The sequence below is a fragment of the Electrophorus electricus genome, chromosome 23 (assembly GCF_041902795.1).
Source record: "Electrophorus electricus isolate QZ-2024a chromosome 23, ASM4190279v1, whole genome shotgun sequence".
In the NCBI taxonomy this organism is placed as follows: Eukaryota; Metazoa; Chordata; class Actinopteri; order Gymnotiformes; family Gymnotidae; genus Electrophorus; species Electrophorus electricus.
In genome coordinates this window covers 7,605,646-7,749,824 of record NC_137519.1, presented here as the reverse complement: position 1 = coordinate 7,749,824, position 144,179 = coordinate 7,605,646, and the positions used below count along the sequence as shown (strand labels likewise).

Below are 144,179 nucleotides of genomic sequence, written 5' to 3'. Positions count from 1 at the left end.
TGTGTGTGTGCGTGTGTGTGCGTGCGGGGGGGTAGGTGGGTGGGGTGTGTGTGTGTACGCATGCATTCCAATCTCAATGGGATTATGCATTCACGACTTAATGATGGTGATAATGATAATAATATAACAGTAATAACAATGATAAGACTGATAAGACGCTAACAGCGCTGTGAGTTTTTCAAGCTCTAATGCTTGTTTGGGGTTTCATAAAAATACTTATATGATGTATTTGTAGCAGTTCTCCCTCTCTCAATAAAACCACTGACCCATCCCAATTCAGTCAAACTGATTTCCTATCTGCTTCAATTAGGTTCACTGAAAGTGAAAGATTAACATTAGAACTGCTGTGCCTCCCTTCTTCAGCAACTGGTGTTTTAACATGCCATGGGAAGTGAAGTTAATGTAAATGTAACACATATCATTGCTTAGATCATTTTAAGGTAAGAGGTGTGAAGTAATACTTTTAGCAAATATCTTAATCTTTTTCATCAAAGAGTGCATAAAGGCCAGTGGTTATTAACATGACCCATCTGCTCTGATACAGTTTATTAATTTTAATAAATGTCATGGAGGTAAATCTTCCTTTAAGAAACCCATTGAGTTCTCTGTTGCATTTAAAGATGGGACATGCCTACAATGCTCAGATTGCTGGTAATAGCAGAGTTGTCTCTTTTCCTGCTTCTGCATGTATGGTGGGGGGCAGGGGACAAATGAAAACTGCATGGTTTGGGGTGCACTTGCTAGAGTGCGGCTTAATCACCAGCCCTGAATAGACCCCTGACAATCTCCTCTAGTGGGGAGATTCTTTTTTGCAAAAAAGGAGGCACCCTGGACCCTCCGCGGACCACAGAAGCCTAATCACAATTGCCGGTTGCCTGGGCGATAGCTGCCTTTAGAGGTGCTAGAACTGGAAGCTGGTGTGGCTGTCTGGGACAACACTGAGCTTCCTGGGAGATTGCAATCTAGGAAGAAACACGCAGACACTCCCAACCTGCTCAGACTGGGCCCAGGCTCCTACCCATGCAGCGCCAGGTCCAGAGCACCCGCTTCACCCGCTCTACCCACTGTAGGTAGGGCCTTCTGAGTTACTGTGCCATGCCCCAGTCTGCTGTTCACATAACAAATGGACTAAGGGATTGGTTTGCAAATGAGGGTGTCAGGTGGTTTCAGGGAGTTTAACTTTGTCCATCAGGGGGCTTTTATGTTGGATATAAACTGCATACACATTGGATGGCAATGCAATGTAAAGTGTCTGTCCAGTTCAGAAAGACTTGCACATCTATATTTGCATTAGACAGTATGTAAAGAGTGAACTACTATAGCCTGTATTCTTTGTTGAAGACATATTTGCACACATTAGTTCACCTTATCACAATTTGTCTTTGAATGTCTGTTTTCTGTTCCTTTTTTTTGCCCTATTCACAGACGCCTCAAAATAGGAAGATGCAAACAGAGCATATGTTGCACACTATGACTATTTTGCTTGGTTAAAGCATTGAAACTATGAAATTATAGCTGCATTAGCAAGTGATCAAATCTACTTTGTTTTCTTTAAAGTAGGCACCCTTTGCCTTGATGACAGCTCCGCATTTTTCTGGCGTGTTCATTTCCAGCTTCAGAAGGAAGGCACATGTGATGCCTCACCAATACTCCTGGAGTTCCCACATGTCCTGAAATGAGTGAATGAAAGTTATTTGTTGAGGGAGCATTTCAACACAAATATAAGCATAAGCCTTTCCACCAACATGCCTTGGAAAATGTACGTTCAATCAGCTCCAGACCTTGGACCAGTACTGTGTAGATAACTAGATAGATAACTATTGATAATGGCGTAAATATGATTTTGAATGAGCCTCCTTCGCTTGATAGCTTTCCGTACTGTTTTTGTAATTGTAAGGTTTCCTCCTGTTCACTGCTCATCATAGCAGATCGCCTGACTGATTGTTCATTGTTAATCATAAGGTCTTGTTTGATTAGCGGAACCAGTGCCCCACCTCTCGTCTCTACGGTGACCTTAACATGGGATCATGGGTCAGTCACAGGACTCCTGTGTTACGGAGAGGGGCTGCGCTGCAGAACTTGAGTGTGTGAAGGTGAAGTGTACCACCAGAACACAAAGAGTGCCAAATGGGGAAAGGGAAGACTGAGAAGAACAGGTGTAGAGGCTTCATCTGTTCAAAGGTTGAACCCCCCCCGGCGACACACACACACAGGCATGATTCACTTCTCTTTAATTAGCTAAGTAAAGGCATTTGTTAGTGAAAACATCTGCTTATGTACTTGAAGTGAACAATGAGGTTTAAATGTGTATGCTGTAGAGTGACTAAACAGATTTAGGTTACTGTGCTTTCCTATATATGGCTTTCGATAATAATCTTGTATATAAATGGCTGATATCAAATTGGTGTTGATTTCAAAAGCTCACACAAGTTGAGTTTTTGGCTTGATTACTGCTGCACTAAGAGTTTTGGAAATGTAGCCAAGACTGTTAGAAGAGTTTACTATTGATAAAAATGGCTTGATTATTTCTGGTAACATTTTTTTAAAAGTACTCTAATATGAATGGGATCAAGGAGGCAAGTAGAAGATTTAAAGGAGGAATTCATTTTACCTTGCTCTGTCTGCTGAAGAGGACTAAAAAATGAATATCGAACATTATTGTCCACATTATCTAACATAAACTATAATCTAATCTGCAATCTAATTGTGGCATCATATAATTCAGAGGTTCCACCTGGAAGGTTTTTCATAAAATTTCTGAAACATATATTATGACTAAGGTTAAGATCAAATAAGATCATGTCAGAAACTACAGTAGCCTATTGGAGGATAACCTTGTTATCTATGTTAACACTTTTAACAAAAGTTAAAATGATTATGACTGCCATAGTTAGCAAGCCCCATTACATATTGTATGAAATCAATGGGATGTAGAATGGATAAAAGTGCTTTTCATTGTTTTGCTTTGTCTTTCTGAGATGATAACACTCAGCTTGCAGCTACGTGGCAGTGTGAGATTTACCGCCTAGTCAAAGCATCAAGGGAAAGTGAGCTGGATGTTTCTCGAGCTGGAGCAACACCACAGGCACCCGCTCCAGAGTGGTGCCGCCACTTGACCTCAGAGGTTAAAGATCACAGCATGGGAAGCAAACGCAGCGATCTGGCGGGAGCATGCAGCTGGGAGGGAGATGCAGGCGGAAAATAGGGTGGGGTGCGCCAGAGAACTGGGACAGGACTCAAAATGTTAGCATGCTGCACCTGTTCTGGGGCTTTTTTTTTTCCACAACAAGTGGACAGATATAAGCAGCGATCTGCCCCCTCCTGCCTGGAGCAGGGGCGAATAGCGATGCGGTTAGGGTAACAAGTGCAACACATTACACTCATACAGTGTGTGTAAGCGAGCTGTAGGAGCTCGATATTTATACACTGCCAGCGCTCACTGTGGAAAATATTCCACTGTGTGGCTTCTCGGAGGTCGTCCACCGAAATATCTCACTCAGGTCAGATAGCATCCGATGGCTGGGCTAATAATAGGCCAACTTTGTCTTCACAGCGCTAAAAGTGGCAATGGGGATTGTAATATTGTGCCACGATGCAATGGAGATGGTGTGTGGCTCTATATTTATAGACTTATAGGTTTGCATTAGTATCTTAGAAAGGGGCTCACTGGTTATCCTGTCAAGCCCATGGAAACCAATCCATCATTTTTACATATCCTTCACATGCTTTGGTTATGTTGTCATGGGCTGTGGTTGATTTTTGAGGTTGATTATGATGTATCCATAGCTCTGGTGCACTAGGAAAAAAATTAACTTTGACCTACAAGCTAGTCCTAAATCTTAAAGCTATTGCCAAGAAAGCTGGATGCATCCAGTGTGCATCATCAGCTGTCAATGACTCCAACCTGATTCCTCAAACATTTCCACTGGCTGCATCTCCCGTCCTAATCTGGGTCCATCTATTTTTCCATGGACTTGTATTTAAAAAAAAAAAAAAAACCTAACTAAACTGGTTAATAATATCCATCTCATGTTACTCATGGACTAATTAACTTGAAAGATGTGTGTTTTGAGGTTTAGACTACTGACTTAATGAAAATACATGTATTTGGCCAATGTCATTGTTCTAAACTGTAGGTTATAGACATACCTGTAGAGCATGATGTTAAATATTTTAAATTCAACAGTCTAGTCTATTATTTGGGTTTGTTGTGTAAAACAAACTCCGCACATTTCTTGTCTCTCAGCGATTTATTTTTCACCGTTGCAGAGTGTCACCAAGGTTCAGTAGTGGGCAATAATGACGTAGGTACATTTTTCAAAACCCAGCATTAGATTAGGTTGTTTTCATTGTTAAAGACTTTTTACTTACAGTCCTCTACATTTAACTTTTGACTCAACCTTATTTATGAGTCAGCTATCGTTCCTCGTTATTTCAGAGTAACTTGGAATATATCTGACGCATTTTCAAATCGAAGCCAAGTTGTCAGAGTGCATGGCGCGTTGGGCTCATTTTCTTTCACCTGTTGGACCCAAAGCTATTACACACATTAGTACATATATGTCAGGGAAATGGGGGAAAGGAATGACAATGATGACTCGTCCTCGTCTATGGAAGTCTGCAATTCTTAAATCCAGTTTATTTAATAAATGCAACCAGTCAAATCTCCCTAGATTAAACTGCATGTTCGGTAATGTTAAGCCAATGTTAATGTGTTCGTATTAGAACCTGTGTCTGCTCGGTGAGAGACATTAGAACCATCTCAGCTAAAATGCATAGATTAAGCAAGAGGGGCTATAATGATTACCAAAATAATATATTTAAGCAATATCGATCAATTAATTAAAAATATATAATTTTAAATATTTTAAATAATAATTATAATTTAAATAATTTTAGTTTTTTTTTTTCATGGCACTCATGGCACTTATGTATATTTAAAATTAAATTGAAGAGAGTTTAAAACTGTTGTATGCCAGCTGAAGTGGATATTTTCTTGGAAGACTTCTTAGTCGTGTTGTCAAGGCTTTCACTAAAGTACAGAATTTGCATTCTTCATTCACCACTGCCAAGGAACAGTACACAAAAAGGTCCAACAACAGTCTGATCAAAAACAGAAAATGTTCCATTTTGGAAACAGAAATGCCAGAGCCAAATGGACCTTTTACTGAATGGACATTACAAATGGCCATGATACATCCCTTGAACAGACAAAGTTTATTGGAGGCCTTACTCTGGTATGATCACCTATCTGACGATGACGTGTTTACAAATCCCATCAGTGTCAAAACTCTTTTGATGCAGGATAAATTGGAACACTACAAATTCTAATACTCATTGCACTGTATGATTTTTATCATCAAAACATACTGTGCTCATATTGTCAGTGGTCTGAGGAATCCTTCTAAAAATCTCACTTCACCTCATCCCAATAAAAATAAATAAACCATCACAGTAAGGGTGACAGTTACTCGGAAAGGCATTTTTGGTCCCTGGCCAAAGAGCAGGGAAGAAATCTCAAGCAGCTGAGAAGCAGGGGTTGTAGGGGTGGTGGAGACCCTGGCGGGAAGACAGCAGTCCACACTCCAGAACTGTTTCCCGATTAGGAGGAGGCACAGGTGTCCTGCATGGACTCGAGGAGAGCTTGCTCCACTCACCACACTGGAAACTGAGTTCCATTGCCCCGTGCCAGGGGACGGGGGTAAGGCGAGGGGTGGCAGATGGAAGCCCCTTCACTGCTCCTGCTTTGCACTTGGTCGGAAATAGTCCCAGCAGCCCTATTTTTGACCCAGCTGGTGTGGTTTGAGGAGTGGGCCCATGTCTCCCTCACCATGGCTACATGGTATTTTTAGGCACACTGGGCTCTTTTGTGGAGTCACACTGGCTATAGATAGGAGCGTGTGGCATCAGCTGATGCAAACATCTCGAGGCCCAGCGACAGAAGGGGGGCAGGGGGCAGTGTCATGATCACGTCTGCGGCTGAGGCTGTGTTGTGTGTTTACCCGCCTACCGTTCTGCTACTACGTTTCAGTGCTCAGCAAAGCACCTGTGGGCAGGTGGGGGGCTGGGGGGTAGGGGGCGGTTTGCAGCTGCCATGGCTGGCCATGGAAGCTCTTGCTGGGATTCGGGAGAATGCGGCGGGTATAAATCCAGCATCAGAAAGGTGAAGGATGGGCCGAGCGGCTCCGCTTGGGATATGGCCAGGATTCTGTCTGGCTGGTGCCTGGACTGCCATGGCTCTAGTAAATCCCGGGGAGCCTTGCAGACGGAGCCAAACCCCTGACCCCGACGCCTGCCCTCCTACCCAGGACATGGCCCTCTTTACAAGGGATGAGGATTTATTTGCAGCCTGCTGGAGCTCCTGAGATGCAAAGGAAGTTTTATCTCTCTATGAATCTCCAATTATGAAACTGAATGTGGTACCAGGAAGAGTCTTCAGCTAGTGTTCATACCTATGAATGGACAGTTTTTGGAGTAGGAAAGGATCCCATTGTACGGATGTTTTCTGTTTTGGAAAAGTGCATATAGCCATGAGCTAAGTATCAGTCTAAGTATAAGTCTCAGGACAGGTGCTACCTTGGGCCACCACTGTGTGTGACACTGTATCTGTGTGTGTGTGTGTGTGTGTGTGTTTGACAGAAAGCCCAGAGAGAGTGCCCTCAGCACTCAGGCTGGCTCCTCTACTCTGTCTGTAGCCACTAAACCAGGCAGCTCAGTGGCTCCGGCCCCCTGTGTTTCCTGGAGCTCCTACATGCCAGCCATGGCTGGGATTCTTTATAAGAAAAGTGGCATTTCTTTCAGCTGAGTGGCCTAGTACAGCCTCCTCCCCTCCTCTATCTTAATCTCATTCTTTCCCTCTGTCTACTTCTCTTTCTTTCTTTCCTCCTCTCCTTTTTCTTGTCCCTCTTTCTATTTTGCTCCTTTTCCTTCACGTTCTCTCTCTCCCCCTCTTCCCTCTTTCTTTGCCTCTTTCTCTCTTCGCCCACTTGTGCTGAGCAATTGGAAACAGGTGACCTCCTCATTCCTCCCCCCTCCCACCAGTGACTGAACCCTCTACCAACGGGGCTCTGGCACGGCGCCAGTTCAGCGTGCAGCTGGCCCACTGCTTCCACCTGCCAACAAACAGATATATATACAAGGAATTTTCCATGCACCATCACAAATGGGAAACATTGAGCGTTTTATTTAGACTCGTAAAATTCTCCCTCCACCCATCTGCCCTCCAATTGGACTTATTAATTAGACAAAGACAAAAACAGAGCTGGGTGGTGGGATTCTTGTTAGGACAAGCGGGGTCACGTGGTTTAGTGGTCCTCTGTCTTGTGATGGAAAGCCATACTGAGAAATTATATGTTTAACACCTAAAACAAAACATTTTGTATGACTATATGTATGACCAGTCAAATATAGAGGGGGTGGTGGCATTGCTATGGGTGGGGTTCTGCACATACATTCACTGGTTTAAATCCCAATACCACTTCATGAGCACATGAATAGCAATGGACCTACGGACTCCAGGCTCTGCACTTTTGTGTTCATCCTAATCTAACATATCAGCCAATTATCAATCCCTTCAGCATGTGGGTCTCCTGAGTTTGACCAGGGAAGATAAGTTTGGAGAGCATGAGTTGAAAACTGTTGGTGCAGGCACATACAGTAAATGTTTGCAATGTGTTCAATGTGTTTTTATTTTGTTTTGTTTCTAAGGAAATATGAAGCACCAGATCAATGTACAAAACTATTTTTAATTCTTCCCTTAAAAAAAAAAAAAATCACTCATACAAAATCTTATTTTGAAGATTCAGTACAAATGCAATTAGCTTATTATATACATTCATGAAAAAAAAAAAAATCAAAGTTCAAGTACATCTTGCAGCATGCAATACTCCCAGTTCATCCTCAGACAGTCTGCACAAATATTCAGTGCAACTTGGCAGGCACCGGCTCAGTGTGTGTCAGCCTGTCAGCCTCAGGTTCTACCAGTTCTCCTCGCCACTCAGCTCCTGCGAGTAAATATCGGGCCGGTGAGGGCACATGGGTGCTGCGGCAAACCCCGTCGGCCCCTCAGGCCATCGGGCAGCAGCCAGCTTCCTCGTGCTTGGACAGGAGGGAGATCCTGGAGAATGTTTTCGAGCAGCTCCTGCACTGGTACTTTTTAACGTCAGAGTGCGTCTGCAGGTGGGCCCTTAAGTTGGAGCGGTCTGCGAATGCCCGGCTGCAGTGAGGGCAAGAGAACGGCTTCTCACCTGCCAAAAATCAAAATATGCAGATTTAAGTGTGCAAAAGTAGAAACCCTCCCTCCCAAAAACTGCCCTTATTAGTCCTATGAAATAAAATGAAAATGAATTCATTTTAGCTAGTGTTAACTACACCTATCAGAAGTCAAAATCTTTAAAAACTTTTTTTTTTTTTTTTTTTTTTTACTTCAGTGTCTGAGCTGCCTTAATTTTTTTGTAGTTAATAGATTATTTTTAAGTTAACCTCAGTAATAATAATTTGCTCAATTGAATCAAAATTTTACAGCAGTGGAGACAAATACTTTTACAGTGCGGTGACCATTAGTGAATGACAACATTCACAGGCATAAACCTCCATGCTCTTTGAGCATTCCTGTGTTTGTGTGTGTATACAGGCGTACCTATGCACTTATGTATGTATACCTGTGTGTGTGCGTATGTGTCCCTGAAGAAGCCATGGCCTTGAGAAGGCTTTTCCACACAGCTTACATACACAGGGCAGCGTATGTGTGCGGATGTGCATCTTCAGAGCCCCCAGGCTTACATACTCCTTCTCGCAGTACTTGCAGCTGAAGTATTTTTGACAATGCCACTCGCACTGGAGCTGTCTGTGTTTGGCCAGGCCTGAGAAGGTGAAGTAGGCTTTGTGGCAGTCAAAACACTCAAAGCGCCCCTGGCTGCTGTTGTTGGCAGGGGCGAGCCCTACCAGGGACTCAGCGACCCTGGACAGCCCGCTGTTGGCCACATGTCTTCTGTTGTGCCCGTGTTCCGAACGCTGTGTTCCGGCCGTCTCCAGCAGGGTAAGAGCAGGCTGTGGGTCTCTGATGAGGCAGCGACTTGGTGGGAGTGGGTAGGTGTTGCCTGGAGCTGGGCCATCAGATGGCAGGCTAGGGTCTGGAGAAGGCTGGGGGTGGATCACTGGATCGGCAGGACTCGTGTGTGAGGTGGAGCACGTGGTGGGGCTCATGGGGCATGGGTAAGGCTGCAGCAGGCACTCCTCTGGACACTGGTGGCCAGGTCTGGACCAGTAAGACTGCACATTGGTCACTTGTGTTTGGTCATCTGTAAAGTATATTACCGACAAGGCCTCTGTCAATCTCTGAGATTCCTTTGATAACCACTGAAAGGATAAATGTCAATATTTCAAACTTCTCATTCAGTTCCCAACAGATCAAAATACATTTTCTATTGTTTTGATGAAAAGGCTGTGGCTGTAATCCTTAAAAGGATAAAATACGTTTATGATAATAATATTTACACCATACATATAGAGAGAGAAGATGAAGGGTAAGTAAAATTATAGTGTAATACACTCCAGCACATCATCAGTATACCATTAACAAATTCAGTATTTCTTTATTTATTTATAAACAAATTCAATATTTCTTTATCATTTATTTTAAAATAAACTAATCGTTAAAATGTTTACTATATTTTACTACAGCCCCCCTCAAAACAACAACAACAACAACAACAACAACAACAACAACAAAACCCAACCCAAAACCTGTAAAATCAATTAACCAATCTGGAATCCAGTTAAGTGAAGTGACTTTAAAGAGCATTTCTACTAAAGGAAAGATTATAGTTCAAACAAAGATTTTTCCCTACTTTTGCTGTCTGGGCGTTTTAATTCCAGATAATTTCATCGCGTTTTCTTTTCTTACACCACTGAATAGTAAGCATGTCTTTTTCTCGGAAGAGGTTAAGGGGCCCGTTTGCTTAAGAGAAAGCATGCGAACAAAACCACAGATTTCAGGCGGACCGCAGGGTAAAAGGAACCTCGGAGGGCACCTACTGCCCCCTTCTCTGCGCTTAATGGGACCCTTCAGACCCCCCAAAGCAAGGACAAACAATAAGCTTGTCTTTTGTGACGGATCCTGCACCTGCTACACCCCAGCCGCGTTTACGGTATTGGTTGCAAAGGTTTGCCTTGATTCTCTCATTATTGAGTCATCTGCAGCACAGAGCATCAGCAAACTATAGAGTCAGGATAATCAATATCAGCATCACAGATCACTGCCAGTCAACCTGGATGAGCCTCTGACATGCTGTGTTTATTGAACTGATCTCGCAGCAGATTCATTTTTAAGACCGCATGGTCTTCGACTTTGAAGCAAGGTTTCAACTCTGAGATGACAGATTACATCAAAAATAGTTATTCAAGAAAAAAACAAACTTCTCGTGACTTCAGAGAGACAATAGCCGGGTCTAAAGTTAAACAAATAAATAGGCTAGACCAGTTTAGATCAGGTAACTCTTTTATCACGGTTTGATATAAAACTGACAGGAGTCTGAAAATAACTCACCGTGTTTCTTTGAATCCAATATGCCATAGTTTGGCTTCTTGTGACTGAGGTGTTTTTTCACCAAGAAAGATCGTGGCATCTTACAAACGCACTTTTTAAAAGTAGCAAATAACACGTCTTTCACGACCACACAACTCCTAGCGACGGAAGAATGAACGTTTACGTATGGCCGTTTTAATAAATAGCTGATGCTTGCAGGCTGTCTTCGCACCACATAGAGAGGGAGTCAGGTGCAGGGGTCGTCGGAAATCTGCAAAGACATCCCGCCGAGCCAATTAGAATGAAAGGACAAGTGGAAGGGGGTGGGACCTTGTGTCTAGCGGCATACTCCAACAAAACAGGTGCATGCATGTGATCAAAATAGCATAACTTTACCACATGGGGTGTGTTACGGTATTTACATCTAGGCTATTCAGGTTTTCCTTTTATATTACTAAAGCAGGGTACACTTCGACGTGAAAAGGATATTTGAATTGTTTATAGACAAACTGCTGCTATGCTGGAATATTTGATTTAGTCTAGTTTAACCGTATAATAATTATAGATATAAAAATTACTCTGTGATCTAAAATGTCATAGCTTACAAAAATAATTTTAAAGAGTTCGGGATGTAGGCAGCTGGACAGGCAAGCGTGTAGACCTTCCTCGCAGTTAAGACAGACAAGCGTGTAGTCCTTCCTTGCAGTTAACACAGACAAGCGTGTAGACCTTCCTCGCAGTTAAGACAGACAAGCGTGTAGACCTTCCTCGCTGTTAAGACGGACAAGCGTGTAGACCTTCCTTGCAGTTAAGACGGACAAGCGTGTAGACCGTCCTCACGGCTAAGACGCACAAATGGTCCCCTTATTTAGCGCCCACCAAATAGCTGATCTGAAGTGGTTGAAGAGAGACACTTTACCCCCATTCTTCTCCCCTTCTATCTATGTTACTCATGTGGTTCACTGAAATTGTCAGATGTTCCTGAGCCGGCAAAATTAGTGTTCTGTTAAAATGTTTTTGTTTTTTGTTTTTTGAATAGCACAAATTTACGAAGCATTTTATTGGTATAATTAGGTTAACACAACATGAAGCGAAACGATAACATCTGAATAGGCTAGATATTTTTCAAATAATTGAAAGCGTTAGTCTAAAAAGTACCGATATTGATATATTTGGTAATAATAATAGGGAATAATGCTTAACCATTAGCTGTGCATAAATACTGGAGCAATTAAAGTCTAAGGCTTTTCTCTACCATGATAATCAAAATTTCAGATATGATAAGTTATCTATAACCTAATAACCACACGAATACTCAATGTTAATAGTTTGACAAATTGACAGAATCTAGCAGAAAAATGCAGACTTGGTCTAGGCTAATTGATTCTACACTTTCAAGTAGTAGAACCACTGTGGATCCTGCAAGGCTCAGAAACAGCATGGAGCTTCAGGATGTTGTGAAATACGGTTCTCGAGGTTAAAAAATGTCGCCATCTGGTGAGGCTAAAGTTGCTTACAGTGGCTTCTTAACACCTGGGTTGCTCGAAAAAAAAACTTGCACTATGTTGCATGCGTATAGAACGCCCTTTTAACCACTTACAACAGCCCATTACTATACTGCATACAACTCCCCATAGAAGTATACAGTACTGTACTACTTACTGAAGCAGTTAACCCGAATGCTTTTTAGTTTGCTAGCTACTGGTTAGCCTCAGCCATTTTACTTTCATGTAGCATTTAGATGAAAATGTATTTTTGGTACTTTTTTTTTTTTTTTTTTTTTAAATAAACATTTGAAATGGCTACATTGCATTGTGGGTGAGAGTAGTGTCATCTACATATCTTTAGCATACGGAAGAAATTAGTTTTGCTCATATATTTACGGAATTTAGCTGACGCTTTTATCGAAAGCGACTTACAATTATGACTGAGTACAACTTCAGCAACTGAGGGTTAAGGCCCTTGAACCAGCAACCTTCTGATTACTAGACAAGGACTTTAACCACTGAGCTTGCAATTAGTGTGCACTATTCCATTTCTTTATGCAACCACAGTGAAGACAAATGGGAATTCTGTCCATCAGTGTTACTGTAAACAATTATAAGTTTATTGTTTTCTAGTTCATACCGGCTAACCCAAGATACATATGCAGAAATGAGTGCAGTATTGTTACACATGCTAGGACCATTATTAGTGTTTTATTGGCATTTTAATATGTAATGGTGATTCTAGAAACTGTTTTAGCATTCATTTTATACTCTACAGATATACTCTACACTTTTCATATGTGAAAGGTGGCAGGTGGAATGTCTCTGTAGTGAAATGTATCTAAACAGCATTTAAACTAAAAAAAAAAATAGTCTGGCTTTGTCAAGCACCCTCAAAAAAGTATCTTGTAAATTTGGTCAACTAAATTCCTGATTTACATTAATAGTATGTATATAAATTATGCCGTCTACAGCAGTAAAAGGGTAGTCTTAGTTGTACCTTAATAAGTTACCACATTTTACTTTACAGGCATGCTGGAGCGTGAAACATCTTTGAGCCAACTACGGCTACAACGTGAGTCACCCCGTGGTTTTTGTTTTAGTCCATTTAGAACGTGTGCCCTATTATACAGCAGAAGATTCAGGTTTCTTGCAACAGAACCCAAACTAATAATATAGATTAAACATGTAAATATACAGTAACCAAAAATCTGAGCTATGGGACTAACGGAACTAGAACAGTCTACGTTTACTCTCTTCTAACTGTTCATACTGACTAAAATCCTATTATTTCTTCAACAGTGTATAAATGTGTGAATGGTGTTAACAATAATGATGAAAAAACACAACTTTTATCCTAAAGACTAAATTTACATTTACAGCATTTAGCAGATGCTCATATCCAGAGCAACTTTTAAAATGCTTTGTCATTTATTCATAGAATACATCCTAGCCAGTAGAGTAGGTTAGAGTCCAATACACCTATGAATTAGCATATGTTGAAATATAGGGATCAATGCTGATGTCTAGAGATGCAAAATACACAAGCTCTACCTCAGATAACTAAGTGCAATTAACAAACTCTAGTACTTAATGTTTGTCAACAAAGGAGCAGTCAGCATCAGTGCAATAAACAATACCCTACAATAAGTAATAGTTTCAGTTAGTCAACAAAGAAGCAGGGTCAGTGGTCATTTAAATATTGTACAATGGTCAATATAGTACACCATGTGAAATATAAACCTCATAAAATGTTTGTTTATATTTTCTTATAAGGAAGACTAAGAGGATTGCATCTTACCTGCATTCAAAGCTGATACAATGATTGAATCTGCCCAGCATCCTCCTCATTCAAACCTTGGATGTATGCATGCTTTAGGATGATCCTACTCTGACAGCAGGCCAAGCATACAGTACTAATACTCTCCTGCACGAACAACAGGATGCGTCAACACTGTCTGACCTGATTGTATTCATTTGCCAGTGCTGCCATTTCAGCAAATCAGCCCATACAGATTAAGTTCAGTCATATCCATTTAAAGTAAGTACCTTATCAAATCCTTCATAACTTTGGTTTCATCACTGGATCTGTCAGAAATGTCTGCACATATTAATGCAAATTATATTGGCAGTGGGAAATTGTACTTTATGTTCAGGCTACATATATAAGCATATAGACAATTTGTGATTCTACACAAATTCACAACATTAGATATGAGTAAGTGTACAAAAACTATTCAAACTACTAATTTCTCTCAAAATTCTGAGAGGCTTTTTGCCGAATAGGATTGCTGACATGCAGGGCTTGTAGACATTTCTATGCATTTTTTTTTTTTTAAAACCTAGTACGTACATACATGACATGCACATTTTAATCATTTTGCAGGTAGCAGACACCGTTGATCTTTTTACTCCATATAGCAAAAATTGCTTCGTCAATACTGTCATTCTTGTAGAATGCTGTCTTTTAGTGGGTTAAGAGAAAGCTGCCTTCCCCAATATATTAAAGTTAAAACACAGTTTTCCCCAATGTATTGGCTGAGCAGATTGTGCAACACTTTCCCATTTTTGATGGGCTACTGCTCAAATTTGGCACAAATTCAAACAATTTCTGATTAATACAACACAACTTTATACAACAAAATTGAAGCATACAGAATTGCTTTACGGTGACCCCTTTAAGACAAAAGGGCCAACAGTACTCTCCTCTACAGAGGCCTCATTAAGAGGGGTGTACGAAATTTAGATGGCCAATTAATGCCAACAGTACCTTTTAGGATTGTGACTACTAAACTTGAAAAAAATATTTGAACATTTTACTAGAACTTACAGATAATGACCACACAGTGGCAACAGTACAGGACCACCATTGCCAAACACTTGTTGGCTCCAATATGGTCTGTAAATTATTATTAAAAAAAGAAAAAAAAAAAAGAAAAAAAAAGTACAAATAAGGTCATTGCAGCTGTTCTCTACAAAAACAAAAAAGCTCAGATGCACAGTCTACTTGTGTGATCTTATTTAGCTAATGTAGGGTGACCTTGCATAAAGTATATCACTTTGTACAGCCCTTAAATAGTTGATGGAATTGTCTTAAAATATGGCTTACTGTAAATGTGGATGATGAATGCACTGTAAACAAAGTCCAACACAAAACAACCACCACCAAACAAAACACCTCAGTCACATTATAACAAATGGCAGAGGCAGAAGCAATGCCTTTTATTTAACAAAGTGTCAAGTAACAGTTAAAAAAAAAAAAAAAAAAAAGCGCATTTGTACAATACAACTTATAAACATCTATACAGAAAGGTTGGGATGGGGGATTACAATGAACTTCAGCTCATATAGTCTTGAAGACATGGGTTAGGGAAAAGCACTTTATAAAACATGTACCGATTGAGTGCTTTGAATAACATGCAGGATAGATAAGCCATTAACCGTTATAAGTAATTTTCAGCAACGTTCTTTTGGCCTTCTTTGAATAGTGTGTACATTCTTGCTTCAAATACAAGTTCAGAATTACAAGCTCCTGGGAAACTATAAAACTGTCCCATATTTACATCCATCCATATGCTTAACTGGGGGGGGGGGGGGGGGGGGGCACGCAATACCTTTGGCGATGCACAGAGAAACCCCTCTCCATGGCTCCCTCAGTCCTCTCCTCCACCATACATGTCAGCCAGCTTCTTAAAGCGTGGGCCCCACTCGTTCAGGCAGTTGTAGTCCTGGTCCCCTGAGCTGGAGGAATTCAGTGAGCTGAGGGAGCCAGCCTCCGAGCCACCCCCCTCATAGTCGAACACCAGCAGGGAGTCGTAGGGGGGAGCAGTGGGGTCATTGTCTGCTGCCTTTAGGTTCTACAGTAAGGCAAATACACATTCCTTAAAAACCAGATTGTGAAAATGCCCTGAGGGACAGAATGGCATCCTTAGCAACCAAGCACTGTATGGCTACATAAATCACCATGGCATAGCCAAAGGCCCTTAGCACATGACTTACATCTTCGATGAAGGTGCCGATCTCCTCTGGGTTGGCAGGCCGAGGACGGTACTGAGGCGCAGGCATGAAAGTCGGGGCTACGTCATTACGGAAGACATCGGGGCGGTTGTCCAGGCCCCTGTGCAGCACACTCAAGTCATAGTCCTGCAAAAGTGGAAAGAATGTACACCAGAAGAGTGAGACAGGGGTGGGGAGAGAGAATGAAAAAATATTATATATAAATAAAAACACCCCACTCCCCCAATGGGCCAACCTGATCATCCTCTCCACCGCCCTCCTCATCATAATAGTAGATGTTGTCACGAATATCGTCATCAGAAAGCAAAGGCTCCTTCTTCACAGAACTTTTCCTCCTCAAGAACAGCAACAGCAAAAGGACCAGCACTACAGATTGGAGGACATCACATACTACCATCAAGAACAATGGCTGCCAAGCAATGCAGACACCAGGCTTCACTTTAAAATTTGTACTTTAAGGGTGTCAGGAGAGAGGAAAAAAGAAAAAGAATAGTCTTACACAGAAGAGCCAAAATGGCCCCCAGAATTCCGAGGACAGCGGGCAGCTCAAGGCCTGCTATGACTCGATCTCTACACTCGGCATTTGCTCCTGTGCAGTCACACAGTTCAACCTGCACAGTGTTGTCCTGGTGGAGATTGTGGCTGTCATATACCCTCAAAACAACATTGTACAATCCCTGTTCCAGTGGAGTGCTGAGTGTAAGGATGATTCCAGTCTCTACACAGAAAACAAAACCACCCCACAGATTTTAGACGCTCATTCAAAAGACCAAAACCAGTAACCTGAACACACACACAGCTTACTGGTCTCGTTCATCCTGACAGTCCAGTTTTTTTGGCCATCTCCCAAAAGATCTGCTCTATATGGAGAAGTGAAGCCAGGACCATCCTTGTCAGTCACAGACAGCAGCAATGGAGATGACTGCTTATTGCATATTTGGAAGGATCTCTCCTCAATGATGGGAGCATTGTCATTTACATCCTGCAGCTCAATCACGAGGGTCCCTGTACCAGTTGCTTGAACTGGATCTGAAAAAACAAAAAGCTTGTAGAAGACAGTATTCTGATAAAACAAATTCTCAAAACATGGGGAAATGGTATTACCATTATCCGTGGCCAAGATCAGAGCTTCATATCGGCCATCTTCCACAAGAGGAGACTCTCTGTCCATGGGGTTCTTGACCTTGATCAGTCCAGTGTCTTCATCCACATCCAGCCAGCCAGCAGGATCGCTGCCTACACGATACCTAAAACACACAGCATGACAACAAATTACTACAGCAATGCTCATGAACCAGAAAGAGAAAGCCCAACCTCTAGCACTACAAGCACACACAGATATGGACATGCAGAAATAAACAAGATCTGTCAAAAATAAAAGGCACCAAGGAGACCCTTACTTCACTTTCTGAGACTTTGCCGTGTCAGGGTCACTGGCTGTGTACACCGTTATTTCATTGCCAACCTTCTGATCTTCAGGTATGGAAATTGTCTTCTTCTCTGGGTCAAACACTGGAGCCTCATTCACATCGATAACATTCACAGTGACTGTGGCAGTGGAGGTGGGCAAAAGTTTGGCAAACTGAATTTCATTCTCAACGATCACCAACAGAGTGTACTTGCTGTTTCTCTCAAAGTCCAGTGGCTAGAGAGAACACAAAAGAAATTAAGTAAACCTGATCATAATGCAAATTAAGCTAACAAACCCATTTGAGGGATGCCTTACCTTGACAGTAGTAATGATGCCCTCCTGTTTCTTCAGTCCTGTGCTAACGTTGAAAAGCCCACCACTATTTCCACCAACAATCCTGAACTTTGCTGCCCAGGCAGATGACTGAGGTTCATCCTCATCAGTCACTGGCAGTTTCACCACCACAGCTCCCACTTTATTCTCTGGGACGGAGACGTTGTACTGAAAAACAACAGTGCTACATTAACAATGTGAAAAGTAGACAGTGTAGAGGTTTAAGTGAACATCAGCTTTATTTTGTGAAATATGAGTTTAAACCCCATTTACAGGTATTTACATATCACCATCTAATCTACAATAAAGTCATTAGCTGCTGCAGCTATTTAACCAATTTATATAAAACTTTCTGTAAATCAGAGCTGTCATCTTCCTTACCGAGGTCTTCTCAAACTGAGGTGCATTATCATTGCTGTCGGTTATTGTAATTACAGCGTTTCCTTTAACTGCATAGCCATTACCCTGCACATCTGCAGCTTGGATCTCCAATGTGTATTCAGGATATTTCTGAAACATGATCATGATCAAAGTTACTTTCACTTAACCCCATTCCACATTAAATCCAGCCATTCAGAAACCTGATTTCTGCACTCACTTCTCTGTCCAGTCCTTCAGCGCCCACTAGAATTGCTCCACTGACAGGGTTGATGGTAAACATGTTTGGGTTTGGCTGTGCTGGAATCTGACTGAGGATGGTGTATCTGACATCAGCATTGTCAGTGTTGGGGTCATCTGCATCAGTGGCTGTAACTGTCATGATCTCAAACCCTTCATTCAAAAAAAAATGATAATTTTGAGCAGAGAGAAAAGAATAAATCAAAGTAACACCAGCCATCATCAATCCCTTTATTACACTATTAAATTGGCTACAAATAGGCACCTATATTTGAAGCTTCTGCTACACTGCCACGGAATGGATCCTGGGTAAAGATGGGCTTGTTATCATTCTGGTCAATCACATTGATCACAATGTCCATTGGTTGTTCTTTTATATTTCCATCTTGAGCAACTGCATGGGCTTGAAGCTGGAATTAGTAGAAATAAAATAAAAAAAAGATTAAATGACTGTCACAACAGATGCATTCAAACTGCATTAGTCAGAACAAAGTAAAACTACTTCACCAGCACACCATCTTCTGTAAAGACAAAATTGCTATTCATCATTAGAAGGAAACAAAAAATGTCTCCTACCTCATATTTCTCTTTTTTCTCTCTGTCTAGAGGCATTGAAACATACAGCCAGCCAGAGTTCTTATCCACAGTAAAAAGACCCTTAGGAGGCTGGTCTGCTCCTTCACCAGTGATGCTGTACCACACCGGAGTTTCCTTAGCAATGCTGGACTTGATCTGGATAAAAATGTAGCAAAAATGAATAGATTAATAAATAGTGACAGTTTAGCACTAAATAATGCAGGTATAGGGTATGGCATTCACCCAAAATCAATATCACTCACCTGAACGGTCATCTTTTTAGGGAAAGGACCCCTATCATTTTCTGGAAAGAAGATTGCAGGAATCACCCAATCTCTCTTTCTCCTCTTCAACCCCACAGACGATTCAGGAAACTCCAGAAACAAGACAGTCGAGGGGGATTCAAGCTGCCGAAAAAAAAGTGCATACATAACATGGTTCATTAATGCTTCCCATTTTGTTTCACTTCAGACCTATGCAGAGTATCATCACACAACCAAAACTGCCAACCTTAGCACTACACATATATAACCAGCATGGCCTGTGCCATTAAGGTTAGTATACAGCATCTGCCATGTAAACTGAGACCAATGTTGCTGAATACAGCAGTTCATAACCATCCCTGTGCAAGGCACCCAAGCAAAGGCTTCTTTCAAGATTTGGGTAATAGAAGTAATTTGTAGTAAATCAGTCAGTCAAAAAGCTAAATTTCTTTTTATACCCCCTCCCCCCCCCACACTCCATTTCTACACAGATTTCAAAAGGTGTGTGTGCGCTCGCTCACACACCACCACCCTAAATGAGTGGGTCTCAAATTCTGTTTGTGAACTGCATGCACTCCATATTTTTCCAGACAAGCATCATGTGGTAGTTGGGATGTAATTGTTTGAGAAAATGCAATAAATGATTGGCTGTCCATAGTTCACAATATCATACTAACATTTTAATTCTTAAAAACAGAAAGGAACACATCTAGACTAAATCAACAAATGGGGAGATAAAGAACTATTCTCATAAGTTTCACAGTTCCAGTTTTGTCCAGTAGAGGTCAGTACCGGTGCAGGGCCCACTGCCTCGGTGTCTGCCTGTTGGCCTTTTCCACTCTCATGTTCCACTCTCACATAGGCAGTGTGTCTCTTGCCCGTGGAGTCCCAGGCATGGACAGAGAACATCTTATGACCCTCATGAAGAGTGACCTGCCTCTTCAGCTTCACTGTTCCATCAGTGGCCACCTCAAACCGCTTGTCAGTGGAGTCAAAGACCATGCGTTTTCTTCCACTACAATCACTGAAACCCACTGAAAGGAAAGGAGGTATTAAAATATTTTTTTAAACAGTATTAAAGATGCAATAATCAGTTTAGGTTGTTGATCACAGTTGTAAATGCATTCTTCTAGGTATCTTGGTTACTCTGTCAGATCCATTTTTTAAAAACAACTGAAAGGGTATCAATGAGAGTGGTGACTATATCCAATTGCAGATCATGAACAAATTGCTATTATGAAGGGAGCCCAGCAGGGCACCACAACCAAGGGGCTAGCAGAGATCAAACGTGCATCCAAGTGACAGAGAGAAAGAAGTGCACATAAGAGTATTGTGTCACTGCTTATTTGGGATTTCTATGAAATTTAAAACAGGATTAATCTATGCAAAAATAGAACAAAAACATTCATATGGTGTAAATTCTCACAACGAACAAAACAGTAAACCCTTCTGACATCCAATATACACCATATCCATTTTACATGAAAGGTATAATCCTCTCTACTATTTATATTCACACAAATGAAAACCTCCAAATGTTAATCTAGTGTACAGCATTATAAATTAATTTAGAGGGTTACCATGACATCAATGTGAAACCATGTGCTTCAAACCGACTCAATTTAAAAATAGGTTCTAACTTGCACTTTGTCTGTACAAAATACCAGCATCAAAGCTCACTGGCATCTAAACACCACCATAGTGGTGGAGGTAAAACCTAATTTCGCTCACCTGGTCATGAATGAGCATGTGCTTCCCCACCCAATCATAGCTCTGAATCAACCACATTAGCATTAACACTTAGCCTAACAAGGAAAACCTCCTTATGAGAATTTGGGCCATTCTAAGGCAAATTGGACACGTCAAAGGAGATGCTACTTTCATTTAATGCCTATTGCCCTTTCCCCACTTTTGACTTGAAAGAGACTTGCTGCTTCCTTAATTATATGAGAGTTAAAATGCAATACAAAAATTGTCATTTGAAACCAGACTAACAATGAAAGCAGCTGTACTTTATCAAGCACTACCCTTATCAAAAGGTGTAACGAAGTTGCCGGAACTCTAGGTAACGTGACGCTGAGACATTCTTCTGAAAATAAGCGCTCTCCCACAGGCCAAAAGAGAAAAAAAATAGAGACCAAACACACACAAACTTCAGATTCTGCAAAACTGATTAGCCCTAAAAACCAAGGCAGGATGGCAGCAGGACTAACGCCTGTTCATGGTTATCTTCCAATTGTCTTTGTAAAATAATTAATCCTAAGTATAAAAAGGATCGACAAAAATTAAATTAGATCAAGGATCATTATGTAACTATAGCCACCCTTCAGTAATGGACACGGAACAATCACGGGGTGGTAACACGGACATACAGTTCAAACACCTTAAATCCATTACTACCAAAGGGCACTTTTCTTCCTTTCCTGCCTTACATGTAGATTTTAAATATAAACGTGTTTAGTACCCACATACCTCTCCCAAGCCTTTTGCCCCTATGAAGGTGCTCTCTGTGCACTTTGAAAATGAACACCTCCGAATCAAATCCAGGTGAACATGGCGGAGACTCCGCAAATACAGACGAAAGTACCTTTGAGAATGAGATATGATCCATTAAGTTCCCACTGATTTATAAAAGCAAATATTAATAAGTTAACAAGGAATAAAAAAACCCGTATTATTTAACTTTGAGGCGGACTAGTACGGGGACGTTACGTGCTTGTTTAGTTTTACAAAAATGCAGGCCATTCGACATATCCGCCAATTAAAACAAACAAAATAGTTACCTGCAATGATAAAAGTATAAGTCCTATTCCAGTACTCCGCTCCATCCGAAAAAACATATAAAACACAGCCTTCAGAATTCCAAAATGCGCTGTAATCGCAGCACGATTTAAACTTCTCCGTACGCAGTTCAGGAAATAAAACTGCAGCAGGTAGTTTGGAGCTGACGTAGTCAGGTGACCGCGCCCATCCGTTTACACGTGTCCAAGTATGGTCATAGCTTCTCCTCCTACAAAACAGGTAACTTTTCAAGAAATCATCAGACTCAACTCGAAACCATCATGAAAATAGCAAAATTGATTTTACACATTTAACCTGAGTAGGCACGAGTCGTTTGATTCCTAGTAGAAAATATGTTTATATTTCTCGGAAAAAAAATGGGGCTATAATTGCCCGGACCCGATCATCCGCGTTTGGTCGTAGTTTAGATCTAATATGGCTGAGAGTAACATCCTCAATTACCTTTGGATGAGTCTAAACATCATACAGCCTAACATATATCAAACATATCAGCCCTTATTTGCGGGAGAAGGCTGGAGTTGACTGACATCGTGTTCGCTGGTTTTAAACTTAGTAGACCTCGCCAAGAGAGGCTACAGACGTTTACTCTTGTGTTGCTACACTGAAAGACACCATTCATATCTGTGCCAAGACTGGGATGAGGAACCAGTGGTGTTGCACGGGGCTTTACCCGAGTTACCATCGATGGACCCAAAAGCCTTTAAACTAACGTTGCTTTAGCATCCCACTACGCAGATGAGAGCAAATAGTGTTGGTGTTTGCTTAATTGTCAAAAATTAAACTAAACACTAGCTATGATAAGAGCGTCCATGTTGCACAAAGTTCGTGGGTGGGGGTTTGGGAGGGACCGGCGGCTCATGACAGTTCATTTCCCAGCAGACGTCTGCCCCGGTAGTTTACGCCTCGCGTATTAATAATGCACGGATGTTTAAGATGACATTACGGGACGCCACCACTTCCTTACATCACCACCAAGAAGGAAAAAACATCTATAATGCTGTCTTTGAGTTATGGAACCTTTTATTGTCGCTAATGATTTACAAATGTGCTTGGCTACTGTTATTGCCCTGTATAATACTAATTCTAACTAGAAGCGACTAGACTGGTAAACTGAGGTAAAACCCGCGTTATAATCATTGTGGTGTTGACCCACATGTAATTAGATTAATTGCGCTAAATATTGAAGAATCGTAACATTGACAAGCTGTATATAGCTAGCTGGCAATATTATGGTTTGTTGCAGTTACAAAAATAATATTAATAATGCTGGCTAGCTAGCTGGCCAGCAGACAAAACTGCCCTTGAGTTATGAAAGTGAATGAAACATCTGTGCTATTGAGGCTCCAGTCGGGTCATGCGGTTTCAATGTGATCACACATTTGTGGTAAAAATGCAAGGCAACTTGGGTACAAGCTACAGTAGACTAGTTTGAGACAGGAGGGTGAGGGCAAAAGATGTACTAGCTGACCTAACCTATAGTAGACTAGAATTCGAGGCAGGAGAACGGGGGTAAAAGGTGCCAGTCACGTTAATTCCAGCAAAGTAACTAGCACTAGCTAGTTACAATTAAAACTTTTTTTCAGTTACCCCCTTTCCTTGTTAGCATAGCTTGGTAAAATGCTTGCAAGCCATTTGTGATCATTACAATTCCTTCCCAGTTTACCAAATTCGTTTACATTTAGAAACGTACCCTCGCAATTTAAACTAGCTAAGCGATCCGCTACCATATTTTACTGTCAACCTAGTTTAGCATAACCATGCGCGTGCTAGCTAATTAGGTCCACGGCACTCTGAAATTATTTAGATAATTAGCAAGATATGTGGCAGTCTGACTCAATTAGTTAAGAAAATGAAGACTTTATGACTAGTTAACCAGACAGATAACCGCTACCTAGCTAACGTTATATTTCTGACCTGAGGCCGCTGTCTTGGTGATATTGGCGGTTACCTTAATTTATTTCACAAGCTAATACGTCATCAACGGCAAACTAGACAACGTGACAAATTTCATAGCAAAGTATATGAACGATAGTAACCCACTCGTTTAACCACACGCTAAGTAGTTTTTGACTATAGTTAGTATAGTCAAATATGCCAAAGTTGTGTATACTCAAAAATCTAAAATGCATACTTCTAAACAGTCGATTTTTGAGTACGGCTATGTTCGAAATAGCTTACTCATGTATACTGAATACTGAATTTTGGTCACATACTGCATACGGCATACTGATTTTACACGAGTAGTATGTAGTAGGATATTTTGAACACAACTATACGCAATTGTACTATAATGCAATATGAAATGGAAAAGGAGGAGCTATTCATGTCTGGAAGAGAGAATAGGGTCCAAGTATGACAACAGTGGTGCCAGAAATGGAAAACGTGGTACTAGTAACTTAGTACTATACAAAACATTACTAAGAAACTGGGACACAGTATCAGCTGTGCTATGTTGCCATATTTAAGTGTGATTTCTAGAATCATGAACTGTAGGCAGCTTTAAAATGCCCATCACGTAGGCCAGGAATCAGACGTCATTGTTAGACTAGCTCGACACATGCTGCATAGTTGCACTATGAGAAACAGATAAGCTCTTTTGTATCTTGCTTTGTACTTTTAGTAGGGGTTAAAACAGGACGTAGTGAAGGTCTACACTTACTCAAGAAGTAGCATGCAGTTCTGTGGCTCTCTGGCAATGCATACTTTCTCAACTATGATGAAATGAATATCAGAATCCAAAACTTGTTTTCAAGCTCTAGAGGACTCTGGTGGTCTTGGCTGGGCTAATTACAAGAGTCTTGATGTCCTCTGACCAGAGGGGAAAAGAGAGGAGCAAGTTAATCATTTGTTTGGAGCCTGTTTATCTGTGGCTAGAGATTAGCCTCGGAGGACAGATGGCTTGCTGGGATGGAACAGTAAACTTTTTGGCAACATGACTTAAAGTAGAAATGACTGGGATCTGTCCATGCTTCCCCATACTCAGTCAGGAGGACAATGCACACTGGGGTGAGATCACCATCAGTGCTGAAGCATCTCTAATACTTTGGTTATGTGCCAAACATTTGTCTTCTTTCTATCGAAGAAAAGTTCCACTTGTCATCTCAGGAGTGTTGTTATGAAGAATGTCTTGGCCTGTTCATTTTGGTGCCTCTTTATCATCCTAAGACGTGTAAATATAATTTTGGTGCCAGACAGGAGTACCGGATCAGCTACAGTAGCAGAGATGACGACTTAAAAGCTTTGCATCAGAACTTTGTCTTTGTTAACCATTACTGTGCATTGTTTCAGAATGCACTCACTTTGAATGTATTGCTTTATTTTAATCACTTAGTTAACTGCATGGGACAATCAAAAGGAAATAAATGTTCATTGTGCTGAGTGAGTTAAATATACAGCAACTAATATTTAGACATTTTATCTTGCAGCTTCAAAAATGTATACGTTTTCAGATACACTCAGACATTAATTTGCCTATTCTATCTGTTTTATCATTTTCATAATTTTGTATATTTCTTGGTAAAGTGTTATCCTGAATAATATTGAAAGTGAAAGACTCACAAAAACAGTGAATGATGCTTGCAGTGTTGGACATAGCAGATATTACCTAACTATTAAAATCTTTCATATATTGTGATTTTATATATATGACATGGTAGGTAATTTAAAATATAATTTAAAATGTATTCTAGTGTTGGGAATGATTGGACACTCTACAAACTACTGTATTATTTGGTTTTGCATAAGTGAAGGGTTCATTACAGTATTTTGCATACACCAGCTAAGAAAAAGCCCTTGATTATGTGACGAGGGTCCCTTAGCATAGATAAGGCAAGAGGAAGGCTCAACGCTGGCTTGTTGAAGGCTGTTGCTTTCAGATGGTAACTTTGGTTCGGGACCCATAATGATTAACCAACAGGCCAAAGAAAGTAAATACTTCAGTATGGGCAAGGTTAATAAAATAAGTTATAGATTGAGCATTTCTGCACTACCTAGTATATCCTGGCACTGACTGTAGTCTTTATTCTTTCAAACAACTGCAATTTATCTTTAGTGCTTAGTGACTTCTAATATCAAACACTGATAAGCTGTGTTCTGTGCTCCTAAAATCCCTATAGGCAAAGTATTGTTTCTGTGCTGGCTGTACACAAACAAATTCCATTAAAAAATAGGTATTTTATGAATGCTTATTTTTAAATTTTGCTGTATGTTTCCTTTTGAAGTGTTTTTACTAGCAGACAGATGGAGAACGGATGTGTTTTGACCATGAATGATATATGTGTGGCTGTTCTGTGGTGAGAGAACAAGCCGTGAGAGATGTCGAGAGCACACTGTTAACCGGGCGAGTCCCTGGGAGTTGCGGTGGGGGAAGGGTGCTTATCTCTCCATGGACAAACCAGTTTTGTATTGCACCATGAAAGCCTACTACTCATCCACTTCAAAGCTTCATGCTGGTCCTTTGACTTAACTGTCCCACTCAGACAGAGATTTAAATGAACAATCACAAGTGCCAATGTCTTCCATTATGCTAGCTTTTACCAAGGGTAATGCGCAGCATGTTACATGTGCAGTAATGGGTTTAAGCCCTAATGAACACATGGCAACCAGCTAAAATGCTGCCCTCAGCCAATATCCCTCCCCTGCCTGCAGTGATTGACCTCTTGTCTCTGTCAGTGGCCTCTAAAAGCCCATCACACATGAAAGCTGCTTTTAGATTCCATGAAAAGTTTATGCTTGTGCAAAATTAGCAATCATATTATCTAGTGGTGTCATGTTCCCGAACAGCATCGCTGTTCGCCTCTGAGATTCAGCAGGAGGATGGAGTTTAATGCAAGCTTGGCTCAGCCATTTAAGGTTCAGAGCATTTGAGGCAGGGCTGGTTTCACAGCCAGAGGACGAGCCCTGTCTTGTGTCGCACCCTCCCTTTTTTTTGGTTCTTGGTGCTTTTGTTACCTTGGAATGTGTGAAACCTCCCATGTACTCTTGATCCAGCCATGTGACTTCCCGGCTGGAGGTATGTGTTTGTCTGTAGAGGGAAATGTTTCCCATCAGTAATAGCAGTGAGCTGCCTGGCAGATGCTCTATATGCTACGCACTCTGGCCAATCGTGAGTTCGCAAAGTTTGTTTTCCTTATTGAACCCTATTCTTCTGCCCAAGGTAGTATTTAGAACTGGTCATGTCACAGGAGCCCCCAAGTAGGAAGTGCAGGTATGCCCACCTGTGTTCCAGGCACAGGGATTTCATGGGGAGACTTGAGTCATCTGACCTTCTGTTCTAGGATTATGGGAATTCATGTCTGGATTGTGCTGAATGGTGTTTGTTGTGTGTATTTATTGTGGAGTATTTGTTTGTATGTCCATCTCTAGCAGTGTGTTGTCACACTCTTTGCCATCCTTTGTTGACAGTAAATAGCCTCGCCTGCCATCGTCTTTGTTCTCCAGGAGAAGCCAGGTTACACTGGCATTGTGTTTCCAGCTCAAGCAGCAGCAGGCAGGAAAATGGGGGGGGGGGGGGGGTGTTGCTGATAATGGAACCTGAGGACCTGCTTTAATTTAGCCCGGCACATACCCACCACACCCACAGTCTCTCCTGCCAGCCCTTACCTTAACTGCTATTGTCAGCAGGCAAAGTAAGTGTGACCTGCGTTCTTTTAGCTAAAGTCTACAGTGGACTAATCCTCATGCACTTTGGGTTAGGCTTAGAAAAAAATTAAATTCATTACTCTTTTAAATAACTCCTTAAACACTTAAAAAAATTATTATTATTATTTACATCATTCAAGATTCAGTTTTTTTGGTAAATACTTTGCAAAAGAAACTGCATACAGCTGTTGTGACCTGTGGCAAACTGAATGCAAATTGCATGAGGAAGTTGTTTAATCAGTCTTTGTGTACGAACAGGAATTTCAGGCCGAGGAAGGCTTAATGGGTACTCACAGTGCAACGCTGAGAACTGCTGATCAAAACAATCTCCGAACACTTCTAGTTAGACATTTACATAACCTGTACGGTCTAGGGAATAGTCGTTCAGTTAAACATGGGTATAAACATGTCTACATTTATAGGATGCCCCAAAACATATATTAAACAATGAAATAAGTGAAATAAGTTGAAACCAAAGACAGAATCAAATCTAAAGGAATATAATTTTTCTACATTTTTTTAAATGACTGTAGTTATGTGTCTGTAAAATCTGCCAGATGATCATAACAAAAATAAATGTCTGAATGTGTCTACCTTGTTATGAAGTACAATTATATATAATTGTATACATACACACCACACACACACACACACACACACACATACATACATACATATATGGTAGTACAAATACAAAATGTACTAAAAGAATTGTCTTAGGACAAGGAGAGACACTATCAAGGAGAGACACTATCACCAGAGTCTACCACCATAAACTCCCCTTGGCGTGTTTAAACACGCAGATGACATAAATACAAAAATGAAACTGCACAAGCTAGGACATGCTTAGAAAAGGATCACAAGCTGAGTGAATAAGCGGAGGTATAATGAGATACACAGTATATTATTGCAGGAAGGCGTCTCTTTGTAAAAGGTGCAGACATTGCTGAAACAGTGGCAATTAATAGGAGTTAAGAATTTTGTCAGTATCCCAAACAACTCTAATGTAAACAGTGTCTGGCTGTTTGTAAATATGCACTTATGTATGTAATCGATTTTGAAAGGGATGAAAATAGCAGTAGCATGTTAGAATACATTCTCTAATACCTTACTTTATGTACATACTTACATGGAAAATGTGTTCTTTCAAAAGTTATTTTCTTCATGTACTTTTCAGTCTTGCCACAGAAAGTATCCCTACTGGTTGGTGACTAATCTGCTTCGAACCAGACTGAGCTAGACAAGCTGTGAATCATTTGATATCTGCCTTAGTCACTTGAGTATCTGTAATACAGAATTCATGTTTCAACACCTTAAGAGAGGATTAATTTGTGGTGACTGAGCTAAAAGTGCATCTTGATAAATTCTATTCTAAAGAGAAAATTCTGCACCTAACCCTTTGCAGTCAATTATTCAAATACTTCTACTCACAGGGTCTATAGTTTGGAAATGACAATGGTGGATTATGATTGTTGGTGACTTTGACTATAGATCCTCTTAGTAGACAAAATCATGACAAATGACACATGAAATGACAAGAGTGTATATGGATTTTTTTTTCTGACATTTCTATTCCTAAAATTAAATGCTAACACATATAACCTAAATGATTATGTTTTCTCAAATTTCCAGGTAATTTTGCTTGTGTGATCTGTGTGGGAGATTTTTTTTGTTCAAACAGCTGATCATAAATTTACTTATCAAAAGTTACATTTAGTCATAAATTTGATCATAATCATAATTATTACATTTAGCCTCTTTCAGTTCACTTAAACCTAAAAAATAAACAATTTAATTTAGCCGACAGAAGGTCCAAAGGGGTAATTATCTAATATAGCTAGCAAATTTCTAAATGATTAAATTCATATTCTGCCCGCAAAAAATATTTCTGGTTGGTCTTGTTGGTGAAAGAAGGCAAGGAAAGCTATGGATACAAAAGATTTATTAGTGATATCTGAAAAACCGAAAGAACCCAAATCTGTAAGGTCAAGATACACATACTAGAATTAGAATTCGGATGAACTTTGTCTGGCCAAGGCAGGAAAATCATCATTGGTATTCACACAATCACTGACACATACACATGTAACAAAAGCACACACATTAGATAGACAGGATAAAACCAGGGGTTTTATTTGCTTTATAGAGTAGGTTGGGACTGAAGGGAGAGGTTTCTGCATCCTGAACATAGCAAATCAGGTAAGGGGGAGTTGGTAGGTACCCAACATCAGGCCGGTCTAAGGTCAAAAACAAGATGCAGAGTCTGAGTGGAGTCCAGGGGTCAGCCAGGAGATGAGGTCTGGACACTGCACAAAGTTTGGTCACCAGGAAAGGCTTGGTTTTCATCATGAGAGTGTGAGGGAGGGGAGCTTACATAGGAGAGTTCAGCAAGGGAGAGAGGAGGCAACAGGTGTGTCTAGGTAGTACTCCGGTGAACCAGATCGGAGATGATGGTGGGAAAAGGTGGGTTTAGCAGTTCTGGGACGAGCATGGTTTATAGGATCCATAACAAAAGAAACCTCAAAAACTACGACATTATACACACTCGCATATCAGCTTAATTTGTTAATACATTTGATTGCATTAGGCACAAAATAACCTCTCTACATATTTTTGTTTGACAGAGGCATCCTATAGCACCACCAGAGGGGAACGACTCGATCTCTGAATGAAGGGGATGATGTGTGTGTCATTAGCAATTACAATGACTTGCCTAAGTACAGCTGTTATAAAGATGCTCAGGTGACTGATTGCCTTTTATGTTCTCTGCCATCTTAATGATCCTGGTCAATTTGTTTTTATTTACTGATTTATTTACACAGTGTTCTAATGGAGAGACTTGGGCATGGTCAATGGAAGCGTCATCAGTAAAAAAAAACAAAACAAAACCCCAGCAAGAATTAAAATGACCTCTCTGAAATTTCATTTGCAATTTCATTTTCATTAGTGTACACTGACAATTGTGATAAAACACATTGCTGTGTTTAAAACAATTTCATCATAGACTACTCCATTTATTTATTTAATTCCTTTTAGACAGACCCGCTGAATGCTTTGCTAAAAATTGCTTAGCCCAGTGCACAAGGCTCCCATTCACCCACAGGTCCAATAAACAACATAAAAGCAGGTGTATCTGAATTGTGTTAAAAACTGAACTAAAATCAATAGATAGAATTCATGCATATGCCTTAGTCTGCTATACGTGACTAAGTATGATCACCATTGTAGCCAATGTGGCATCCTAAGTCCACCTGCATGTTTTATAAGTAAACTGCACAGGGTCTAACTTCTGCTATGGCTGAGGTGAGATATTTGCTATAAACTCTCTGCAGTACCCAGCAAGTAGCAGGGTTAGGGCTACTGGACAATGGGCATTCAAGGCTTTAGATCCTGGCCTTGTTGGTGTTGGTCTAATAATGGATTTCTTCCATCTATTGGTAACAGTACAGTAACAGTGTACAGTAAGACCTGAAATAATTTAGTTAAAACCATTCCTAACTGGATAGATCTCACATAAGCATCATGCCCAGGGGCTTTATTCAGTTTAAACCATGAAAGACAGGTGCCAACCTCCTCCTCAGACAGTTGTCTTACAGGATTCTTAGGTATACTGGACCAAATGACATTGCTTTGATCCCTAAAGTCTGTAATATCAAATATTCCCATAAAACTGGTTAAGTTCATTCACAAAGGAAAGACTGACCATAAGATCTTCTTGATTAAGCTTGGTCTTGGACTGAATTGAAGTACCTAAGACGAATACCCACTAGATATTCTTTTAAATCCAAGCTATGGATTAATCTGGGTGTGGGAAACTGGGTCAAGGTCAAGATTACACATGTCAAAGGGGTGTGAGAATAGGAACTTTAGTTCTTTATATGGGATATAGCGACCTCTGGTGGTGTTCATGTACCTCCTCCACTATACGCGTGACGGAAGTCTGCCTATTTTCCAAATTCTGTCTTTAGCATTAAGCAGTTGGCAAGCTTTTCCTCATTCTTATTCACTAACCTGTGATCTCCTCTTCTTTCCCAAACCACAATTTTAATAATTCTGCTGAGAAAGTAAAATAGAGCAATTCATATTTATTTATTTCAATTTTGCATGATAAAGTATGAATCATCTTGCTTAAACGTGTGAACAAATTTGGTTAAAGCAGTTTGCTCCCCATTTTAATGGTATAATATTTGTGTATTACGCAGTGACAAGCTTGTCAACAAAATAAAATAAAAAAACAAAACACTTGTATAATTTTTTCTATGCAGAATAAATGCAGTTCTGTGTTTGCACTTAGCCACTCTCTCTCTTTGCCCAACATCCTGTGCAAAGATTCTGGAACTCAAGATAAGAGCCAAGGGGGGTTTAGTCTGTGGAATGGAGACAATTAAATACAGAACATGAACACTTAGCATCTCTGATTTGGTTGCATTTCATAATAATATTTTTATATAGCATAGATTTCAATCTAAAGCAATTATTGGAAAAATGGAGGCAACAAATTACAAGAGAAGTTTGTAAATTCTTTCAAATGACTTGGATATCTGCATTAAATTATAAAACTATGGTCTGATTTTCAAGTTCAGCTTTCCTAAAAGCCTCCATGTATGAGTGTGCTATGCCCCCATTTTGACCTCCACTAAGAACTATAGTTCCTGAGATGGTCTGCGTGCAGTGTTGCTGCAAGGTGAGGCAGGACTGTAGACGTGTTCACTACATTAACAGCAAGCTCTCATTTCCTTCCCCCCCAAAAAATGAAGAATCCTGCTCTACTATCAAGACACTGGGGATAGCCATTATGTAGAGATTGGTCAGGAAAATGTCCATCACCTGAAGCTTTTTTTTTTTTTTTTTTTTTAAATGGATGGATGAACCAAGACAATAAGTCAAATCACAAAAGTACATTAAGTACAAATCATTAAAAGTACATGAACTTAAACAGGATTCTATATTCTAGAATGGCCAGACTTTCCATGTTCTAGAAAGTCAGAGTCTTGAGTGTAATGAGTCAAGATACTGCAAAGTGTCCTGGAGAGATGCTCTTGCAAAGAATCCTAAAATAATTAACCAGCATGTTGAATTTAGATAGAATGGTCCACAGTTCCTCCAAGTCATTGGACAAATGTGTTTGTTGAGCAGGAACAAAGAAATGTCAAGTTACTAAATACAAAAATATTCTCCCTCTCTCCCTCTTGTTTAGACTGTATATGATCTAATATTGACAAGAAGTACAACTGTTAAGTCTGTTAAAGAAGACTGTTTTTCTATTATGGTAACTAGAAAGTGAGAAATTAATGATAGTCCAATTATTTGTAAAGGGTTCATAATCTCTTTCAATACCAAGTTTCTACATCAAAATTGGGGGTACCAGCATTACACCACCCCTTGAGAACCATCATTGTGGAAGTGCACATTCTTCTTTCAAGCACAGGATCCGCTAGCATTATGTTGAATCTAAGAGGCAACCTAGTGAGCAGTTTTCCTCTAGACATGATGTGGGGCCCCAAACAGACCCACATGAGAAAGTGAATGATGGGCCAGATTTGGCCCATGTCTGAACAGCCAGATCTGTACTGTAGCAGTCAAATTTCTAATAGGAGTGAGCCAAATGCCCCCTTCATGTCTCACACAATGGTGTAGTCTGTAATATACCTATGCATCACACAATTACCAACTCTACCACTACAGACCTACTGCTGATTTATATAATGTCTGTAAACCATAGCTATTAAATGACTTACCAAAGACCTAAAGATGAACTTGCCATGTATTACAAACTGTGGCTGCTGTCGGTTATTGTAATTAAAGCGTTTCCTTTGACTGTATAGCCATTACCCTGCATATCTGCAGCTTGGATCTTTCACTTAACCCCATTCCACGTCAAATCCAGCCATTCAGAAACCTGATTTCTGCACCCACTTCTCTGTCCAGTCCTTCAGCGCCCACTAGAATTGCTCCACTGACAGGGTTGATGGTAAACATGTTTGGGTTTGGCTGTGCTGGAATCTGACTGAGGATGGTGTATCTGACATCAGCATTGTCAGTGTTGGGGTCATCTGCATCAGTGGCTGTAACTGTCATGATATCAAACCCTTCATTTAAAAAAAATGATCATAACATTTTTAGCAGAGAGAGAATAGAATAAATCAAAGTAATACCAGCCATCATCAATCCCTTTATTACACTATTAAATTGGCTACAAATAGGCACCTATATTTGAAGCTTCTGCTACACTGCCAAGGAATGGATCTTGGGTAAAGATGGGCTTGTTATCATTCTGGTCAGTCACATTGATCACAATGTCCATTGGTTGATCTTTTATACTTCCATCTTGAGCAACTGCATGGACTTGAAGCTGGAATCAGTAGAAATAAAATGCAAAAGGGTTAAATGACTGATGTCAATTTTTTTTTCCCGAGCACAAGGTCCTCACAGTGCCCTGAGAAAAGAAAGAAAAAAGAAAAGAAAAAAAAAACACCTGTGAGAGAAATTGTTTCTTTGCAAGTAGGACTGCGTGGGGTAAGATTAACCATTTTTTCCTTAAATCAACCCATAGCCAATGGAATATGAGACAGGAATACAACTAATGCATACAGCACAAGTTCAGGATGTGTGCCATCAGCTGAAGCCTTACCAGTGTACCTGGGTGGCATGGTAGTTTGGTGCTTAGCATGTTTGCCTCTCAGTGCTAGAGTTTTGAGGTTGAGTCCCCCTATCTGGGTGGAGGTTTCCTATGGGATCTCTGGTTTCCTTCCACAGTCCAAAAACTCTAAAATTGATTGGATACTCTACAGTTGTCCTGTTTGAATGTATATGTATGTGTGCATGTCCCTGTGCAGTCCTCCAGGGGGCTGTGGTTGCTGATAGAGAGTACACTGTGTGCAAATTGGCTTCTCATCAGGTGTGTGAGTGTGTAAAAGCTGATATCTGTCTGTATCTGTCTTGAGTTTGAGAAAGGAACTATATAAATGTAACTAATAACAATAATAATAATCTAACTCAAATAGATAACAAAATAAGGGGTCCCAAAAAAAGTGGTTTTGTGGCACAACTTGCCCCATGTTATTGATAATCTGATCCAGCCAACAGTTACTATAGATTGAGCCATCAGAGATAATAGTTACTATTGTATGAATCAGATTTTAAAGTATAATATCCAAATACTGGACTCTGTATTCAGTTCTGAAACCTAAAGATGTCTTTCCACGTCTCTAGGATTAAGAAATAGACATTGCAGTCTTAAATTGAATGAAACTTTTATTCTTTTGAGGAACATACACAGATTTTTTTTTATTTTTGTATTCGTTTTCACATTCAATGTAGACTTCCAACAGTATGTTTGATGTAATATCAAACTTTGATATAATTTCAAAAAACATTTTAGCTTACATTGTTATGACAGCAATGAATTGCAGAAAATTATAGAAATTATTCAGCATTCCATGCGTGCAGGATGCAGGGAAACGTGGCGTTATTGCACAGGGAAGTGGAGGCCCTCTCTGGCATTTTTTCTATAGTTACATCGCATGACAACTGTTTAGATGCCATACGAAAAATGTAAAATATAATGTCAGTTATTCATTGTTAGTATGCAATTTAATTTAATATAGTGTTAATTTAAATGCTAAATATTTGACTTAAGTTCATGCAAACCAGAGGGGGGTCAAGCGGAGCAGCAGTTCAACTCAGCCCCAAAGCTCTGGCTCAGTTTACCTTACAGCCACAATTGTGGGAAAAGTACTTAGTCTAGCAGCCCACCAATACACGAACACCACAAATAGCAATGTTGACTAGTGCAGATTGAAAAGGGATTATTTTTAATACTTTAAAGACTTCAGACTATTATACTTTCCCTCGTAGCTGTAACATGCATTGCGGAAGCAGAATCAGCACACAGATATGAGCTGAGAGGCTTCATTAAAACGAACTAAAAAAGGAAAGCAAGGCAGAGGGAGGCAAAACAGGAATGGAAAATAAGGGGCTGGTGGACGGACGACACGGCTGCAGCCAACCATACAAACACCTAAACAACTACTGACATGGAAGACTGGAAAATTAGAGGAATATATACTGGTTGGCATTAGCGGTGGAAATAACATACAGGTGAGATGAATGACAGATGATAGTGACAGAAATCAGGGGTCTGCTTTTATATACTAACAAAATTTAGAAAGGGAGGCAGGGAATTTGTAAAATTGATATCTTTAACTTACTGAACACACAGAATGAATAACTTATTTTGTAGTAGGACGACTTTGCGGTTGTTCCTTCCAGTGAGAACTTGGAAAGGAGAGACTGGTATGAGCTGAGGTCTGAATCTAGGTGAGACTTCCTCCACCACCTCTCTGCAGTTCTTAAGTTCTCTCCTGTGGCAGCGAAGTATTTCTGTTAGCCTGGGGGCAGGTGGCGAGGACTTAGCGGGTCTAGAGGAGAGAGGGCACAGAAGATTCATTGATGAGGAGAGTGTAGAAATGAAAGAATTTGTAACTATCGAGAGAGAGAGAAGACCAAGTCAGGGTGAGGAAGGGTGGACAAAATAGTAGAAGTAAGGGAAGAGGGAGTTATGGAGTGCAGATTGCGACAGAAGGAGGAACACGTTGGGGAGGGCTGGATGGAAATATAAAGGGGGGTGAGCTCCTCTCTCAGAGTATAACTACTGTTAAATGCGAGAGGATTCAATTGCCAGAAGTGTTTATTTCAAAGAGAAACGTGTTTATTAGGCAGGGATCTCAAGAACGTAGGATAGCAAAGTGATCTCGGCACGAGTTGGTTCAAGTTCGTGGTCGTTCTGTTCCAAGGTCGTCAGAAGTACGCAGAGTCCGAGAAAACCCGAAAAATTAATAGGGAGGCGTAGTCTGAGGGACGAGCACAGGTCACTGACAGCAGGAATACACAGGAGAGAACAATCAGTATGCGTTTTACCCGGCAATACTTCGCAACGATGTTGCAGAGCTGGTCTGTTTAAATAGCGTGCTTGATGACAGAGAAAATGGGGAACAGGTTAGTATTCCGGAGAGTCGGATCGGGGCCGGCTTCAGTTTTGTTTCGAAACTGACCGTTTCGTCCGCGAGTTCGGTATGTCTGGGTCAAGCTGTTTTCGATCCCAGGAGCGGTCCAGAGAACCGATGTCTGGTCCTTTTGCAATTGGTGATCTGGGGTTCACTTCTGGCGAGCACTAATGTGATCCGTAGCAGCTGAAACCTGTCCGCTCCCGTGGGTGGGGCGGCGTGGTTGCTTCACATTGGAACTGCTTCTACTTATCGCGTTACTTGCCTTTTCAAGTTTCGTGTGTTGTAAAAAAAAACTACTACTATCCAAATAAACTTTTAAAATACATTTTTCTCAAGTACGCAACATTTTGGCACAGCACTGTAGAGTACATTTTACAGGGGAAAAAAAAGCAATCTATAGACGTCCAATGCAACAAAAATCTCATAGGAGAACGGCCCGTTTGCAGGTGCTCCTGCACGGCGAAATTCCATGCATCCCAAAAAGAGCTGTTCCTCGCCGTCTGAGTGTTTGTATCCAAGAAAAGAGCCCAGAGTCAGACCTGGGTGCGGACTCAAGTGTTCGGCACAAGTGTGAAAATACCCTTAGAAACTTTTATTAGGCTAAAGATTTCTTAATTGTTGCTCGCTTTTCCTTAATGTTTATAAGATTACGGCGCCATTTTGAAGTACGACTGAGCGATTAGTATGTTAACACTAAACTGTATTGTAGGTAAAATAACCCGGATGCTGTGATAATTCACTCAAAAACCTAGTTCACTTGTTATACTGTTTCAAGTTGTTGGTAGCCGTAAAAAACGTATGCACTATAGACTGTTTAAGCTCTGGTTGTGTTTCTGAAGTGCACACCTCATACTTTCTCATATACAGTATTTTATTAATTAAATTAACAAGTTAGCTTACTTTGGCTAGTTCAGATCTGAAATGTGGAAGCTAATGTTAGCTAGATTAATATGAACGGTTTAGCAGTTTTTTTAAGTATGTTTCAGTTGTAGGCCTATATTATATAACATTGTTTATACTGTTTTGTGAAGAATATGTACTTTTATAAACAGTAGGTTACCCTCCTGCAGTCAGAGGAAGTTTGCAAGTGCATGATTTGAGCCGGAGCACTTACATTGTGCACACGGTGGTCCTAAAGAGCGGACAGGTCTTGGTTAAATTCAGGCCACTTAAGGCACAAATCCATTATGTCAAAGGCAAGTGGCCATAACCGCCCCAGCTCTACCAGAAAAGACGCATTTACTTCCTTGGAGGAAATACGTGACAGCCCTCGCTCTCCCTATTGGGCAGCTATCATGAGAACTGGGCTACCTGACAGGTATGACTAAAATAGCATTGATGTAAAATTACTTCAAGTGTTAGTCATATACTTGAGGTGTTACAGTGCTACAGGATGGTCTGTTATATCTGTTCTCATAATGTTATGTTACATTTTACACAGTTTGAGAATGGAGAGATGGGCCTATGTGAAATCAGAAGAAAGAACATTTCTCTCTGACTGTGGTTTTTAAATTCCATTTTAAAAGTGATAGAAAAATACAGCTACAGTAGTATTTCTTATTATGGTTTTAATCTTTTATTATATATATTCTTATCACATTGTCAGACTTAACAGACTCTTTTATAATCAGTATGTTTGAGCAGAACAATTCCTTCTCTTTCCATCCAGTCCTCTCCAACATGTTCCTCTTTCCTCTGTCGCAATCTGCACTCCATAACTCCCTCTTCCCTTACTTCTACTATTTTGTCCATCCTTCTTCACCCTGACTCTCTATCCTCTATCTCTTTGGATACAGTTACAAATTCTTTCATTTCTACACTCTCCATCAATGAATCTTCTGTGCCCTCTCTCCTCTAGACCCGCTAAGTCCTCCCCACCTGCCCCCTGGCTAACAGAAACACTTTGCTGCCACAGGAGAGAACTAAGGACTGCAGAGAGGAGGTGGAGGAACTCTCGCATGGATTCAGATCTTAGCTCATACAAGTCTCTCCTTTCCAAGTTCTCACTGGAAGTAACATCTGCAAAGTCATCCTACTACAGGGAGAAATTCGAATCATCATCATCTGATCCACGCAAGCTCTTCACAATTTTTTCTACTCTCCTTAATCCTCCCCCTCCCCCCCTTCCTCATCTCTTACTCTGGAAGATTTTATCACCTTCTTTGAGGAGAAGGTTGCAGCAATCTGCCAGTCCTTTTCCTCTGTTCCCATTCCTCCACCCAGTGTGCATTCCCCAACATCGAACTCTCTGACTTCTTTTTCTCCTCTCCTCAGATGAAATTCTTCAGCTGACTTCCAGCAATCCGACTACATGTCCGCTGGATCTGATTCCTTCTGCTCTGTTCCAGACAATCGCAAGAGATCTGCTTCCTTTCATCTCTGTCACCATCAACAACTCCTTATCTTCTGGATACGTGCCTACTGCATTTAAAACCGCCAGGGTAATGCCAATCCTCAAGAAGGCCACACTTAACAGCTCCAGCGTTACCAACTACAGACCGGTATCACTTCTCTCTTTCCTCTCAAAAGCCCTTGAACGAGCAGTTTATAATCAATTGTCCCTTTTTCTCACCCAGAACCAGCTGCATGATCCCAATGAGTCTGGCTACAAACCAGCACATTCTACAGAAATGGCCCTCATAGCGGTGACTGAAAAACTTCATGCCGCTAAAGCTGCCAAACAGTCATCTGTTTTGATTCTTCTAGACCTTTCAGCAGCTTTTGACACAGTGAAGCACGACATTCTTCTCTCTGTTCTTTCCAGGCTTGGTGTGACTTGCTCTGCTTGGAGATGGTTTCAGTCCAATCTGGATGGACGGTCCTATCAGGTGACATGGAGTGGCTCCACATCCAAACCATGTAGACTCTCTGCTGGTGTTCCACAAGGCTCAGTATTGGGTCCCCTTCTCTTCTCTTTGTATACTCATTCTCTTGGTGATGTAATATCTTCTCATGGTTTCTCCTACCACTGCTATGCTGATGACACTCAATTATTTCTTTATTTTCCACCCTCTCCCACGCAGGTTTCCAGACGTATCTCGGCATGCTTGACTGACATCGCGTCATGGAGAACAGCCCACCGCTTGAAGCTCAACCCCAGTCAAACTGAGCTTCTGTTCATCCCAGGTACTCCCAACCCTTAAAATGACCTTACTCTTTCCTTTGAGAACGCCCTGGTATCACCATCCGAAGCTAGCCGTAGCCTGGACGCAACTTTGGACAATCAGTTGTCGTTCTCAACTCATGTTTCTAATCTAACCCAGTCTTGCAGATTCCTCCTTTGTAACATACGATTTTTGTCTTGCAGATTCCTCCTTTGTAACATACGATTCGACCCTTTGTTTCGCAGGAAGCTACCTAGGTGCTTGTGCAGTGTCTTGTGATCTCAAAGCTAGACTACTGCAACTTGCTACTTGCTGGTCTTCCTCTAAGAGCGATCAAACCTCTACAACTTGTTCAGAATGTAGCAGCATGACTGGTCTTCAATCTTCCGAAATTCACACGTTACTTCACTGGTGCGCTCCCTTCGTTGGCTCCCTGTAGCTGCACGCATCAGATTTAAAACCTTGATGCTTGCCTAAAATTCAAAAATGGACCAGCCCCTTCATACATGAGGTCAATGGTCAAAGCCCGATCTGTACCTGGAGTACTTCGAACCTCAAGTACGGCTCGGCTTGAAATACCTTGCTTCAGGTCTCATGGACAACAAGCATTGAGACTATTTTCTGTCTTGGCTCCAAGATGGTGGAATGAACTCCCGCTTGCTGTCCGGACAGCAGAGTCCCTTGCAGTCTTCAAACGCAGACTGAAGATTTGCAGAATATTTAAAGGACAACTGACACTGCTCCCTTATTGACTGACTAATTTAGTACTTATTGTAGGGCATTATTTATGCTTTTTAACAAACTCTAGCACTTATTGTTTATAGCACTTATCATTTGTTTAAGATAGACCTTATGTATTTTGCACTTCTAGGTATCAGCATTCATCCCTGTATTCTGCAGTATTCTAGTTCATTGGTATGTTTAATTCTAACCTACTATACTGTACTTGGATATATTCTATGAGTGAATGACAAAACACTTTCGTAAATTGCTCTGGATAAGAGCGCCTGCTAAATGCCGTAAATATCCCCATCTCCAGACGACAGGTTGCCTCTTCAGTATAGTTATAAGAACCAAACCTCAGCCTCGACGTTATATTGGTGTTGACTTGATCAAATTAAATACAGAAGCTGCGTTTACAAACTGCCTCAAATTTTGAGTGATGATCCATCACTTCAATTGTGGAGATCTTGTTTTTACATTTTCTGAGTAAAGTCTGCTTGAGAGATATACACTGCTTGGCCAAAAAAAGGTCACCACCTGGATTTAACTAAGCAAACAGGTAAGAGCCTCTCATTGGATAATTACTGCATGGGTGATTATGTCAGCTGGCAACAAGTTATTTAACCCCAACTGATGCAGTGAGTAGCTTCTCATTTGTTAAACAACCATGTCGAAAGACACATCCTGTGGTCATGGAAAAGGTGTTCAAGGAAGGAATGTGGTCAGAAAAAAATCTTGAATGATCGTGATCGGCGATCACTTAAATGTGTGGTGAAATCAAATCGTAGAAAAACAACAGTAGAACTCAGGGATATGTTTAATAGTGAAAGTAAGAGCATTTCCACATGCACAATGCAAAGGGAACTCAAAGGATTGGGACTAAACAGCTGCATAGCCTTAAGAAAACCACTTGTCAATGAGGCTAACCGGCAAAAACTGCTTCAGTTTTCTAGGGAGCATAAAGATAGGACTCTGGAGCAATGGAAGAAGGTCATGTGGTCTGATGAGTCCAGATTTACCCTGTTCCAGAATGATGGGCGCATCAGGGTAAGAAGAGAGGCGGCTGAAGTGTTGCACCCATCATGCCTAGTGCCTGCTGTACAAGCCTGTGGGGCCAGTGCTATGCTCTGGGATGGCTGCAGTTGGTCAGGTCTAGGTTCACCAATGTTATTTGCCCAAAGGATGAGGTCAGCTGTCTACCTGAATATACTAAATCACCAGGTGATTCCATCAATGGATTTTTTTCTTCCCTAATGGCACGGGCCTATTCCAAGATGAGAATGCCAGGATTCATCAGGCTCAAATTGTGAAAGAGTGTTTCAGGGAGCATGAGATCATTTTCACACATGGATTGGCCACCACAGAGTCCAGACCTGAACCCCATTGAGAATCTTTGCGATGTGCTGGAGAAGACTTTGTGCAGCGGTCCAACTCTCCCATCATCAATACAAGATCTTGGAGAAAAAATTAATGCAACTCTAGACAGAAATAAATGTTATGATATTGCAGAAGCTTGTGGAAACGATGCTATAGCGAATGCATGCCGTAAGCAAAGCTAAAGGCGGTCCAACAAAATATTAGTGTGACACCACCTTTTTTTTTTTTTTGGCCAGGCAGTATAGTTTGTCTGCAAGTTGTCTTTCTGAGTCCTTGTAAAGGCCTGGGATCAAGAGCCAGAAGGTGTTGGTATCTCCCCTTTAAGCAGTTCTCCCCATTTTGCAAGATCCTGCATTTGAATTTGTTGTTGACATGCAGATTGTAACTCGGAAGTTTGTACAGTAATGAATGCTGAGCCTAATGAATAGTGCAAAATTGTCTAGCAGTTATTGCTGTTGAGCTATGGAGAGTAACAGTTTTTTGTTCCCAATTCAAATGATTATGGAAACTGAAGACTATTTAAATGTTCTGTCTGTCATACCCCTGAGAGTGAGATGGAACCAAGATCTCTTCTGGACTCATTATTGCAAGAAGTAATGTTTTTTTCTGAGCAACTTTGATGCTCTGTTTGTTTTCTATGCACTAGACAGCAGAAAAGAAGATGACACTCTTTCCAGATTATATTGTCCTTCTGCCACAGATCTTATCCAGAATCGGCTACGTAAAATAAACCCAACTTATATACAGTACTTCAAGAGTCAGTCCTCTGATGAAGCATCACAAACTTCACAGTAAGAGAAATCAAATGAAACAGCAAGAAGCTGGGACACTGAAGAGTAAACAGGAAACCCTATAACATGGCAGTTTGGCCTTAGCCCAGTGTTAGCCAAGTCTCATGAAACTGAGAGAGCTTCCTGTTTACAGTCATGCTCCAGACACTATGATGAGCAATAACCAGTAAAGAGAAGAACAACATTTATTTCTGCTTAATTCCAGCCCTGACACCTGATGTCCTATTAAAACTGCCGGTGCGTAAAGGGGTAAGATCTCCCAATAAGAAGAATGACCTTTTTAATTACTTGAAATACTTGAAATTACTTGCAATTGCTGTTAAATCCTTGTGCTTTTACTGAAAGTTTATTTTCAAACAAACAGTATTTGTAGGTGTGTTTACAATGTAAATGTATTGTTAAGGCATCCTGCAAACAGCTTCTCTTGGATCCAGGTCACACTTAAAAAACTATTAAAGAGTTGATGCAGCATAAACAGACCAGAAGACCCTGGTTTAGTCATTCAATTCTTTTTCTGGTGTCAGGAGTAGGGAATATCAACTGACGGTGTGGAATGTATTGCAGCTATAGCAGTATTTCATAAACAATATGATCCTTCCTTTTGAGTCTGAAGAAAGACGATGGGACAGACGGGGACACACACACACATTACCTTATCTCTGCACCCTTATAGATTTAGGAAAACATCCATGTATATGTTGCATAAACTCTTTATTAAAAGGAAGATAATAAAAACAATTTTGTACTGTAGTTGTACATTTGGTGTCACACATTTCTGGCAAACTGGTTAAAACTGGTTCTGGATGTTGCTGTAAGTGTTGCTCTGTGGTATGAACTTCCCCAAACCACTTCACAACCACCATCTCCCAGTTTTGCAGAGCGATGTACCATGTATTCAGAAAGTCTCATGGTATATCAGGTGTTACATCTTATAACCCACATATAAGCTTCATCTTAGCTTGCTAATGCTGACTCTACAGAAACAAAGAGTAGAAAAACAAAGACAGGCATTTGTAATATTGATAAAATACTGCAAGTTTTTGTAATAGTCAAACAACTCATGACTAAGGTTTCACACAAAAGTAGGTCTTTGGCAGACAGTAATTCTTATTCAGATGGACAGAGATGGTGGTGTCCTTATAAAGGCCAGCACTGTCAGACACTCTCAGGACTATGCTGATGTTTCCATCCTCCAGCACACTTGTAGGCATCAATGTAATGGCTTTTCCTTAACACACACACACACCCTTTAATATATAGAAATAATATTGGAGCTGCAGTTTTTACAGTCTTACACTTTGCATTGTTAGTGGTTTCAGCCTATTGGTGATACATATAAGCCTATAGCATATAACATATAAACCGGTTAGGTCAAAGTTGTTAAATGTCTGGTTGGTTCAACATCGCACCTTTTTTAAGTTATCAACATATAGATGATAAAACTATAAAACTTTAGGTTATGAAGTGGAATTCTTGCCTTATAGCAGTGCACTTATTAAAAACTTACTGAAAACAAGACTCATTTGTGCTGTTTCAATATGAAAGACTCTCACATTCTTTTTTATGGTTGTTTTAAGCTATGTGCTTAAATTTTGCATTTAACTAAATCGCAGTTTTTCTCATTCAGATAGACAGAGGTGGTAAAGATCAGCACTGTATGAAGCTCCCTGGTCTAAAGTTTAAGTCTTTCTGCTCTTGCATGCTTTTGCGGATCAGCTTAACAGCTGTTCTGGATATAAAAACACCAGAATCGATCCTTTATAGAATAAGATGTGTGTGCGAACATAACTGATGGAGGTAGTGAGGTAGAGCAGAGCCTCAACACTCATGAAATGGTGAACTCTCACTGAGCTAAAATATATATCACTATTATAATGATCATTGTGAGCTATGAGGTACTTATTATTGTAAGTAACTTACCAGCATTGATTATTGTAGCAATCCAGTGGTCTTTAGAAATTCCCATAATTTCACCATGGAAAGGGTCAGAATAGCGCGGACCATCTTCATCTGTTATGGACAGAACTACAGGCTGAGGGTCAGTGTGGCAGAATGAGATGGATGTACTGTTGACGGTGGGAGTGTTGTCATTTACATCCTCCACATTGATAATCAAAGTCCCAGTACCTGTGGCGGGCACGACACCTATAAAAACACACACAACATATTTTCATTGATTTATCAAGGTTCAAATTTTCTGAGACATTTGAAGCTTTATAAAACTTGCAAACTCAAACGTTGTCAAATGATCTAGCACTGGTTCACTATAACTACAATGAAAAAGGCAATGAAGTATCTTTTTTGTGAACCCAAACTTTGAGTACATTATCTTTAGGTATTTACAAAATTGAAATTTAAAAAGCCAATTAGAAAATGTAAAGATACCTTTACAATCTAGGTTTCTTACAGAATTTGGTTTGATTTGATTGGGTTCAATGGGTTTGTTGAAATCCATAACTAGGCAGAGCATTTTGGTTAATAATTTTGTTAACACTGATATTAGAAAATATCAATTGTCAGTGGTGGACTGCTAAATGCACTTTAAGGTTTGTGTTTATGCTGTTGTAATTTTATGTTGCATTTTTGAAAATATTTTGCTTTATTCATATTTATTTATTTATACCTGATACTTTATACTGAGTCCCACTTATATTAAATGTCTGTCATTAACACCAACATGGTTAAGTTATGGTACAATGTACTTACTCTGTATATACATAAGTATTGCATGTTACTTCATGGATCTTTTATATGGGGAGTTTTTTGGTATATTATGTACGAACCCACCGATGCCTGCCATCAGTGCAGCGCATTGCAGAGCATACAGTGCGAAAAAACCAGTGACGATGACCTGAGACTTACTGCTTGCTATTTAGTGCTTTTCTTTCATTGCTTGAGTCTGAACTTGTTATGGAGAATAAAGACGCTCCAGAACATCACTCGCCTCTTGCTCCTTCTGTGCCACCAACATCACATCCAATTTATAAGCAATTTGTCGTGAGGCATCCTTTGCGGTAAAGTTTTTTTTTTTTTTTGTGGTGTGTACTTACAAAACATATCTAGATAAAAATAGAATTATTTTTACCCTGCGTTTCTATTAGTTAAGAGCACAGGGTTACATAGTAATAGTAGCTGGTTGTTAACAGTTACCATCATCCATAGCCAAGATCAGAACTTCGTATTTGCCGTCTTCCACAAGAGGAGACTCTCTGTCCATGGGGTTCTTGACTTTGATCAGTCCAGTGTCTTCGTCCACATCCAGCCAGTCAGCAGGATCGCTGCCTACACGATACATAAAACACACAGCATGACATCAAATTACTACAGCAATGCTCATGAACCAGAGAGAGAGTCTAACCTCTAGCACTACAACCACACACAGATATGGACATGCAGAAATAAACAAGATCTGTCAAAAATAAAAGGCACCGAGGAGACCCTTACTTCACTTTCTGAGACTTTGCCGTGTCAGGGTCACTGGCTGTGTACACCGTTATTTCATTGCCAACCTTCTGATCTTCAGGTATGGAAATTGTCTTCTTCTCTGGGTCAAACACTGGAGCCTCATTCACATCGATAACATTCACAGTGACTGTGGCAGTGGAGGTGGGCAAAAGTTTGGCAAACTGAATTTCATTCTCAACGATCACCAACAGAGTGTACTTGCTGTTTCTCTCAAAGTCCAGTGGCTAGAGAGAACACAAAAGAAATTAAGTAAACCTGATCATAATGCAAATTAAGCTAACAAACCCATTTGAGGGATGCCTTACCTTGACAGTAGTAATGATGCCCTCCTGTTTCTTCAGTCCTGTGCTAACGTTGAAAAGCCCACCACTATTTCCACCAACAATCCTGAACTTTGCTGCCCAGGCAGATGACTGAGGTTCATCCTCATCAGTCACTGGCAGTTTCACCACCACAGCTCCCACTTTATTCTCTGGGACGGAGACGTTGTACTGAAAAACAACAGTGCTACATTAACAATGTGAAAAGTAGACAGTGTAGAGGTTTAAGTGAACATCAGCTTTATTTTGTGAAATATGAGTTTAAACCCCATTTACAGGTATTTACATATCACCATCTAATCTACAATAAAGTCATTAGCTGCTGCAGCTATTTAACCAATTTATATAAAACTTTCTGTAAATCAGAGCTGTCATCTTCCTTACCGAGGTCTTCTCAAACTGAGGTGCATTATCATTGCTGTCGGTTATTGTAATTACAGCGTTTCCTTTGACTGCATAGCCATTACCCCGCATATCTGCAGCTTGGATCTCCAATGTGTATTCAGGATATTTCTGAAACATGATCATGATCAAAGTTACTTTCACTTAACCCCATTCCACATTAAATCCAGCCAATCAGAAACCTGATTTCTGCACTCACTTCTCTGTCCAATCCTTCAGCGCCCACTAGAATTGCTCCACTGACAGGGTTGATGCTAAACATGTTTGGGTTTGGCTGTGCTGGAATCTGACTGAGGATGGTGTATCTGACATCAGCATTGTCAGTGCTGGGGTCATCTGCATCAGTGGCTGTAACTGTCATGATCTCAAACCCTTCATTCAAAAAAATGATCATAAAATTTTGAGCAGAGAGAGAATAGAATAAATCAAAGTAATACCAGCCATCATCAATCCCTTTATTACACTATTAAATTGGCTACAAATAGGCACCTATATTTGAAGCTTCTGCTACACTGCCACGGAATGGATCCTGGGTAAATATGGGCCTGTTATCATTCTGGTCAATCACATTGATCACAATGTCCACTGGTTGTTCTTTTACATTTCCATCTTGAGCAACTGCATGGGCTTGAAGCTGGAATTAGTAGAAATAAAATAAAAAAGATTAAATGACTGTCGCAACAGATGCATTCAAACTGCATTAGTCAGAACAAAGTAAAACTACTTCACCAGCACACCATCTTCTGTAAAGACAAAATTGCTATTCATCATTAGAAGGAAACAGAAAATGTCTCCTACCTCATACTTGTCTTTTTTCTCTCTGTCTAGAGGCATTGAAACATACAGCCAGCCAGAGTTCTTATCCACAGTAAAAAGACCCTTAGGAGGCTGGTCTGCTCCTTCACCAGTGATGCTGTACCACACCGGAGCTTCCTTAGCAATGAGGGACTTGATCTGCATAAAAATGTAGCAAAAATGAATAGATTAATAAATAGTGACAGTTTAGCACTAAATAATGCAGGTATAAGGTATGGCATTCACCCATAATCAATATCACTCACCTGAACGGTCATCTTTCTAGGGAAAGGACCCCTATCATTTTCTGGAAAGAAGATTGGATGAGTCACAAAATTTCTCCTCTTCAACCCCACAGATGATTTTGGAAACTCCAAAACTGGAACATCTTGGTGACACTCTGTTATACAAACAGTACATTTGTCTGAGTCCAGCAACATACAAAGTACAAAACAAAATCAAATCATTGTTTTGTTGGGTATATTGCCATAACTATTGTATTGTTATTCTCCACTATCATGATTAAAGAGCAAATAGACAACATAGGAAGCTGTTTACTTGCAAGTGAATGTGCTGCTTCCTTAAAATCAGCACCCTTGCAGTTTTGGCCTGGTGACAAATCTTTCGTAGTGACCAAGCCCTGACAGGAGGTACAAGGTTTTTATACAAATGCATTGCAAAAATTCTTTAATTACACAAAACACAAGGTTAACTCTAGTCTCTCAATTTACAAATGGAGTGACATGTTCTTTGTTTACTCACCTGGAGCAGAAGTAGCAGGAGACTACAGATCATGTTAATAATCTCTTCACGTACCCAACACTGGCATATGCAATTTCAGAAATGTTAAGAAGCTGTTTGAAGTCTTAGGAAACATGCTTTGGTCTGGAAGTTCCTCTAGAGCTACTCTGACTACAGGTTCCTCACTGTGTCAGTACACTAGAAAAAAGAAAATCTTCTGTGAGATAGACTATCCTGCTGTGCCACAATGCATGTTTAATGCAAGTGTCAGCACTCTACAGACATAAAACACAGTTGGCTAAAGTCAGTGGAGAATTTAGTTTAATTAAAATGATCTGAATGAACACAGAAAATCAAACATCAGAAAATATTGTGTAATCTATGGGGCAAAAATTTTAATGATGCAAAAAAAGAGTTTATTGCCAAAAGTTTAGAGCCTTCTCAGTAGCAGAAATCAAATGAAACAGCAAGAGCATGTGACACTGAAGAGCAAACTGAAACCCTAAAACATGACAGCCTGGCATTAGCTGAAGTGTTGAGCTACTGTTGTGACACTGTGAAAGGTTGTTACGGTGTTACAACCCTATTACCTGCACCTTTCAAGGGCTCCAAATCTAGGTCCACAAAAGGGCGCAACATTTAAAAAACAAACAAACAACAAACCCACGGAAATGCACTCTGTACAGAAGTTTCAGTATTCTATTATTGGTATTCTCTGATGAAACAGAAACATAACATATACAAAAATATACATGGACACGCAACATAAACTGAACCTAAACAGGAGTATTGCTTCAGGGTGGGCTTTGCACCAACACAACAAACAATACAAATCTACTAGAATTAATTCAATCATTCTTTGCTAAAACCAAACCAAAATAAAATACAACTCACTCTTCCCTAATCCCGTCGTGTCCGTTGATGCAGGAAAGAAGAGACAAGAACCAGTGCGTTAGCCTGTGGCCTTTTATTAATGCAGAGCTCTGGAGACGTCACTTCACAACGCAGTGCGAGTGAGATCTAAAGCATAACTTTGCAACAGACATAGTTTTTCTCGTCTTTTTTTTGTCTTTTGTGTTTTTCCATCTCAGCTGTCACCTCTGTTTGACCGTCTTGTCTTCTTGCGTAATCACACATATGCATGTCTAGGGCATTTCCTTTTATGTCTGCTTTCATGTCTGGACATACAGTAATTATTTTATTAATTCAAGCATTAGTCCTATTTCATTCTGCACATTATTCTCTATTAGTGTAAGCTTAGCATTCATTTAATTTATGAAACCCCACACCCCTTATCACAAAAACAACAAAGCAAAAAGAACACGGCACCCACCCCTATAACTCCAAACAATCAGACAAACAATACTCAATATTTCAGGCAATCAATTATCAGTAATTGACACTCAATGCTGCTGACAGAGGAGCATTTCATGTAACTACTCGAGGCCTTGTGCATAACGCCTCTAAATCGAGTACATCTCAAAGGCTCCATGGAAGAACCTAGCTGGACAGCAAGTAATCACTCATAAGGCCCTATTCTAAAGAACCTGGGACAAAAAAAAAAGAACAGTCAACTTTAACACACCATCTTAAAAAGAGTCTAACACAGAGCCTCACAGGTCATCCTCGATGCAGATTTTTAACCGGAGGTTAATTTTCCTTGTAGCCAATCAGGTCATCCGTTGCAGTAACCACGTCATCTCGACAGCTCTTTGGTCCTTGGTGCGCCCTCGTGTGGATAATCTAAAAAAAACCAAACAAAACAATTCTAATACCGCAACACGAAGAACAACTGAAAAGAAAAGGCCCAGGAACATAACAACAGTTATACCTCAACCACTGTGCTAAGCAGTGACCAGTAAAGAGAAGCAGGAAAAAAGCGAAGCACAGCAGGAAGCTTGTCCAGCTCTGACATACAGTTTCCCGAAATCCTATTAAGAGCCTGGCATACAAAGTTCTAAATGACAAGTCACACATAGGCAAACATCTGTTTAATGTTTTTTAATGTACCCAAAGCTTGAAATGCTATCTGTAAAGTATTCAATAGGCAAGTTAAAATGAAGAGTTCAAGCTAGACCTTCTTACTTTAATTTAGGTTATTGTTTTTAATATACTGTAAAAATGTTGGCATACAATAGAGCAGTATTTAATTAGGAGAATGTTTACATTTTCTGAAGGCCTGTTTTGCAGTGTTTCCTTGTTTAATAGATCATGGTGGGTAATATAAAATTAAGAGTTTTCATTACCACTGGCTTTTATTCTGTCAGTGAAAATACTTTCATTTCATACTTGCTGTATTGCTTTACTCAAAGGTGGGCAAGATGTTTCTGCATCCACTAGAGCAAGTGAAGTGGGAGGATGGATATGACAGCATCAGTTACTCTAGTAGTGGCACCAGGACATTTTCTAGATCATCTGTGTTGCTTTGTCACCCATGAGCAGGTCTAGTCCAGTGACGGCTTCATCTCCACAGTAGCACACAAGTAAAACAAAGATGTAGCTAGATCTGTAAAAATGAACAGTCCATATGAAATAGAAACGTGCTAGTGATCAGCGTGCAGCTCTAGCATGTCTGTTGTAGCAGTATAACTAATAGGGAAAGCCAGAGGGTGAACACGGTCCTGAGGACTCTCTGAGACATTTCATTTTACCAACGTCCTCATCACAAATCCAAGTGAATGCATGAAGTGGCTGGATGACAGTAATCAACAGCTCAGATTACCAGAAAACTCTACGACCAGGGGCCCCAGGCTCTGCACCAGGCTACCCAAAATCTTGAGTAAATAAGTCAATCTTTAACCAAGATTCAATAATTCAGAGTGAGTCTGAGTCCCAGATTAAAACTCGAAGGGTTTATAGGAGAAAGTACTTCCTCCATCTGTAATCTTACCAATTCCAGGAACTAAGAGAAACCCTGCATTATGAGAACACAGTAGGTGAGGCGGGTTATCACATATAGCGGGTTCAATCAGATACTGTTCGACCTGATCCCTTATATGTCAACAAAAGTATTTTAAAGTGGATTTGAAAATTGATTGGGAGCCAGCACAGAGCTGAAAGAATACGACTAATATGGTCAAACTTTCCAACTCTTGTAAGTGCTCTCGCTGCTGCATGCTGTGCAAGATGAAGTGTATCTAGTGCCTTTTTAGAGCATTTAATTAGAAGACCATTACAATAATCCAAACTTGATTAAATAAAAGCATGGACCAATTACTCTGCATCTGATGAGGAATGCATGTCTCAGTTTAGCAATATTATGTAAATGGAAAAAGCAGTTTTAATGTTTTCATATATGTGTGTCAAAGGAGAGATTAGAGTCAGTAATAACACATTTTTAAAGAACATTTTGGGGTCTTACTGAAAAACCATCTCTTGCAGCATTATCAAATGTCTTATTTTCTTATCAAATTAGAAGGAAAAAAAAAGAACTGTAAATCTACACCAAACACAAAATGATGCTGACATTACAGAAGTGACATGGTATACAGCAAATATGGGGCATCACCGTAAATAAAGGTGAGCATGGAACAGGTAGTCTAAGTGCAAATTTAGCATAGGATATTATCTTAAAATAGGAGACAAAGAAAAATGTGTTAGCTGAGCTACAATCATAATGTCATAAACTAACAAACAGTTCATCATAAACTCAAAATACGCTGTTTTCTACATCAATATATTACTAACGGACAACTCCAATTACAGACAATGTGTCTAACAAGTCTTGTAATAGTAACAAGATGGTGGAGACAGCCTGACTACCGCATTAGTGTCAGTTCATTTACAGTTCATCAGCTACTTCCGGCCTGTATAGTAGGATATCACAAGTCGGCTCTAACAGTTCAAATACAAAAGACCCACACGGGCTACACAACAAACATAGAATATTAAAAGATTGCTATCTTTGCAGTTTCAGTGCTGTGATATGGTCTAAATCCAGACTGAAATATTTCATGGAAATTATTTGTCTGCAAATAGGCACATAATTGTGACGAAATTGCTATTTCTACTATTTTAGCAATAAAATGCAGGTTGGAAGTTGGCTTGTAATTGAAAGGCTCATGGGGATTAAAATTAGGTTTTTTAATTAATGGTTTGATAACCGCAAGTTTGAATGATTCTTTGTGTAAACAAGTTAGGACTGGATCAAGAATGTATGAGAAGGATTTATAAGAATTTATCTGAGAAATTAGCTCCTCAAGACAAACTGAGGAAAATTGAGCTAATTAGGCAGTTGTCAAAATGCATTTGCAAATTAACAGTGTCTGAGGAAGTGCAATTCATTGATTTCCTAATATTTTCAATCTTCTCATTAAAAATGTTTTACTGCAGGATTAGCGATTGAATTTCATTTCTTAGTTTTGATACTATTAATAAGAATCTTGGATGTTTTTATTTTTTATATTATACATGATCTTTTTAAAATATATTATAATTATTCTTTTGTGTACAGTGAGGTCATCCAGATATTAAATAAGGATACTTTGCACATCTTGTGTCTGTGTATAGTCATGGCCAAATGTTTTGAGACTAACACAAATTTTGGTTTTCACAAAGTTTACTGCCTCAGACGTTTATATGGTAGAGTGAAGTACAATTATAAGCATTTCATAAGTTAAAAACCCCCAACTTTTTATTTACAGATACATCCAGTTTAAGCAACGTTTTCTGCAATTTGCCTTGGTATGCTGATTATCAGCTTCTGTGCAAAATCTTGACTGATGGCAACCCATTCGTTCCTGATCAGTGCTTGGAGCTGATCACAGTTTCTGTGTTTGTTTGTCCACCCTCTTTTTGAGGATTTACCACAGGTTCTCAATGGGATTGAGACCTGGGTAGTTTCCATGGGCATGGACCGAAAAGTTCAATGTTTGGTTCACAAAGCCACTTTTGCCTTGTGACATGGCACTGCTAGAAAAAGCATTGTTCATCACCGAATTGCTCCTGGATAGTTGGGAGAAATTGCTCTTGGATGATGTTTTGATACCATTCCTTATTCATGGAAGTGTTCTTAGGTAACATTTTGAGCAAACTCACTTTTTTGAGCAAATATTTATTTGTCATCCAAGCTGCTGTCATTTGCAAATAGTTTAAAGGTTTTAAGGTTCCCATGGTGGTCAAAAATATTGAAAGCCAATCAAAACCAAACATTTTGGTAAGATACTCATGTTTAGTTTCAAAACCTTTTATTTTTTATATTTAAAACTTAGATATAAATTACATGTACTAAAGCATCATCTGTATTTTTTGAAAGTGTATTCTTTCTGACTGTGTTCTTATCGTATTTTATCCACAATATTAGGAATGTAGATCAGAAGGACTAGTGAAAGGACAGGAGTTCAGCAGCTAGCAAGAAGATAAGCAGACCATAGTGCAATGGCGTGAAAAAGGGATTCACTGCATTCATGTAACCTAGAGCAGTGGTCACCAACCAGGTGATCTCCAAGACCATGCAACTCCATCTCTTTATTGAGTCACTAAGGGATACTGTCATACCTTGAGCGCAAGACCACAATGAACGTGTGCCTGCCTGTCAGCTGAACTGGGAAAGGTGGAAGCATTGCCGGCGCTCGATCCCAAGGTGGGCGGGTCATCTGGCGTGCACTCCGGCTCACCTGCCCAAAAAGCAGAGGCGCTGGCACCACCCAAGCCGGTTGTCATGTTCCTTGTTTTCCTCCCTTCTGTCCTGTTTGCGCTGGCCCGTGTCGGTTCGCTCAGTCCTCAGGCCTCGCCATTTGGCGTTGGTCTGGGGGCCATGGCCCGATAGACTGGCACGCTACGAGTCACGCCGTTGGGGGGGGTTCTGTCACAACACGGCCCCCTCTTCCTAGCCTGCTCTCTATGTTCGTGTTCGCGTGTGTGTGTGTGTGTGTGTGTGTGTCTTCGTCTTTATTGCCACACCCTTCCCATGTGCCGCACCTGTTCCTTGTTACCATGTATATATAAAGTCCTGTTTAACTGTTAGTCTTTGTCGGTGTTTGATCCCATGCATGCTGTGTATCAGCTGCTTCTGTGAGCGTTAGACTGCCTATTACATTATGAGTGTTGTAATGTTCTGTATTTGGGTTAGTTTTGTTCCGTGTACAACTTCTCTGTTTGTGAAAGGTCTGCTCAGTTCTGCATCCTGCCTCACTGTCTCAACTTTATTTCTTGTACATTGAACTTTTTTGATGTCAAGCATGTTGACATTTAAAAAAACCTATTTTACATACAAATCCCTTAAGCCCAGTATTCATTCAGCCATTATTACATACAAATAATTTGTCCAAATAAATCAATCATGTGAAACATTCACAAGCATTACCTCCCGCAAGTCACAGGGTTTGGCCTGCCACATGACTTGGGAGGATATTTGTTTGTGTACACACCTACACACCTACACACACCTGCACCTTGTCTTGTCTTTGTGTATATAAACCCTTGTCCTTGTGTGCAAGGTGCTGGTCATTGTTGAGGTAGCGTGTTAGTGTTAATGTTAAAGTTAGATGTTATTTTCATCATTGTTAAATGTATGTGTTTATCGTGTTTGTTTAATGTGGACCGTATTGTGCTCACGTTCACCGTTTGTTACGCATGTGAGTGCCGTTGTCTTTGTGTAGTAATAAATGTTCATCCACGTCGCTGGAGCCTGTGCATTCTGCCCCATGCCCTGCAGCACTCGGGCCACACGCTTCAGTCTCCTTTTGATTCTCACACACACACACCTTTCTGAGCATTTGAAAGTAAAACACATGGAAGAGAACATATTCTACAGTAATGCCATATTAAAAAGCTCAAGACCACACCAAAGTATTTAGGTATGTGTAGTTAAGTATTTCCTCAAATACAAAAATCTCTTTAAATGCTATTTCTTACAGCATTTATTGAACTGTGACTCCACAACCCATGAGAACAGGCCTTCATGCATTCTTTGGATTTGTAAATTATAGAAAAAATCAGAAATACTAAGACCTTTCTTTATACAAGTATTGATTTAGTTTCTCATATTTGCATGACTTGACAGAATCTGCTGTACCTTCTCTCTCTCTCTGACTCTCCATCTCTATATATAGCCATCTGTCTTTCTCTTAGAGTTCCTGAGGGCACAGTCTCCTGACAAGGCCATCTGTCCAAGGGGTGTACCATGAATGTGAGGGGAGGGGTGTGTGTGTGTGTGTAACAGAGAGACGGGGGCATTAAATTTAGCAGCACCACTGATATCTGCATGCCTGTCTCTCCCTCCATCCCCCCTCCCACTTCATTTCTCTGTTTATTCTTTCCTGCTCAGTGCAATACCGTCCATTCCTCTGACAGGGCAGTAGCTCACTCCCTTCACTCTGTATCTCTCCTTTTTTTTGGCTCATCCAGACACACTCTAGCAGGAACGCCCCCCCCCCCCCAACTCTGCGGATCCAGACTCCTTACCTTGATCTTTCATAGAGGCAAACTGAGGACAAGCAGAGACAGAACGGCAAGCAGAGGACAACGGCAAGCAATAAGGGGAAGTGTCACACTTTATACCGGATAACGTTTCTGCATTGTGTATGTGTATTATACAAGTTCAACTGTACCAGCCAGGAATTGTTTGACGGTCTAGGCTGTAAGAGGTAAGACACACACACACACACACACACACACACTCACACTCATATACACATGTTATGAGGTAATGTAAATCAACCTTCAAATCTCTTTCTTGCTTAGGAAAAAAGTGAAATTATAGTCCTTTTTAAAAATAATTCACAACAGAATCTGATTGGTGCAGATACTGATATTGCAAAGCATGCGACATGAGACCCCCACACAGCTGTCGGAGAGGCTGCTCATTGAATTAATGATAATACTGGTGCATCAGTTTGCTTTCCCCTTTTAACTTTGTGAAGTGGTGTACGCTCATTTGTGACTGATAGATTCATTAAGCATTCCATAGCTGCATTTGCTAATCCTTTTTTGCAAAGTCATCCTATTATGTTAGCATGCTTAAGGCACAAGCACTTCTGTTCAATGTCAGACTGAGATTTTCATGTTCAAGGCAGCAAAATTAAAATGGGGTTTAGGGGGGTGGAGAGGTTCAGGTTATGATCCTCAGGTTTCACCAGCTGGGATTGGAAACCTGCTTCTCTGAAAGAGATAGGTCAGGGCTAGATGGATGGTGAAGCGTCACTGATACATGTAGGCATTTATTCTGTTCATGTGTCTTGGACATCCACAAACAAGCTGGGACTCATTCCCTCTGTACTGTAAAAGAAGTTCCTTACTCATCCACACACTTTGGGAAAAAGAAAATTAGAATCGAAGTTCTGAGCTTCTGTAAACATTTTCCATGCATAAATAAGATGTTCAAGTAGTATTTATATGGTGATGAATTTAACCGGCAATGTTGCTTTACTTTGGTGTATGTTAGTCTATTATTATGGCATATCTGACTTCAAAAAGCATCATGGTGCATTGCAGGCTATTAGCATACTGCATAAAAACTGACATTCTCAAATCAGGCTCTAATACCTTACAAATTGAATCCTGAACTGAAAGCTTTCTAGTGCTCTTTTAAAACTGCATGAGAGATACAGGTAACATTGGGAGTACAATAACTGGCAGAGCAAAGCGAATTCAAGGCAAATATATGTGAGGCAGCTGTTATGAAAAGCAAGACCAGATGCATCCAATTTGACAGTTGTCCTCATATGACATCTGCAATATTTAGTAAAATTATTTAACAATGGAAAAATAGAAACAAACACCGCTGGGGAAATAAGAGGATGTAAATTCTTAGTTATATAAAAGAGCAAATTATTTAAATTCTGCAGAATTAGTGGTCAGATTTATACTCAATCATCAGTCTTCAGTACAGAGTTGGCTGTGGTTACCCTCAGAAGGCTGATGATTGCTACTGAATGACATATACATTACAGCTTTAGTACAAATATTATTTATGATATTTTTCTCTGAACTTTTCTCTGAAAGTAGGACTCAACACTTTAAATCTCAAAGAAAATAAGCATTCCAATCTTATATGTAGAAAAATATGCCTAGTAAATCAGTTATAAACTAATTTTGTAGTCACCCACTCCCATAAAATGTCAAAGGGGTATACTATTTACTAGGCTGATGCCCCTCTAACCCTAATCATAGACTATTAAAATAACTATATCAAGATAGCTGTAAGTATACAGAAACTTCTTCAAATGTTCTTTCCAAAATAATTATTTTGTCATAGTTAATTTAGAGAATCATGTAATAACATGCAAATATTGAGCTTTTCTCAATACATGTTAGCCTATTCTTAATCAAAACATTTAACATTTAACATCTTTGTTTTTAAATGTTGGCTGAATATTTGTAAACAGCCAAACATTCACTTGACTAGAGGATTAAAAATAATTAAAGGAGCAATAAGTCATTTTCACATTATGAAAACTGCTACTTTACTGACACCTAGTGACTTGGAAGTGTCAGAGATTTTGTACTAAATCTATTTTAAAGATCACCTCTATGTGGGGCACCCACTCTATGGAGCATAAACTGGTTAATTTGAGGACTACAAAGCAGTTTGATTCTTCATCTCACGTGAGCTGCACTTTATAGAAAATAATAATAAAAAAAATCTCTTCATAAATGCTGTTTGTTACTTTTTGGTTGTAAAACTGACTTTCATCCTTTAAAACCTTTTAAGATGCATAGCACAACTTCTACTGATTTCATATGATGTGTACAGATTTATCATGTCACAAGACATAATTGTTTTTCTTTCTACTTTTTGCATTCATTCATTCAAATGCAGATGTGGTGCCACTGTTTTTCATAAATGACCTCAGCTTTTTGTACTATTATGAAATGTAATCTAAACCTTTCATTGTTGTTTGGTTTCAGTGCTGCAACAATACAATGCAAACAATCATATGGCATGATGAATGTTCATACATTACAGAAAAACCATGTGCATTACATTTCAACAACTTGCTTTTATGCATTTTTAATTTGAGATGGCATGATATCAATTTCTGTGTACCAATCCGATATTGATATCTCGCATTTGAATGTCATCTGATATTGATATCGAACTGAAACTTTTTCAGTAAAAAAATGCTGTGGACTTGCGGCTCAGTTGTTTGGGGGAATTTTTTGTGTTGGATGTATTACATGTGCTATTTTTTACAGATATCATGCATGGATATGACATTTCATGTAATTTTGGTTAAATATAATAAAGTTAGGTATATATCAAAGCTTTGTTTACAACACTAAAGCAATTTTTTTTTTCATTTCATTGCCATACACTCTGTGTCTCTTTTAGTGATATATTTATTGCCATTGTGTTCTTGGTTCTCAGCTATACTGTACTCATCCCCAACACACACACACACACACACACACACACACACACACACACACACACACACACACACACACACAATGTCTCTCTCTCACTCTCTTCTTAGTATGCTGCCTGACTTACTGACTCCTGAAATTTCAGTTTACATTGGAATGCATGTCTATATATTTTTCCTAATTATTGAATGCAATTGTAAATACAAATCAACTTAATATTGACCTAATAATTTTTGTTGTGAATTTCAGCAGTAAATCGCTGTTCTAACTGGTACACACCAAACACACACAAGGCACTGTGTGAGCACTACCTGTACTATGAGTCTCTTTTAATTTAAAACCAATAAAAAATTTAATATGATAATGACTACAAGATGGTTATTCTTTCTAGTCTGCTCCTCAAAAGCAGGCTAGTGGCAAACAACAGTTATTCTGTTTGTCATCTGATTTAAATATACTAAAGCCATAGAGTGATGAACTTCATGAATGTAGAGAGGGAGAGCTTTACTTGTCCCGTTATTCTTTCTCCTGTCTGGATCAGTTTGTCAGGTGTCTCCTTTCCCCGACCCTGAACTTCCTGTACTTCACGGCCAAACTGGAAATGTTCCATACTTTATTTGGAATAGATTAATGAATAAATCACGGCTCCGAGGAAGTGAACAGTGCTAAAACACCAGAAGGCAGATAAGATGTTCCTCGCAACAGGTTATCAAAATGACAGCAGTTGAAATGATCACATGTGTATGAGCGCATGGATATTTGCATTTAAATCTGATAGTTTTAATTATTAATGTGAAGAAGACGCTACCGTGTATAAACCGTGCTCAAGCGGGTCCGGCTGTTATCACATGCTGTGTGCTGATGCAAAGCACTGCTTTGGGGGGGATCTGTATTGTGGTATTAGTAAGAGCCACTGTACACTGTAGGGACAAGGAAAAAGCTGAGTTGATGGTTAGTAAGCTAGTGATGCTGGTGACCACAGCTGACAGACCACATTGGAGGGAGATGCTGCTTCCTGTTTGTGCCCTTGTTACTTCAGGTCGGGTATCATTCACTTTCACTACATTGTCCCAGCTAATCGGGATTCTTGCTGTCACTGTTGATGAGGTCATCTATGGCTGTGCATTTCGAGACTTTTTAAATTCTCACAGATGGTCCGGGGGGTACCAGGACTGACAAGAGTGTATGTTGTATTCCTGCTACAAGTAATTTTACCCCCCCCCCCCCCCAAGTTTATTATGGCCTGTGGTCTTTTACACATCTTTACTCCTCATCTAATGGCACAGCTGTGTGTAGAGTAAGTTCAGAGTGGATCATAACCATTTACATTATATATTTATAATATTTGCCAGATTATCATATCCAAAAATGTTTTGTACTCTACTCAGAAATCATTTATTTTTAGTGCTGGTACAAATGGGCTAGTCTAAAGATACCCTCAAAGTACACCACTCTCAGGGTCATGAAAAACATTTAAATGGGAGGAAAAGCAACTTCTGTCTGCACAGCTTCTTCTTGTTTCTCGTCTGTGTACAGTTACCTTGGTATCAACACAGTCCAGCCATACCAGACTAAATTTGGCGCAAATCACTAGAAATCCTCTTGGCCCAGGTTTTTCTGTGAAATGAAAAGTAATGTTCTGGGTTAGTAATAAACATTTGAAGTGACTTTACTAATTTGGTTCTTTTAAGCCATTCATTTGATTGAAACTATTTGAATTTTAATTTGTGATACTTACCCACAGTGGGCATCAGGGGTGATCAAGAATTTTTTCAAAATGTTAATTGTGATGATCCTATTCTTAAGGCTAGGGAAAACTTACAATTGAAGTAGCTTAGATAAGACTACATGGAGGATGTGAGAATAACTTGAATTGAACGATAATCATGAGATCCATGAACACAAGTACACCTACAACATAATGAAAAATCTTTGCCTCAGATTCATTTAGTATCACTGTGATAAATAAAGTTTGTGTTTTTGGTAAATCATTCTTAAAAACCCACCAGTTTTTAGGACTGGTATATTCCTACACCAACTAACATGTTTGAGCAAAAAAAAAAAAATTGTGCTTTTTTTGTGTCCTTGAAAATAATTTAAATTTGTTTTTGATTGCAAATAAATTTGCCTTTATTCATTTAAGAATCTTTCAAAAATGATTCATTCACAAATTGTCCATCACTATTCTGGGCTCGCTTAACCCTCGTCAGAATACTGCAGCAAGGGTACTGAGGGCAAGCATGATGCACATGGCATTTCCCATGGGGCAATGCAGCTCTCTTTTAGATCAGGGATCTTATTTCTGAGCAGAATGCCCCTGGACTAGGCTCGGGGAAAAAGGCTCTATTTATACCATCAGAGTGGCTAATGTTGCAACCAAGCCATCTAGCAAATAAACCATAAAGCATCTCACCAGATTATATATATGTACACACACATTTATTCACATTTAGGCATTTAGTCAAGAGATTTGTGTGATCATACTCATATGGAGACTTACATAAAAACACGTTTATTCACATTGGACATGTGCATAACACACAAACAACCATGCATGAGGGAGAGAGAGAGAGAGAGAGAGAGAGAGAGAGAGAGAGAGAGAGAGAGAGAGAGAGAGAAAGAAAAGAACCTAATGAACCTTTCATCTGTGCTGCATTAAACAGTTAAAAGTACATCTGTTCAGGCCACCTGGACCATGCACTCTGTACACTCTTTATAGTTTTCTTCATCCACTAATAAAGCTATGGGTAACTTCAATATTCGTATCATATTTATAGGGCAGAATTGTGTTGATTTTTGACTGGTGTTCCTCTGAATGTCTTAGGGACCCACTCGCAAGTGTAACCACATCCTAAATCTAACTTGATTATCAGTTTTGGTATTGATATCAACACGTTGTTTCCAGTTTGGTTTTGATATAAACAAGTTGTACAGTTTCCATGAACAGGTTACTGCTTATGGCTCACAATGGATTTACATTCCTGTTCCTTAGTAGCACTCATTCTTCTGTACAAGTCTACAAGTGTAAGAATTTTAACAGCATCTTGCAAAAAATCCTCTATACAACTTCTGATGCTAAATTCAGTCTTATTGGCTATAATAATACTATGCTATTGCCCTTTGATTAGCTACATGTGTCTTTGACTAGGTTACCTCTTTGGGGTATTAGAGTACCTTCAGATGGGACCATGTCCTTAAATTTACCAGAGTAGCAGGTATTGAGCCATGCCTTAAGAAACCATATCCTAATCCACCTGAACCATATCCTAATCCCCCTGAACCATATCCTAATCCACCTGCACATTTTTCCTAATCCCCCTGAACCATATACTTGTGTCCTTCTGAACCCTCTGGTTTTCAGAAGCATCCCTCTGGATTTCAGAAACCAATCACAGAATTGGCTAAAATTGTTCACTTACTACTTACCTCGTATTTATTTTCTATGGGGAGCATGGTATTTTAATGAACAGCCCAAAGAACAAGGCAAGTTTAAAAAGACTTGTTTAGATCTTCAAAGGTGATTACAAGTTTGTTAGTTTAAATTTAATGTGTTAATTGAATTCAAAGCCAACAGAGTGCAGTATGGTGTCCCACAAGGCTGTCTCCTATGCCTGTCATTGTTCTCTTTTTATATATAGCCCCTTCAACATGTAATTTGAAAACTAGTTTGGCTACTTCAGAACACTGCAGCCTGTGTCCTTACTAGTAAAAGAAAATATGAGCATATTACATTGATTCATTTTACACTTGGTTCCCATTAATCTACAAATTGTGTATGTGTTCTTACTTAAGATGTTTAAAACTCTTAAAGCTGTAACTCCAGCATGTCTGGCTGATTCTTTGGTGCTTAAATGGGTTCACATGGCCTTTCCTCTGACAGCATTACATTACATTAAAAATACAGTTTTACAACAACAATAAAGAGTTATCCATGAACCTGCCTAAGGTAGTGGATAGACTGCAGGTTCATGGAGTCATAAGATCATACAAATCTGTGCATTAATCTTAGTGTGTGTGGGTTTTCTAAATATTTAGATCAAAATCTATATTTAAATTTAGATCTAAATATTTAGATTAGTCTCAATCTGGGATGCAAGCAGTAATTCAACCTATTTAACAAGGAGCCTCTGGACACTTGATATCCCACCCATGCACAATAGTAATCTATCAGCATGTGCACTCAGTTTAAGGCAATGGCATCTGGCTTCTTTTCAAGGAACCTTAATTGTTCTGAACATGTTCCCCATGTTAAACCTCTTGTCACTGTTTTCTACCATTGTGGTCACCAGGAACTGTACCTAAATATGATGAGAAGGGCTTAGCATGAGTCATTCGTGAAATGGCCAAGGCAATTATCAAGTTATTTTCTCCTGTCTGCCACATAACCCCGTGCCTTGCCATGACAGATGTACACACAGCACATTAGGAGCCAGCATTAGAACTAGCAAAGTGCAGACACGAAAGAGTGCTCTCATCTCCTATGACCGTGATCTAGCTGGGTCTAATACTCTTGATACAGAGTGCATCTGTGTAAATGATTGCATAAACTTGTCTCTTACATTATGTAAGGGTGGAAGATTAAAAAAAAACAAAAAACACTGGATGAGTCATGGCCACAATCCTGATGTAAGATATTATTAGTGATTGCTTTGCTCATATTTTAGCTAAATGCCAATGACTTAGACCCACTAAGCGCGATATTTTTTTCCTGAAGTGCTGGAGGTGCAGCCAGTAAACTGAATAACCTGCTGATCATGGAGATGAAGGTGCTGATATTCATAGACTTGCAGGAGAGAAAATGTCATGGGTAAAATTAACTCACTAACTCTACTAACAAACGTTTTAACATTAGGCTTTAACCTGATATAGCTTTAAAAGAGGTTCTCAGGGTTCTTATTTAGACAGTTGTAACTAAAATAAAAGAAAACGTTTGCTTGCCACACACTGTCTCCAAATTGATTAATTAATTTATTCATTCATTTATTTTAACTACTATTTGGACTCAGGATAAACTGAGACAAACCCTCATTAGCAATGTAGACAAGAAAGAAGAGAAAGTGCAAAACAGTATAACATTAAAACAATCAACAATATAAGACAAAGTGAGAAAGGTTTATGTATATAGCAATTTTCATATACAGTGCCAGTACAAAGTAGTTTACTTTTGCACAGACATAAAATAATTAAAACTTATTAGCTTTATTAACTCTTGAAGGTTACATCATTATATCATTAACTTAAATTGGAATATTAAAAAAAACCAACAACCTAAATGTACTTGAAAAAAATTATGAAAAAAAAGATTAAAAAAGAAAACATTAACTTGGATTTAAAGATCTATAAATTTGTCTGGGCATTGGTTCCAGTTATGTGTTACACAAAAGCTAAATGGTGCTTTACCATGTTTGGTTTGAATTCTAGGCTATACAAGCTGGCCTGTGTCCATGGATCCAAGAGATCTACTGGGTTTATTCTCTGAGCACATCAGAAAAGTATTATGGGATAGAAAGCTGTTCTGGTGATTGATTTGATCTGGTTAGTAAATGTGAGATTTCTGGCTTTCATTTCTAGATCTGTAGAATTAAAATGTACTAATTTTGAGACACACCTCTCTGTTGCCAAATATAAAAACCTCTGTTTTATCTTTATTTAACCAAAGGAAATTTTGTCCCATTCAGTTATTTATGTGCTTCAGCCATAGACGGTGTGTCTATGAATGTGTCTATGGGGTTGTAATTCAACTTGCAGTGAAATGCTTTTTCATCTGTCTGGTGACCCAAATTAACAAAGAAAACATAAAATATATAGGAATATAGGAATACATAAAAATGTAAGAATATAGGGGATACAAATATAGGGAATTAAGAATATAAAATGTACAAATAGAAATGGAAGGTGAAATGTGAGAGGTAAGGTTAAAGTATAAAGTGCACAATGTATGTGCAGGTGTGTGTGCAAGAATGCCTTTATACATGCTCTGCAGTCTCTGCAGCATAACTGCAGCATCTGTATTCAGGTATTCAGAGCTCTCAAATAACAGAATTAATGAACATCAATATTTATTTTAGTGTGGAACGTCCAGAGTCCACAGTAGTGTGTGCCTGTGTATGTATGCATGTTACAGTCCTAGTAGTATCAGGATGACATTCAGGCGTATATATTTATAACCTTTTATGAGGATAGTGCTTTCACTCTATATATCCATGTATCTATCAGTCTATCTATGCATCTCTCTCTCTCTCTCTCTCTCTCTCTCTCTCTCTCTCTCTCTCTCATATAAGTTCAGTAATTCTTGTGGAACCCCACATGTAAAACTACTGTCTTCTAACATCATGATAAGATGCTCAGTGTAAGTCATAAAACAGTCTGACAGTTCGGAGTAAACACTTCAGCTTCATTGCTGTCCATGGTGGTAATCCACAGTAGCAAAGCTCTGTTTATATAGCCAATTTAGGAAACAATAAAAGTTCCAATTTAGACTATTACACCAGGTATGATACTAGATGTGACAAAAGACCTATGCTCACAAATAGATATAGATAGACAATTTCAAATCATGATTTTTAATTTTTAAATGTCTAGAAAATGTAAATCTAAAAGAAAATGTTTTAACAAATTAAAAATACTGGGAAATGTATAAATGAATTATAATGCCTTCAAATAGCATTCATTCTCATCTTAGAGTTAACAGCACTGGAAGAGAATAAAAGATTTGCTGTCTTGAAAAAGAAAATATATTTTGTATTACATTTGTGTGCAAACATGGAAACAGACAGATGGAGAAAGAGTTACCAGTTACCATTAGCGACTTAATCCTTACCATCCTATCCCTCTTTTACCTATATGCACAGACATTTCAATTTAATCAAAATCGGTATGCTGTTGCCATCTAGTGTTAGGGCTTGGATAGTTCATGCTTAAATATATTTGCAATAAATAAATAGTAGGGCATATCTGAGTCAGCAGAGAGTCTCCATGGCTGTTTGCCTGCTGTCTTGATTTCTCTCTCACTATGCATCCAGAGAAATTTTGTGTCAGGGAGCTTCATATATTTTTATGTATTAAAAAATAATAGGCCAAAATTTCCAGCCCACATGTTTGTGTGTGATGTCTCAGGGAGCAATCGTGGTTGCAAGCTTCTTTTGATAGTGTTTGTGGTAATTGAGAAACCAGATTATTCACACTTTGTCCCCACCATGCTAACAGTGATCCTCACAAGACCAACATGCTTTCCTCTCTGTGGCCATTGCTTTATTGTCTAGCTTCTATCTATTTGTGCTGGTTGTAAATTCAACTTTTTACTGGTTACTGTGTTCATCATCATCACACAAACACACACGTATACACACAGTGTCTACCTGAAGATAATACGAGGGGCTCATAGCTGAAACATTATACATTTTGAGACACTCCAAATATAAATATTTGATGTATTTTGCCTGGCTATTTTCCCAAACTTCACAATACCATGTAAAGGAAGACGAGGCAGGATACAAGTGCTGAGCTGAGCAATGTTTATTTAGGGTAATTACAAAACCATAATTATTCTTATAGTCCAAGTGTGGCTGGATAACTAAGAAACAAAACCAGAAAGCATGATTGACAAAAACAAAGACTAAGAACTGGACACAGAGAAATGAAAGCACAGCGACACATGTAAAGCAACAGGTTCAATGCCTGGCAAACAAGACCGGAAAACAAGAGGTACATATACACAATTAGACCAGGGAAAACAAAATATAGGTACAAACAATGAAGGGTAGTGCTATACAAAACATGAGAAAGGGTGAAGCCAAAATGAAACAGAAGAATGAACAAAGTCATATGCCACTTAGCACCATGGTAACCATAACGCCAAAGGAGAGACCCAAACATACCCAACCTATGCCTAAAATATCCCCTAGTGACAATCCTAGTAGTATCAGGATGACATTTTATCAGAGTAAGTACTCGGGCGTATATCATTTAAAACCTTGTATGAGGATTGTTTCAGTTTGAAAGCAATAAATCATTTAGCTAAAACAGTTGAAGATAAAACTAATATAGATGTAGATATAGAGGGAAAATGCTTTCACTCTATATATCCATGTATCTATCAATCTATCTATGCATCTAAAATTTCCCCTACTGTCACACAGGAGGGTTCCACCTCTGGCCACCAGAGGTCAGGCTCACCTGAGAACTGCGCACCCTCTCCCTTGTCTGTCAGCCTATAGCTATCACCTGTTGCTAGTTAAGTAATTAGTGGCAGTGTATTTAAGATACCCCTGTAGGGTAATTTAGTTGTGAAGTCTTGCTGCTACTTGTAGTTGGTGGTTCTGGGTGGTTTACATGGCTGTGTTCTTTGAGGCCTACTTTGTCTAATGATCAAGTTTTGGTTGTATCCTTTGTTTTGTTGCCTGGCTACCTGTTGATCTCTGGTATTTGTGACCTACACCTGTTCCTTGGAATACTGATAGTTCTGGATTTGTCTGCCTCCCATTAAATAATCTGCACGTGGATCAGTACAACTTTTCTGGTTTTGTGAGTGTAACACCTATAAACTGGCTAACCAGAGTTGCAGTCTCCCTGAAGTAACACCATGAAGTAAAGACAGCTAGTCAGACATCACAGGCAGCAAAGGTCAAAACACCCTTTATCATAATAGAGGTCACACTCATCTCTGCTGTAAGCAGTTTGTGACATGGGGTCTGTCCTGAGTGGAGGTCATGCTTGTACATGCTAGCAGCAGTCTGTGACACACTACTGTGGTTTAGAAGAAGAAAACATATTGGGCTTAGAGGGGTCTGAATATTCTGCATAGACCTATAAATTGATCTTTGTATTTGTTTTTGGACTTGCTTAATTGCAGGATTTTACTTGAACTGAATGTCTGCTACTATGGAAAACCTTTTGTTTTGGACATCTACAAAAGACCCCAAAACGAGCGTATTGGGAATTTAAAAAGACAGTGGGTTTTGCAGTTTGATGAATGACCAAGAAGGTGAGTTGCTAATTGGAGCTGGAGCCCAGGCTTCTATGCTTTGTGCTCTGAACACCCAGAGAAATTAACTGTTATTCAGCTCAATTGAAATGCAAGACCATCAATGACCATAAAACTGTTGTGACAACCTGCCATCTCCATAGTGATATCCTCACTGTTTGAAAACAACCCACCTCTGGATACCACAGTGGAAAAGCCCAAGATTTCTGTTACTTTCACTTGGCAAGAATGCATCTTCTCGTAAAGAGGGAATGCATCACTTTGATGTTAGCAATTATGTATGTAAAAAGGTGTTGGGTGTCTTTAACTGTAGGTTTTTACTGTAGTTTCAGAAGTCGCAACAAAATCAGAAAAAAGACAAACTGAATGCCACATACATTTTCCAACTAAAATTCTTTGAGTTCCAAAGTAAACTATAGCTAATGCAGTAGTAATATTCACTATTAGTCTTGCTATTAATACCAGTTTATGTTGAATTGTGATAAAGATCAGAACATTTGTAAATTTTACTGTTCTGTGCTCACTTGAATGTTGTGGGTGCTGATGACTTTCTGCACATCATTGCTATCCCCTGCAGTCCAACGGTAGCCTTTTCTGTAGGAATGTGCAGAATGTCAGGCTCTGAAGGACGGTGTAAGCTGAGTGATAAAGTACAGTACTAAATGGTACTAAGGCAGTCCCAGACTGATGCAAACAAAGTCCAGACAAATGAAAAGGGCTTATATCTGTATTGACTGCCTCAAGCCATCAATGCTGTAGGTTGGTTTACAGAACTTTGGGATATTCAATTTATTTCCTAAGATTTTCAGGTCCATTTGTCTGCTCATGATCAAACCAAACACAAACGCCCTCATAACAATTATATTCAGATGCACTGTCAAGCAATAGATCTGTGTGCCAATTATTTACTCTGCACATGCATCTGAGCTAAAAGTTAATATTATTTTGTGTTCATAGTGTTACGGAAGATCTCTGTTTACAGTTAAAACTTCTGGTTACAGCAATTACAGAAATGACCGATATTAAAGCAACATGTGGCTTATATAAAGAACAGATTTTCAATTATATATTTGAATTATATTGTCTGTTTTTCTTCTTTCTTAATTAATTTATTTTCTTTCTTTGTTTCACCCTGAAACTACAGCTGTTTCAGCGCTTATCATTGTGGTATGAACATTTTGTTCTCACAACGCTGTGGCTATTTAACATCACATGCTGTGTTCTACGATGACTACAAGAGTTGGAGAGTTCTTACCTGATGCCTTCATACTTAGCATGCTAGAAACTCACAAAATGTATGTGCTTCTACACACACACACACACACACACACACACACACAAACAAACAAAAAAGTAACACAAACACACGCTGTTTATGTAGTAGTTGAATTATACATTCCAGGATCCTTAGGTAACACACAGCACAAGCTGGATGAGTGATCGAGAAAAATATAGAAAAGTGAAAAAAAAATGGAGATAAAAAACAGAGTGAAGTGAAGACAGGAAAGACAGAAAAGAAGGAGAGGAGAAGTGTCTGCATGACAGCATGATGTGTGTAGGGGCGTGTGAGAGAGAGAGAGAGGAAGAGGGGTGTTCCAGTAACACACCTGCATCATCACCTTTCACCCCCAGTGCTTATTTTCTTTTCCCGTTAGTGGATAGTTCTAAAACAAAACTATTTTTTACATCACTTTAGTGGAGTCGGTCTTGTAAAATCAGTGCATCTAAAATAAAATATGGTGAAAAAATACCTACTTTTCTCTCTTATGTTTCAATGTGGCATAGAAGGACTCAAAGTAATCACATTAATATATACTGAAAAAGCAGCAATGCAGTGTTTCCCAAAACTTATATCTCAATCTTTAGATTTCACCTGGGAATGTTTTAATGCTGTGTTAGGTTAAGTTTTACTGCTGGGTTAGTGTTAGGTGATAGTTTTACAGCTGTGTTGTATGGTTACAGATGTTGTGGTTACTGCTGCACCACTGCTTCCCAAATTTTCTAGACAGCTTTATTAGCTAGTTTGATTTTACCACAATGTTCTATTTGTTTGAGACTTATTGTGTAGCAATATGATGGATTTAGTTCTGAAAATACCACATTTTCTCTTTTGCACTTCTCATTGTGAATCCAACAATGTGTAACAATGAACTGAGTTCAGTGTATCATATATTTTTACACAATGTTATTCCTTATATTAATTGTAATTATTGCAATACTTACACCATAAGAGTGGGTTTGTAATGTAAATTAATGTTTTTTTTTTCTTGCGAATGTGTAAGATCACTCACTATAGATAGCAACTGTACACCTGCAATGTATTTTCAGAAATATTTTGAAATAATTGATGAGTGTATATAAATATTGAAAGCGCTTCAGTCTTAGGGGAGTGTGTTGTGAGATTTTACTAGCTGCAAAACATGTCTGCCTAAGAATATCTGAACTTGTTCCCCTTTGTGCTAAGAATATAGTGTATTTAATATGTAATATTAAATTATTAAAATATAATATTCTAATATTGTTATTGAAAGTTTTAATGAACTGTTATAGCAGAAGGCAAAGTTCATGGAGTTTTGACAAATGTGATGGCATTACTATCCTATTCCTATCTATCCTACACTTTAGCATGGCATATAATGTAGAGCTAGGGTTATCCCTGTCATATATGTAGTTTTTTGAGTCTTTCACTTTCTTTTATATTACATGCATGGCAGGTAGAAAATCCTAGCAAGATGCAGCTCCAACCCAAACAGGACGAATCCCTAACACCAGAAGGATACACCTAAAAAAATGCTGTGCATAAACTCTCTAGAAAGGTAGATGTCCATAAGCAGATTTGGGTAAATTGACCCAATATGTTATGTGATATGATTATATATCACCTTCTGTTTTTGATTATGATAATTTAATTCGTTAAATGAAGTTCATGATTGTAACTAATTTAGTTTTTGTGATTGTTTTAATTTACTCACAGGCTCAGGCGGAATGTTTTTATGTGCCAAAACGGGCCTTTTTAAAAGCTTTTTGTTTATGAACAAAATACAACCGGCAAAATACATCACATATGTCACAGATACAGAACATATGTTCCTTAAACATTAGATCCAGATCCTAGTTTTACATTTTAAATATTTATCCAGAGAATCATCACTTTTAAGGGTTTCAGCAACTCTGAGGTAAATTATGTACTTATTAGGCATCTTTAAATGAAGTTCCAGAAATCTAAGTTGTGATATGTATAGATTAATGATTTGGTTGAAAATAAGGAAACCCTATTCCATTTAGAACAAGTGTGTGTGTGTGTGTTTTTTTCCCTGTTTATTTATTTAAATAATCATCCCTCCAGTTTTAGTTGTTGTTTGAATTGCTACGATTCTATGGCACCAATCAATATAAAAAATAAGGCATGTGAAGCCAGCCACCTTAGCATCATAGCGTCTTAGCATCATAGCGTCTTAGCATCATAGCGTCTTAGCATCTTGTTGAACTGCTACTTGAGCATCATCACAGAGCAGATCAATAGCCTGGAGGAGAGCACTGGCTCGGCCCATATCTCGGCACATGCTGACAGACAGCTTTCAAAGACATATGTGAACACTGCATAGATGTAGCAACATGCCTGTTTCTCAAAGCTCCTGTTAAAATTCCTGCCTGAACCATCTTTATTAATTTTTCTTATTTGGGAATAGAGTGAAATTTCTTTCTATGGTTTCTTTCCTTATATGGAGAGTAATTAGACATTTGTGTTCTGGTATGTTTCCTTTTGCTCTGTTGCCAGGATTACAGGCATCAAAAAAAATGTGCTAATTGTGAAAGAATGAAGGCACACAACAGGTTTTGCTCTTCTGCTAACATCGCCCTCGGTGCAACTTGGTGAAAAATGAACTGACACTTCTAGGCAAAATGTTTCTCAAATCTAAAGAGCAAATCTCTGAACTGCTTCTTGCAGTTCAGAAGAAGTTGGAAGTCACTGATTGCGTCTTTCTTGTGGTCAGTCATCAAGAAAGAAATGGAGATATTCTCTGCTAGAAACTGTGTGCGTGTGCAGATGCACATGTTTGTGTCTGGCCATTTGTGTGTGTCTATCAAAAGAAGGCTGTTACATTTACTCAGTTCAATGTACTTAGACAAAACAATGGTACATTTTAACTTTTAAAATCATAACGCTCTTCACACTTAAATACATTATATGTGTAAGGAAAGGAATCTGCTTTTAACTCAGTTATGTTTTAATCATTCACAATTAGTTACGGATTAATGCTTTGTGATTAAATGTACTGTTGATAAAAGCACCCAATTTGCTTTTTATCACACCCGGAGGTAAGGGTTAAACTAAGAGGCTGGAGATGAAGATGCCCTGAAAACAATGTAAGTGTAAAATCTTACATTGTGGTTAAATCTAGTGATAAATCTGTTCTGTCTTCATGGCTTGATTCAAATACATTTGGAGGGTCAGACCCCAACCCTACAGTATTCTTTGCTTGTCACCTTTTTTTTTTTTTTACTTCATTGCCCTCTTGACCTCTTGAAATGCATTTCGAAGCATCCAGATAGAATAACAGTAAATTTCATAATTATACAATTTGCCTATTTAAAATTCCATTCACATGAAATAGACCTACTGCTGTGTCAAGACATGTTTGACTTGTCTAGCTCTGTGGTGTCAAGCTTACCTGGCTATGCAACCAGGCTACTAGTGCAGAGACCTTTGGAATTAAGATGTAATAGTTTTTTCAGCAGGAAAAACAATGACAATTTTCTATCTTGTTATTTCCTGAAAGGTGGGGTACTGTGAACTAATGTATAAGTCCCAACAGCAATAAACTGAAGGACAGACTGTAAATATGCTTACAAGGAGGAAGGAGGAGCAAATGCCGGTACTGGGAGTCATTTAAATGTGCAGTCGCGAAAAAGTCAATGGAACATGAGTGATGACAGAACATGGGGGGGGGGGGTGTATGTTGTAGATATCTAGCTGTCTGTTAGCATGGATTTCCTGAATAAATTACTTCAATATCTGTCAGATTCTAGTACTGGAGATCAGCTCTGATTGCAGTTCATATAAATCAAAAGTGCTGGAGTCCAACCCCTTATACTCAAAGTATCCACCAGTGGGCCCAGACTCATTCCTCACTCTTACTAAGAATGAAATTTAAGATTTAACCCCTGGTAATACTTTATTTTATTTGAGAACTCATAAAAATAAGAGAATAGTACTTAGGCAACTTCATTTAATAATAATACATAAAATGTATATAGCGGTTGCAAGAATCCTTAGAAATACACAATGCAGGGAGCTGATTTTTACATTAGTTTTATAGATAACTCTGTAGTAGACCCACTACTTTTTATTTCTACTCAGGTTATTTTTGTAGGCTATGTTTTATTCTTAGGTTTTATAATCGCACTGAAGATTTCTACTTGAGTATAGTTTCAGGCAACACTGCTCTGGTGTGGATGCATAAGTTGTATGCATTTGTGTATTTGACAATTGTGACAAATGCTCAAGAGTAGATTATTCAGACCAGATTTGCAACTGTGGTCTTGCCTTTACCGATGACCTCATGGATGATTCAGTTGTGCCATATGTTTGTCTAAGTGTCTATGTATATTCACATTCTGTGGATGTAAGGGTAATGATCAAGTGCAGCTTGTGTGGATGACCTCATTCTTATGATTGCTTAATACACATTCTAATGAAGAAGCTCTCTTTGATAGGTCTGAACAGGTTTAAAGTTATTCATGAGCTGCCACTCTGGCTAAGCTTGCCGCCTGAGCATTCACACTGTGGATACAGTTGTTATTAAATCATACCCACAAACACACGCACACATGGACACACAAATACACACACACACCTTTTCTGTTGTTTTCATGCAGGTGAATAGCCATGCGCTCCCGTAGCAACAGTCTGGAGAATGTTGCAGAAGAGAAGCCATTGCAGATGCGAGTTCGGTCACAGCGACAGACTGAACATGAGGCGCCATCATGCAAAAAACGGCACACGAGCCGAGGATGTAACAGCAAACCCCCAGATGATCCAGGCTCAGTACAGTGCAACAATAAGAGCAGCAACAGTGGGCACAGCGGACACACAGACAGGACAACAGTGTCCAGCAAAGGAAAAGACCTCTCTCGTGATGACCTCCTCTTCCTGCTCAGCATGCTGGAAGGAGAGCTGCAGGTGAGAACAGAATCAGTGAATGGGATGGCGTCAGAACAGAATCATAACCTCAGTTATATGTGAATTTCTAAAGCTATCGAATACACCAGAGCTGTTGAACTCAGTAGAAGTGGACAGAACATCAAAACAGAGCAAGACAGTCCAAATGAACTGAGCTCTGTTTCCTCCATGACTCTGTTTGCTCCATGACCACCTTTCCTCCATGACATTGCTTGCCCCATGACTCCGTTTCCCCATTATTCTTTTCCCCATGACTCCATGACTCTACTTCATTCACTGTTTCAGGTGTTATGCTACCTCAGATCTTCTGTATCACATGTCAGAGTCTTTTAGAATTTTAATTAGTTCATGTCACTGACTGGATGTCTGGATATAATAAATGAATGGGCCGTGGGGTGATGATGAGGGGCAGTAACAGTGATGGACCTCTGAGAGGAACACAAAAAAATGTTAAAGGCTTCTCCAGGGCTATGTCTAGCCAGAGAGGGATTCTGCAGTTATATGCCAAGCTAGGTAGCCTTAACTCACCTCACGACTTTCTTCCCCACAGACACTTCACAAAGCATGGCTTGAGAGAGAGAGAACTTGAAAGTTTAAGGGACAGATAAAGGGACAGAGAGCATTTGTGTGGCCAGGAAAGGGTATTGGGGATTTAACAGTAGTATTGAGGTTGAGGGTGGGACAATAGTATTGTTAATTTGATTCATTAAAATCCTTCTGCACATGTGCCTTTCCTTTGCCATCTTTACAGGCAAGAGATGAGGTGATCACAGTGCTGAAGGCAGATAAGATAAACCTGGCTCTCCTGGAGGCACAGTATGGCTTTGTCACCCCCGAGAAAGTGCTTCAGGCCTTACAGAGAGATGCCATACAGGGAAAGGGATGTGGCTGGCAGGACGACATTTATGAGAAGCCGATGGCAGAGGTCAGGGCTTAAGAAAACACCTAGGACATTTGTAGATGTAGTTCAAAAATGTCATTGTCAATGCTGATGTTTACCAGTAACCAGATCTAATTTAAGTTATGCTAATTGTTAAAGTGTTTTACATTAGTTGATGTGTAAAACTGTTCCTTTGAACCTGCATTCAATGTGTATAGGTCACCCTATGAGATTCTGTGTCTGTTCTTTAGTAAATATTCACCTAAAGAACATATCTCCTGTTACAGAGCTTTGTTGACGGTAATGTTTTTTCAGCTTGCACAACCCGTCTCCTCATTGCTGTATTGGTTGTGTATGTGTTACGCATGTGTGCATTAGCTGGACAAGTTGGTGGAGAAGCAGAGAGAGACATACAGACGCATGCTGGAACAGCTACTGCTGGTAGAACAGGCACACAAACAGACTCTCCACAGGCTGGAAGATGAGAAGCGCAATCACAGCGAGTTCATGAGCAAAAGCGATGAGTTCACTAATCTGCTGGAGCAGGAGCGAGAAAGGTCAGTGGCAGCGGAATGTGAAATAATAATAATACTTATAAAAGCTGTTGAAAAACACTGCAATGCAGATAGAGAAGAAAATATAAAAAAAGAGCACACCACTGATAGAAATAGTGGACCAATATTATTACATCACTGTTAGAAATAGATCACTACTGCTAGAAATAGCACCACTGGTAGAAATAGTGTACCACTGTTATAAATAACACTGTTATAAATAACACTACTGTTAGTAATGGCATATCACTGTAAGAAATAGTGAAATCTTAAAATAATGTGCACTATTCTTAGAAATAATACTAGAAATAGTTTCACACTATAATGAAATTTCAAATTGACCCTTTTTTTTTGTTGCTATATTATGATTATGGGCAGAATTACATTAAATTATTAAGATAGTTTTGGTTGGTGTAATTTGAAATGGAGTCAAAAATTAGAGCCTGGCATGTTGCTGAGAAACAGTTCACCCATGAGCTGTACACTTTAAGACTGCCTCCAACCCTACTCCTACGCACGTGTTGTTAGTGGTAATTGCATTCACAGAAAGACCAGAGATTTGGGAATGTCTAGATAGTGGTCTGCTCTCCCATGCAAACTTGCATTCACTTCAGTCATGCACTTAGCATCAGCAGACAGCACTACGCATACATTCTAGAGCATACATGGCGAATACCCCCATTGTATATCTCTTGAGCTTAGCAGAACACTGGACCAGCAGAGAGAGGTCACTTGAAGGTCTTTAAAGAAGAACAAACAGAAGCTTCAGTGGCAGTGCCTTGAAAAGCAATCAGTACTCTAGTTCTTGCATTCTAGCCATCTCAGGAGTCCCATGAGGATACAGAATGGGTAATAGTATTTCGTTACAGACACAGAAGAAATGCAGCAACTAGATTACTGGTACATTTTAAAAATATGATTACTAGCAGGATTGCATTAAAATTTAACAAGGACCACGCAGTCCTTTTTGCTTTCGTCTTTTTTCCTTTTTGTTGTTTGTTGCACTGCAGTAACATTATCGTCACTGTGCCACGTGTTGGGTTTCTGCACACATTGCGGGGGCATTTTGGGTCATACACTCCATTCATTCATATGTGATGAAACCGACTGTAACGGTGAACGGTAAGGAGGCGGACGCATGTGCGGAGAAGAGCGAGATTTACTAGGGGCAAATCCAGAATCAGAGTCGTTATTACAGTCCAGGGTCAAAGAGCCAACACGGAGATGCAACGAGACAAGGGCTAGGATACACGAGTAACTAAACGCACACAGATTAAGCAGGCTATAAGAGACCAGGAAACACAGAGGACAAAGAAACGTAACCATTAATATAAACATACATTCAACCATCATCAATGAATAACTAAAAGACCGGGATCAAGACAGGGTTTAAATACATGAACTTAACAAGACTAGAAACGAGAGACAGGTGTGGAAAATTAAACGAGGTCGGAGAGAACGAAACTAGGGAATGGAACTAAGGTACACAAATCAGGGAAAACACAGAAGCTGGGAGGGACTGATCGTGACACAGACATGCATTTGTGAGCTTTGTTCATCATGAACATGTTTTTTTTTTTTTTTTACTTAACATGGGTTTGTTTTTCATGGATATATTTGTTTCATTTGACTTTATAGGCCTTAAGTAAAAGTTGTTTTGATGAGATCTGCTTTCTTTTATTTAAAGTTGATAAACCTCCGATTACTGGAGTAAACACAGCCAGTCACTGATGCCGAATTTTTCTCATGTTAGGTCCTACAACTAGGTATTGTAACGCGTGTAGGCAAAGCAGGATGCGGGGACAAGTCGCGCAGAACAGAAACATACGTTTATTATTACACATAAAACTTAGACGTAGCTCGCAGTCTATTAGGATCAAACACCGACAACAGTAACACATAAACTATAGACTTTTATACACGCATACTAACCACACACAACGAGGAGCAGGTGTGGAACACAGGGAGGGCGTGGCCATACTGACGAACACACATAGGGAGACGTTTGGGACGAGGGGCCGTACCGTGACAGGTATCAGATTACTACTTACAGTTTACAATTTAGTTTTAATGCAGTAGGCCGAAGAACACAGATCATGTTCCGCGTTTCTATATATGCCTCTTCACAACTTAATTTGTACAATTTTCAACAGGATTGCGGTCCATTATTTAAAAAAAAATTAAAATGGATCAGTCCATGATCTCCTATAAAGGAACAATGTTTTTAATCCGTATATTCCAACAACCACAGCTGTCTGTGGGAGCTTGTTGGTGGAAATATTGATTGCCAATGTAGGGCACCAGCGTTCCAAAACTCTTCGGCAGCTAACAGGTTAAAAAGTAATCCAAAATAATGGCAAGTGATCAGAGTATAGTAAACTTTTGGATTAGGTTATATACACTGATCTCTAATAAAGAACTTACATAATAGTATCTAGTGAAAGGTGAGTCTACTGGAAGCTGCCAATCAATAAATAAAACAAATCCCACTGATAAACCAAATTACACAAATTTGTAGTTTATCAGATGGATAAGGCAGTTTTTAAAACTGGGGCAATTGGACAAGATATATTGTCAAAAATAGTTGGCTTTTTAACATGGTAACTAACACTGACCCTTATGTGTGTGTGTGTGTGAGAATATTGGAGTAGCTGGCAGTGTTCACTAGCTTGACTTGAATCAAACCGAAACTACACTGCCTGGCCAAAAAAAAGGTCACACACTCTAATATTTAATTGGACCGCATTTAGCTTTGATTACGGCATGCATTCGCCGTGGCATCATTTCCACAATCTTCTGCAATGTCACAAAATTTATTTCTGTCCAGAGTTGCATTAATTTTCCCCCAAAATCTTGTATTGATAATGGGAGATTTGGACCACTGCACAAAGTCTTCTCCAGCACATCCCAAAGATTCTCAATGGGGTTCAGGTCTGGACTCTGTGGTGGCCCATCCATGTGCGAAAATTATGTCTCGTGCTTCCTGAAACACTCTTTCACATTTTGAGCCTGATGAATCCTGGCATTGTCATCTTGGAATATGCACGTGCCATCAGAGAAGAAAAACATCCATTGATGGAATAACCTGGTCGTTCAGTATATTCAGGTAGTCAGCTGACCTCATTCTTTGGGCACATAACGTTGCTGAACATGTGGAAATGCTCTTACTTTCAGTATTAAACATATCCCTGAGTTCTACTGTTGTTTTTCTACGATTTGATTTCACCACACGCTTAAGTGATCGGCGATCACGATCATTCAAGATTTTATTCTGACCACATTCCTTCCTCGAAGATGATGCTTCCCCACTGTCCTTCCAGTTTTTAATAATGCGTTGGACAGTTCTTAACCCGAATATAGTAGTTTCAGCAATCTCCTTAGATGTTTTCTCTGCTTGATGCATGCCAATAATTTGACCCTTCTGAAACAGATTGACATCTTTTCCACGACCACAGGATGTGTCTTTCGACATGGTTGTTTAACAAATGAGAAACTACTCACTGCATCAGTTGTGGTTAAATAACTTGTTGCCAGCTCAAACATAATCACCCATGCAGTAATTTTGCAATGGGAGGCTCTTACCTATTTCCTTAGTTAAATCCAGGTGGTGACTTTTTTTTTGGCCAGGCAGTGTATCTTTGTCTTTTTCCTAAACTCCTTCATACCCAATACTGACTAAACTCGTGATCACAGGCATCTCTTCCTCATTGGACTAATGTCTTTATATGGCAACACTGGGTCAAATCCTCAGGGGTTTAATAAGCATTTCATCTGAAGAAAAACTTGGAAATGGAGTGAGAGGACTCATGCATATCAGTATAGCTGGGCATTCTAAAGTCAGAATATGGTGGAAGTTAAACAATTTGTTTCACTGTCGTAAAAGTATACTTTTTGTGCACTGGTTCATGTACTATTCAAAATGGTCTTATTTTAATAAAAGTTTAATGAAACATACTCCTAAATTATTTAAATATATAAAATTAGAATGAGTCTTTTAGATATTAATGCATTTATTTAAATTTGTTGTCTGTTGATCAGTATTCTTATAAAGAAACAATCCCAGGAGTTTGTAACTCAAATCATGATGTGGTTTTGAAAACCAACAAGGGTTATTTATTTATATCAAATGAAAACATTTACATGAGAACATTGAACAGTTCCTGAATTCTTCTGTCAGCCTGTGCATAAATCTAGTATTCTAAAACTAGCTTCAGCAAAGTCTTAGAAATACCATGGGAGGATAGCTGTAGGCCATCAGGACCCTGGCCTCTGCCTGCAAATCACAGATGACCTTGGCAACCAGCCTCTTGAGCTTTACACAGTCAGCAAGATGTTAGTTCAGCAAGAATTAGCTTCCTTGGTTATATAAACAAGACATACTAAGAGTTTCTTTCCTTTGAGTTCATTAAACTATAACTTTTATTTTGATTAAATTATATTAAACAAGATGTTTTACCAAAATAAGGTCAATATGACTAGTAAACATGGTCTTATAAAACATTGCCTTATAAAAAGTAGGACGTACATGGGACCCCTCAGTGCACTGTGCAAAGCTCCAATGGCTTCTTTCTGATCCTTTAGATCCTCTCCATAGTCAGGAAAAGAACTTCAATCAGAATGATTCGGCTATATCAATTTCCACTGTTCCTGAATTACTTATGCAGCTACAGTTAACCTATTGCTTTTGGTAGTGCTTCCATAGACAACAGGAGATCTTCTCATAGGCTGCAGATGCAGTTGCTGCAGAAGCATCTACCATAGACACAAGCCTGAAGAAATGGCAGGTGTAGAAATGGTTCTTTGGCAGTTAATATTCCATTATTCACGCAGAATTATTCACCCAGAGTGTGTATTCAACAAAAAAATATTTTTTGAATTGAATATTAAAATTATTTTTGGAAAAGAAAGTCAATGCGTAGGGAATGTTGTACAAAATATTAATTCCTTCAACAATGCTGATCTGGTAGTCTCCACTGATTTGGTAGAATCGCCACTGATTCCAAACCACTTCTGATCCTGAAGTTCCCATTGTGTTCCCACCTATGCTCTCTCTGAGTGTTTCCTGCATCTCTGGCTTTTGCATGATACATGTCTGTCTGCAGGCCCTTGTGGATGTATCCTAATTGTAAATGTATTATACAAACTGAGGCCTTTGTTTGATTCAGCAGTCAATGAGAGAGGATTGGGCTCCATCATGAATTGTGTCAGGAAGGAGTGATGGCCATAGTAAATAACTCCAAAGTCACTTGAGATGAAGAGAATGCTTTACATGAAAGAAAGAGAAACCCAATGCATTAATCACCATACATTTATAACTGAGATGTCAGGCTAGCACAGTGCTCCAAGCAAGTCCAGATTGCAGCTTCACTTTATGTGGAGTCACTACATATGATGTGGTTCAACATTGTATCCAATTAACCTGTACATCCATAACAAGCTGAGGAAGGCATGTTTAGTTCAGTCGGAGTTTTTCTGTTCCATAAAAGTAATTTTTTTTTTTTTTTTTTACTTCTTATAATACAGCACTAAATATCTTGGGAGTTTCCAAAATCTACAGTTAATCCATTTAATGAAACTTTATTGTAATGTATTAACTTATGATATCAGGAGCTTTGAATAGCAATAACCACATATAAAGTCTCAATCATTATGTTAGAGGTGCATATCTAAATTTTAGTGGCCATTGCTGATTCATAACTAACCTTGACCCACCATTACACACTGAACATTAATCTGTGGTTCTGCAATGAGTCATTGTAGAACTTTACAATGTCAAGGTGAAATGATACTATCGGAACCCAAAAGACAGCATGACACAGAATGGCTACTTATCACCCTTTTAAGGAAAATGCAAGTAACCTTACATGTAATAAAAGCTGGGACTCTGTGGAGATGTCATTCATTGGAAGCACAGCAGGTTTTAATTTTCTGCTTGTTAATCTATTGTTGTAGGATGCATTGTAGCTTGATGTAATCACTTCCTTTCTGGGTTCTGGCAACTGGCGCTAAAGATTACATACACACAGGACTATGTGTTGCAGGAGTTGGGGAACAGACAAACAGACACCAAATCTCTTGCTCTCTCTCTCTCTCTCTCTCTCTCTCTCTCTCTCTCTCTCTCTCTCTCTCCCTCTCTCCCTCTCTCTCTCTCTCTCCTTTCTCTCTCTCCCTTAACTTGGGTAACCTTTGTTGGGAGGCTCTTAAAGCATGTTAATCTGAGTCTGCAGCCCCTGCTGATTAACTGGCTGCCGGGCTCTGACCAGGTCTGCTGACCTCACAGTGTACTGTAAGAGGCTGCAGCAGGGTTTTTGAGCAGCCTGATAACTCTAACCAGATGTTACAGAGAACAGTGTACACACAGAACCACTCTGGTTGAGATCTGACTGGAGGTAAATTTTTCATGCTTACATCTTTTCACCTCTCCTCTTTCATCTATTCCATATCTGTGTACTTAACAGCCATGAGCAATAAATAATGTTGTGATTTTATACAAACCTCCAGCCTTAAGGCATGTTCTGTCTTTTTTAGTCACCTTTAAAGTTAATCTTCTATTATATGTTCTTTTGGAGAGAACTGATAAATAGGAACCAAATAAGTCTATTATTTGTATACTATTTGCAAAGCATTGAGGATTCCATGGGAGATTCTTACTGAGCCCGACTGTTTCTGCGTATATATTTAGGTTTATGGAGTTTGTTGAGTTATTTTTGTTGATTTACCTATTGTAGTTTAATACAAAGTATAATATTGCCATAAAGAACACTGACCATAGTACCAAATATAGTGCACTTCAACGAAAGAAGCCAACATAACATTAATGACCGACAATGGTAATACAAACACAGCAGGCTTAAATAAGCACAAACATAATGACATAATAACCCCCAGGTGGTGTGACTACTAACCAAAACACACTACCTGAGGGAGGCGTGGACAAATAAACACGAAACATGACAAACACAAGAACATAAACACAAGTCCATGTGCTCAGCACTGCTGGTAGCTGTCGGCAGGCGGATGTCACCGTGATAGTAAACCCAGTGCTGCCCCCCCCCCCCCCCCCCCCAAACATGTAGCGAAAAGACAAAAAAGGGAGAGAGGGTGGGGATGCAATGGAGCCTGCTCCCGCCCATGCAGCGGGGTCCCCCAGCCTCTCCAGCATGGGCACAGCACATGTGCATCTCCCAGGCCATAGAGGCCACCCTTTTTTCTGAGGTCCATTTATCCATGGTGTTGGAGGCACACTGGCACACCCCTTCCTCTTGACAGGGCCCTTCACATTGACCTGACACTGTAGCATCACCCAGTTGCCTCAACGGGGCCTTTCCTCGTTGGTCCCTTGTTGATTGGGCGGTGGACGGCACCCTGTCTGGTAGAAGGGACCCTCCTTGTCACAGAGCTGCATGAATGAACGGTGCCTCCCTCCCTCAGATGCTGAGTCTGCTACAACAGAGGGATGGAGAGAGAAGACCAATGACAGGCATACATATAGACAGACAAAAAAGGAAACAAGAAATGAAAGGGAGACTGCAGCTTCCCGAAATGGTCGGTCATTCTGTCACGGACGAAGAATGTGCAGTAAACACTTTTTTGCAGGCAATGTAATCCACTAACAAGTGTTTGCTGCAAATCACTACAATCACTAAGATTAGTCTGTTCAGTGGAGGATCACATTATAATACAGAATCCAGTCATTGTAATGCTGTCATAGGTGTGCATATAGTGGATTTTATAGTGGCTTCCAACATGGCTCTGCCAATCAGGTTTTAGGACACATATAAGATATATAGGACACATATAAATCTAATAATAATAATAATAATCAATAGAGATAAACTGATTGATCGGCTGTTGACCAGAATCAATCAGTTTTCAGTATGATTGGCCATAACTGGTGACCGGCTGATCAGTCTCATTATTATTTATAGAATTATTATTTACAATTATTATGAATTATTATTATAAGTATTAATTTGTAAAATTCTTAGAAAGAAAGAAAATTGGAATCAGATTGGAATAATTGGAATAATCAAATCAAGTTGGAATAGTTAACCAGAGTGTAGTTAAGCATTATTTACATTGTATTCCTAAGGCTAAAATACCACAGAAATTGCAATGATTTGATTTTGTTATGCGTTTTACAAACCCAAATTCTCTCTCTATGTAAATTAATTATATTTAAGTTAATTATGTTTATGTTAATTATGTTAATTGGGAGCAATTCAACATTTTCAATAACTATCAACAACAGTGTTTGCACTAGTGACAAGAGCTCTGTATCCTTTTTATCAACTCCAAGCAACTCTGACATGCTTTTTTTCACAGTAACTGCCAAGGGATGGAAGTTACAGTCATAAATTGTCCCCATGCTGACAAAATGCTGTTACTAGGCATCTGGTCTTCAAAGCTTCTGACCTGACATTTGGAGTTATGCTAGGCTATACATCATGTACATCCTCCTGTTAGAAAGCTCTGACATACACACAAACACACACAAACACACACACACACACACACACACACACACACACACACACACACACACAAAACACCTCACATAAAACAGTGTACCTTGTAGGATCTCACAAAAGAGGAGATTCCGTTCCAGAACTTAAATCAATCACTGAGGTTCGGAAATAGTGAAATGCAAAACACAAATTATATTTATTTTGTATAATGACATGTAGAAAATGTGCCAAACTGAATAGCAAAACAATTCTGCAAAACCTCAGAGAGGGAGGTGCCTCATTATCATCAGGTAGTTGACTCCAGGGCAGGAGAAGCATCCGGTATCACTGTATAAGACAAGACCAACATTTAGTCTAGCTCTCCTTGTGTTTTGACATTTTGAAAGCAACACCCTGTGAAATGCAATGTAGCAGTGTGGATTGCTTTTCAGATTACTTTCACTTCTGACATAAATTGAACATTTAACTGTTAAAAAAACTCTGCTAATGGTTTTTCAGTTAAGAGATCAAGTGAGTGCAGAGAAATGTAGTGACATTTTTCATCCATCATAGTAAAGTCATAATATAATTTGTGTGTTACATTTCACATTTTTCCACTGTTACAATTACTTTAACATGTGGCATAAGATCTGTTCCATAGTTTTAAAGTGTGTACAACCAGCTCTAGAGTTTTAAAGGGTTAGAATCTGCTCTAGAGTTTTAAAGGGTGAGGAATGTGCCCATTAGTTTTAAAGGGTGCAGATCAAGGGGATAAAGGGGTACATATTTACCTGATTATTTCACCTGGATCTTCTTTTTTATTGGAAGAAAATTAATCTATACAGGTTATTCAGTCTTATAGAAATGTTATCAGTTTAGTGTCTTTTCTACACAAGTACATGTTTATTACTTAGTAATGTGTGTCTTTCAAAGGGCAGACTAGCTACAAAGGTGTTTTGTGAATGTCTAAAAAAGGAGTGTTTAAAAAATCACATTGATTTAAAACCATAGGCATGATAAAAATGTCTGTGAGCAGCTGTCTAAAAATTGTGCCTTACTGCACAGAAAACTGCAGGAATCTTGTGAATCACACAACTATGGTACATTTGGCAACTCCCCCTAAACATACAGAAGACATGCTCAGGCCTCAGACTGCCCTTCTTAAAACAAAGGCATGTTCAGCAGAAGTTGCGTCACCAAGCCTCTCCTCAGAATCTTTTCCTTTTCTGGTCAAAAAGTGGGAATGTGGAAACCATGAGCAGTCCTGGTGTCACTGCCTTTGATAAGCTAAATTAATAATACTAATATAAAAATAGTTCTTGTAAATGTGAAAATAGTTTGTCTGAAGTCTGAATGCTGTTATTACACAAAGGAACAATGCTTCTTTTTTGTAACGGGTCGGGCAAAATCAGATGCTTGCGGATATGAAACAGCAGGCTAGTTTATTTTTTGTTCAGGAGTTGTGCAATAATCCAGTGTGACGACAAAAAGGGGAAGCTAAAGGGATAATCCAAATTGTAGAGAGTTTAACAGTCCCAGTCAGAAACCAGAAGATCAATCACAATATAACCAGGCAGACAATCCAAAAGGGGCAAGCAAAATACAACAACGAGGAATTGTATGAGGTCCTTCCATCGGAACGGACCGGGATCCAGTACATCACAGCATGGGTCCCAGCTGTGCTCCTCAGGGCCGAATCCTTCCCAATCCACCAGGTATTGTATTGAGCCACCCCTCCTCCTAGAATCCAGAATGCGGCACACTGTGTATACTGGAGTTCCGTTGTAGTCTATGGGTTGAGGCGGGGTCCCATCCAGAGAAACGTCATCTAATGGACCTGAAATAATAGGTTTGAGAAGAGAAGTATAGAAGGACCTTCAGACCTGAAAGTGTGCAGGCAGGTTCAGCCGATATGTTAGCTCATCTGAGTACTTCGACGGGGCCTATATACTTAGGGCTCAGTTTGCTGCAGGAATCCAGCTTGTGGAAATCCCATGTGGCTAACCAAACATGGTCACCTGGTTGGTAGGTAGAGGTCTCCTCCCTGTGTCTGTCAGCCATTTCCTTATACTATAGTAGTGCATGTTCAATACGTTGATGAGTTTCCTCCCATACCTTCTCACTGCATTGCATCCAATTGTCTACTGCCAGGATATCAGCAGTGACAGGAGTCCATAGAGCCATAGGGGGTTGATAGCCTAGAATACACTCAAATGGGGTTAAACCAGGTGAAGGACTAGTGAGCAAGTTCTGTGCCATCTCAGCCAAAGGTAAGAACTTGGACCAATCTGAAGGACTGTTTATGCAGAAAAACCTAAGGAATTTAAGTTCTTGATTAGTATGCTTACATTGTCTGTTAGATTGTGGGTAATAACCAGACGTGAGGCTGATGGTTACGCCTATCCATTCCAGAAAGCCTGAACAGACTCGAGATGTGAATTGAGGACCCCTATCTATGTCCTCGGGGGTGCCAAATATCTTGAACACCTGTGTGAATAATGTCTCAGGAGTTTGGAAGGCGGTGGGTAGGCTCAGTAAGGCAATGAACCTCACCCCTCGAGAAAACCTATCCACGACCGTAAGGATGGTTGTGTTCCCCTCGGAACAGGGAAGATCAGTGACAAAGTCTAATGCAATGTGAGACCAAGGTCTTTCAAGCATGGGAAGTGGCATGATTTTACCTGCAGGGAGGGTCTTGGCGAAACATGACGAAACGTAGCGGTGGACGTCGCTTGCTATATTCTCCCACCAATACTGGTGAGCTAGGAGCTGACATGTACATGTCTCTCCTGGATGACCCGTAGCGAGCAAGGAATGAGTCCATGCTAACAAACGGTCCTGGTAAGAAGGAGAAACGTAACGCTTACCTGTTGGTTATTCTATTGGGGTGATAATTTCTTGTGTAGCTTGTTCTATTTCCTCATCAATCTCCTATCTGATGGATGCCAAGTGAACCCAGGTAGGTAAAATGGTTTCTTTCACATCTATTGTCACCTCATGCTCCCCTAGATGGACATGGGATAGTACATCTGCCTTCATATTTCGAGTTCCATAAATTTGAAATTAAACCTGGAAAAAAATAATGACCAACGGGCTTGGTTTGGATTCAGTTGTCTCGCCGTGCGCATATACTCTAAATTTCTATTGTCCGTGATTACTAAAAAGGGATGGTTAGTCCCCTCCAGCCAATGTCTCCATTCCTACAAGGCTAATTTAATGGCCAACAGTTAGCGTTCTCCTATCCCATAATTTTGTTCTGCAGGGGATAGTTTTCTGGAAAAGTACGCCATGGGATAGAGTTTATGTCCCCATTATGTCTCTGCAAAAGTATGGTACCAATACCAATGTTTGAAGCATCAGCTTCTACTATAAATGGGACAGTTGGATCTGGGTGTCTAAGGATGGGAGCCGCGGTGAAAGTTTCTTTTAATTTGACAAATGCGCTCTCAGATGCTTGATTCCAACAACATTTTATAGAGGACCCTTTAAGGAGGGCTGTGAGGGGGGCTGCTATACTGCTGAAATTCTTTATGAAACGTTGATACCAGTTTGTGAAACCCAGGAAACTCCGTAGCCTTTTGACGGTAGTAGGCACCGTCCAATGAAGGATAGCTTCTATTATTTTATCGTCCATTGTAACTCCCCCATGGCTTACTACATACCTCAGGAACATCATAGTAGTGGTATGGAATTCACATTTCCCCCCCATCACATACAGTCCATTCTCCAGGAGAATTTGTAAAACCGATCGAACATGTTGGACAGGTGTCTGAAGGTCAGGTGAGTAGATGAGGATGTCGTCCATATAAGCGATAACATATCTTCCAATTACTGTTCGAAGTACATCATTAATGAAGGCTTGAAACACCGATGGTGCAACACTGAGACTATATGACATCACCTTGTACTCATAGTGTCTTCCTCTCATCCCCCTTTTTGATCCATATAAGGTTGTAAGCGCTACGGAGGTCTAATTTCGTGAAGGCTTTGGCCTCGTGTAGCTGTTCCATGGTGATGGGGATGAGCAGTAGTGGGTAAGCATACTTCTTGAAGATCAAGTTAAGATTACAGTAATCTATGCAGGGGCGAAGGCAAACGTCCTTTACAAAGAAAAAGCCTGATGCCAGGGGGGAAGTGGATGGCTGAATGAAACCATGCCTCAGTGCCTCTTCTATATGCTGTTCCATGGCTCTCTCCTCCTCTTGGGAGAGAGGAAATATGTGGGTCTTGAGTAATGTAGCACCCTCCAGGAGTTCGATAGAGCAATTACAGAAACAGTGCAGTGGCAACAGGGTAGCTTTCTTCTTACTAAATATGCTAACAAAGTCATGATATTCTGGGGGAGGAACGAAAACCTGGTCATCAGCAGGACTCTCTGCAGGACTTGTCATGGAGCAGAGCTTAAGTGTGGGTAAAGTCAAACAGTTCCTATGACAATGAGCCGACCACTGATTTATCTCCTTCTGGGGCCATGATATACTGAGATTGTTTTTCAAGCCATGGAAGGCCCAGGATGACTGGGAATGATGAGACTTGTAGGACAAGAAATGAGATGAGTTCAGAGTGGAGTGAACTGGTGGTGAGTTTTACAAGTGTGGTGTGGATAAATATGGTCTGAGACCCTACGGGTGATCCGTCCAAAGCGGCTAGGCGAAGGGTCTTGGATAATGGCTCTACAGGGATGTTCAGGTCTTGTACTAGATGGGCATGAATTAAGTTGCAATCAACTAGGTCTGTGAAAATTGATGATGGAGTGTGAGATCCAAAATAAACTGTCAACGTAAATGACTTAGCAACCATACTAACTTTGTGCAGGGTTATTACCTGCGCTTGAGGAGTGGAAGTCTTACTTCCTCTAAGAGTTTGTGACACATTACGGGTGGGTTTGAGATGACATTCCCTAACCAGGTGACCTCCACAGTAAAGGCAAAGCCCTTCGTGGAATGCTCCTCTTTAGATAAGCGGGAGGAGATAAGAGGAGCATCGCTCCTCTTCAGATAAGCGGGAGGAGTCACATTGCATTGCCTCCACTGTGTTTTCTCGTTCAAATTCAGATTTAGGACTGGGATGGTGGTAGTTGGAGCAAGGAATACAAGACCTCTGTGGTTTATATGCCTGAAGGTAGTTACCCAGATGGATTGCCAGGGCAATCAGTTGGTCCAAATTTAGCTCATCATCATGGCAAGTAAGCTTCTGCAAAACCTCGGAATTCAGGCCATTTCTCTGAGACACTGACTGAGTTCAGACATTTGTGCTTGTTGATCTGCCTGTTACTTAGCGATAGTGTCCATAGTCTGCGTGAAACCCTCAAGCACCTGCTGGTGCTGATTGAGAAGCTGACCTCTGAATCCGTCGTCTGCATGGAGGCAAAGTATTCTGAAGTATTTTCTAGAAGCATACCAAGTGTTATTTTGGATTGCCTTTTTGTGTACTGTACCTTTTCTTAGAATTCCTTGTTGTTGTATTTTGACTGCCCCTTTTGAATTGTCAGAATACTTCGCCTCCATGCAGATGGCAAACGGGATGCTGGGTATTGTAGTCTGCTTGGGGATCTGGCGGAATGATTATTCTACATTTAACTAAATACAGTTACAATAGACACAAATTCATTATTTGCAGAAGCCACTTGCACTTGTATGTGTGCGTATATATATATGAACTTTGCACTAGTCAGTGATGTTTCCATTTTCATTGCCTTACAAGGCCCTTATATATGATAAGTCATGGAAGATCAAAAATAAACTGGAGCTGATAATATATCCTAGGGCAAAAATAGACATGCCTGCTGCTGTTTTAATGGTGGATGAAATCTGTGAGGAGAATTACTGAGCAGTTACTGCCCTGACGTGATTGTGAGTGGGTGGTACATGCAGTGCATTCAACATGCAGTAGCGTCTTTTATAACATTGATCAAACTAAGTGAGCTGAATTAACCAAAGATGGAGCCTGGCCATATTCTCTGTTAACTTTTCATCTTTTTCTCTGTTTTCTGTCTCTCTGTTCTCTGTCTCACAGAGCTCTCTTGCTATCTGTTGTGTTGGTATGACTTTGGGGTTTGTCAGAAAAAGTGAATGGGTTCCTGATAGTGAGCCAATTAGAGTCTGCTAATCGTTCTGTCTTTAAAGAATACTAGTGTTACAGTACTGTTTCCTCATCCACAGGAAGCCAAAACAAAAATATCCGCTTACAGACTCAGTGATAAAACCATGACCATGATCAGTTTTTTTTGGCCAGTGTGCTCTAAAATCATGTTAACTAGCATAAAACGCTGTGTGTAATTCAATATCTCTTACATAAGAGGCTCATTCATCATTAATAAGTTAAGAGGAAAGTCTGATTCACATGGCATTAACCGCACTAAACATAAGTGATTCATTTCTTTTGCATATTTATGTAGTATATCTTGACAGTGCTTAAATTTACTTTTTTTAAATTACATTTCATGATACAGAATTTTGTCTGTTTTTGGTGTAACTAATGGCACTTATGTATCAGAAAAGGCAAAAATTGGCATTAAAGGAGCAATAAGTCACTTTTACCACCAAAAAGTAGTTAGCAATATTTAAGAAAGTGATTATTTATTATGCATTTTTTTCTATTAAGTGCAGATCACATTAAGTATCAAATTGCTGTGTAGTCCTCAAATGAACTAGTTTATGCTCCATAGAGTGAGTCTCACACAGAGGCCTAAAAAAGATTTTATACAGAATCTCTGAAATATCCCAGTCACTAGGTGTCAGTATAATGGCTGTTTCGTAACATGAAGAATTACTAGGAAAATGACTTATTGTTCCTTTAATGTTAAATCCATACCGAAGTCATGTTTATGGCTCTGTGCTTTTTGGGTTATATACAGCTGTCAGAGAACAGCATCAATAGCGCTTTAGAAGTAAGATGATTAGACCCTAGACCCTGTCATCACATGTTGTAATACAATTACATATATTCCAGAGAATGTAGCAGTCTATTACTACTTTTCAGGACTGCTTTTGTGTGTGTGTGTGCATGTTTATAAGAAGATCATTTTAAAAAACTTGTCGTGAGATTAAAGAGAAGTTGGCCAAGTGGCAGCCAGAAGATTTTGTGCAGATGGTGTCTCAGAAATACCATCCAGTCACAAGTTTCAGTCATGTGTCAGGTTAGAAAAATTTTAATCAGTATTGACTGAGTGTTATTGTTGTCTGTCTTTATTTTTGCTTACATAGGATCTTACATTTGTGTAAAGCTTGACGTGAAGTATTTTCAAAGTGTCAATGTTCAGCATCTCACTGTTCATATGTGGTTAAAGGCAAAAATAATGGAATGCTAGTTTTTAGAACAGGACCAAGAAGGCTGACCAAATTCTGCTTAGCTAACCACACTCATAATTAAGAGCATGAGAGAAGTGCAAGAATGGCTTCCATAAGAATGAGGGACCAAGAAGGAATAAGGGAGAGGTAGAAAATTGCTGCCTCTGTACTACCCACAGACCCAAAACAGCCTGAAGATAGAGACCAGCACACAGGTCTAGACCAACCCACAGACTGAGACAGCACACAGGCCCAGACCAGCCATATAGCAGCCCACAGACTGAGACCAGCATGCAGGCCCAGATCAGCCACATACCAGCCCACAGACTGAGACCAGCACACAGGCCCAGACCAGCTCACAGACTGAGACCAGCAAACAGGCCCAGACCAGCCACATACCAGCCCACAGACTGAGACCAGCACACAGGCCCAGACCAGCTCACAGACTGAGACCTGCACACAGGCCCAGACCAGCCACATACCAGCCCACAGACTGAGACCAGCACACAGGCCCAGACCAGCCACATACCAGCCCACAGACTGAGACCAGCACACAGGCCCAGACCAGTACATTGTGTGTGTGTGTTTGTGTGTGTGTGTACTCCATGTATGTGTGTTTGTGTCTTCTCTGTGTTTGTGTATGCTTCTCTCTCTCTCTCTCTCTCTGCCTGTGTGTGTGTGTGTGTGTGTGTGTGTGTGTGTGTATACGTGTGTGTTTGTGCGTGCGCATGAATGTCTTCTAATGCGTTGCCAGGATTCTGTATGACTTTGGTGCATCTTTCTGTGAAGTTTTGCTGTAGTATTATTATTAGTACTAATATTACTACACGTTTAGATAGTAAAGGCATTGATCTAGGCAGAAATATTTTCCCTTGTTGTGTCTCCTTTCACACCTTACTTGTGCTTGCATGAAATTTTGACCAACAGCCCCCTGGTAGCTTATGCATATCATTGGTGATATCCTTATAATCAAACTTCATAATGGGCCATAAATGTTAAGAAAACACTAAAACTGTGGTGTTCACTAATGACATTTTGAGCATCATAGAAATAGATGGCGCAGAATTTTTTTACATTACATTTCCTTGAATGTATACTTTTGTGTTACAATGTTTGTACGTACCATAACATTTATTGTTCCTGGCTCAAGCCTAAAATTAATTTTAATTAATTCACTTTGTCATATGGAAACACACTGAGAGAAATTGGCCTAAACAAGTCCAAAGAGAAGCAGCCCTTCAAGCAGGGCTCAATGTCTCTCTGCATCCTGGGATTTCAATGTGGGTCTCCAACCTTGATAAAACAGGCACACTTGCATTTTAGAACATATATTTGGCTGATAATTGCTGAACTTAATACTGTCATTTCAGGTATACCCACAATGTAATGAACAGATATGATTTATGACTAAAATGATATATTACAATTATTGGTTTCTGTACTGCCTTTATAAGTTGCTTTCTCTCTGTATACGTGCAGATATAAATAAAGTTGAATTATAAAATCTACAATAGTAAATTATAGGCCAGACTGTAACTGAATCAAGACACATTTTTTTTTCCAGTGGATTTTGCTCATGATTATGCTAACCACAGAATATAATATTTGATCTGAGAGGCTCGATGTCTTCCTCTGCCTGTAGCAACCATTTTTATTTCCTACTTGTGTAGGTCCTGCTTTTTTACCTTCAGTCTTGTCTTCAGTTTGTAAACAGTATGCTAAGTGATATTAAGTTTGGGTGACTGGGTTGGTTTGAAAATAACATTCTATTTTTTGGTTTTTAAAGCCTCTATAAATGTTTGTGGTAATTGTTGGTTTCATTGACCAGCTGTATACTGGATAGCTACATCCTGGATAATGTGCTTGATCTGTTACTTTATGACAGTATTATCTGGTCTTGCTATTGCTGAGATCACCAGTATGTTCTTACTTTTTAAAAACAGTTGCAGTGCTACACATTTGAATTTCCTCCAGATACAAATGTAAATCTTCAGGGAACTCTAAAGACCTACAGGATGTGCTGTATATGTGGTTCTATAATTCACACTGTATTTCCAAACATATGTGCAGAGAAAAGTAGCAATCTTAATGGACAGACAAGTGCAGTCTTGTCACACAGACTTAATCCCTTGAATACGTTTGACAAAACACCCCAACAAACTCAATTCTAGAGGACAAAGAGACATGAAGCTTCTTGTTTACTTTCAGTATACTAGACTGTATATTAGCCAGTATACTGGATTGTGTACTAGCCAGTAGGCTAGATTGTACCCCAGGCTGTAACCCAGAAGTACAAGGAAAAGATTCTACAGAATCAGCTGCATATGCCCAAAATAAGATATTGTCTCTTCTTGGCTGGAGTCTAAGCCAGTCGTTCCACAATAATCATAAGACAGAGAAAGGGAATCAGAATCCTACTCTATCTTTCTGTCTTTTAAAGCTGAATTTACTCATAAAGTAGCTCTGGTCAAAGTTCATACATTAAGCTGTTTATCAATTTATTTACAGGGAGATGTTGCTTTAAGTGAAGCGGGGTTGAGCTGAAGTTAAATAATAGGTTTTGTTCATTAGATTCCACAAAGACAGTGAGAAAGTCACCTGAGACTGAGAAAAGAATCAAACTAAATGATAAAAGACTGTAAGAAGGGGAGACCTTTAATTTAAGGCTATTTTCATTTATTTTAAGATCAGCATGATCTCATTGTATAAATCATGTATTTTATAATCGATTACAAAATGCTTTCATGTTTAGAGAACTATACATTGCATCATATTATATTTGTAAGGTTTTTTTGTGATCCAAAATAGCCACATATGACTACATCTCTTTTGGTAGATTATTTGGCACTGAGCTAGAACATCATTCTACCAGATTCCTACTTCCAAGATTTATCCAAATACAGGTTATTTATATGACTGTAGCTCTCTTGAATAGTATGAGATTGGTGGCAATGGGAATAAATTATGAATGGCATCGCAAGTAATTAACATTAAACTCTGCATGTATGAAAATATAATATTTGTGAGAATTAAGGTATTTAATATATGTTTGATAAATTCACGTTCATTTTGTGCTGGAGTTGACATGAAACTATCAAGAACTACCATTTTGCGAGTACAGACCATGGCTTCTATAGGGAATGGAATAGAAGTGATTATGAGGGATTTTGTGGGATGGGGATGGAGAACTTGAATGAACTTTTGGACTAGAGTTCTGGGCAGCCTCCATATGTGGTAGAAGCCAGCCACAAAGGCCACAGGTTATGCTAGAGACATCTGCTAGTGTCTTTTTCATTCATCTGGGACCTAATGTAACTAGCATACTTGAGAGGACCAGCATCTGAGGAGTTGGATGAGATGATCTGGAATGCCTTGCCTGGATGTAAAGGACTGTGTGCCGATTCTTTAAGAGTGTCTGGACAACTGATCAGGTGGGTAACCACTCAGGGAGAGGACTCGATGAAGGTGATGGTGAAACCAGTGTTGGGTGATGGAGTTATTTTCAGATATGAAGTGAGGATCAGATGGCTGGGCATTTTGAACAGTTCTGAATTAGATATGGTGTACCAGAGTTTAGTACGGACTGAGAGGGGAAATAAATCAGAACACGAGTAATGGTCTTGCCTAGTTGATTGGTTTTGCTGTACTTGATGATAAAATTGAATGTGTCATGGTTATTGATGTCTGAGAAGCCAGGTTTGTGGGTTGGGTCAAATATATTTATACTGGAGGAGAATTCTGAGCAATGAAATAAATCAAAGAAGGTGAGGAGAAAGAGGACTTCACAAGGGGTTGAGGATTCTGGTGAGAAGTGACCTGACTGCAGAACATGGATGCAGTGCATTAGAAAGTCTGCTGTCGCAGGTAGGTGGAGAGGTAACTTTGGCTTGTTTTGCTGGAAACACTGATGAGTTTGGTGAAGAAGTTAATGCTGGCTAGGTAGATTTTAAAGTTGGATGAACAGATGGAATGTACAAAGTTGGCATATGTGAGAAAGGCAGATGATGAGATGCTGTCTGAAGGGAACGAAATATTATATAACTTGTTTAATTTAAAATGAGCCTATTGAATAAGGTATATGAAGTGTAGGTTGCGCAGAAGCTCTGAAAATGGAGGACTTGGGTTGATTGAGGGTCTGCGTGCAGTGCCACAGCTCTGAATTTCTGAAATTGGAAATGAAAGAGAGAGAATCTGCTGTTAAGATACTGAGTATGTGTCCTTATTTAAGGATCATGTTTAAATGAGTGGCATGTGAGGCAGCGTAGGGATTGATTGAGGATAAGGCATTTGAAGTGTCCTTTGTTGATGGAACTGGCAGTGGATGTGTTGTCAGAATGAATAAGGATGGATTGACTTGGCCATTTATGCCACTAAAAAAAGAACAGCAACAACACTGGGGTAAAGCTCAGACAAAGCAGAAGAGTCAACACATCCCTTTGCCAAGACAATGGATTCATCAGGCTGAGGGAAGGCAAACCAGTGGCTTTGGTAGATGCCGCAAAAGCCACAAGACAAGGCAGCATTGGTAAACAGTTAGAGATGGCATCCTGGTAGAAGAAGGAGATTGCACTCCACCACTGAAGAAGGAGGTGCCAAAACCATATCTCTATGAGACAGGCATCATCCAGGGAGATGGAATCATGCAGGGAGGAAGCAATGGTGAGGAGTGGAGAGATGAAGGATCATCCCTGGGGGACAATGTAAATGGAATAGTTGAGGTGACCAAGGAGGGAGAGGAGCTTGAGTTTGGTGGGGCACCACCACAAAATTGTGAGGAGAAGTCAGTTGAGTCTCCACTTTGGAGAGAAACTTGGAAGGAGACCATGCTAAGGAACTTGAGGCAAGTTGCAGGACCCATGATCTCAAAAGGTAGATGTTAGATGTTCAGGAGGATCCAAGAAAGGGCCTGAGCCAGGATGTCCAACATCTTAGGACTCTTACAGCTGAACATGAGGTTTTGCCCCATGCCTTGCAAACTTAATAAGAAAGATGGTATGATCAGTGGTTGCACAGCAGAGATAGAAGTTGGAACTTGGCACAAAGCTGGTTATGGAAGCCTCAGAGGAGCCATCAGAAAAGTTGATGATGCCAATTCATGCTGCAGTACCCGTGAGAAGCCAAGCCACTGGGGTTGATTGAGGTGAAGGGGCTAGTCATGAAAGCCTCAGCAACCTCATTTGAGATTTTGAAGAGGATGGAACCAGAAGAGAGGCAGCATTAGCCTTACTGCAGCCTTGCCTATCATGCTTAGTGTGAGAACAGTCATAATCAGGAATTGAACCAGGTATGGGAAGATCAGTGGGGAGTGGCGGGGATGGTGACAACCAACCGGAGGCAAGGAGTGGAACAAAATGAAGCCAAAGATGTAGGCTGCAGTGTTAACACTAACCCTAAGATACAGGACACGAGCTACCAGGAAAGAAGTTGTAATCAGATGCAATGATTTCTAGATCCTTTGAGGTAATGAAAATTGAAACAGAGAGATCAGGTGAGGAAACTGCGAGACTGGAGACATGTAATCAATGTGAGGTTCTTCACAGAGAAAATAGGGAAGTTTGGGAATATAACTATACAGAATTAAGGGTGGAGTTTCAGGTGTTGTCTTTCTCCCAAACTTCAATTATTTCATAACTCTATTTTAAGGTAGCTAAGCATCAGCTAATTTGCTGAGTGCCAAATAGCACTCTAATAGCATAATATTAATTATCTGGGAAAAAAATCATCCTGGAAAAGTATTAGTAGTATTCTGCAGCTTTAATCTGTAGGCACACCAAATTATGCAGGCAGCTCCAAACCTAGCTATCTTGATTATTCTGAAAACAGATTTCTAAGCAAATGTATTTCTATGTAAAGAGGTACATCTAACAAATTGTATTCAATAAGAAAGTTATTTTGATATTATACATTTCTAGTACTTAAGATACATTTACTTTATTAAATTAGTTAGGTAGAATTTTTGGCTTTTGCATCACATCTAGCAGAAAAGTCTTTTTGCATGCAGTACAACTTTTTGACTTAACAAGCATGGCAATTACACTGGTAGCTAGGGTTGGGGTATAGGGTATGTATACCCTGTGTATAAATAGTCTTTCGTACAAGGCCATACTTTTTGGAACTTCAACCAATGGTCCTGTTGCTGTTTTTTAGGTATTCAACCCTCCTTTAAAACTCCACTCCTACCCTTAGTCCTCAACCTCTTCTTCTCCTCCATGGCAGATCCAAACCATCTGTTTTCTTTCCTCATTAAGGTGAGAACACTATCAGCTTAGATGACGACATCACTGAAATCCCTGCTGTGTGAACCCAGAAGATGTATGGTATTAAAAAAAAGAATGTGACAGAAAGAGACAGATATATACAGAGGGTAGCAGGAAGATAAAATAGGCACTGAGATACATGCATAAAAGCAAACATACCCCTCCACTACGCACGCACACACACACAACCCAGAGAAAGGCATGCAGTCATGTTGACGCAAGAATGTAAATGACATTGACTTGGTGTGGACAGAGGTGGGGTCATGTTTGGAGGAATGTAACTCTCCCCGCTTTCTGTGTGTAAGCCTCTGTTTCTCTCAGCTCATTATCAGGCTACTTTGTGGTTCCTCAAGAAAAGGCATCATTCCACTCCGAATTATCACTCTTCCCTCTCTCCTTCTTCACCACTCTCTCTCTCTTTCTCTCCACGGGTGTGTTTGTGCATGTGTGTTCCCCAAGATAATTCAAAGTGTTTTCAATTTAAATCATTCTCTCATGTGGCTTTGTGCCAACAGTCTATTCGTTCGGTCACTACTAAAATAAACATCCACCGTAGAATCTTTTATTAAACCATTTCCTTCATCACAGTTTTGGAACATCATGACTTCTTATCTTTTTTTTTCAGCCCAAATCTAAAATAGTCATGAATGATTTTTTTAACCCTTTGTATTTACCTCCTATCAACCTGCAGGTAAATACAGTGTTTCATCTACATCCTGTAAAGCCTTGTATGTGAGTCATCCATCTCTCTGCAGTTTGAAATTGAGGACAATTTCAAGAGAGGAGTGAGTGTCCCGTTTCTGTAGGCTGTTTGGAAATTCCTCAGCAATGATGCTTAAGTCTCGGGGGATGTATTGGCTCTTCATAGAGGGACCTTTGCCTGCAGAGTTTTCCAGTAATCACAGGCAATGAGAAATGAGTGGATTAGGAGGCAGCATCCGCTGTGCGGGGCCACTGCCGTGTGTTTACAGATCATACAGGAATCGCTCACTCGTGAATAAAAGCGCTCAGAGCAGCCCATTCCTACATGGAGAGTATTTCTAAACACAATTAGATCCCAGGATGTGAGTTAACTATCATTAAAAGGAGGTTATGTAAGCAGGAGGCTCATTTTAAGCACTCCAGCTATGCTAATTGCGCTCACTAAGCTTCTGGTTGGTTTGACTGTGTTTGTGTAAAAGTTCTTGGTAAAGATGAGAGTAATTCAGTGACATCAGCTCTGTTTCTCACTTCACGTCAGTGTATCATATTTTTCACTAAAAATGCTAAAGATGGCATTAAACACTGCTTAGCATAGCTAGCTGTTTAAGACAAACACAGGTTCCAAATACTGGTGTAAGTGGGTTAGAGTGTGTAGAGCATCAATTGGACCAATCTTAATTCAGAATATGCATCTGACAGCTGGAACCATCTGAGGGGATAGAGAACAAATGAGCAGGTTTTGGTAGTACCATTATGCTGTTATTAAATATTAGGGTCATTAGAAATACTCCCATGTAGACGGTAGTCTGAACTTTATAAAATCTTTGAACTCAACCTTCTGCAAAGTCCTTCACACTACATGACTCCTGTTCTACATACTTTACTTTGCAGTGACCTGGCCCAGTGCTGTTAACAAGGCCTTTATATGAACAAGACCACACAATATAGGCTCTTTACCGAGCCTATACTGCTTCTCACGGTAAAAGCAATGCTTGCTCTGTCTATTTCCAACCAGGGAGCTCTTCTCAGGCCAGGGTCAGATCATTCCTGTGGTTTCCTTTGGTTCTCCTGCTATTCATTGCTCCATGCAGGATTGTAATAGTGTGTGGTTTGTTTTTTTTCCCTTAAGCCACTTTGAAATATCAAATTCCTTAAGAAAACATCTAAGATATGCTCCCCTGAAGAATCCATTGCCATCAAAGTGTAAATCTTGTTCTACTGTGAGGAGTAATTATTTAGCTGCCAAAGAACAGAACTGGAAGCACCCACCCACAAAACATCATCATTGTCATGATCAGTAGGGTTGTGTTGGAGACCCAGTCATCACAAAGACCTTAACTAATCAGGTCTGAGTCAACACTGACATTGAGTGATATGAAACAGGGGCTGTTTGACCAAGTCTGGGTCAGGAGTAAGATGAGAAATGTGAGTTTAAAACCTCAAATATGAATTCAAGTTACAATCATAAATTCAACATGGCTTGAAACACTAAGCTGTTACATGACATTTGTCAGTTTGAGTGTTCACTGCTAAGAAATAGTGTATCAAACATAAAACTAACATGAAAAACATGAAAAACAAAAACATTTATTGGCTCTCATCATTCAGTAATCTCATAACATATATTCTGGTGAAAAGCTTTATCTTAAACTTGCTATGCTGAGAAATTATTTTTATCACATACCACAACAAGCTAATCATTCAATTCCACAATATTCCCACATGTATTTTTCACATGGAAAAGACGAATGTTCTTGGCTGGTCTCTGGAAGAAATCCCCAACTTTTGAGGTTACATCAGTACCAAGTTCACCTGAAGGCAAGAAAGAGCAAGACAATTAATACAGGCTGGTCTCAACTACATTATCATGGTCACCATCACATTTACATTTTTAAATTTATGGAATTTAGCAGACTGTCAGTATTCATCAGTATTGACTCACTGAATCACAAAGATCAGTACTGAATCATTATATATGTTAAACCGGATGTACACCTTTGGGATAATTTCCCAGGATCGAAGCTGCTTTGATGCTTAGCTGCTTTGTATTTCCCAGCTGTAACTGGGCAATCAGCATCTCTCACCATGCTGTACTTATTCCAGCCCTCTCTGTACTCGGCTTTACAGGGAGGTGGCTGTTATTTAGGCTCTAAATTATATACTGTCTGGCTCTGCAGCACAGACATAAGAGCAAGATTGCCAGTGTTTGTAAAAAAGAATAGGTAGAGGAAAGGTAGTTTAGTGGTATTAGAGCAGTTTATTATAGCCTCAGCTCACAGTTTAACTCACTTAAACTGCAATGCCTACTGTCAGAGCAGTAGCTTTGCTACCCGTAAGGACACAGTACATAGACACATTTTATACAGACCTGGACACTTTTTACAGACACTCTTTTTGTCAGAACAACCTGATAAGGAGTTGTAGGTTTAGAGGAGCTGTGATCTGTAAATATATACCTATGTCAGATCAGCTTTCTGAACCCACTTAAGCATCTGCTCAAACAAAGCACATTTAAGATTATTCATTCCTGCACTATTACATACAATGCTAAGCTAAGAACATGGTCTGTTTTACAGCTGAGAAAATGTTTTCAGAACAAACAAACAGAGGACACAACTACATGCCTTGTGTGTGTGTGTGTGTGTGTGTGTGTGTGTGTGTGTGTGTGTGTGTGTGTGTGTGTGAGTGAAAAACAAAATGGGAGGGAAATAAAAAATGACAACCTAATAAAGACACAGGAGTTCATCAGCTAGAAAACACAAGGAGATGATGTCATTCTTTTATTGCCCACAAGGCCACAAGATAGCCAATTCCTGGGAGGAATGGGAGGCATACCTGCTACCACCCTGAGGAGAAAGGCCATGTCTCCCAAAACTGCAAGACAGAGAAAGAGAGAGTTTGTGAATAAAGAGCTCAATTTTTTTTCTGGAGTTCATTTTGTTTTTACATGTTCATATGCCCTGTGTCTTTCTCTGTATTTTTGTTTGTATGCTTTTACATGTAATGCTGTGTGTAGGTAAATGTGTGTGAAGGCATGTTTTCTTATTATGTAGAGAACGTTAAGACAGTAACAGTGTGAGTGTAAATACAGTATTTCCTATTTTAAAATATCTGATAAAAACAGATACAAATAAATACCAAAGTAAATAAAGAACAAATAGGTGCACTTTCAACACAAGCTTTGCCCATAGAACAGCAGTTAAAACTAGATCAGGAACAGCTCCAGCCTTGTCCCAACACTCATTGTGTCATTTGGAAAGTACCTTCCAACTGTCAGCCAATGGATATTAGCCAAATTTCTGTCAGCCAAGGTTCACTGTACTAATGTTATTAGTTGGGTATATATTCTAACAGGGGCTCAGTTAGTATTTGACAAAATGACTCAAAATGACAACTTGGTCTCAATAGTTTTCTTTCATTGTTCACATCTTAAGGATGTTGGAATGAAGTATTAATTTAAGCCCCTCCCACAGTGGGATCACATTATGACCAGTATTTCATTGGCCATAATGTATATATAACAGCATTTTATGACCAGTATGTCAGTATTTAATACATTTCCTCACTGATAAAACAGAGCAGAAAATGCTCCTTAAACACACCAAAAAAAGTTGCATTAAATTTACCTTCTGTATTTTCTGTATTGGTTTTCATTAATGCATGTTTTCCTTCACCTTAGTAGAGTGGCGCACATAATGGCATGTTGTTTGTGTGGTACTTGGACCTCTATTGACCTGCATGTGCAGAGGCTATGCAAAGATGAACTCCTCAGAACAAAGCCCAAAGCCATAGGCTCTGTCTAAGAACACAAACACACCTTGCTCTGGTTAAACTTGTTCAGTTCTGATCTCATCTGTCCTTTCAATCAGTGTGTATGTGTGTATACACAAAGCCACACACATACACACATGCTGTGTCTTGAACAGTGAGATCATTTGGTCAAGGGAGATCATTTGAGAGAGTGGGGAGCCATATGGGTTTGATTACAGAGCAATGACATCATCGCTGTCAGGTAATCAGGCCCTAGGCACAAAGAGTTGTACAAACATGCAGCTTTGTCTGCTCTGCATGCTCTCTGTCTTTCACACACACACACACACACACACACACACACACACACACACACACACACACACACACACACACACACACACACACACAGATCCATAAACGCACATAAGATCCGCTATCTGAATCTACTTAAGCACCCACTCAAACAAAGAACATTTAAGATTATTCATTCTTGAAGTACATCAACCCATACCCCATGCATGTGTTCCTTGAATAAAGCTAAAAAACACCAACATCAGGACATAAGAACATCAACAGACTTAAAGGGGTTTAAAACAGCTGGCAAGCAAAGCATTCTGCTTCTCTCAGAGACCTCAGTCTTCTTCTAACCTGATTACCAGGATTTCTCCTCAATGCCTGAAGATCTCCTCACCATCTTGCTTTACGCAAAATTTGTCTTTTAACTGTGTCTGGCCACATGAGGTGCTTGTGTCATTTTGCAGGAATGAATGTGTGATGCTGAAACACTGAGAGTTAGACAGAGAAGCTAAAAACATCTGTGTCCCACACTCTGGATGGGTTTGGAATTGGAAATGTGAGGCTAATTGTGATTCTATATTAAGGAATCTGCTTTGTTTCTGCTGAAGATGAGACTGTAACACACATTCCGGGCATTGCTCAAGGCTGGCGCCTCTCCTCTTTGTGCTAGCTGGAGCAGACGGCCTGTTTACGCTACTCCAAAAACGTTCAAAACAGTGAAGGAGAGCAGAGCCTGTCTCATGGATCACTTCCATATGTGCCCATCACCCTACTGCTGCTCTCAACTCATATACACTCATACTCACGCTCACCCCATCACACACACTTACTTTACTCTGTCTGAGTGTGTGTGCACACACAGAGGTGTGTGTTTCATTCCAAACCAATTTCATCATTCCTCCTCATGTTTGTCTCTCACAATAAGTCATTTAGTTTGACACAGAGCATATGGATGGTGGAGTAATGTTAAAGCAGACAACTGCTTTGCTGTACACTAAGTATATTCATGATTCTTGGTGTGTGGACTAGTGCCCTTGTAGACTACTAGCATGATTATATGTTATAGGGTGATACATCTTTGGAAAATATATATACAAAATGCTTGTACAGACCAAATTCAGTCTCTAACATTTTACTACCAACCACATATTTTAATAAAGCCAAGCCAGTGCAGACAAGCTAATCACTAATACTGTGCTCACATAATTTCAGATAAATCATTTCTCCAAAAGTATTCCATAATATTGTGACAATCAAATGTGATCCAGTTTTTTAGCATGTCAGATAACGCTATAGGTTATTATAACTCAATGAACTTTGATTTGGACACTTTGGACCATTTATGTTATTAACATCATGTGTAGCCATTTTCGGCAAAGATTTATTTTTTGTCACAGTAACAAGACCATAATGTTTGTGTGTCTTATTAAACCCTAATGTTTGTGTGTCCGATTAAGGCCACTTGCAGAGAGGAAGTGTCCTTCGCAATCCTCTCATTTCCTGTTAACAGGAATGACTAAGTACTTCTGTTATTTGGACTGATGCGGTACTACTGACCCACTGTTTTGTTTTGTCCCAAATCCATGGTAACAATGATCTATAAACACCCCACTGCATCCTTCTGCTGTGAATGTCCTGCCACTGATGTCCAGTATTGCTATCTTTTTCTGTCACAATCACATTTCCCTCAGTTATCTCCATTCTTGTGCTATGCTTAAATATTTTAAATACGTACAAAGTTTTTTTTTTTTGTTTGTTTTTTGTTTTTTTAAATTAATCTCAAAGTTAGGACACAACTTTAAGAAGGTAATTTGAGATAGGTAAGGCTTGTGGATTGTGGAATGCAGTCCAATATGAAAGTTCTGTTGTGGATGTTTTTAGACCCTATTACACGCGCACACACACACACACACACACACACACACACACACACACACACACACACACACACACACACATTAAAAAATTACAGTGCAATGTTAAAGAATGGTAAAACGTTCTCCCCATTTTGGCTGAATTCATGGTTTTCGGTACCAAAATGAAACTTAATTCAGATGCCTTTCTTCTCACACGGACACGCACGCACGCACGCACGCACGCACGCATTCTTTGTCTCTCTGTCTCAGCAGAAATATTTCTCCTTTTCTCTCTCTTTTCCGCTCCTTCTGTTTTCTTACACACACATACCCACACACTCAGGCTGTGTCTTTCACATGAGTACACACCCCTGTGAGAGGCTGTCCAACATAATGTTCCATATAAGGGTAGGCTGATGATGTAATGCTCCATAGGCAGTGAGCATGCAGTGGGGCCATCTCTCACTGTTCGCTTTCCCTGCTGGAATGCTCACATCACAGACGTGAGTTCTGCGTCTTAGCGCCAGCCTTACACACTGACGCTACGCTGCTCTACACTTCAGGTAGGAACTCATGCGTGCACACACACACACACACACACACACACACACACACACACACACACTTACATTTTGCAAAGTATTAGAAAAGTTAAACATAAGATTCATGCTTTGAATATGTTTAGTTAATTATAAAAATGTTGTATTATATTTTCCAATTTATATTTTTCAATTTATAATTCAAATTAAAATCAGTTCGCATTTTTCCCCTAAAGATATTTAAATATTAAGGGGTACATGAAACACAACTAAACAAAAAATGATTTGACTGACTAAAACTGAACAGAGCTCTATGAAGGATTGATAGCTTGTCAATCTGTTCAAGTATGTGTATCAGATGTTAAAATTACATGTTCAAATCAGAACTAATAGTTATTTTGAAGTAGTTTAGGCCTGTGTACTATTTCCATACCCATATTTGGCTCTTAGGGCTGGTCGTGGATGAAAGGCAATAAAGTTTGTTCTTTTTGTTTTTATTGCCTTTATGGTTATGTGTGCAAATGCAGGTTTTATGCATAACAATTATATCCATTATGAGTTGTAATGTACTCTACCGAATATCAAATTGCTAGTCTTATGGTTCTTATGGTTCATACTGCGTTTTAATGTTCACAAAAAAAAAAATGATGGTCATGCAGGTATGTTGACGCTTTTATGATTGATTTAGTTACTGGTAAAACATTTTTTTTTAAATAATATTAGCATGCAAATATTCTTTGACTGATCCAAACATAGCCTCTAAACCTGCTTTCGGAGCCTCGCAGAGTCTGCGATGCATACACTCCTGCATAAGTAGTATCATGGGCCTTCTAAATTAGTCCTAGTTAGTTGCCTACTTTGCAAAAACAAAGATATACACCACTGATATAATTTGCTACTGGCTTGCTAAAATTATCTTATAATCAGTTACAGTGCATTCTACTCAGCAGTTTTCCTCTTTGTAAAAGTGTACATTATTTAAACTTACTGACTAATTTATTCTGAGATCATATAAAAATAGTTACTGGTTAAGTCTAATATGTTAATGTGCTGCAGGCACAGTTAAATTTGTTGAGGTGTTAATGTGTTTTGGAAGCTGTTCAGACTTCTGCCAGACTTCCCCCTGCTGGACACAAAACACAAACACTGTCCAGTCAGTGACCAGCTGCTAGTATCTGTTTTTTTGTCATCCAATGTTATACTTGTTTCCTGACTAACACTCATAGGAAACTTGTACTCATAAAAAAGGGAAGAAAAACTAACCATGTTTGATGTCTATAAATATGTAGTGTTGCTTGTTTTTTAACGGAGATTTCAGATGTTTTTTTCTCTCTATTTTCATGAAGACCATTGCATGAGATGAAGTAAAAAGATGAAGTATAAGTTCAAGGATTTTTAGGCTTTTAAAGCATTATTCAAGTCTAACCCTAACCCTAACTTTATACTAGATCACTGTCATCAGAAGCATTTTGCCCATTTCCCTGAAACACAGGCTGCATGTCCAGTACGATCAGTGCAGGCCAAAGTGATCAGTCTGAGATTAAGCAGAAGTCGCGTGCAGTAGGACTTTAGAATCACTTGTTAAAGTCAAGGAAAAGCCCCTCTGTAATTGAAGCCTGATGACTTCCTCTGCTGGCTCTGGGCTTGCACAGTGTTCTCTTCACATACCGATGAGATCAGGCCAGTGAGGTCAAACAGGAGCCTTTTTCCTTGGGGTGGGGATTGGGGAAGGATTAGTTTCAACCTCTCCAGACCTACACCCACTTCAAGTACTTAGGACACAGAGGTCCCATAATTCCTTACTCTCAGCAAAACATGGCCCTTGCTTCATGTCTCCCTTTTTTAAGATTATCATTGTCCATCAAGGGTGAGAAGGTATTGATGCATATTGACTTGAATTGTGTGTGTGTGTGTGTGTGTGTGTGTGTTTGTGTGTGTGTGTGTGTGTGTTTTTTTTTTTTTAACTGTGCCTATAACCTTGAAATGCTGTGATATGCATGGCAAAGTCATCATTACAACAGGTGGCAAAAATATTTACTTCACCAGTCTCACTAACTAAGATGCAAGGCAATATCAATGACTGGTGGCAATAGCATAACTATTTTTATATATAATTTGTGATATTATCAGTACAGCACAGTAGATTTCCTAAAATCTAGTGGTACCACTAACTAGGCTCTTATCCTGACTTTCCATTTGGTGAAAACCTTGCCACAGGCACCTGAACTTCGTCTATCTCTAGTACCTTGTTCCTTTCACTGTATGGCTGTCCTCCTCAGGGAATTTGTAGTTTAAAGGAAATACTATTACTATCTTGCACAGCCACATAAATGAGTTCTCTTAACCTCCGACTTTGCTAACAGTGGTTGTATTTAGGTATTTTCTGAAAAACAAAATAAATTATGTTAGAGTAGGACTGATAAAATGTGATTTCTGCAAATGGGTATTTAAACACAACATCTCACAAGTAATCAGAGATGCAAATACAAATGCAGAGAACTGAGTAAATGGAAAGGTATTTTGTTTTTGTAAGTAGTTAACAACATTACACTCTCACGCACTGTTGATTTTCCACGTTTGCCTCTCTTAATGGTGTACCTCAAATGTTTAATGGAGTCACAACATGATAATGCATGCAATAAATTAGCTTACATTAAATTAAGATAATCTAAATGGACCACCACTGCTATTCCACTCACCGAAGAAATGGTACATATGCAGCCTGTTTTTAGCTACTTGGTCAAATGTCGTCATATTTTAAATATAGTACCAATTCTGTGGAAGTTCTTAAAAATTGTTCCATTGACATAAAAAAAGTGCCAGTGACACACAGTAGTGCACGTAGAACTTATAGTGCAAGAACCATACTGACACATTTTCATTATTTTCATCTACCTCAGTTTAGGTGGAATTTGGGAAAGTCTGTGTACTTATAGTCTGCAAGAAGGGGACCTTTTTTCATTTTAAAACCTGTGGTGATAGTGTTAAATGGGTGTGTAGAGGGAACAAAGGCATACCATAATTATGAGGGCTATTCTTTCTCTGCTGTTGTGTCTGTGGAGTACCCAGACCAGCTGCAGTCAACATAGTCGCACCTTCACCAGTGTCGATAAAACAGATTACATCAGCACATGACCCAACTTTCCCCTTAAGCTCTGTAAATCAGGAACAAACTATAACTCAGGAGCACACAAACCTTCTGTTTATATATGTATGTGAAAGGGCATCCTCCTACTCGAATACATACTTGTTGATAGGCCTTCAAATTTATGTGTGACTATTTTGCATAGATTTGACTCGATATACATAAAGTTTTTATTTGCTGTTAATTAGTTACACATTTTTAAATGTTCTAATTATGTGTCATTTTTCTGCTTAATAGATTGAAATTGCTCATTGATCAGGAAAAGGCCTGCCAAGAGCGACGAGAGGAAGAGAATAATCATAAAGTCAGCAGTCTTAAGGACGAGCTGACTAAACTGAAGTCCTTTGCCCTACTGGTCGTGGATGAACAACAGCGCCTCACAGAGCAGCTGGCTCAGCAGACAGCTAAGGTCCAAGAGCTGCAGACTATTGTGACACAGACCCAAGAGGAGCTAAACTCTGCTCAGACCTGGGCACAAGAGGAGGAGAGCAAAGTCCTACGCTTGGAGACTGAACTGCATGATCAGGCCAGCCAGTTCCATCAGGAGCAGGAAGCCATGACAGCCAAGCTGACCATTGAAGATGGCCAAAACCGACAGCTGCGTCAGAGACTTTCCACACTAAGTCGTCAGTTGGATGAGCTTGAAGAAACAAACAAGACCCTCCGCAGGGCAGAGGAGGAACTGCAGGAACTGAGGGACAAAATTGGTCGTGGAGAGTGTGGCAACTCCAGCCTTGTGTCAGAAGTGGAGGAGCTGAGGAAAAGAGTTCTAGAAATGGAAGGGAAAGATGAAGAGTTAATTAAGATGGAAGACTTGTGCAGAGACCTCAACAGAAAGCTAGAAAAGGAGTCCAACCAGAGCCGTAGTCTAAAAGTAGAAGTGGACAAGCTGAACCACAGAATTATGGAGCTTGAGAAATTAGAAGATGCCTTTGGAAAGAGCAACCAGGAATGCAGCTCTCTCAAATGTAACCTTGAGAAGGAAAGGACAATAACTAAACATATGTGCAATGAACTAGATCTGCTAAGGGTTAGAATCAAGGAGCTTGAAGCTGCTGAAGGTCAGTTGGAGAAAACTGAGATGACACTGAAAGAAGATCTCACAAAACTGAAAACACTGACAGTAATGCTTGTGGATGAAAGGAAGTCCATGGCAGAGAAACTAAAACAGATGGAAGTCAAGGTGCAAAACAGCACTGGCAGACTTCAAGCAGAACAGGATAAAGTCACATCAGTGACTGAAAAGCTGATTGAAGAAAGTAAAAAAGCCTTGAGGTCCAAAGCAGAGCTGGAAGAAAAGATGTGTATTGCCACCAAGGAAAGGGATGAGCTCAGGACCAAACTGAAAGCTGAGGAAGAGAAAAACAATGACCTTCAATCCAAAGTCAGCATGATGAAGAAAAGACTTCAGTCCCTGGAAGCTGTTGAAAGAGAGTTACTGAGAAACAAAGCAAAAGAAGAGAGTTTAAAGGGACAGATTCCAAACTTTTTCCAACAAGAAGACAACAAAGTGAAAGATTTGACCCAGGAGGTAGAACGGCTTAGGAGAAAGCTTAAAGAGATGAAGGTGGTTGAAGGTGATCTGTTGAAGACAGAGGATGAGTTTGAGTCTTTGGAAAAGAGATACTCTAATGAACAAGAACGAGCAAAGGCCCTCATGGAAGAACTAGAAATCTCAAGGAAGGAGCTTTCCAAATACCAGCTAGCTGAGAAAGAAGAATCCAACCAAGAACACATTCTTTATAAGCGGCTGAAAGAGGAGGAGGCCAAGTCTAGTCATCTGACGAGAGAGGTGGAAGCACTGAAAGAAAAGATACATGAATACATGGGCACAGAAGAGTTAATCTGTCGTATGAAAACAGACCATGCAACACTTCAGAGAAAACTTACCCAACAAGAAGTTAGAAACAAAGAACTAGCCAGAGAGATGGAGACCTTAACACGGGAGCTAGAGAGATACCGTCGTTTCAGTAAAAGTCTTCGGCCAGGCATGAATGGGAGACGCTTCTCAGATTTACACGTCTCCACAAAGGAAGTTCAGACAGACCCAGCAGACAGCCTGCCGCCTAATTACAAGAGTCTTGCTCCCTTGGAACGGGCTGTTGTGAACGGGAAATTATATGAGGAGAGTGATCCAGAAGATGAACCCAATTACAATGAGATTAACTTTGCTAAATGTAGCCCCTCACTTATAAACGTCAACAACCTGAACAACAATATTAGGAAAATCAGAGGTCCCTTTTTCAAGAGTAGAGATCAGCCAATTAATAACAAGATGCAATCAAGACAAAATGGAACTCATGCTCCACAAGGGGATGTAGTCCTCACACATAGCCCAGGTCAACCTCTCCACATAAAAGTGACACCTGATCATGGCCATAACACAGCCACTCTTGAGATCACAAGCCCGACTACTGAAAATCCCCAGTCTTATACAAGTACTGCAGTTATACCAACCAGTGGAGGCCCACCAAAACAACGAATTACCATCATCCAGAATGCATCAATATCCCCACAGAACAAGACCAAGGGTTCTTCCGCAGAAAGCCCCTGCACACCTGACCAGTCAACATCACCTTTTACCATGGCAACTTACTCACGAACCTTGACCTCTGACTCCTCTGGTTCCGAGACTCCAGACAGAGCCATGTCACCCATACAGATAGTGTCTGTTTTAACAGGAACCCCTGATAGACCACAGGCTGGAGAGGCAGTAGAGGTCACAGCAGGTCACACTGTTTTCCGTGTTACCCCTGAGAGACAAAACAGCTGGCAGCTACAGAGGTCCAACAGCTCCGGCCCAAATGTCATCACCACTGAAGACAACAAAATCCACATTCACTTAGGCAGCCCCTACATACAGGCCATCAACAACACTGCCCCACTCATTAGTTCTTGCTATTCTCCTGGGCAAGAGCAAAGGATTCCAGTATTATCCAGTGGTGCTCCATCCCAGGGTAGCAATAAAATGACGAGTAGCATCATGATAAAGCCCACCTCCACCCCAATCCCACGGCCATCACAAATTACCGTAAGTAGTGTCTTAGACTGACTTGTGAGCTTGTCTGACATTTACCAAGTAGTCACTGTAGCTCTCTAATAGAAAGCCCCTTAGACTATGCCCTATAACAAATAGCACTGAACTGTCAATCCCCTATTATAGGACCCATAACCTGGTTATTTCAATGTACTTGGCATGTTTTGTCTAGTGCATTTGTTTCTATTTGATGGGTTCTGATTTTTAAGTATTATTTGTGTGCATGATCTATGACTTAATAATTATTATTATAATAATTATTATAAACATTTGAGCACTAGGAAAGGAAATTAATTTCATAATTTCATTTTCATTTTTGGATTTATTTTAAAGTGTGTGCTTACTGTATTTGCTCAAGGGCCAATGACCATGTAACATAAGTATTCACTCATGTACTTATTATTTTGTCATTTACCACATGATTTGCATTTATTATAGTGGACATTATTAAAACAAGAGTAAATGTTAGCAAGTTTCTTTTTTTATGGCATTTTGAAATGTTGCATTTGGGTCATTCTAATGCAATAAGCATGCAAGTGTGGTGTAATGGGAAAAGTGTGATATAATGAGAAAGGTTTGACATTTATGTTTGGACACTGCATGTTTTGTATAATTTATGTACTGACGCTTTCCCTACATTTGATTGAAAATATTTAAACAAAACTGTTTTGCTTAATCACCCAAACTACATCCAAATTACAAATTAAAAGTAATAAAAAAGATGGGACATTGCAGAGTACACAATTATTGAGAGGAAACTTAAGTTGATACAAGCAATAGTCTGAGAAGCAGTCCTTGACACTGTTCAAAGTTTATAAGGCTCTGGGGAAAAGGGGAGAATAGAAATTTGACATGTCTTTTCTTGGCCGGATTAAATTCATGGGCTGATGTCATTTCTGGCTCTATCCAAAACACTATAATCCACTAACTGTGAGAAAGTGTGTGTATGTGTGTGTTCTTCAAATGTTACAGTAGAAAGCAGCTCAGAGATTGAAATGATTTAAAAATGACTGTACCTTACATTCAGCACTAATATATTTTTAGCATGAGTTAATCTCTGACATAAATAAGGAACCAGGTCAGTCATAAACAGCACTTCTTAGCTAATACATACTCTGTAAATACTAACTTTTGTAAAGAAATTGCAGACTGATTTTCATGTCATGGACTACCATACACTTTCACTACAGCTACCACCGTGGTATGCGCATGTAAGTATTCTCCTTAACCCCTTGATTTATATACAGTTCATCAGTATGGTCACCAGTTCCACAACATTGTTGTTTAGTGATTAAGGCCAGCAACTGGTACTGTCTCATACACTGATCAACTAGATACAAAAATACTCATACAGGTCCACACATACCAGTACAGAGAGAACAGAGAATCTGACTCTCTGTTATGTACATGCCTACTGCATCAAGCATTAAATTGATTTAGGATGAAATTTGTGGAATCTGTATCCCTTCGACTCTACACTCAAGGGAAAAACTGGACAAAAAACTGCCATTTACTGTGGAGATGAGAACAGCTGCGATGGTTCATGAAAAAAGCATGCCTTTCCTGTCCGAACGTAATCTCTTTTTACTATATCAAGGCTGACTGTACGGCTGTCCGAGTGTACCAGAATACCGTACACTTCATTTGATAACAAGACCTCTAAAGCAATGTGTGCACCGGAAAACTGATTAATACTGAATAATTACACGTTATCCTGTTTATCCTACATAAAAGGCCCTAAAGAAGATTAAAGAGTATATTTTACTTGTTTCAACATGGCACTTTTACTGCGACATGGCACTTTCACTGTAGATGTAGGTCTTCATAATTTGGATCTCTATAGCTCAACCCACTCCTGAACATTTTCATTATTTTTTGTTTATAGAGTTAAAGTAAGCTGAATTACTTGTGTGATATTTGCACGGTTAACTTTCTGAGGAGCTGATAGGAAGGCAGTGATGACACAGTAAAAGTGAACATATATGTGCACTTTAAGCTTGATAAATCACAGGAATGTCTATTAGTGTTTTTAGTGTCCATTAGTTTACCATGCATTACAAAGACCACAGAAAGTGCTCTATTAAAAACACTACAGAAAACAAAATGGCTTCTTCAGCTGCATTGTGCATGAACATGATTCCTCAGGTCTCAGCAGCACTCCAAACCCCAAACAAGCCTCATGTTTGGTTTCCATGGAGATAGTAGCTGAAGCGCCGCCGTGGAGCCCGTGGGCTGATTCTGGCACAGGAAGTGCTCACTCTGAGCTTTATGACTCCACAGGGAGGACACTTTTAATTAAGGGTCATTATGTACAAAACCTACAAGCCCTCAGACTCTGCTGATTTTCTGGTGCCTTAACCTGGCCAGAAGCACAGACTGACCCAGATTCCAAATATGCAGCACGATTCTGCAGCCATGGATCACTTTTCCCCTTTTGGATTGTATTTTTTGAGAGCAGCGCAGAGGACTTTCCCTGTGAGGTGCTGTGCATACACAAACTGTTCTGGTGGAAGCCTCAGTGAGCAGTGTTGTATAGCAGAAAGAGGTAGAGCATTTGCCATCAAAGTTCTGGAATCAGTTTCACATGTAATTGAAGTTTGGCATTCCATAAAACTTGGCACAGTATGCAGCACTCCGTTTTAAATGGACTCCTCCGTTATTACCATAATTCTTTTCATGTGAGTGCACATAGATCCCCAAGATGAACCATAAAAATGAGAACTGACTCACAGATGGGAAGCAGACAAAAGCTGAAATGATCACTTGAAAATGGCATACTTTCTGAACATTCTTATGATGACATCACTCCCTCAGCTGTGGGGTAGAGACAGGGTGAGCTGAATGTGCTGTAAACAGAACTATGATGTAAACCTCAGGAGAGTCTCTCACTGAAACTCCTTAGATTACTGTTCTCCTTAGTATTCCTTAGATTATATATTACTGTAGAAATGTTTCAACTGTCTCTCTCTCTCTCTCTCTCTCTCTCTCTCTCTCTCTCTCTCTCTCTCTCTCTCTCTGACCTATTTGCTTAAAGAAGGAAACATATGAACAATGAAAGCAAAACTGTGCCAAAAGCCTAGCCAGACATAGGGTCAAACATTTCTCTGTAGCAGTGATGTAGCAGATATAGGTTTACTCTTGCTCTCCCTTACAGTATATATGCTGCCTAGACTATTATATTTCCATTAAGCTCCTGTTCATTTTGTTGGGTTTGTTGCACAGACATTATTTTTTAGTGATGCAGAGACACTTCCTGTTTCTCTGCTGGCTTTTGCACTTACGATTTATGCCTTGGAACCATTTGCATCATTCTTTATCCTGCAGCTGGTGACTGCCAGTAAAGTAGAGTAACCCAACCTTGCCAGTAATGTAGACTAACCCTAACTCTGTCAGTAAACTAGAATAACCCTGATCCTGCCAGTAATCTAGAGTAGCACTGACTCTGCCTGTATTCTACAGTATTCCTAACGCTGCAAGAACATTTACATTTATGGCATTTAGCAGTTCACTTTTATCCGGCGTGGCTTAAAAAAGTGCTTGTAAACATTCTCAGCGGACTTTCTTCTTTTAGATGACGTCCACCAATTAAGAGTAGTAAATGGAGATACCACAAAGAAAAAAAGATATACAAGCACTCATCTAACAAAACAGGGGCTACATTAGTATGGTAATAACAAACTGGAAAAGACTCAATTCTCCATTCTTTGATTTTACTAAAATAATCAAAACTTTTCCTAGTTAATTTTAAGTTTTCCAGATATGAATTCAGTGGTAAAAGGAAATACCACCATCTTGTGGATATTTACGTGTATCATCAGATTTAAGAACCATACTGGCATTTTGATTTATAGTTTACCCTGAAATTAAGCCTACATGGCAATATTTAATATTAATATTAATACAATATTAATACAAAACTACTGTATGAACATCTTTCCCAGATGACATGCACATCTTTCCCAATAACAATATCGGATACATCACCTAAAGCTTTAAACTGGCTATAGGACCTTAATGGTTTAATATCCCCTGTATTTATTTATTTAGTTTTTTAATGAATAATCAAATCTCTTGTTCTTCCTATCAGATACCTCTTGAAGCATTCCGACGGTCTGGTCCCACCAGAATCCCCAAACCTAAATGCAGCAGTACCATGAAGCGGATGAGTGCCACAGCTCTGGTAAAGCAGAGTGGAGAAGAGGCCCAGGACCCTCTCAGTACTGACAAACCTGTGTCCAACCACCCAAATGCAATGAACCTCACCTCAAAGTCATAAATGCACACAGACATTATTTCAGCAGGAGAAAATGAACTTTTGAATCAGTTTGTCATTCATGTTTTTTCCTTGTTGCTAATTGTGATAAAAGGTGCATACATTTTTTTTTCAGTCACTTCAGTCTTGATGTAAGTAAAAGAAGATGGATAACAAAACCACTCTGGGTCTTTGTTTTATTAAAAGTGAACCAGTTTGAGACATGGTCTCACAATACAACCCTGTACCAATACCACAGCAGTTGTTTGTCTAAGTATTACAGTGTAATTTAACCAACATATGAAACACAAACTAGTAAAATCCAGAACATTGATATGTTACTTAGGATAACAAACACAGCCAATATAATGGGCTGTCAGATAGCCTAGTCAAGTAGTTAGTGGGTACATGTGGAAGTAGCTGTTCATTGCATAATTGATTCCCTGGAGCCTGATGTCATGTGGCATTAGGATTGATGTGCACACAATTAGATATAACTGAAAAAAAAGAATAAATATAAAAATGCATTAATTTATGTTTCATTTACTTTGGGAAAAGATGTTTTATGCTGTTGTTAATAAACACTTGATTTTATACTTAACACGGTTTAATATTTGTGTGTAACTCACGTTGCATGATTGTACATCTTATAATGTCTAGCTGATAATCACCTGAAAACTGCCTACATAGTCTCACGGAAGGATGCGGCTTTTCTTGTAGTGGGTAATTCAACGACATCAAACGATACGGCGTCATGTGACGCGCCAATCTCACCCATTTACAATTGGAGGTGATATTTTACTCTTTCTATTTCCTCCAATGACATTTAAGCAGAGCCTCCTGACCTCAAGCAATCACAACCAATCACCTCTCTAGAAACCAAAAACATGCCCGCGCGGTAAACTCCGCGAGCGAGGTCTTATTTAAATGAATAGCACCGTTTTACCTCTCGAGCTGGAAATGAGGTGCTGGAATATTGCTAAATCCTCAAATGAACAGCTGGTTAGTTGATTAGACATTTACGAAAATTAGTATCAGTTGGCACTACTAAGCCTTTTTTAAGGAGTTTTGATTTGGTGGTTAAATGTGATAGTTCAGCTGTTTATCTGTTTAGCCAAATATTAGATAGCTAACCAGGTTAGCTAGCTATCTGACTTTGTAACCTAGGCTATTAGGTTAGCTAGCCAGATTAACTCTAGCTGGTTTGTCCTGTGCTGGTAAAGGAAAAGTATAGTTTATTTAGGGACAAAGAGTATTTTTATAGCTGGTAATTGAAAGATGGCAAATGTTTGTCAACGGAGACCTGTACTGGTGGAAATCCCTGCTCCTCAGCCCAAACTTACAGGTAAATTGGCTAACGCTAGCTATCCTAACCGCTAGGTTGGCTAAGGTTTTGGAGCTAAGGCTGTAAGGCGATGACTTTCCCTCCAAAGCACCAATAAACAAATGAGCCACTGCATTTTTTTTTAGTTTTTATTTTGTAGCTTGCTAGGTTAATTATCTTAGTATAAACATTGGCTAATACAGTTTTATGTAGCTAGCTAGGTTACCTAAGCTATGTTACTGTTAATATGTGATTTGTTTTTTTTTTGTATTTTGAATTTGCAATGAGGTAAAGTTTAGTTTCTATTTTTTGTGGTCATTCGGCTAGCGCTCATCAATAACATTGCTAAGCTTGATTTCAGAAACTTGGCTAGCAAGCTTAGCTAGCTAAATATTACACTGATGAATTATCGTGAGTTCTATTGCTTTTACGATGCAGAAAAAGTTACTTTGTTAATTAGTTTCATAAGCTTTAAATAAGTCAGCAGTTGGGTTAATCGCTTAGCATTAGCTAGCTAGGATACCACATTTCTTGTATATTAAGCAACTAGCTCCCAGTAGTGTCATGTAATGCCTTAGCTCGCTAATGTGCCTGGCACGTGTTGGTAAATGTTGTTGATGCTTGAGTTGCGCGATATTCTGTAACAAAAAATAACTATACTTTTTCTCCCTCATCAGGTCGTATGCGGAGGTCTTATATGGATATTTTGGAGGCCCGCCTAACTCATGTTTCTTACAGTTCTAGAAATGGGAAACTTGGCGCAAGCTCCAAAAGTGGAAGACAGTGTAAGGCAGATATTACAAATCTAAGTTAATAAACCTCATAATAGATTTATGAAAATTGTCAGGAAAGTAAAAACTGAAATAACTGCACTCTGAAAAGCCAATAATTTGTAGCTTTTCAGAGCTGTTTTTTGTTTGATGGTAAATGTGTTTCTCCATAGTGGAAGCAGTTATCCAAAGGCGATGGAGCTGGAGAGGATGCGACTTTCAGGCAGGAGAGCTGGATACATCTCGCACGTCTCTTTCCAGACGAGAGCTAGCCCAGCTTCTGAGTTCTCTAATACTAATGGAACAGGTGGGAGTGCATAGAAATCACTTAGTGATTCAAACGTTTGGAAGTTTCTTAGTTTATTTTTGAGAATTTGGGCATTTATTCAGCTATTATTCAGGTAACTGTATTAATGATAAATAAGAACCTACTGCAATAATATCTGATGGTTTTACTTAGGTTAATACCAACGCTACGGTTAGCCATATCTCTAGCCCTAACAATATTAATTTTAGTTGCTATCTTAATATTAATTGACCCAGTAATTCCAAATAAATTACATCATGTATTGTTTTTTCTCCATTTAGCATAAGGAAAATAATTTTAGGGCTACAGAATGTACTATATATATATATATATATATATATATATATATATATATATATATATAATCTCTCACCTGTAACATATCTTGTGGTATAGTTGACTGGATGTAAAAGTGTTGTGCGGTTTGTTGATTGTCGTGTCCTTGGATACTAAGAAAGGCACCATATAAGCTTAACTTCATTCATATCATAGTTCACCTGCAACCCATTTTTTTCCATCAAGTTTATTAAAACCATGCAGTTTGGCACTATTGACATTTTAAAGGTTATGCTACAGCATCCACATTTCCCAGGTCCCTCCCCTTAGACTTCCTCCTCACTTAGCATGAAAGCAGAAGATGGATGCCATGCAGGAGAAATGGAAATAAACAAGAGAACGAGGTGGAGGTTTTACAGAATTTGGGATATTAAAGCACAAAACAAGCAGCTAATTTAAGGCTGAAAATGACTTTTTACTGTTAGTGAATGTGAACACATGAACCAATACTATTATGATGCTGTCTGCTCACAACCTTAGGTAAATGTAATAATATAGTCCTCTTCACTCCTCTGCTCCTCTTGGGTAACAAATATTTTCAGACAGATTCAGAGCCAAAAGTTGTTGTATTTAACCCAGTGTTGTGCATAATTATCACTGGTAAAACTAATCCTTGACTATGCTCAACTCTACCTGTTCTAGAAGAGAAACATTTAATGGCTAGGCTCCAACCTGTAGGGGCTCGATCCCTTGATATTAAAATAAAGGCCAAATAACAATCCTGACTTACCATATAGGTAACCTGCTAAGGAAGACTTTAAGATTGTTTGTTTTATGCTGTTCCTTGAATAGAGTCTGAATCCTTCAGTATGGATTTGAGGGTCTTTCTCTGTGTCTGCTTTAGAGTGGGCAGAAGCTAGAATCTGGTTTTCCCCTGTCTGGTCTAAAAACATTACTGGACCAGTTACACCAGAAGAAGACAAATGTTTACAGATCTATTCCGTATTCTCGCCTGGGATCCAACAGAGATGCGCACTGCTACAGAAAAGCATATCCACACTTATTAGCCTTCAAGGTGAGTACATAATTTGTCGCATGTAAAATAATTGCGTATTGCATAAATTTATAGTTGTGCTTGCCTAGGAGCCTAATGATTTAATTTTTCTAATATTAGATGTCCAATATCTGAAACCAGCTTTTTCCTTGGTTTCAGCGTTCCTGTGTGGAGGGTGGCCAGATTCTTGTGCAGAGTGGCAAGTTTGAGAATGTTCTGGAGTTTGTGCTGGGGGCATGGCAATGTGCCAGTGAGCTTCCTCAGTGGGACACCAGCAACCACAATAGTATTCGTGAGCAGTGCTACCACGCACTAGCTGGGTACTGCACTGCGGCACTTCAGCACCACAGGCCAAGAGCTAGCAAGGCCAGAGAACTCTTGCGCAGGTAAAATACAGACTCCTGTAAGCAAAAAAAAAAACACACTTTCTCCTGATGTACAGTTTTAAAACCCCTAAGTGGCTTGGGTTAACTCCTAATCCTGCCTTTGTCAAGGTAACATTTTTTTTCTTGCAGTCTTCTCACATTGAGGTGAGAGATCAGGTGAAGATGGAGCAAATCTTTCCTTGGCCCATTACTTTAGAAATGTAATGATGGCATGTGTCCTCAAACGAGTTCTGAAATTTTTTTTGGAAAAAAACACCTCTGCAGAATTGGTAATTGACTATGATGCATCAACATGGGGATGCTGCTTTTTGTATTTTTTAAATTGCTTTGTGCTGTGCATATTTTCAGTAATTGGGAATGGTGTCATAGACTGGAAGCAAGGCCCTTTTGTAGAATACCTTGTAGAATATGCTAAGGTTACAGTAATGAATGCTTTAATGTTCATTTAAGCAGTGTTTTTCTTTTGTTTCTTCATTATTTTTGTATTTTCAACCCCCCTCCCCCCAAGGGCTATGCATTTATAATAAAGTATAGTGAAGTAAAGGTTACTTTATAAAAAATGTAGTTGATTACCATCCTATGTTCTGTAGTCAGCAACTAAAAATTAAGAGTCTAAGTATTAACCAATAAGGAAACCTTCTGAAGGTGCTGCTTGCTGCCTGTTAGTTATTTGGCATGTGCACGGGCTGTTCGTAGACGAGAAGGCAAAGTCCTTCAGTGGTTAAGTCTGCTAGTAAGTGTCGTTCCTAAATCCCTCTATATGCTACTATAATAATTTCTATTTCATTCAAGAATAAAAATGCAGACTTCAGAATTAATTGATGAGAATACCTGGTCCTGTTCTTTGTTGCAGGTAAAAGGTAACACGTATTTTGAGGCATCCTCCGGAGAAAGTCTGGGGGGTACACGAGTTACTTTTTTTTCCAAGGGTTATTTATATAATATCCCTGCCTTTTTACAAATTGGTCTTTGACGTTTCCACCATTATGTCCTACTTGTACATTATTTACCATTATGCAAATTGATTTCAATACCTTTACCAGTTGGAGCTTGGTACAATTACAGTCCAAGATAAGTCTTTTCTTTTTTTTTTTTTTTTTTAAGACTTCATCTTACATCTGTAAGATTAGGTTGTTTTTCAGTACCATCCTGTACCTAGTTGAGAGATGATGTTTAAACAATAGACTTGCACAGAGCTCTGCAGAGGCTTACCCAGAATCCTTTGTAGAAGCCTTTAGAGGCCTCTACAGAGGACCATGCTCTGTACACAGATCATTTTATAAGGATACAGAATCTCTATGATCCTTTTTGATTTATTAATATTTCTAATTTAATGTTTAAACCTCTTTCCTGCAAACACTTATTACCTCCCAAGACCTGAAAACATTGCTCTCAGTGAGTTTAACAATGAATTGAAATGCAAGAGAAAAGGTATAACAGTATATTAAAGTTGCAGTCTGTAGGATTGAGAAGAGAGTGGACTTGGTTTTAATATTTACAGCAAAGAAAAGAATGAGTACACACTTATTTAAGTGATTTAGATGTTTGTTTGATAACAGAAATTAAGTATAATACTAAAGCAGTTAACCACTTAGAACATTTAGCTGTGAGAGCACAGGCACACCAATATCAGGACAAACAACAAACGACTGAGCACTGCACAAGGCTCACCAGAGGCCTTAGCATTGCAAAGAAGCTAAAACTAGCCAAACTGGAACATCACGGCAAAATTAGAAATATGATTGTGTCCCTGTAACCATTACAGTCATGGCTTTGTTAATTTTATTTTTTGAAAAGAAAAAATCCTGGTGGGATAAATTTAGCTATCTGTTAAACAAAAAATGAGACTAACCCAACTTTCAATCCTTTTAGGCCCCTAACTCTTTCCACCTCTGACAAGTCACACCAGTGTTTGTCCTTGTTTTATCTTGGCCTCGGTCTAATTGTTTCTTTTTAGATTGCCTTGTCATCTTCTGTTTACTTGGTTTTGTCGGGTAAGCTGCTGCTGGAATTGCTGTTGCAATTTTTTCATTGATGGTGGTTGTTTATCTGTCATTGCCTTTGCCAAGTTCCTAAAGCCACTCGCTGATTTGCACTTCACTGCATGAGCGCATGTGCATGAACAAGCAGTGATTTGTTATTACACTTATATGGTGCCTTTATCATACCCAAGGACACATTACAATCAACATTCTGATTTTGCATCTAATCACCACACACATACTGGTGAGAAGCAGCAGTCAATAGCACATGATGTACTCAACCGGAAACCACAGCCTCCTGGGGAACTGCACTGGGGACAGGGAAGGGTAGGAAGGCTAACACCCAAGACGGAGTACTGGGCATGCAGACATGCATGCATTCATTTGTACACATTCACACCAGGACAACTTGGGAGTATCCAGTTGACCTAACTGGCACATTCTTTGCACTGTGGGAGGAAACCAAAGACCCCAGACACAGGGAGGACATGGAAACTCCACCCAGATAGAGACACAAAGCCAAAACCCTAGTGCTAAGAGGCAAACGTGCAACCACCAACCTACTATGCTAATCATCACTGTCACTTGGCTCTGATTGGTTGTTTTGATTCAGGAGTGGTGGATTGTTGCAGTGGCATTAGGAGGACTAGGTGGAGCCAGAAGAGCCTGTGTTTCCCCCCCTGATTCTCTCTCATACTACTGTCAAGATAAAGTGATGGTTTTATCAAATACAATAGTCATTTTAAAATAGGTTACCTACTGCTACTTTAAATGTTTAAGGTGCTTTTGTTAATGTTAATGGGAAGTTAATGCTAGCAGCTAGCCACTTAACCTAGGTAGCTAGTGAGCTTGACCCTGAGAGCTTGTTAGAATAGTTTATTGCTGAACAAAACATTGCTTCAGAAATGTCAAATCGAGCAAGGTTATTAACATGGTCAAAGGTTTTTGTTTTTTTAAACCTAATGTTTAAAACAATTGGAAGCCTAAACAATGCTCAGCCATGCCCTTGTTGCCATCCTATGGCATGTTAGTAGTGCTTCCTCACTTAACCTGTAGTGACAGCACATGTGTAGAGGCTACAACAGAACTGTAAGGGTTCATAAAATGGTGAATTTTAATATTCTATTGTTTTATTGTACATTTTGTTATTAATTTAAAATTCAGAATCTTTCTACTCCTTTATCAATCACTGTTTTATGGGGGCCAGAGTCCATTTTGCTCACTTGTTTCATCACGCAATGAAAAAGATGTCAACAGTCATCTTCTCTACCTGTTTGCATTAGTCCTCATTAGTCTTAGTGGCTGATGAAATGGGTGCAGTCTTGTAACCGCAGCGACTCCAACCAGTGTGCTGTTGTCTGAAACCATTGCCTGCTAGTTCTTACCTGCTGACATGCTCTACCGCTTTCTACGTTTTAGGGCTGCCAGTAATAACATGTTGGGAAATGTTGATCTGTTTATCTTCTAACGCCTCTCTGCATTGGATATTGGATTTCTTCCATATGAGCTTGAGAAAAGGAAGCAGAAAACTGGGCTATATTTCAGCAGGTTTAAGGTGTCATTATGAATGACAGATCAGTCTGGTATACTGTCACCTTGCTTTGAAAGTGATGAACCTGTGCTGAATGTGTATGCTCTTTTTATTTTATTCATTTTTAAAAACTTTTTTTCTTTTAGGTTCAAAGTAGCACAAGTTCAGAAGCAGGTGATGTCTTCATGTATTCGACAGCTGGAGCAGCTAGTACAAGCACCAAAGGTTTACAAAGGAGAGCAGAGCTCACTTCACAGACAAAACAGCACTGAGGACTAGTAATTCCCTTTATATACCTGAAGAATATATTCGCCATCAAAGATATTTCCAGGTTATTACAATCCAAGTTGCTTATGGATTCAGTACAAGTATACAAATTCAGAATGCCTAATAGGGTAATACAGGTGACGGTGACCCTGGTAGGTTGTAGGGTCTGTTCCTCATGCTTGATATGCTGGTAAAAATGGCAGCTATCGGTATTGTCTTTGTAGAAAGAAATCTTGCTATGTTGTCTTCTAGCAGAGATTTCAGAGAATTTTGAAAACTATTTTCCAAAACATTTAATTCAAAGTTGCCTGACTACTTGAAAAAGATATTATTTGTGATAAACTATTTTAAATGTATGAGTGTAAATAAATTAATGTTGCTGAATCTTTTGGATTGTAAATTTGTGTGTATTTAAGTGTACCAAAAGGATTTCTGACAGACTTGGCACGTCAGTGTTAGACTTTTTTTCTTAGATACTTGCAATTGATAAACACTTTCATTTTTCATCTAAATTAATTTGCTTGTCATTTAAACCCAGTTATGTGATAAGCGAAGCAAAAACGTATGGTGAATTTCAACCAAAAGCTGTATATGCATGCACAAAGGTGTTGGAGTGCAAGAGAAAATGGCTGGTCGGGTTGCACTTGTGAGAAATTCCAGCAGAGGGTGTTTGCGTACTTGAAATGTAAACCTGCCCTTGTTTGCTTTTCTTGTACTGCGTCTCATTGATGTTTATGGATTTCTTGTTCTTTCTTTCTTCATGTAAAGTGACAGTAATATGGTTCTTTGAGCGACCTTATCTGAATCTTTAGATAATGTGTTTTTGTTTACTACCACTTAAGGAGTAGGGCCCTTAATAAGGAACAGACTTTTGATTCATTATGATGGGGGAAGATCTTGACTTGTTGGCTCACACTTTGTTTGACCTCATAAGTCTGCTAGAGTGGGAATTGCAGGCATTTGCCTTACACAAATCTCTTGCAATTGTTTAAAATGTTTTGATGATGCCTGGCATTTCATTCATCTTGTTCCAAATCTGTTTCCTGTAGTCTCTGATAAAGATAAATCATATGTAGATGATTGAGCGTGCACTTTGAGACCTTTCAGATTTAAGTCCATTGAGATTTAAAGAGTTTCAATGGAATTTTAAGGTCTGGAGATTAGATGGGTTTTGGGGTCAAGTTATGGAATATCGAATTTTGTTAGTAACATTTTATTGGTGTTTAAATTTTAGTTGCTACATTTTCACAATTTTCCCATATTGCATGATTAGTTATGATTTCTTGCTTTTCTACACCAGTTTAACAAAGGCCACCTGTTTGTTCTTCATAGATTCATCTTTTTAGTCAGTGAGAGTCAGGGATTTTGACGTTGGACTTGGAGTTAGAACCCTGGATTTTGTAGTAGTATGGATCAGTACTGTGGAAACCCCCCCTACTATATAGTATATTTCATATATAAAGCAGCCAAGCTTCAGTAGTTTACATATTAAAAGAAACGGCAGAGTAAAAAGACTTTCAGATCACTTAAAAAAATTGAACTGAAATACAAATGAGAAATACATGTGATTAAAATAAAAAAGGGAATAATCTGCAGTTCTTCATGAACATCTGTGGAAATAAGTGATATTCATCACTAGGTTAAATAAAATGTAAATCAAAATGTAAATGCTTTATGTCATACTGGTTTAATTTATTCATATAACCTATGGAAGTCAAGTTTCACTTTTGGAAACGTACATAAAACCAGATCATTCCAAAGGGTTCATAACTAGGTGCCAAAGGGGAAAAAAAAGTTAGAAGTAAAAAATGATGGCAAATAATGCTACTAATAAAAATTCAGAATTGTCAGAGTCGTTCTGAGCTGTTTCAACTGGAAGTTACTGATGGAGGCCTGCAGATTGAAGTTGTAGTAAGCAGTTGTAGTTCTCCAGCTGGAGGCTGAAAAAAGAAGCCACTTCACCTCAGCTGTGTGTTTTACCCGTGAGACATCTGTACAAAATTATCTTAAACAAAAACTTTGTACATATTCTGTCAGACACTGAAATGCACACAGCTGCTACCATTTTTGTGATGCAAAGCACCTTATTCCAAGTCAAGCACTATTGCAAGTCATGCTTATAAGGTCGTGTCCCAAGCCATTTATTATTTTCATACAGACAGAATGAAAATAATGATTTTCATCAAGGACAGACAGAAGTGCTGTATAATATAATACATAATATATAAACAGACATAAATAAATAGAAACAGAAAGATGTAATAATTAGCATCTTATTAAACAGTTGTATTATTAATTTCATATCTTTTAACCAAGTGCAGTAGCTAAACATAAAAACATAAAGGCAGTGCTAAGAGTAGTTTGACAGGGACAGAGGTGTGAGATGCAAGTCCGACTTGACCGCAATAACCTATTACTCTGCTGACCAGAGGCTAATAGAGTTTAAAGTTGGAGTAAGAGACTGATAGTTCAACAGAAATTAGTATTCAAAACTGAAGATGTGCAATAGAATAAAATTAAATCTCGAATTCAATTTTTTTCCTCACACCTCTGGAGGATATGGAGCGTCAGATTGGAATAGCACATCCCACATCTTTTCCTAAAATACAACACAGCATGCATGAGTAGGGATGGTTGTGACTCATTATATAAGCCTTTAATTAAACAGATTGTTAAGTTATATTTTGAAGAATGCCTGTTCTATAATTGTTCGTAATCATATCTATCTACTGTCATAACTTTGTTGAGAACATGAGTCTGTCAACCGATGTAATTACTTCACATTTTGAGTATGCCCCCCCCCCAACGGCACCATGAAAATACCAGACTGAGCTGGTTTTAGACACTACACTGAAAATAGGTTTTGTTTTCAAATGCCTATTCCTAAAGAAGTGGTTGTGAAACAACACTTTATGACTTTTGACAAGAACATACCTTACACCTGAGGAGGGTTCCCTTCACTTGCTGGTTTTTCCTCATCAGAGCACTCATGTTCATATTCAGTATTGTCCTCTGTTTCAGACACACCCTCTACCACTTCTTTAGTGGCATCTAAAGCTCCTTCATTCTCACCCAAGTCATAATCATGATCCTCATGCACTGTGAAATGTTTGCTCGTTGTGCTGGCATAGAGTGAAATGTGAGCAAGACCCCAAAAGCATATTTATAGCCTAGAGCTATGAGCAAAAATGGAGAAAAAAAAAACATTTCCCAGCAAAAAGATACAATGTTATGATCCTTGTCTACAAGTTGTGGCTCTTCTGGCAGTGAACAGCAGACACACAGCTACAATTTTGCATATTTGTGTGTGTGTGTGTGTGTGTGTGTGTATGTATGAGAGAGAGCGAGAGAGAGAGAGAAAGAGTGAGTGAGTGAGTGAGAGAGTGAGAGAGTAGAGGAGGATGAGGGAATATTGAATTCTGTTTTTATTTATTTCAGTCTAACCCATTCCTTTTCTCTAGCCAATCAGATCTGACTGGGACACCACAGCTGTAAAAAAATTTCAACAAATGCTTAAAATTGTGTCAATTCAGTTGTCATGATCAGATGGCCAAAAATTGACGAATTCATCAAGTCTTTTGGCAGTCTTATAAAGTCTTATGGCAATATGAAATAAACCACAATATTATAGTCAGTAACTCATTCATTATGACCTATAAAAACCCTACTTCCTGCATCTTGTGAAAACATTGTTGGATCCAATATGTGTTAAATTTCCATGGGGGCCACAGGGTGAATATAAGATATTTCATCCCAACTGTTCACCTTAAAGCATGTTAGTTATAGTCCATTGTGTAGCATCGAATTGCTCCAAATACCTTAACAATCAGATAAAAGATCTTTATTAAAATATATTTATTTTTAAATCAGAAATGAAATCATTTTAAAGTAGCTTAATGTTGAGTTCATGTTCATGTTTATGAAATAGTGAAATTATTGACATTTACCTTATAAACATTTACATTTGGTTTCAGCTAGTTATATATGAGTATTGCAAAAACACACACAGCATTTCAGCACGTACCTTTTCCATTTAAACTTTACATAGATTCTAGCCTAAGGATTCTAATAGGAATTTCAGGAGCTTATGATGAATTTTGTAGTGCTTCTTCCTCTTTTATTCATCTTTGAGCCATGTTCAGGATTGATTCTCCCACAGCAGTGCAACTAAATTATTTTGATTACTTAATACTCATCAGGAGTCCGTGGTCTGTTCAAAACAAATTATTAATATTAACAGACAAAAAGAAGTAATGTTCAAAATGTGTGGCCTAAGCAGTCCAAGGCAAATTTATTATGCTGTTTTTTTATTTTCTGTACATAGTACTCAGTTTTGTTAAGTGTATGGGTGTCATCAGGGTTAGCAGATACACAGTATATAACAGCAAAAAATGGAAGGTAATGCCATACTTATGATTTATTTTACTTAACAGTAGCATTTGCAATGAGAATATTAAGGAACCCTCTCTTAATTTTGTAAACTCTGAGCATTTAGTTGCAGTCTATGGTACATTTACAGTATTTAGCTGATGCTTTTTTATTCAAAGCAACTTACAATTATGACTGAGTACAACTTAAGCAGTTGGGCCTTGCTCAGGGGCCTAACAGTGGCAACTTGGCAGTGGTGGAGCTTGAACCAACAACCTTCTAATTACAAGTCAAGTACCTTAACCACTGAGCTACCACTGAAATGGGAAGCAGCCTTTATCAGATGATACTAAAAGATTGTTAAATGTCTTTGTTAGCATGGTGTCAGAGCTGTAATGTGGTCTAAATCTAGGCTGAAATAATTCATAATTTGACATAATTTGTGTGCAAATAGGTGTATAATTGCAACAAAACTGCTTTTTGTAGTGTTTTGGAAATAAAGGGCAGGATGGAAATTGCCTGTAATTGGATGGGGATGGGGATTGATTGGGATTAAGACTAGATTTTTTATTTAATGGTTTAATAACTGCAATTTGTAATGATTTGGGAATATAACCCAGGCTAAGAGAATAGTTAATTAAAGTAAGCATATGCTCTATGCTAATGGACAGTAGTTCTTTAAGTAAATGAGAAGAACAGGATCAAGAATGCATGAAAAGAATTTTGAAGAATGTATCAGAGAAATTAGCTACCCTAAGACAAATTGGAGAAAAGGATTCTGATTGTCTGAGCCACTAGGCGGCTGTCAGAATACATTTGCAGATTAACTGAAATTATGGAAACACAGTTTTTCCGTAATATTAGCAAGCTGGTCATTAAAAAAAAAATCATACATTCATTACTGCTATATTCCAGCAGGTTAACAGATTCATTTTCAAGAGTCCAAAGTCAAGAGGCTTTTTATTGTCATTTCAGCTATATACAGGTATACAGTGAAACTGAATAACACTCCTCCTGGACATGGTGCAATACAATAGAAGAACATACAATAGAAGAAGTGTAAATTTATGTAAACAATAAATATACATATAGCCTACAGCAGTCATCGAGGTAACACCCAGTACACTAATTTAAGAACACAGTATTGTTAAACGGAATACAGTATTTCTTACATATTTATTGTCAGTCTCTTGGAGTTGAGGAGTCTGATGGCATGGGGGAAGAAACTGTTGCACAGTCTGCCTGAATACTTTGATACCTCTTCCCAGATGGTAGCAGGGAGAAGAGTTTGTATGAGGGGTGTGTGGGCTCATTCACAATGCTGGTAGCATTGCAGAAGCAGTGTGTGTTGTAAATGCCCATGATGGAGGGGAGAAAGAGATCAAGATGACCTATTCAGCTGTCCTCACCTCTTTGCAGGGTCTTGCAGTGTGAGATGGAGCATGAGATGAATTCCCAAACCTGACTGCTCAGCTGCTCAGGATGCTCTCTAACATGGTGAAGATGGTGGTAGGGATATGAGCTTCCTTTAGCCTTCTCATAGACATAGAGTCACTGCTGGGCTTTCTCGGCTATGGAGCTTGTATTGAGGATCCAGGTTAGAGTCTCTGCTTTCCACCAAGGAGCGTTTGATGTTGACTGGAGAGTGATCACCACATACTTTCCTGAAGTCAACCACCATCACTTTAGTTTTTTCACAGTCAGAGACAGACTGTTAACTTTGCACCAGTTTGTTAGCCGCTGCACCTCCTCTCTGTATGCGAACTCATCATCCCTACTGATGAAACCCACTATAATCATTACATCAGTGAACTTGATTATGTGGTTCAAGTTGTGCATTGCTGGACAGTCGGGGGTCAACAGAGTGAACAACAGTGGAGCACCCGGCCCTGTTGGGCTCAAGTTCTCAGTGTGGTGGTTCTGAAGATGCTGCTTCCAAGCTGGACTCACTGGGGTCAGAAAGTCCAGGATCCAGTTACAGAGGGAGGAGTTCAGCCCAGTAGTCTCAGCTTTTCAGTCACATGCTGAGGAATGAGGGTGTTGAATGCTGAACTGAAACATATTAACAACATCTTTGTCCAGAATGATGGTAATTGCATCATCTGCTGAGCGGTTGGGACAATATGTGAACCGTAGGGTATCCAGTGAAGGGAAGCAGCTGCATCTTGGTGTGCCTCAAGACGAGTCTCAAAGCACTTCATGATGATAGCCATGAGTGTGATATAACAGCAGCCATTTTCAGTTTGGTTCCTAGTTAGTTATGAGAGTGTACTAAATAAGAACCTTAGATTGGTTTTGTTTTTTTCTATTAGAGATCATAAGTATGTTGATTCAGCAATAGACAGGGAATACTTATATTCAATTAGGCAATTTTTCCAATTTTTCTTTAAATATTTGTAATTTTGTATTTTTCTCATTACACTCCAATCAAAGTCTACTAGTGCAACAAGAGAGGGAAATATGCTTAAAAAGGATAAGAAAGAAATAAAAGGTTTAGGAAACCTTTTGAGGAGCGACTGTAAGAAGTGTGCGAACTGAATGCTTTTCCAGTGTCAAGTTTTCAAATTGCACTGTAGTTCTTGGATTAATGCATAAAGATGGTTGTCCATTTATCTTGATTTGTGACCTTTGCCCTGCTTGTGCCTCTACCTAGTGCTTGGATTCTCCTGTGGCCTAGTTCAGTGTGACAAGTTCTTTCAGTGATTTTGTATTGTCTGTGAATTTTTAAAAATACTTTTGCATCATACCAAAATAATCAGATCGAATCACTGAAATCTGAAGTGTCACGATACACTGAATCATTTCCTAAATTTAAATTGAACTGAATACTTGTTAGGATAGAGATTTATATCTTGAAAACAAAAGCAATTTTATTTCACTTATGAAGTAATGCACAGACATTTGCAAAGAGAGTTGACAATGACCCCTCAAGCAGCTTTGATCAGACTATTCTGTATTCTGGTACAAACAATACCTTTTACATTTTAATTACCATTAGTGGAGGAGAGAGATATTTGCATAGTTTCAGTGTCCATTAATACTGCTGGACAATCAGGTCTTTGCTTCAGCAAAGTCCTTATAACGTCTCTGAAAAAAGCATACATGTTTCAGTGTGAAGAGGTACATTTGTTTGTTTGTTTGTGTGCGTAAACTGAGTTCGAAGTTTAAAACATAACATGGAAGTTGATAGCTGCTGTGGAGTCTTTCATGTTATTTACTAACTTTTATGAAGTGCCAGAAAGTGACCGCAACAACTACACATCGGATACCCAGAGCAGTAGGCCTTGCTACTGCTAACAGGTGTATGGGGCGGGGGGTCTCAGCTCTCAACCACCTGGAGGGCAAAAGGAACTGTGATGACAAGGCTGTCCAAGTGGAATGTGAAAACACACAGTAACCTTGTAAACAAAAAGGATTCCAAACTTGTAATTAATAAGTTTACGCATCTTTAATTCTTTCTATATTCATGAGCACCTGGCTCGTTTGACCCTTGGGGCAAATGAGGGGTTATTGCATATGAAACAGTTGGAACTGGACTTCAGTTATTTATCAAGCTGTAACAAAAGTAAAAGAAAAGGAATAAAAAAAAACCCCGATGCCTTTATGAATACAAAAGTGCATTGCCTTTATAACTCTAATTCAGACAGATGAGGAGAAAATGCAGGTTATATATGGAGCAAACTCAACTCCACACTCTTTGGAAGTGGCTGGGTAAACCTTCAAAACCTGATGTCTATTTGATCACTTCTCTGACAACTGGGCAAACCTTTTTTTTGTTTTTTGTTTCTATATATATATATATATATAAAATTTTTTTAATTTTTTTTTTTTACATTTTTTTAATTAAAAACTTTTTTTTTTTTTTTGATCAAAGAGCCAATTCTCCAATGGAGTAAGGTATCTGCTAGTCCTTCCTGGACGTGTGTGTGTGTGTGTGCAGGATTTTGTGTCATTAGACAGCCTCATTTCAGCCTCGCTCCCAGCCAGCTCAGCAGAAGGCACCCTGATGCTGTTTTCATGCCTGAGTGCAGACCGCTTGTGTCCTCAATTTGCCTCTCACTGAGAGAATAGCCATCTTACAAACAACAGGCTGTCCCCTTCTCCCTTTCTCTCTCTCTCCCTCTCCCTCTCACTGAGAGAATAGCCATCTTACAAACAAAAGAGAAAAATGGAAAGTTTTTGAAATACATACACATTCTTTGAGGCTATAAATAAGGGTACTGTATTCAGTAATAAAAATGTTCAGCACTTCAGTACAAATTTTCAGCACAGTGTTACTACTTGTGTTGTCTGGTATCAACCAGAGGGTGGGTTCTCCCTTTGATTTTTTGTTCCTCTTGAGGCTTATTCCACATATTCTTAAGGAGATTTTCTTGCCACTGTGACATTTGGCTTTCTCTCTGGGGGCTTGGACTCTGATATATATATATATATAGTCATTATTGTTTTGCCCTGATTGGGAGAGTAAACTGCCATTGTAAACACTGCAAATCATGACGCAACATCAGTGTCAGGTGTGCTTAATCAAACAAATTCATATTCTTCCCTGTTTACTGCTGCCATACACAAGGTATGTTGTAAAGCCTTCCATTTTTCATCAGGTTACATTATGTTTCCCTCTCGCACATATTTACACACACACAGACACACAATCTGTGCTTTGTGCTACCAGAAATTTGGAAGTTAACAGCCAAGGAATTTGATTTTGATTCAATTTTTTTGAATTTGATTTTTAATTAGATTTTGTAGGGATGATATATTAACATTTGATTGAACAAATCTACCCAGGGGGCATAAAAATAAAATGTTTATTTCCTGCCACTTTAAAATATTTGAAAATTCACTAACATATGTGATAAAAATTTGATTATTATTATTATTTTTTTTTTTTACAATAGCTAACAATAATAATCATATAATCAAATTGTTATATGAAGACAAGTATAGATATTATGACCAAGTTTCAGGAAATTGTTTATTTGATTTAATTACAAGTACACTTAGGTGGGCAGCAGGAATATCTGCTCTGCTCTTCTCTCATTTTTGCCGTCCACCTACCTTGTCTTCACTTCTTCAGCCCTCTTTGCTTCTCACCTCTGGTCCTATATTCTTTTAGTCATCTTGTTTCCTCTCCCCTGCTCTGCAGCAATGTCTTCTCTCCTTTCTTCTGCTATCTTCGCATCTCCTTCGCAGGTCTCTCCTACAGGTCTCTGTTCTCTCTAGGTCTGCCCTCTTCTCTTCTCTGCGTGTCTTTCTTACTCTCCTCTCCAGTCTTCATATTCGTCTCCATGTCACCAGCTCTCACTGTCCTGGCAGCGCTCTCTTTATTCTGAGCTGTTACAACCTTATGATATTGCCACTTGGTCCCTATAATTTAGGATCCCAAAAGGATACAACATAAAAGAAAACTCACAGAGACTCAAAAACCCCAGTTGGTTTAAACAATCACAACTCCAAAAAAAATATTCGTAACAATAATCAAACCAGGAGTATAGTGTCAGGATGGGCTTACACCAACATTGATATGTGGGCTTTATATCACTCTGGAGGAGAGTACCTGTGGACTTTATATCACTGTGGAGGAGAGTACCTGTGGACTTTATATCACTGTGGAGGAGAGTACCTGTGGGCTTTATATCACTGTGGAGGAGAGTACCTGTGGACTTTATATCACTCTGGAGGAGAGTACCTGTGGGCTTTATATCACTCTGGAGGAGAGTACCTGTGGGCTTTATATCACTCTGGAGGAGAGTACCTGTGGACTTTATATCACTGTGGAGGAGAGTACCTGTGGGCTTTATATCACTGTGGAGGAGAGTACCTGTGGGCTTTATATCACTGTGGAGGAGAGTACCTGTGGGCTTTATATCACTCTGGAGGAGAGTACCTGTGGGCTTTATATCACTCTGGAGGAGAGTACCTGTGGGCTTTATATCACTGTGGAGGAGAGTACCTGTGGACTTTATATCACTCTGGAGGAGAGTACCTGTGGACCTTATATCACTGTGGAGGAGAGTACCTGTGGGCTTTATATCACTCTGGAGGAGAGTACCTGTGGGCTTTATACCACTATGAAGGAGAGTACCTGTGGGCTTTATATCACTCTGGAGGAGAGTACCTGTGGGCTTTATATCACTCTGGAGGAGAGTACCTGTGGGCTTTATATCACTCTGGAGGAGAGTACCTGTGGACTTTATATCACTCTGGAGGAGAGTACCTGTGGGCTTTATACCACTTAAGTACAAGCTCATAAGAACCTATCCAAGAACCTACAATGGTGAATCTATCGTGACCGCATTATGGCTAGCACTCAAGGCACCACGAGACACCCGCACATGTGAACCACAGCATTATAAAGAGGAGTCAATCATCCTTTCAGCCAATCACATCGTCCACACTGGAAGATGAGCTTGGGGCCACGTGATGTAAAAACAGCATCTCGCAGGGCTTAAAAGCATAAACCGAAACACAGCACAAGTGGCAACCTGAAGTCACCTCAACATAACGTCCAGGGATGTAACAGAATACACCAGCATTAATATAAAAGAAATATCATCATTAAACATCTGCTATTTCTTGCCATGATGTTCGGGAATGGATCTGACTGGCAGTTATTATACCAAGAAACACTGACTCATCTCTTGTACTGCTGTATACCCATATCATCCTACTAATACTCATTTTCCTGCTGCACTCAGCTTACCTTTTCTTTTTCTGAGGCAGCCTAAGAAAATGATGAATGTCTCTGCCACCCTTCCTCTTGCTCTTGATGACTCACTGTGAATGAAAGCTGACTGAAAAAAACTGCTTGCATTTATATCAGACAAAGACTAATAATACTATATCATAAACAAGCACTGCTACACAGTATACGCATGCAATAAATGAAAGCTACTGCTGTCTATGTTACACATACAGTACATCGCTACAATGATTGACACTTTACTGATACCTCTTCTGCAATTTCTAACAAATATAATGTAAAGGCATTAACCTTTGTTGAATATGTCCATTATCAGTCACTGTGTGAGTGTGTGACTATTTAACTTTCCAGGTAAGTTAGCTCTGATAGCTAACTAGCTAATGTTAGTGAAGGTTGATTGATTTAGCACTCGCATTGGCCTGTTTTCTCCAAAAATGTTTGTTTCCACTTCATACTATTACTCTCTTTAATAAAATTTCAAAAATTACATGTTACCTTTCCATGCAAATCAGAGATATTATAGAGACTTCAATGAAGTGAAGTGATGGTATGGTGGTATGGTGTTACAATAATAAGTTTCCCATGAACAACTGATGTAAACACTGATGGATTAAGCAAAGCTAGTGAGTGGAATGTTCCAATGAGGGGGGATACATTTTGATTATGGCCTTGGAACATAATCTGTAAAGTGTGCTGTCTGAGGATAGTAGTGATAACCCTGTAATGTGTAATGGAATTAAACTAAACTGAATGTTATATTTGAATTTAAATCATGTGCAGAGAACAACAAAGTGGCAGCTCCACACTGCTGAAAGGTAAGTACGTTTAGCAGGATGAAAAGGTGTTATAAAGTGTCGAACAGGTTGAGCTGTGTTGTATGAGTCCTAGTGTATGATATCTGGCCTGGTGTATGACCTTTGCTTCCAGTTTTGACTTAGCTCTTGTCTTATCCCTAATAGTTATATACAAACATTGAATATTTGTATATATTCCACTTTGTTCCTTTTGTTGTGTGTTCACTGGTAGGTATGGAGTGACTGACATTTTGTTTGGGTGTGGGTTTCATGTGTCTTCCACTTAGAGAGTGTAGTTGTGTGTGTATTTTTCTTTGTGTGTATTGTCTGTGTAGATTTAGTGAGTGTCTTTTGTTTCTAGTGTGGGTTAGTTTGTTATTTTGGCCTGGGTCACTCCTGACATTATAGTCCAGTGTCATACTGTCTCTTGTATATATATATCACACATTTATGTCTGTTGTACAATACATTGGCTATCATTGAACTACTTTGGTCTATTGCAATCTGATTTAATTTCCACTACACACTTGTTTAGCCGTTTTCATCACACTTCCTGTTATGGCCTGGAGCCTAGATGAGGTTGTAACACTGGGTTCAGGGAATGAACAGAGTTATGAGGAATGCTACTTCTGTAAATATCCTGAGATTGGCCATGTGTGACAAATCTTTTGTTAATGAGACAAACTTAGTGGGGATAATGGTTCGAAATGCAAGCCTTTTCATACAAGTATTGAAGTGATTCATCGGCTGATGGACAGTGCATGTAAGCTGTTGGTTAGAAACCTGTGGATGGATACACAGAAAAAGAATGGTCTGATCCCACAGACGGATATAATCGTTGGATAAAGGGAAAAACACCCTAACCGGTCTGACAAATGAGACTCAATGAAGTCTGGCTGAAAAGGGTACAAAACTGAATGTATTCCTCTCGTGTAGTGAATTGTAGAAATATATTACATTTTATTTATTTATTTGCTTATTTATTGAAATTTACTTATTATTTACTTATTTATTGTATTTGTAATTAGAGTGTTATGACCACAAATATGAAATGGAGTAAGAGCATGTAATTTCATAGTTCAAGTACGTTTTACAACACAGTACAAATAAAGTTTATATATATATATATATATATATATATATATATATATATATATATATATATATATATATATATATATATATATATATATATCACTACCCAGGCTAGAGAACAGCAGAATTCTAGTAATTTGTTAACATGCATTTTAATAAAGAACTTTTAAAAAAGGGTAGATGTATATGTTGAAATGAAGGCCAAGGATATATATTAACTATTGGCAATATTTAAAATAATAACTCATAGCAGTCCAAATAAAGGTTGTGGGGGAAAAAAATAAAAACATGTATTGGTCAAACGTCAAATACCCTGAACACTGTGAAGCAGGCAAGCCCTGACTACTAGAGGATAAATGCCAGTTAAACCACATGCTCAATCCAAAATACCACTACATAAACAATAACACTGATGGTTTTCACTGTCTAATTTGTATTACCTGTGTCTTATTTGTTGTGTCATTTGTATCACGTGCATTAACTCTCATTAGTACATGTATTTAAACCCTGTGTTTGTTCAGTCTTGTGGCTTGTCATTTTCATTCCAAGCCTCTGTTTGTTACTCCATGCCTCTTGGAATACTCCATTCCTCTCTGTGTGGTTTCTCTGATCCTAGACGGTGATTGTGACCGTGATTCTAGATTTGCCCTTAATAAATCTCGCTCCTCTCTGTGTTTGAGTCAGCCTCCCATTCGTTGCATGTTACAAATATACATTAATTAATTTATTTTTTTTAACAAATTATTTTCAGTTGCATGATGGAAGAATGAAAAAGGTTGAAACAACAGATAGATGAGAGCCATCAGTGTAAAAGTTAGTTTGCAGCTTGGGTCAGGTGTTCAGTCTTTTTGCTCAGTTTGTTAGTCATATTCTTGAAAATTCTTGGATTTATAAAGTCACTGGGAACCTATGACAGGATGGAGAGATGAATGATAGGAGGAATAGACAGATGAGTGCAGTCAGAAATGCAGTTTCGTGCTTGGCGTCAGCTGCTTAAGTTGGCAAGCCAACACAATTCCTAACACCAACACATTGCACCTGGTCTATTCCTTGAAATCTCTACCACTCTCATTCTGCTGCCCTCAGTCCCTATGGTACCCATTCAGCTCCCCAAATTTCCTGCTGCTCCCAAACAGCTCCCTATAGTCTTGGCTGTTCCTGCCCTACTGCATGTCTCCATGCTCCTTGTGGCTTCCACTGCTCCTGCCTCATTAGACTCTCCTACTTATGTTCCCTTCAGAGTCTGGAGCACCATTTTCTGGGGGCCCTATATGACTCCAGGCTAGGCAGCCTTGCAGCCAGTCAATCCTCCTTAGTAGGGGGATATACATCTTTTAGGGAATGTCTGGCTGTTCCAGGCTGTTCCAGCTTCTCCTATTGGCAGTGTCCTGTGTCGAGGGGGTCACGGCATTTTTCATGAGAGCAAGCATGGGCATCTTTGCTGACAGCCACCGTGTGAGCTCCGAGATCCACCTGCTGCCATTGCTGACTGATCCTCACCTGGCTCCAGTCCCACACCCTGCCCATGTCCCCCGTATGGCTCTTGTCCCTGGTGGCATCGGAGTTCTGTTTTCCCTACTGTTATCAAGGTTCCATGCTGCCATGGGTGCTTCCTGCCCCTTATCCTCACCGTTTCCTCCTCCCCATGTATTGTTTAATCTGGGTGTGTTGCAGGTTGTCTTTGCTATTTGTTTCTGGTTGTTAGCACCGTGTTTCATTACTGGTCTTCTTCATGAACTCTGTACCCCTCTGTTGTCTGTAGGATTATTTTTACACAAGGAGATGAGATAATATAATTATTTTCCATGTTCCTCAGTTATTTTAATATGCCATGTCAGTCATTTTTAGAGACTGCATCAATAAAGATTCTAGTGCCTTTTACCTACAATAAAATGGCTGGTAAAAATAATCCCTGGGTATTTTAATCTTGCACAAACTGCCTGGTCAGTGAACATTCCTTCATATCCAGTGGAAAAAGGGTTTTCATGCTTCTTCTCAAGCATAAAAGCGCTTGTGGAAGCATTTACTGCCAAAACATACTTTGGCATTTACTTTCTAAAAGCCTTAGAGAAGAGACATTTCTGGTAGCTTTACTATAAGCAATTTTATTAAGTATCAACATTTTGCATAAATGTGTGTAGAATTCCAGAAAAGTGAATGAGGAATTCGTATAAAATCCAAGTCCCTTGGTTTATAATTGCCATATATAGATAATATTTAGTAAATGTTTCATGCAGAAAAAAATGTTTTATAGTTTCGACCAGTGAAAGCGATGTATTTCTGAGTAATGGCAGTGCTATACAAATATACATTAAGCTACAGACTGAATAGGATTCCCATGTTTCAACACATTTAGTGTAACTTAACATTTACAGTATAACAATGTAAATGTCACAGCTGCCCTCCCCTCTCATTCCGGCTCCCACAGCGTCACTTTCCGTGTGGTCTTTTGTTTTGATTCCGCCGTTTCTGCCACTTGTTTGTTTCCTTTTCTTATATTTGTTTCACCTGTGTGTAGTTAATGTTCATCAGCCTTTGTATGTACGCCCCTGTTGGTCTTCAACATTCCCCTTTTGTGTTATTTGTTTCACCTGTGTGTAGTTAATGTTCATCAGCCTTTGTATGTACGCCCCTGTTGGTCTTCAACATTCCCCTTTTGTGTTATTTGTTTCACCTGTGTGTAGTTAATGTTCATCAGCCTTTGTATGTACGCCCCTGTTGGTCTTTAACATTCCCCTTTTGTGTTCTAGTGTTTGTGGTTTTTTGGTTGACATTTCCAAAGCATTTCATGTGTTCTCATATTTGCTGTTTTCTGTTTAAGGTTTCCTTTTGTTCCTTTTGTATTTTGGAATACAGTGTTTTGCTTCATTCTTTGGTTTTGTTCATTGAGTCAGTCAGTTGTGTTTTTGCCCATTGTTTAATAAAACTCCTTCAACTACTCACTTCTGTCCAGCTCTGCCTGCTGCATCATTACAACATAAAAGCATGATAGAAAATTGCACATAAAACCACTGTTAGCTACAGAAAATGGGGCAGGCCTATTGCAACTATAAACAGAATAAAAGCTTCATGCTTGACACTTGTTTTTTTTTTCATATAATCCCAGGCCATTTGGACTTTCCACCACCCCCCTTTCTGGAGAACAAAAACCTATTTTACATTTTTAATGTTCATATATGTGCCCATATGTATGAACAGCATTCATCATTGTGTTAATCTAAATCCCCCACATTTTCACCCATTCCCCTGTATATAACTCAAGTAAATACAGCACAGCAGGAAAAGAGGGGAAACATTTTGAGTGTTGTTGATGAATGCATTGTAGCATCAGTGATAAAAAAGACAGAAATTATGTTTTATGCTCCCACAATACTGATTTTAACAAGACACGCAAACAGCAAACAAGCAGGCAGAATGAAACCGCATTTACATGGAAGTGGGGAGGGGTTAACCAACACACACACACTTTACATGGAGGGTAATTAATCAGAGATGTACTAACTACTACAAATTGACACAACTAAATAAACCTAAATGACACTTGTATCCAAAGCAACTTACAATTATGACTGAGTACAATTTGAGCAATGGAGGGCTAAGGGCCTTGCTCAAGGGCCTAACAGTGATAACTTGGCAGTGGGGTGGCTTGAACCAGCAACCGCCAATTATAAGTCAAGTACATTAACCACTGAGCTACAACCAGACACCTTCACTGCCCTCTTTCTATCTCACTGGCCAGTGGCAGTTGCTACAGTATTTCAAGAGGAGTGAAAATAAATACTAAATAATTAATTTACTTAATTTTTTGATTGAATTTTGCTGTGGTATTTTCAAATTTGCTACTGTCAAATTTGATACTGAAAATTATGGAGATGCACTGTTTCATTGAACGTTCCTTTTTGTCTCTGACATCGCGGTTACCATGGCAGTGCTACATGTTTGTGTACTTCCTAGTTGTGTTCCCTCATGCTTTCCTCTTGTTTTGGATTCTTTCGGTACCACCCCTAGGTTAGTGTCTCTGCCTGTAATTGTAATCACCTGTATCTTGTTAGTCCTCGTTAGGATTAACAAGCCCCAGATATATAAGACACGTGTGTTCAGTTTGCCTTGGTAAAGTGTTGTTATTGGGACTTCTGCATGTGGCTTTAGAGTACCCTTGTTGCCTGCTCCCTGGGCTGCTTTTTGGATTATGCCCTTTTCAAGTATATTGGATTACGTTTGTGGACTAGCCATCTTCCCTAATAAACTGCATCCACCATGCTGTGTTCGACTTTGCTCGTGCTCGGAATGCTAGACGCTGATACGTTTTCATGTTGAAGGCGGTCTGTTTGTAGGCTCGTCCACTCTGTTGTAGTGATTTAGTTTTTGTTTTTCCGGTTCAATATTGCTTTATTTCTTTTTTTGCTATGGTTAAGGCTGTGAGTGTAGGAATGGTGGATCGATGGTTCTATTTTTGAAAAGTCTCCTAGGAGGAAGGAAAAAGGCACTGGAATGCTGCACCTCAAATAGAGTTTAGTGATGACTTCTTTCCAAAAGAGGTTATATGGTATGCATGTGAATAGTATTAACTATGCACTGTGTGTATGTGCGAGTTGGCAATTCCTGCTTTAAACATGTGTTGTTCAACCCTTGGGGCCTTCTAGGCCTTTAGAGAAAGCCTAAAAATTGAAAAACAATAGTTATTTATAATACATTTTCATTTCATATAATGGTTATATATAATCTCTGTAACTGTTTAAACATTTAAGATTAAGTTTTAGCTGGGCAAAAAAAAAAACCCTTTTGAAACTGTAAAGGAAATTACTCAGTCAGGTCACTTTTTTGTGTGGTATCACAGCAGAATATAGGTGGCTACAGCCATGCTTGCTTTCCCCTTGTTCGGGCCTGATGGACTATTTAGCATAATTATAAAGTGATGGTGGAATCAACCAATCACATTTTGATTTCTGGTGGATGGGACTAATGTTGAGAGAAAGAAAAAACATCACACTGTGCCATGTGGGATACCAATGTATATCACTGACTGCACAAGTGGTGGTTCTAGACTATTTGAAATAGGACAGACTGGGGCCAGTGGCTGGGTTAGAGGGGTCAATTACTTTCTACCCAATTGTGCACTGTGGGCATTAAAAGAAAGTCAGTGTTGATATTTCAACAATTGATTTATGCAGTTTTCAGTTATTTTTGCTCTTTTTAAAATATATTTTTATATTTCATATGAACAGATCAAATTATCATTGTTCAAGGCCTTTGCTCTGTTAATGTTTGTCTTTTTCAGTTTCATATTCAATTTGTTACATCACCTCTATGCTTTCTTGCAAGCAGATCAACACTCACCCCTCGGTAGGACTTCCTGTCACAGTTGTGGTGGCCCCCAAAGGGGAAATTTAATATTTAAAAGCATTTCTACATTTATCAGCCCTACATGTGGATGAATGGATTGAAGAAAATGAGTGGGCTTTATTGTTGGACTTGCCTGCTGTATTGCTCCATGCAATTTGCAGTTTAAAAACAAATGTTTTTAAGCATGCGAACAATTTTTGAATGCATAGCTGTTATTTTGTTAATAACCACAATCATCAACTAAAACTGTTACAACAGTGTTTGAAAACACAGATTTAGATTTATTCAGCCTTACAAGTCTGATCATGCTCACTTTCATAACTACCACATAGTTGATGTTTGATACAGCTACATGTTATTATTGACTGAAGTGAAGGCTTAGGTCAAGTAATCATGGTTCAACAGTATGCATAACCTTGTCTTTAATTGTATTTTTTAACTTTTACTCAACATTGAAGTATTTGTTTACAAATTTGTGTCCAAAATGTGTCAGTGTTGGCTAATATATAGATATTTTTCCCACTGTCATGCCATGGTCGCCACCCAGTCAAGAGTCCACTCACACAACAACCAATCATATCTCCCAGTCACTTCCTTGTTCCCAATCACCTGTTTATTGATCATTCACCTCAGCTGTTCCTTATTTTACCTAGCCTGCTCTAGACTAATACCCAGTTCTCTCTCTTTGTGTAAGACAGTTTCTTTCACTTGTTTCACAGTGGGGTTTTTGGGCCTGTTGGTTCCTCAAACAGTTGCTCTTGCGTTGGCATGATGTCACATGGTCTTACTAATTGGAAGCAATATAGTTGTCTGTGTTGGATGGGAGTACATACAATTTGGAAACGTTCCTTGTGGTAAATACATTTGTTTATACTCTCAATTAATGGCAGTGGTTTGAGATTGTTTGTTGATTTTGTGTTTTAACATTTAACACTTTTTAATTGATATTCTATGTATTGATTTTCTTTGATGCCAAAATCTTTGATTTAATTCTTGATGAGTTTTAAATGTATTATTGAACAAGTGTTCAGTAATAGGTGTGTGATTACTGACTTTTTTTTCTTTCCATTTGTTACAAATAAGTGATAACTTATGAACTGTGAAATCTGGGTTGTGATGTATGGACTTGCAAACATGGTAGGTATTCTCAGTTTGTTTATTTTCCACCAGACTGCCAAAGCTGTAGAGATTGCTAAGATTTTTAAAACAGTTATATTGTTTTTATGTTGGTACTAAGAAACAGCAACTACCTAATTGAGATTTCATGTCTATGATTCTTCTGTCAAGCCTGGGGTTGTGGTGATGATCCTCTTGTGTCTGTGAAACTAGATATTGAATCCAATTTGTGTAGTAATAGTATTGAACATTTTGGTGTGAATAAACCCACCTGGTCTCTGTTTCTGTAGAGTTAGTGATTTTCTTGGTTTGTGGTTACTCCAGTATGACTTGAATATCATTGTGCAATATCTGAACTTTTAATAGGTGATAGAATATCTGAAGTCACAGAGGCAGGATGCAAGCCTGAATTTTACTGAAGTCCACTGTGAAATGGAAGAAATGTAACAAAAACAAGGAACTTTGTTTTATAACAGTAAGCTAAAATTTTAAAGAAACATTTAAATACAATACCTGTTTGCCTTTGCATCAACGAGGACACCAACAAGGTGGGGAGAGAGGGTGACATGCATGCATACAAACTTTACCCAACAAGGGGGCAGGGGGCCAGGGTGTGTGTGTGTGTGTGTGTGTGTATATAATATATATATAAAATTACACACACAGAGACAATCAAGGAATACCTGGGGACGTTTAATGGGAGGAGCTAAGACTTTGGTTAGGAGCATGTTAAAGGGGTGGCGTGTGGGAGGCATGGAACCAAAGCAACATGTGACACAATATCCAGGTCCGCACTGTAATGCGAGATGAAACCTTCAAGTACACACCACAGTTGGGGGGGGGGGGACTACCCAAGGTAGAGAATTCCATTACTTGGAGCCAGCTTAGCTAAAAGCAGACTTCGCCTCTTCAGTTGACATTCTGTGAAGACTAGTAAATTCCCATTAGAAGAGCTGTAAGGAAAAGCCATAGATGGACATTGAAGTAAGCTTCACTTAGTTTGATAGGGACAGGGGCTGAAGACATTAAAGCATTAATGAGATCTTAGTGTATGACTAGCCAGTGGAGGAATTTTGTGGTTGCGGTACTCCACAACACACCTGGTCTCTGCCTGTTGTAATCCTTTGTCTCAAAAGTCTGATGTGATGCTTTCTGAGATGGCAATCTCTCCACAAATTTGATTTCAGGAGTAATTTGCCTGGTTGAGGCCTCTGTTTGCTTACATGATCCTTGAAATTCCCCTTTGACCTTTCTGCAGAAGCTGGTTTTACCAAGAGGACAACCAGTCTCTAGTTTTTTTTGACCACCAGTCATCTATCTCTATCTATCTATCTATCTATCTATCTATCTATCTATCTATCTATCTATCTATCTATATATATATATATATATATATATATATATATATATATATATATATATATATATATATATATATATATATATATATATATATATATATATATATATACATTTCTGCTCCATTCCCAGTAAAGCTTTGGCATGGCTACGGCTGAAAAGCCCAGGATGATTGTCACTTGGGAGATGCTACAACTCCCATGCCACATTTAGAGTAAATAAGGTCACTTGTATTCCAATTTCAGCTCAAACACTCAGCTTATTCTAGAAATGCACGTGTGGCTGATTAACCCCACACTACAGTCTGTGACATGTAACATGTTGTATCGTTTTTGTGAAGGCAGGTACTGGGTTTATCTAATAAATTGACATCTCAGTGATTGTTTAATCAGCTCTTGAGTGCTTCAGGGAAAAAAAAATTAGTTAACATTAGTTCTTCATAGAATACACTAAACCTCATTAAATCCATATAAACACAGCTCTGATTAAAATATGACAGCCTGCTGCCCTAGTAGAGCTAGGCTGTTCTTGTTCATCTACCTGTTCCCTTCCAGAGCAGCAGACTCACTAATGAGAATGTAACCCTGCTCACAGATGGACATTTAACACATCAGTGGTAGCCA

General features: G+C 39.2%; 5 protein-coding genes and 1 long non-coding RNA gene across 18 annotated transcripts; 3 read left to right on the top strand and 3 right to left on the bottom strand.

Annotated features, from left to right (window-relative positions):
* Window positions 1–7,725: 7,725 nt before the first annotated feature.
* snai3 (snail family zinc finger 3) lies at window positions 7,726–10,792 on the bottom strand. Of its 2 annotated transcripts, none has more exons than XM_027007357.3 (3): window positions 10,547–10,792; window positions 8,661–9,299; window positions 7,726–8,246 (listed from the first exon to the last, which is right to left on the bottom strand). In XM_027007357.3, the coding sequence occupies exons 1-3, from the start codon at window positions 10,623–10,625 to the stop codon at window positions 8,065–8,067; spliced, it is 900 nt and encodes a 299-aa protein (XP_026863158.1). In that variant the 5' UTR covers window positions 10,626–10,792; the 3' UTR covers window positions 7,726–8,064. The 2 variants fall into 2 exon arrangements, with proteins under 2 accessions (XP_026863158.1, XP_026863157.1); XM_027007356.3 differs by having other exon boundaries at window positions 8,661–9,357; window positions 10,547–10,791.
* A 4,626-nt stretch (window positions 10,793–15,418) lies between these two features.
* On the bottom strand, window positions 15,419–28,818 carry LOC113575713 (cadherin-1). 4 transcript variants are annotated; one of them, XM_081706035.1, is made up of 16 exons: window positions 28,802–28,818; window positions 22,014–22,240; window positions 20,023–20,264; window positions 19,231–19,374; window positions 18,968–19,123; window positions 18,657–18,801; window positions 18,372–18,544; window positions 18,155–18,283; window positions 17,756–17,941; window positions 17,430–17,674; window positions 17,134–17,276; window positions 16,834–17,058; window positions 16,529–16,747; window positions 16,265–16,395; window positions 16,012–16,155; window positions 15,419–15,869 (listed from the first exon to the last, which is right to left on the bottom strand). In XM_081706035.1, coding segments are annotated over exons 1-16 (2,715 nt in total). In that variant the 5' UTR covers window positions 28,804–28,818; the 3' UTR covers window positions 15,419–15,665. The 4 variants fall into 4 exon arrangements, with proteins under 4 accessions (XP_081562161.1, XP_081562160.1, XP_081562159.1 ...); XM_081706034.1 differs by lacking the exon at window positions 28,802–28,818 and adding an exon at window positions 24,692–24,720; XM_081706033.1 differs by lacking the exon at window positions 28,802–28,818 and adding an exon at window positions 22,474–22,511.
* Window positions 28,819–37,861: 9,043 nt separating this feature from the next.
* Window positions 37,862–43,334, top strand: LOC145653179 (uncharacterized). 6 transcript variants are annotated; one of them, XR_014119523.1, is made up of 6 exons: window positions 37,862–37,998; window positions 38,539–39,121; window positions 39,257–39,325; window positions 39,445–39,508; window positions 39,704–39,806; window positions 40,030–43,334. It is a non-coding gene; the product is annotated as an uncharacterized LOC145653179 (long non-coding RNA). The 6 variants fall into 6 exon arrangements; XR_014119519.1 differs by having other exon boundaries at window positions 39,257–39,508; XR_014119520.1 differs by having other exon boundaries at window positions 38,539–39,325.
* A 178-nt stretch (window positions 43,335–43,512) lies between these two features.
* Window positions 43,513–49,442, bottom strand: LOC113575719 (cadherin-1-like). 2 transcript variants are annotated; one of them, XM_081706044.1, is made up of 14 exons: window positions 49,293–49,442; window positions 48,420–48,596; window positions 48,216–48,297; window positions 47,924–48,057; window positions 47,661–47,816; window positions 47,352–47,496; window positions 47,062–47,234; window positions 46,845–46,973; window positions 46,446–46,631; window positions 46,120–46,364; window positions 45,826–45,957; window positions 45,538–45,734; window positions 44,596–44,820; window positions 43,513–43,649 (listed from the first exon to the last, which is right to left on the bottom strand). In XM_081706044.1, exons 2-11 carry the CDS (start codon window positions 48,450–48,452, stop codon window positions 45,942–45,944), a joined length of 1,299 nt encoding a protein of 432 aa, XP_081562170.1. In that variant the 5' UTR covers window positions 48,453–48,596; window positions 49,293–49,442; the 3' UTR covers window positions 43,513–43,649; window positions 44,596–44,820; window positions 45,538–45,734; window positions 45,826–45,941. The 2 variants fall into 2 exon arrangements, with proteins under 2 accessions (XP_081562170.1, XP_035376888.1); XM_035520995.2 differs by lacking the exon at window positions 45,538–45,734.
* A 6,230-nt stretch (window positions 49,443–55,672) lies between these two features.
* On the top strand, window positions 55,673–115,482 carry filip1l (filamin A interacting protein 1-like). 2 transcript variants are annotated; one of them, XM_027011395.3, is made up of 6 exons: window positions 55,673–55,984; window positions 73,570–73,873; window positions 74,625–74,798; window positions 75,132–75,310; window positions 107,830–110,623; window positions 114,717–115,482. In XM_027011395.3, the coding sequence occupies exons 2-6, from the start codon at window positions 73,580–73,582 to the stop codon at window positions 114,903–114,905; spliced, it is 3,630 nt and encodes a 1,209-aa protein (XP_026867196.3). In that variant the 5' UTR covers window positions 55,673–55,984; window positions 73,570–73,579; the 3' UTR covers window positions 114,906–115,482. The 2 variants fall into 2 exon arrangements, with proteins under 2 accessions (XP_026867196.3, XP_026867197.3); XM_027011396.3 differs by lacking the exon at window positions 74,625–74,798 and having other exon boundaries at window positions 55,675–55,984.
* Window positions 115,483–115,778: 296 nt separating this feature from the next.
* Window positions 115,779–124,410, top strand: LOC113578260 (uncharacterized). Of its 2 annotated transcripts, none has more exons than XM_027011414.3 (6): window positions 115,779–115,883; window positions 116,944–116,990; window positions 117,149–117,282; window positions 118,463–118,633; window positions 118,772–118,998; window positions 122,658–124,410. In XM_027011414.3, exons 1-6 carry the CDS (start codon window positions 115,873–115,875, stop codon window positions 122,788–122,790), a joined length of 723 nt encoding a protein of 240 aa, XP_026867215.2. In that variant the 5' UTR covers window positions 115,779–115,872; the 3' UTR covers window positions 122,791–124,410. The 2 variants fall into 2 exon arrangements, with proteins under 2 accessions (XP_026867215.2, XP_026867214.2); XM_027011413.3 differs by having other exon boundaries at window positions 115,779–116,226; window positions 116,883–116,990; window positions 122,658–124,408.
* Window positions 124,411–144,179: the final 19,769 nt, after the last annotated feature.

Coding starts and splice junctions, on each gene's coding strand:
- LOC113578260 (XM_027011413.3), top strand. CDS start 116,160: ATGGCAAATGTTTGTCAACGGAGACCTGTACTGGTGGAAATCCCTGCT. Junction 116,227..116,882: donor TCCTCAGCCCAAACTTACAG/GTAAATTGGCTA, acceptor CTCCCTCATCAG/GTCGTATGCGGAGGTCTTAT. Junction 116,991..117,148: donor CTCCAAAAGTGGAAGACAGT/GTAAGGCAGATA, acceptor GTTTCTCCATAG/TGGAAGCAGTTATCCAAAGG.
- LOC113575713 (XM_081706033.1), bottom strand. CDS start 22,508: ATGTTAGGCTGTATGATGTTTAGACTCATCCAAAG. Junction 22,241..22,473: donor ATGTTTAGACTCATCCAAAG/GTAATTGAGGAT, acceptor CCTGTTTTGTAG/GAGGAGAAGCTATGACCATA. Junction 19,124..19,230: donor CTAAAAAGATGACCGTTCAG/GTGAGTGATATT, acceptor ATTTTTATCCAG/ATCAAGTCCAGCATTGCTAA.
- LOC113575719 (XM_081706044.1), bottom strand. CDS start 48,452: ATGATCTGTAGTCTCCTGCTACTTCTGCTCCAG. Junction 48,058..48,215: donor AGCAGCACATTCACTTGCAA/GTAAACAGCTTC, acceptor TTTGTATAACAG/AGTGTCACCAAGATGTTCCA. Junction 47,235..47,351: donor AGCAGAAGCTTCAAATATAG/GTGCCTATTTGT, acceptor TTTTGAATGAAG/GGTTTGAGATCATGACAGTT.
- filip1l (XM_027011395.3), top strand. CDS start 73,580: ATGCGCTCCCGTAGCAACAGTCTGGAGAATGTTGCAGAAGAGAAGCCA. Junction 75,311..107,829: donor CTGGAGCAGGAGCGAGAAAG/GTCAGTGGCAGC, acceptor TCTGCTTAATAG/ATTGAAATTGCTCATTGATC. Junction 110,624..114,716: donor CACGGCCATCACAAATTACC/GTAAGTAGTGTC, acceptor TCTTCCTATCAG/ATACCTCTTGAAGCATTCCG.
- snai3 (XM_027007356.3), bottom strand. CDS start 10,573: ATGGCATATTGGATTCAAAGAAACACG. Junction 9,358..10,546: donor ATTGGATTCAAAGAAACACG/GTGAGTTATTTT, acceptor TTATCCTTTCAG/TGGTTATCAAAGGAATCTCA. Junction 8,247..8,660: donor ACACATACGCACACACACAG/GTATACATACAT, acceptor GATTTTTGGCAG/GTGAGAAGCCGTTCTCTTGC.